At 45.4% G+C, this 142,270-nt stretch overlaps 4 protein-coding genes across 6 annotated transcripts; 3 read left to right on the top strand and 1 right to left on the bottom strand.

Moving 5' to 3' along the window:
- Window positions 1-16,261: 16,261 nt before the first annotated feature.
- TBL2 (transducin beta like 2) lies at window positions 16,262-22,338 on the top strand. Of its 2 annotated transcripts, none has more exons than XM_036768558.1 (7): window positions 16,262-16,501; window positions 18,627-18,751; window positions 19,074-19,258; window positions 19,651-19,802; window positions 20,461-20,587; window positions 20,679-20,831; window positions 21,021-22,338. In XM_036768558.1, the coding sequence occupies exons 1-7, from the start codon at window positions 16,381-16,383 to the stop codon at window positions 21,481-21,483; spliced, it is 1,326 nt and encodes a 441-aa protein (XP_036624453.1). In that variant the 5' UTR covers window positions 16,262-16,380; the 3' UTR covers window positions 21,484-22,338. The 2 variants fall into 2 exon arrangements, with proteins under 2 accessions (XP_036624453.1, XP_036624454.1); XM_036768559.1 differs by having other exon boundaries at window positions 16,276-16,501; window positions 19,074-19,235.
- A 27,640-nt stretch (window positions 22,339-49,978) lies between these two features.
- BCL7B (BAF chromatin remodeling complex subunit BCL7B) lies at window positions 49,979-59,170 on the top strand. Its single transcript, XM_036765975.1, has 6 exons — window positions 49,979-50,195; window positions 54,057-54,132; window positions 54,960-55,056; window positions 56,652-56,822; window positions 57,613-57,692; window positions 57,970-59,170. Exons 1-6 carry the CDS (start codon window positions 50,104-50,106, stop codon window positions 58,060-58,062), a joined length of 609 nt encoding a protein of 202 aa, XP_036621870.1. The 5' UTR covers window positions 49,979-50,103; the 3' UTR covers window positions 58,063-59,170.
- An 11,260-nt stretch (window positions 59,171-70,430) lies between these two features.
- BAZ1B (bromodomain adjacent to zinc finger domain 1B) lies at window positions 70,431-127,716 on the top strand. Of its 2 annotated transcripts, none has more exons than XM_036766883.1 (19): window positions 70,431-71,049; window positions 77,819-77,935; window positions 82,490-82,634; window positions 82,930-83,131; window positions 85,310-85,431; window positions 90,599-90,796; window positions 105,986-107,690; window positions 109,319-109,457; window positions 109,888-110,021; window positions 111,710-111,815; window positions 112,216-112,314; window positions 113,157-113,334; window positions 114,542-114,724; window positions 119,452-119,599; window positions 120,824-120,971; window positions 121,642-121,757; window positions 123,882-124,027; window positions 125,217-125,320; window positions 125,583-127,716. In XM_036766883.1, exons 1-19 carry the CDS (start codon window positions 70,943-70,945, stop codon window positions 125,941-125,943), a joined length of 4,458 nt encoding a protein of 1,485 aa, XP_036622778.1. In that variant the 5' UTR covers window positions 70,431-70,942; the 3' UTR covers window positions 125,944-127,716. The 2 variants fall into 2 exon arrangements, with proteins under 2 accessions (XP_036622778.1, XP_036622779.1); XM_036766884.1 differs by having other exon boundaries at window positions 70,809-71,049; window positions 82,930-83,113.
- Window positions 127,717-131,522: 3,806 nt separating this feature from the next.
- On the bottom strand, window positions 131,523-133,725 carry FZD9 (frizzled class receptor 9). Its single transcript, XM_036767997.1, has one exon. The coding sequence runs from the start codon at window positions 133,723-133,725 to the stop codon at window positions 131,914-131,916; it is 1,812 nt and encodes a 603-aa protein (XP_036623892.1). The 3' UTR covers window positions 131,523-131,913.
- Window positions 133,726-142,270: the final 8,545 nt, after the last annotated feature.

The following is a 142,270-nucleotide window of genomic DNA, read 5'->3' as shown; positions in this document are numbered from 1 at the left end:
GATTCCCCACCCCACCCCCCAGCATCAGATCGGCACATTTTGTCTTCTGCAAATTTGATAACCCTATCATTTACACCTGCATCCAAGCTGTCAGTAAAAATGTTTAACAGAACAGGACCATGGTCAGGTCTCCTTAGTTTGCTAGGGATCCATTAGTTACTACTCTGGGTCGGTAACTTTCAATCTCTTGTCCGCATGAATTTCTTGGAAATTGCCAAATGCCTTACTGAAATTGAGTACATGGTCTCTATGACATTCCCCCTCTCTATTTGGGTGGTCATCCCGTCCAGCAAAAAGCAGAGGAAGTTTTATTGATGTTATTTGTTCTTAACAAACAAGCTGACTTGCCATAATCACCTTTTTCTTCCTATGTGCTCACCGACTCTCTCTTTACTAAAGTTCTAGAATTTTACCAGGGAACAAAGTCAACCTTACAGGCCCGGAGTCTGAAGAATCCACCTTCTCCTTTTTAAAAATCTAGACAACATTCAACCCTCTCCAGTTCTGTAGCACCTCTCCTGTTTCCCACAATTTTTCATAGATCATAATAACTGATGTGTACGTAGGGCGTCTGGGTGGCACAGTGGATAGAGCACCAGGCCTGGAGTGAGGAAAACATGTTAGTGGTTCAAATCTGGCCTCAGACACCTACTAGCTGTATGACCCTGGGCAAGTCACTCCACCCTGTTGGCCTCAGTTCCTCATTTATAAATGAGCTGGAGAAGGAAATGGCAAGCTAATTCAGCATCTTTGCCAAGAAAACCCCAAATGGGGTCATAAAGAGGTGGACACAACTGAACAAAAACAAAATGTAGGTTTTAAAGTTTGAGATGCCCTCTCATCAATATCTCATTGATATTCAAAACACCCCTGCAGGTAAATGTGGGTATTTTCCCCATTTTATAGGTAAGAAAACTGAGGCTGAGAGGCTATGACTTTCTCAGAGACTAGTAAGTGATTAGGGTGGGACTCCAGCCTTTCTGATTCCAAATCCAGTTCCCCATCCACTGTGCCACAATGTCCAATGATCAGACATCGGTTCAGCAGTTACATATTCAAGGGTTTTGGTGCACCCTGAAATATTGTTCTGGGTCAGGTTATTTGAATTTACTGGGTTCCTTTTTTATCCTCTCCCTTAACTTGGCTTTCAGTTACCTTTTCAACATCCCATCAGACATTGTTCTGTCCTGAAAATGTCTTTTTGGGGGTGCCCTCATTTCCATTGCCAGCAGCTCGGTATAGACTCCTATCACATCACAAGTGGGCCACTGCCACAGCTTCCTAAGCAACCTTCCCATCTTCAGTCCCTCCCTTCCCATTCCACCTGTGCACCCCTGCCAGAATCATTTTGGTGAAGCATTGATTTTATAATCACTGCTCCTCTGCCAAAAACCAATCAATGACTGTCTGCTGTCCCAGTCAAGTTGCCTGTGGGTGAGGGAAATGCCAGCTTCCCTAGAAGGGCAGAGAAGAAGGAAGTGAAAGTTGCCCTGCTTGCTTTCAGGGTTCCTCCCTCAGAACTTGCTGTCTGTCTGTCCTTGGAGGGAGCCCTTCCAAAGGAAAGGGGTGGCTCCGATTGGTAAAGTCTGAGAGTTCAGGAGGAAGAAGATGGGAGTGGATGTGATTCTATCTGGGAAGCCTGGCCCTATTCTCAGTGCCTGGTCTGCTAAGTGCTAACCTCGAAAGTTCCCAGTTCAGCTTCTGCCCCCACATCTCTACCAGAGGAGATGTAGGATCAATGCTGCCTCTGGGAAGGGACTGGTAACAGAGTATGAAAGTCTTTGTAACTAGGATAGCCAAAGGGTCTGAGGTGATCTTCTTCCTCCTGGCCAAGCCTGCCACCTACCAATAAACCTACTGAGAGCCCACATTTCCACAGTCTTTTAAGGCTGACATGACACTAGCCATTATTATTCCCATTACCTCTATCAGCCAGTCAACCAACAAGAGCACATTCATGAAGTTCCTACTGTGCGCCCCACGGATACACAGAATAAAACAATCCCAACGCTCAAAGATCTTACATCCTAAGAGTGGGACTTTTTTCAACCTACAAATACTGAGTACTGGAAAAAGAAAAGGACAGATCATACTAAGCAGTGCAGGACAATAGGATGGGGGCTGGACTTGATACCAAAGGACCTAGGTTCAAATCCCAGCTCTGTCACTTGATACCAGCATGACCTTGGGCAACTCTTCTAACCTCTCTGGGCCTCAACTTTCTCATTTGTAAAATGAGGAGATGGCACAAGGCAGAACCAGGGAAACACCACACACAATAACTACAGCACTGTAAAGTAAAATAACAGAATCATCAAAACTGAAACTATAATAGCCAAGCTTGGCCCCAAGATAAAGCAAGAGAATTCACCTCTGCCCTTCTTTGGAGAGGTGGGAGGAAGGGGAGAAGGGAGAGGAAGGGGAGAGAGGGAAAGGGGCAAGAAGGGAATAAGTATTCATATAGTGCCAGGCACCATGCTAAGTGTTTTGTTTTGTTTTACAAATATTATCTCATTTGCAGCAGGGCACAATGACTGTAGAACACTGCATAAAATGACAGACTTGGATGTCTGTCCCTGGGAGTGGACATCCCAGCCTAAGGGAAGACAGGAGCCAGGACAGTGGTGAAACATCCTGGAAAAGCACAGCCTGTCCTCGTCCACATGGTCATAGAAAATGTTCCTGAACCCCAGACTCCTGAGTATACTTTAAATTTCCTAGGCAGCAAGATCCTAGAATCTAGCCTTCTGGCAGAGGTTTTCTTTAGCAGTACCAGCCTTGGGGTTGCCTTGGAAGTTGCTGGAAGTTCAAGAGTTCAGAAAACCAGTCATCAAGGGAAAGTGTAAAGAGTTTCTCGACAAATACTCCTCTTAGAGAAAATCAGCCATGTTGCCCCAAAGGTGGGGGAGCAGTAAGGGACTTAAAGCCACTACATGGACGATCGGAAGACCTTTACTTTCTTTCCCACTGTAACCATGCATGATTTGGGCAATGCAGGTTTAATAGTTCCTGTCCAGCAGCTTCAAAGTATATTTACCTTTCAAGAGGGAGTCCAAACCACAGGGGAGCATTCTAAGAAATCTGATAGGGAGTATACAGGTTATAGTGAAAAAGCATTGTATTAGAATATCAGGTTACTGTCCCGTTGGTAGCCCCAAATTCAGTTCTCCTCCAAGAAGAGCTACTAGGAGAGCTTTATGTATCTTCTGTATTTGTCTGTGCACTCCCGTGAGTCCTTTGAACTGTCTGAATTTCCTATGGGGTAAATAAAAGGTGCCCTCTATCACATATGCATTTCTTACCTTGAATGCTTGTATAGGCAGTGGGATCCCTGATACCCACATTTGTGGAAACCTAGACATAAGCTATACAATGAGAAGACTTCCCAGAGAAAACTCTGTAAGGAAATAAGAAGTCAAACCAAAGATGCTGACTTCTAGGGAGAGACCTCTGACATCAGACATCGATATCATCATCATCATCATCATGGCTAGCATTTACATAGCACACACTATATGCCAGGCACTCTGCTAAATGAGTTACAAATATTATCTCATTTGATCCTTACAACAACCCTGGAAGGTAAATGCTAATATCATCTCTTTTACAGTTGAGAAAACTAAGACAAAGTTTAAGTGACTTTCCCAAGGTCAAAAAGCTAGTTTCTGAGCGTGGATTTGAACTCAAGTCTTCTTGACTCTAGGAACAACACTCTATCAACTACCACTCAGACACCTTGATCCTGGTAAACTCAGAATCTGAGGCATCCAGGTCCACAGGCTACACAAAGAAAAAAGGTTTTAAATTTTTTTTAATTGAAAAAGTAAAAGATAAAAGGTCTTTCACACAAGAAGCAACATTTCTAAAATAAAAGATTTAAGAAGAAATTCTTGCGTTATGTGCGTCAGTTAAAGATCTGACATTCAGAACCTATAAGGAAGTGATGCCTATCTAGAATGAGTATAATACACATTCCTAAATGGAGCAAAGGGCAAAGGACATGAATAGATGATTTATGAAAGAGTAAATGCCAAGTGGGAGCAACCACATGAAACAATTGAAAATCCTTAATAATTACATAAATGCAAATCCAGATAAGCTTAAAAGATCCCATTTAACACCCACTAATATGGAAAAAATAACAAAATTCAATCCTAGTACTGAAACTGAATCCAGAGGTGGCAGAATTCGGACAGACCTATAAGCAGATACAGAACAAAAGCATTTTTTAAATGTTTATTACTTTGAGGAGTTCTATCTCATTAAATATAGGATGCTATTCTTTGTATTCATAGAATTGGAGCTCCAGGGTTGGAAGAAACCTTAGATGCTATCTGGTCCAAGTCCTCACTCTACGGATGAGGAAACCCAGGTAAGAAAAGTTGTGACTTGTCCAAGTATACACAGGAAGTTGATGTTAAAAGGTAGGATCTGATCCCATGTCCTCCAGTTCCAGAGCCAATACTCCCCAATGTACCACACTGCCTGTATATTTGTTTTTACTGACAGTTAAATTCTTAATGAGAGACAGCAGACAGAGACACACACACACTGACACATACTGTCAGTGCCCTGACAATCCTTATCTGTGTGACCTCTTTGGAGCATGGGTTCCTCCTTTTTCCTCAGCTGCATGCCCCTGGGCAAGTCATTTAAGCCCTATTTGCCTCAATTCCTCATCTGTAAAATGGGCACACACTGGAGAAGGAAATGGCCAAGTGCCTTTGCCAAGACCATGGACAAAGTCAAACACGACTGACCAACGACTTTATATTTTATATACTTTCCTTTACCTGCCCTCTCATAATGGATTTCACGGAGCTGTTATGAGGAAAGCATCTTACAAAACTTAAAATGCTCTGGCCACGGACTCACTCGATCCTCAGCCCTTTGCAGCCTGGCTTCCAGTCCCATCACTCATCGGAAAGAGCTCTCCCCAAAGTCACCAATAATCTCAGATCTGAAGGTCTTTTCCCATCCTTCTGGATCTCTTGAGCAGTATTTTACATTGCTGCTGACCTTTTCCTCCCAAACGCTATTCTCTATATTTTTGTAATGCCATTGTTCTTAACTATCTGACCACTCCTCAGGCTCATTTGTTGGGTTATCATCCATATCCTATGAACAAAAATCCCGGTCCCTTTTCTCTTCTCTCTCTTGGCCACGTTGCCGGCTCCCATAGGTCTAATCTCTGCATCTGGGCAGCTGACTCCTAGGTCTATATCCCACCTAATCTCTTACCTGAGCTCCAGTTACATAGCACTAGCTGTCTATTAGACATTTTGAACAAGATGTCCCCTGAACCTCCAGTGAGTTTTTTTACACTTTTTTTCCAATTACATGTAAAAAAATTTAATGTTCACTTTTTAAAATGTTGAGTTCCAAATTCCCTCCTTCCCTTCCTCACTCATTGAGAAGGCAAGCATTTTGATATAGGTTATACATGTTCAATCATACAAAACATATTTCCATATAAGTCATGTTGTGAAAGAAAACATAGACAAAAAAAGAAAGTAAAAAATAGTATGCTTTGATCTGCATTCAGACTCCATCAGTTCTTTCTCTGGGAATGGAGAGCATTTTTCATCAGGAGTCTTTCAGAAATGTCTTGGATCACTGTATTGCTGACAACAACTAAGTCATTCACAGCTGATCATCATACAACGTTGCTGTTACTATATACAATGTTCTAGTTCTGTTCACTTCACTTTGTATCAGTTCATATAAATCTTTCCAGGTTTTTCTGAAAATATCTTTCCCATCATTCCTTATAACAATAGTATTTCATTACAATCATATACCACAACTTATTCAACCATTCCCCAGTTGATAGGCATCCCTTAATTTCCAATTCTTTGCCACCACAAAAAGAACTGCAATAAATATTTTTGTGCATGTAAATCCTTTTTCCTTTTTTTTGAATCCTCAAAGAGTCCTCAAGAGTTTGCTTTCCTTTGCCTTTTGTCTTTTAATATAAATGTGGTCAACCATGTTATTGCGGATTGTTGTGTTTCACTACCAAAATGCAACAGAGAAAAACAATGGGGAAAATGCCTGGGAGAAAGAGAAAGAGAAATAAATTTTATAATTGCAATATATAGTTACCATGGCAGTTTTCCTGGCTAGGGGCTCAGAGCTTTAGAAGAGAATTGTTGATTCTATTTTACAACTTTCCAGAGTGAAAAAGAAACCCACACAACAATCTCTCTGGGCAAATGAGTCACCAGCACTGGCGAGGAGGAGGTGGCGATGAACTGGGACTGGTATGAGGACAGGCTTTGGCCATTCTTTCTTCTCACTGTCTTCCCACAACTGGTGTTAAAGGCAAACAAATCCCCTGGAGGAGTGGGCGGAAGAACAAGGCCTGACCCATGTAAGGAAGCAAGGAACTGTGAGGAAGTAACCAGCCCCTTACCAGTCCAGTACAGCACCACACTCACAGCACTGCCTGCTAGAATTATTCGTATACAGGTTGTTTCTGCCCCTAGAGTGTAAACTCCCTGAGGTCAGGGACTGTTTCATTCTTTGTACACTCAGCTCCCTCGCACAGCACTAGGCATATAGTAGATATTTAATAAATGTTTGTTGATTTCACTTCTAGTTATAGCCACAGAGAAGTCCAGTGTTCCCACATAAACTCTAGAAAATATATGAAAAGGACCCCAGAAAGATTCATAATAAAGAAATGGTTTTTAAAAAGCAGAAGTGAGCTCCTGCATCCAATCTGTAACAGCACAAAAGGACAGTCAGAAGCTGGCAGAGACAGGTACAAAAGTCTCACCAGAGCAGCCAGGATGAGCACAGGTAATCACAGCAGCAAAGGAAGAGAAAGGGGTCACTCTGGGCAGAGCAGAATGAACCCCCTTCACCAGGCCAGAAGCTAGCAGAGGCACTGGGAGGAGGAGCCCCACCAGGAAGCCAGCAAAGTACTAACATATGCACCAGAAGCTAGCAGGGCCAGCTCCAATCATCAGGTGCTTGAAGCCAGGTCCCTGCCTTGGCCTATCAGAGTAGAACAGGCGCTAGAACCAGGCTTAACATGTCACTACACAAAAAGACAGTAGCTAGCTGCACACTCTTTGGAGGCCTGGGAGCCACAGAAGAAGACAGCGTCCACAGGAAGCCTGGGTAAGTTCTGGGAGGTCTGTGCAGGAGGCCCAAGACCAGTCTGTTGTCCAACATCTCAGCACAGACTCCCATTTAAAGGTCATACACAGTAAAAGAGAAGATCAGTAAAGACCAGAACCCACAAGAGATCAGACCACTGGAAGACTGAAAAGGAAGGCAGGAATGGAGACAGAGACCAAGGTCTAAGCCATTTCTCACCCCACATAAATAGTCAGAGGCAGTAGCACCCAGACAAACTCCCTGATCTAACAGAGGAAGATGATGGAATGGACCAGAAAGAAACGCAGTGACAGAGTTAAAATGAAGGGCTAGAGCAGATTCTATTCCGTTTCAGGAACACTCAAAAAAGCAGAGGTGGGAATTTTGATCTCAGACAAAGCAACAGTAAAAAATAAATATGCTTAAAAGAGATAAAAGCAAGGATATCACATTATGTTCATTGTCATTAGATAATGAAATATCAATACATAATCTGTATGTACCAAATGGCATAGCATCTAAGTATGTGAGGCAGCTGGGGGCGCCACAGTGCATAGAGCACTGGGCCTGGAGTCAGGAAGGCTAAAGTTCAAATCCGGCCCAAGACACTAGCTGTGTGGCGCAGGAAAAGTCATTTAACCCCTGTCTGCCTCAGTTTCCTCATCTGTAAAATGGAAATAATTACAGCAGCTACTTCCCAGGTGGTTTACAAGGATCAAAGGCACAGGGCTGTCCAAAATGCAGCTGGCCTGCACATGCAGCCCACCTACAAAGCACAGAAATGTACATAAATGCTTTAGTAAACAAAGCCCAGTTACCGCGGAGCTCTCACCACAGTGGCGAATCAAGATATACTGTTTCTTGTTTCAATAAAAATCCAAGGTTGGACAGCCTTGGCTCGGCACAAAGTAAGTACTATGTAAGTGTTAGCTATTATTGTTGTTATTACTGAAGAAAAAGTTAATAGAATTACAAGGACAAAGACAGCAACATTAAAGCTCTTGCTGTTTAGTCCTGTCCAACTCTCCATGACCCCAATTTGGGTTTTCTTGGCAGAGATGCTGGGGCGGTTTGCCATTCCTTCTCCAGCTCATTTTACAGATGAGGAATCTGAGGCAAACAGGGTGAAGTGACTTGCCCAGGGTCACACAGCTAGTAAGTGTCTGAGGCCAGATTTGAACTGAAGAAGATGAGTCTATCCACTATAATCCAGTCTATCTGGCCCTCTATCCACTAAGCCACTTAGTTACCCTATTATAAAAGTTAGGGACCTCAATATACTCCTTTTGGATCTAGACAAATTTAACAAAAAGACAAATAATAAATTAAGGGCCTATAAGCATTATAGAAGTTGGATTTGATAAACTTCTAGTAATTAGTAAAGAGGAATAGAATAGATGTGTGAGTATAGGTATATACACATATATGTACCAGCTTTACAAAAACAAACAAACCTGACCATTTGTTAGGCATATAACAAATGCCAAAAGCAATAATATTAAATCCATCCTTTACTGACCTCAATCAAATACAAATTATCATCTATAAAAGGCCTCAAAAGAAAGTATCAAAATTTAAGTAGAGATTAAATAATTTAATCCTAAGAAATTGATGAATCAAAGAAAAAAAATCATAGAAACAATACATAATTTCATAAAATGATAACAAAGAAACTTCATACCAAAAGTTATGGGATACAGCCAAAGCAGTACTCAGGAAAAATTTTCTCTTTCTACACACTTTCAATAATGAAAGAAAGAACAGATCAATGAATTGGCAATTGGGTACGCAAATAAAAGACTAGAAAAGTAACAAATCAAAAAACCTATCTAAACATGAAAAAAATTCTGAAAATCAAAAAAGAAATAAAATAGTACAACAAAAGCTACTAATTTGATTTTCAAAAAGTAGAAAACCAAATTGCCAATATGAAAAATGAAAGAAAAAGAAAGTTATTAGAATTGTTTTTCCAATTATATGCCAACAAAAATAAGTGAAATGTTTGAATATCTACAAAAAATACATAGATTAGCAGAACAGAGAATTTAAATAATACAGTCTTAGAAAAAGAAATTGAACTCTCATAAATGAATTCTCAAAGGAGATAAAAAAGACAAGATTGACTTATGAGTGAATGCTATCCTTGAAAGAATAACTTTTTCAATATTACATAAATTGTTTGCAAAAATAGGCAAATATGGAATCTTACTAAATTCGTTCTTTGAGATAAATGTGGTACCGATACCTAAACCAGGAAGAAATAAGTCAGGGAAAGAAAACAATAGATCAACATCTCTAATGAATATCAATGCAAAAATATTGAATAAAATTTTAGCAAAGAGGTTACAATAACATATTAAAAAGGTTACACTGTGACCAGACTGGGTTTATGCTAGAAGTGCAGAGTTGCTTCAATGTTAGGAAAACCATAACCATAATAGATCACATAAAAAATTTTTAATTTTTTAAAATATTTGATTTTAATCATTAATTACATCAATGGTGCAGAAAAAGATTTTGAGAAAATATTTTCCTCTTTTATGTAACCAACCCTAAAAAGCATAGCAATAACTTGACCTTTTCTTAATATGGTGAATAAGAAGATCTAGGTAAAGTAAGCCTGTACGTTGTCACATTATTATTCTATATAGGTTTCTAGAAGCTATAACAATAAGACAAGGAAAAAGAAATTAAGGAGGAAAGCGTAGGCAAAAAAATAAAATTATAGCTTTTGCAAAGGATATAATGATTTTCTTAGAAAACTAATGATTCAACTTTTAGAAAATAGAAACATTTGACAACTTCAGTAAAGTAGCAGGGTGTTTCAACTATCCGGCTAGCAGCTGTTATGGGGGTGTAAGACCAACACAACCCCAACAACAAGCACACCGCAAAAGCACAGGTTCTTTTGATCTGCTTAACTAAGGAAAGCTACGTGAAGGGGTTGACAAGCTTACTTTAATTCAGCATACAAATATCATTCAATTAGTTCAGGGGAAAAAGGCAGCACACTGAACTTCAGAGCAAACTACAAACATCAACAGACAGACCAAATACAGATTCATAGTTACCAACATCTAGGTTCAGCCTGGGAGCTCAGGACAACGGCTGGCCCAGAGTCACGCATGCCACCACTGCTGTGGGTAAGAGCTCCAAAGAAGAGAAAGCCAACCCCTGGTTTCATATCTTTTTCAGCGTGACCTAAAATCGTCACAAAGAGGCGACTTAAACCCATGTGGTCTGAGAGCCTCTGATGTCCCAAACCTATCACTCAAACTCATGTGTAAAACTAGCCCCTCCCCTGAGTTAGCCCCACCTTGGGCCCCACCTTAGTTACCGATCCACACCCACATAGGTTTTACACCTAATAGGGGTTTGGGCCTGGGGCTTAGCACCTAGTAAGGCTCAATGAAATACACTGAATTACTCAAAGGGAACAAAAGCCAAACTCTTCTAGGGCACTTGTTGAACTAAGTACTAAGGAGCCCATTTTGCTTACCAACACACAGGGTATAAAAATAAACTCACAAAAAGTCATTAGCCTTTCTGTACACTACCAAGAAACCCAGCAGAAAAAAACAGAACCTAAAGATGTGCCCATCAACTGGTAATGGCTGGACAAATTGTGGTATGTGAATGTGATAGAATGCTAATATATTTTAAGAAATGACAAAAGGGACAGTTTCAGAGAAACCTGGGAAGACTTCCATGAAGTGATGCAGAGTTAAGAGGGAGAACAATTTACACAGTTTTTTAGAGGCAGTGCAGTGATACAGTAGATAGAGGGCTGGACTTGAAATCAGAAAGACAAATCTTGCCTTAGAACCTACTAGCTGTGTGGCCTTGAGCAAGTCATAACCTCCGAGCCCCAATTTCCTCATCTGTAAAATAGAGATAACGGGAGTTATCTTTATGGGGTTGTTCTGATTAAATTAAATAATATTTACAAAGTGCTTTGTAAACCTTAAAGCACTATACAAATGCTAGCTACTACTAGCAACAATATTGTAAAGGCACTTTTGAAAGACTTGAGAATTCTGATCCATGGAATAACCAAGCGTGATTCCTGAGGACCCATGATAAACTCTGTTTACTATGCATATCTGTCACTTTTCAAAGCAGGTAGTAGGAAGAAAAAATGTATGTTAATTGAAGAATTAAATTTAAATTTTTTTAAATAGCAGAAAGAAACAAGAATTATAGGATTAAAAAAAACACTGCAGAAATAAAGGAAAACTTAAATAATTGGAGAATTAATTGCTCATGGTTGAGCCATGCTAATATAATTAAAATGACAATACTACTCAAAATTAATTTATAGATTCATTGCTATACAAAATTACAAAAGGGTTCCTTTAAAGAACTAGATGAAACTATAACAAAATTCGTTTGGAGAAACAAAAGGTAAAGAATTTCAAAGGAAATGATGAAAAAGGTGGGAAGGAAGGGGGCATAGCAGAACAAAATCTCAAAGTACACTACAAAATATCAAATGATCAAAATAGTTCTGGTTAAAATTAGAAAAGTTGGTCAGTGGAACAGAACAAATTAGGTACACAAGATCCAGAAGTAATTGAATACAGTAGCATAGTGTTCAATAAACCCAAGGATACAAACTACTAGGCTGAGGGCTATTTGACAAAAGCTGCTGGGAAAATTGGAAAGCACTCTGGGAGAAATTATAGATTTAGATCAACATCTCACACCATATACTAAAAACTTAATACAGATGGCAATTTCAGGAAAGTAGCAAGGTATAAAATAAACCCACAGGAATCATCAGCCTTACTCCCTTTTCTTTCTCAAGACTGATGATGTAGCATGCTTCCCACAATGAAGCATGCATTTTCAAACACAACCATTACGACACAAATCTGTTTTGCTTGACTATGCTCCTGCTACAATGGAGGACTTTTGAGGGGGAGTGGAGGGAGGCAGGGGACAGTTAAGGTGAAAATGGCAGGGGTAGTAATAGTGACGCAAAAAAAAAAAAGAATGAACAATTTAAAAATACACAGAAGGAAGTTCAGAAAGAGACACAGACAAGCAGGGGAATGTCGGCGCTACCATGTTAAAGTGAACACAATGAGGAAGTAGATAAAGAGGGCCCATCCTTGTGAGCATGTGTAGGTGACTCATGTCAGTATTTGATGAGCCTGCTTCTGAAAGGTCATATCTTGAAACAGATAGGCTTCACTCTTAATTTCAGTGTTTCCACATCACTTACCACGTGGCAAATAAAAGTCCTTTGGATTGGTTTCTGAGCCAGAAATGAGAGTATAATAGCCCTTAATGAAGAAACTCACCATTTTTGTTCCCTCCAAGCCATGAGGTTTAAGTAGAGTTCTTGGAGCTTCAGAGTATCAGTGAAGAGTGTGAAACTGCCCTTCTTCCCCTGGATCAGCCAATGAAAGAATGGCCTTCCAAAGACTATACCATTGATAGGTTTCTTATGGAGGAGACACATCACATTCAGTCCAAGGTGGAGCTTAAAAGAAATTGGCAACTCAGATTGGACCTCACTAACAGACTTGGGTCCCCTCAAATCCATTTCTCCATTCTGAAGCTTCAGGAACCCAGTTTCGCCAGTTTTAGGGGAATAAGCAGGAAATGATCAATTCTCTCATGCTAATTATACCCATAAGAGAATAATGAAGCAGAGAGCCATTTATAATGGGAGAAATGTCAGATAGGGTATTGGGATCATAGATCCAGAGCTGGAATGACCGACCATCAATCCTTTTATATGCATATAGAATCACTCATCCAGTGCTGGGAGAGAGACCTCAGAGGCCATCTAATCCAACCTTATTTTACAGAAAGGGAAACAGAGGCCCAGGAAGATGGTGATTTGTCCAAGGTCGAAGTCATCGACAGAAGCAGGATTTGAATCTGGGTCCTCTCACTTCCCCAATTAATGGCTCTGCCACTTACTACATAATCTTGGCCAAGGTTGGGCTTTTCTTTAGCTATAAAATGAAGAGACTGGATTGCACAGCCTCTAAATGCCCTTCCAACTTTAAATCCTGTGGCTTTAGTGAGTGGGTCTCTGAGTACATCAGTACAACTTTTATGACAATGTGCAAGCCGCATATACTCTCCAAGTCTCAGCTTATTTCTAAAATGTGGGCAATACATTATCTACTTCGTAGGTCATACTTTGTAAACCTCAACGTCCCATACACATGAAGTATAATGATCGTTTTTGGTATTATTACACACCCCCAAGATTTCTTTGCAAACACAGAAAGGCTAACATCGATATAGAATTTGAAAGGTGTGTTTTTAACAAGCTTTACATGTTATCTTACTGTCCTAGCACAATCATGAGATAATTTGTTCAATTGTATCCAACTCTTCATGTCCCCTTTTAGGGTTTTCTTAGCAGAGATACTAGAGTGCTTTGTCATTTCCTTCTCCAGCTCATTTTACAGCTGAGGAAGCTGAAGCAAACAGGGTTAAATGATTTGCCCAAGGTCACACAGTTAGTGTCTGAGGCCACATTTGAACTCAGGTCCTCCTGACTCTGGGCCTGGTGCTCTATCTACTGCACTATCTAACTGCATAGGGGGTTGATTACTGCAGACATAATTTCTCCATGTTACAAATGAGGAAACTGAAGCTCAGGAGGTAAAATGTATAGTCAATAATGTTACAAGCAAAAGTTTAATAAGTAAGACTTGAACCCAGGTCTTCCTGACCCCAAGCCCAAAGCTGTTTCCACATTACAATTTAAGAGAATTGTATGGGGCAACTAGCTGGCACAGTGGATAGAGAACAGGGCGTGGAGTCAGGAAGACCTGAGAGTTCAAATATAACCTTAGATACTTACTAGGGTGTGACCCTGAGCAAGTCACTTAACCCTGTTTGGCTCAGTTTCCTCATCGGTAAAAGAACAAAATAGCAAACTAATCCAGTATCTCTCCCAAGAAAATCTCAAATGGGGTCAGTCAGACGCAACTGAAATGACTAAACAACCATCTGTTCTTAAAAGGTATTTCCTTGTGGACTAGAGTGTCCTAGTCAATCACCATCCTCCACTTAGGAGGAGAAATGTCATTGTTCACTAGAATCAGAGCCCCCTCTCCCCTGGGCAGTGTTAAGACAAAAAATGGCAGTCTTCCTCTAGACTCGATGCAGTCTCCAGTGTTTTCTTAATTTATCATTCCTGGGATGAACGTTTCCCAGCATCATTCCTCCCTTTGGATCCACAGCACCCGCTCCAATAGGTCTTTGACAGCTTCCACCTGGGTATTCCTTGCAACAATGCAGATCTGAAGCCTTCCATGGCCCTGGCCCAAGGATGCTTTCCCAGGTATGCCACACCCAACTTGCCAAGATGCCAGTGGAGCACACTGTCTTGCCACACAACCACTGCATCTGTCTTGATCAGACATTTATTGGATGATATCCTTTACACCATTTCTCCCACGTAATTGCAATATGTTGCAGCCTACTCATGCCCACTCCACTGTCCTTTGATTCCCAACTTCAGTACTTTAGCAACTGTCTGGTTCCATGATCAGCAACCATACGTCACCAGAACATTTGTTTGGAAAGATAGGCCTTGTAGATGAAAGAATGGCTAAACAAATTGTGATGCACAAAGGTAATATAGTGTTATTAGAAAAAATAAGAATTCCGAGAAGCCTGGGAAAACATCTATGAACTGAGCGATATAAGTATAAGAAGGAAAACAATATAGACAATCATACAGCAATGAAAACTGAAAAACTCTCCCTCCCCCTGCGGAAGAATGAAACGGAACACTTCCTAACTGTAATCATCAAACTTAGCCTAGAAGAGTTAAGAAAATAAACTACCTTCCCCTCTCTGGAGAGGTGGGAGCCGAAGGATGCGGAGTATTTACTGGGAGGTTCCATTAATCATTAGCTGTTTTGGCTGCTTTGTTTTCCTCTTTCGTTTATTCATCTTAGGCACAAAATGCAGTTTGAAAGATGGGGGGGATATATCTAAAATGAAGGCCACGTGAAGACAAGAATGTCCAGAAGATTTTAAAAATACAAATAATAAAACAAAAAGAGTTCTTTCTTACAGGCAGAAACGTGTAATTTAAAAAAAAAAAAAACAACTTGTCAGTTTCCCAGAGACCAGCTGGCCATTCGGAGGCTCCAGATCACTGACAGCCAGTAATTAGTAGTTACCGCCTCACCTCGACTTGCACCCTATTGGGTACGGGTAAGCCCAGTCCCTAAGCCCATTGGACAGGACTGCCTCCTCATTGGTGGAGAAGCCTGTGTAAGGGGCGGGACGTTGTCTTCCACCAATGAGGAGGGCTGGAGCTGCACGGGCTCTAGGTCCCACTCAGTCTGAACAAGCAAGTCTTAATCACTACTTTTTTCCTGATAGGGTTGGACTGGGGCAGCTAAGGGGCGCCAGAGTACGCAGAGCGGGGGGCCTGGAGGCAGGAACTCTTCCTCGATTCAAATCCAGCCTCAGACTCTTCCTAGCTGCGTTACCCTGTGCAGATCACTTCGCCCTGTTTGCCTCAGTTTCTTCATCTGTAAAATAAGCTGGAGAAGGAAATGGCAAACCACTCCAGTGTCTCTGCCAGGAAAACCCCACGTGGGGTCACGAAGAGTGGGACCCAGTCACCCAGGAAACACTAAGCCCCTACCACGTGCAGCTCCCCATTCATGACCCGAGACTCGACTGAATTAACGAAGTCGGGGGGGAAGAGGGGAAAGCGATTGATTTTCCAGGGCTAAGGCTGGGAGGGGCCTGGGGGGGGGGGGCCCTAGTCCAACTGCCTCGCTTGAGAATAGGGTCTCATTCAAGGTCACAGGGTCACGAGGAGGTTTTCAGCCCTGGCCACACCAGCATGGGTGGCGGGGAGGCCGGGATGTCTTTTGGCCTTCTTTTGTGTCCCCAGCGCACTGCATGGTGCCTGGCACGCAACAGGAATTGTGTAATGCCGGACCGAAAGTGAGGCAACCACTGCCCCAAAGTCACACAACCCGTAAAGAGCGAAGGCCATGCAGACTTGGAGGATTTGGGTTGGGATCGCGATCGGAGCAGCTTCCAGGCTTCACTTTCCCTCCTTCACAAGAGCGCACATGGCGCCCCTCCCCCCGCAAGCTGACGTCCAGCTCGCTCAGCCCCCGACGCGAACCCGCACCCACGCCTGCGCGCTGCTGCAGCCGACGAGCGCGGCCCCGCGGCGGGCGTGCTCGTGCTCGTGCCCGAGCCCGGCCCCGCCGCCGAGACTCTCCCCCTCCCCGCCCCCATTGAGGTGGCATCAACAACGTAAAGATGGAGGTAACGGAGCTGCTGCTGGTGTCGCTGCTGCTGGCTTTGTTAGCGCTGCTGATAGTGGCGGTCGCAGTGCAGGGCCGGAAACGCTGGAACAAGAAGTCCGGCAAACAACGGGACGGTAAGCGCCAGAACTCCGAGGCGGTTTAACCGACGGTGCGGCCTAGATGTTGCTGTCGAGGATCTCACGAGCAGTGCGCAGAGGCTACGGGTGCCGGGAGGGGCAGAGGGGGCGGTGGCCGGGCGAAGCTACGGGTGCCGGGAAGGGGGAGAAGGCGGAGACCGGAAGAAGCTACAGGTGCCGGGAGGAGCGGGGAGGGGTGACAACCAGGAGAAAGTACGGGTGCCGGGAGGCGAAAGAAGCTGAGGAAGACTTGCGGGCTACGGGCGCCGGGAGGGGAGAGTAATTCTCTGTGCGGGCGGGGCGATGCCAGTTTCTGCCAAGTTGGGAAGGATCTTGGAAAGACACGTGGCACCGGGTGCAGGCTGAGCGCCATGCTGGGGGCGGAGCCGACTGCTCTTTCCCCTCCCCCTCGAGGAAGCTTCATTCCTGGAACCCGTTCCCTTGGTAATCCAACTCTGCCACCAACATCCCGGGCTTCAGTTTCCTTACCTGTAAGTTAAAGTTAACGTCCGTCCAGCCCCTCCACGGAGGGGCTGTGGACAAGGTCAACCAACCAAGCCACGGAAAAGCCCTTTGCTGCGCTCTGGGGCCAAAACTGCCCCTGCCCTCAGGGACCTTACGTTCTCCTGTGCTTCTGAACTTGAAGGTCTGGTAGATTAGGGCTAAGCCTGCCGCAGCAGGGGGCCCTTGGGAGAAAATAGAGATTCTAAGAGGCCAAGGAAGAGACCATGTGGGAAGTGGCCCTGATGGCTGGACCCTACCCCGCCAGACGGGACCACGTTTTGTTTTGTTTTAAAAGAAGATTTTGTTCTGTTTTTAAATCACATAAATTTCCCGCTGTGATCCTCCCCACACATTCACCACATCCCAAAAAGACATCTTTTAAGAAGGAATTTTTAAAGAGGAAGGAAAAAAAAGATCCACAAATTTATCAAACCGACCAGAAGAGGCTGAGCTTGTGTGAGATCCCACATCCGCTGCCCCTGCCTCCAAGAAGCAGGGAAGGTTTCTCATGCCTGTTCTTAGTTCGTGTAATTTTACAGCATTTAATTTCAACTGCTTCTGTTTTTTTCCATTGTCATAGTCACTGTGTATATTGTTTTCCTGTTTCCGCTTACTTCACATTGCATCAGTTGATGTAAGTCTTTTCCTATTCCTCTCAATTGAGCACAAGGGAATTGGGGCAGGGAGGAAGGCTGGGGCAATCTAGGGAAAAAAGCGTGCTGCTGAAGGGGCTGCTCGGGTGTGATTTTGAAAGCCATTAGGGATTCTGAGAGGTAGAGGAAGGGTATTCCAGGCACTGGGAGACCACTAGTGAAAAAAGCAGGGAGGCAGGAGATAAGAGTGTGGTGCATGGGGAACTGAGCCCTGTTTTTTGTTTAGTGGTTTTTCAGTTGTGTTCAACCCTTAGTGACCCCATTTGGGTTTTGTTTTGTTTTTTTTTTTGGCAAAGATGCTGGAGTGGTTTGCCATTTCTTTTTCTAGCTCACTTTACAGATAAGGAAACTGAGGCAAACTGGGTAAAGTGACTTGCCCAGGGTCATCCAGCTAGTAGGTGTCCGAGGCTGGATTTGAATTCAAGTCTTCTTGACTCCAAGCCCAGTGCACTAGCCACTGCACCACCTAACAGTCCTAAGTCCTGTTTAGCTATACCATAAGGTCCCAGAAGGACTTTGTAATAAGGCTGAAAACATAAGTTGGGGCCAGGTTGCAAAAGGCTCCAAATGCCCCAAAGACAATTTTATGTTTGATCATAGAGGTAACGTGAAGCCACCGAGTTTAGTGTGGGGAGTGGGGGCAACATAGCTCTGCCCGGCTGCTTGCGCTTTAAGAAAGTCACTTTGCCGACTTTGCTCAAGATAGACTGCAGAGAAAGAAGCCTATGCAGTAGCCCCATAATTAGTCATGAATAGTGTCAACTCTTTGAACAGAGAGAAGGGGATGGATGTGAAAGATGTGGAGAAAGGAATGGCCACGCGTTGTGGGCTGAGAATGACACTAAGGTTGGAACCTGGGTCTTTGATTTGACCAGCCAGAGCACCCTGTGTCTTGGAAAACTACCATGAGCTCTCAATGTGTGCCCAGCTCTGTGTTAGGGGCCTGAGAGACTTCTCTCTTACAGATAAGAAAAACAATGGAGTTTTCTTCCCTAAATACCACGTGCACAGGAAACAAAAGCAGCGATACCATAAGGAAAAGCCTCATCAACACATTTTTGTTCATGCTCTCCTGGCCGCCACGTTGAAGGTAATCAAGGTTCTTCTTTTCTGGGCAGGAGTGTGTACATACAGACATCTCTGCACCCCAGGACTTAGCATCTCACAGGTGTCACAAGTAAACTTCCCTCCTCCTCCTTTCTCAGTCCAAGCTTTTCTGGCCTGGGTCAGTAAAAAAAACCATATCTCATTCCAATCTCAATGCCAGTAATTGGTGCTGTTGCACTCCTGGGTCTCAGGGGGCACAGGCCAGGCCATCAGATCCTGCGGGAATGGGTGGTAGCAGGCTTCCCAGAACTGCCTCGGGAATCTCCTGGCCAACCCATGGTAAAAATACCTTTCTTTTTCCCCAGAGCCATGGCGGGAACATCACTAGCATGGACTTCAGCAACAACGGTAAATATCTGGCAACCTGTGCCGAGGACCGCACCATCCACGTCTGGAGCACCAAGGATTTCTTGCAGCGTGAACATCGAAGTCTTCGAGTTAACGTGAAATTGGACCATGCCACCTTGGTGCGCTTCAGCCCTGACTGCAGGTGGGATGGGGTGGGGCCTCAAGCCTATACCAGCACAGCTCTTGGGGCCACATCCTTCTAGGGTTTGCTCAGAGAGTGACCCTCGCTGTCCTTTGGTGCTCGGCAGAGAGGACCAGGCAGCTAGCAGGGTGTCCTGAACTTTGTATGTCTCTGGAAGGAGGGTTGTATAGCAGTGCCCCTGTGCATAGGGCCTCCTTTGGGCTTTCGGGGTCATCCTGAGGGTCTCCCTTTGAGAACAATAAACCTTTCTGATTCTGGAGACTGACTAGGGTGTGGTCCAGGGGTGTGGGAGAACCCAAGCCCATACCAGCCTCTGAGAAGGACCCGATGGGCAAAGCCTTCAGGCAGAGATTGAGGGAAGTCTTTGTAACCTGTTATTCACCTGTCCCCAGAGCCTTGATCACCTGGCTGGCTAATGGAGACACCATCCGTGTTTTCAAGATGAAAAAGAAAGAAGATGGTAACAGTACTTTCCAGCCTATGGCAGAGGACTTTCCTAAGAGGCACAAGGCACCGGTTATCAACATTGGCATTGCTGAGACAGGTGAGAGGTTGCCAGGACAGAGTTTCTATAAGGAGCCCACTCTGAGAGCTAGAGCTGGAAGGGACCTCAGGCTACCTAGTGCACACCTCTCCTTTTACAGATGAAGAAACTGAGGCCCTGAGAAGTTAGGTGACTTCCCCAAGATCACACAGGTCATTGTTGTCAGAGGCAAGATGGCAATCCATTCCCTCAACTCCAGGATCTGTTCTCTTTCACTGTGTTAGGTGGCCCCCTTTTCACACACACACACACACACACACACACACACACACACACATGCAAACAGTAAACTTATGTCGTAATTTCACAGAGACATTACTGTGGGGTTTTGTTTTAAGGTCATTGCAAAATTAAGGTAGTTGTATAATCCCATGCTTAAGAAAAAATATTGAAGGCTTCTAGGTCTATTGGGACTTATAGAGAGAAAGGGACCTCTTTGTTCACCACGGTGTCTAGGTCCCACTTTCCAAGATTCCCTTGAACAAGGCATTGAGACCTCCCCAGTCACGGTCACAGTGGTAGAAAGGAGAGAACACTGAGATGTAATCAGCCCCTTTTATGGAAGGGAGGAGAGCGAGTGAGACAGCACCCAGCATTAGGGAGACAATGAGGAACCCCCCTGCCTCCTGTCACCAGCATCTACCTGCCTGTCTCTCAGGAAAGTTCATCATGTCTGTCTCCAGTGACACTACAATCATCATCTGGACCCTAAAGGGGGAAGTGCTGTCCATCATCAACACAAACCAGATGAACAACACTTACGCAGTCATCTCCCCTTGTAGCAGGTGAGGGGGAGCTGGAGAACCTTTGGATGGTGGAGCCAGAGCCCCAGATCCAGAATAGAGTCTTAAACCAACCCTTGCTTCTCTCTGGCAGATTTGTGGGCTCGTGTGGCTTCACTCCAGATGCTAAAGTTTGGGAAGTTTGCTTTAGCAAAAGTGGGCAGTTCCGAGAGGTGACACGGGCATTTGAACTGAAGGGCCATACCGCGGGTATCCACTTCTTGGCTTTCTCCAATGACTCCTGCCGGTAAGTAGGCTCCTTCGTGGTCCCTTGGCAGTGACTTCCTGCTGTCCCTCCCCTGACAGCTGCCAGCCAGTCTGGATGCCCTGGACCTGGAATCCAGTAGGCTTTGCCATGTTTGAACCCATCTGTACCCATCACCTCCTTAGCAGTGTGGTCAGGGCCAGAGTTGGGACCTCTTTTTCTGTTCTTCAGGATGGCGACCGTCTCCAAGGATGGGACATGGAAGTTGTGGGCCACAGACGTAGAGTACAAGCAGCAACAAGACCCTTACCTCCTGCTGACAGGGACCTACGATGAGGCAGTCTCCGAGCCTTGCATCCTGGCACTCTCTCCAGATGCCCAGGTCTTGGCTCTGGCCAGCAGCAACAACATACGTCTCTATAACACAAAGCACGGTGAGGAAGAAGAGAACTTTAACAAGGTCCATGAGGATCGTGTGGCTGAAGTGACCTTTGACACCACAGGTCGGTTCCTGGCTTCCTGTGGAGACAGGGTAGTGAGGGTCTTCCATAACGCCACTGGCCAGAAGGCCATAGTGGAGGAGATTCGGGGGCTCCTCAAACGGGCACCCACTGAAACCACCCGACAGAGGCTAAATCAGCAACTGGTCCAAGCCCAGGCTACTCTCAAAAGGCTGGGGGCCGTGAAGGTCTGAGGAAGAAAAAGTTGAACTTAGAAGGGAATAATGAGAGAAGAGGGATCCCTGCTGCATTTGCTCCTGCTCCCCCTTCCCTTGGCCCAAGATGGCCTTGAAACAGGGGCACATCATAATAAGATCTCTCTCTCTTTTTACCCCTTTCCTTGCCCCCCACCCCCTTCTGTCTCAATAGACATTTTGGGGTCTGCAGACTAAAACTAGCTGCTCTTCCACCAGCTCAGGCCTTGTCCCTGGGTCTCTAGAAACATTCCATGTTGGTATTCTGATACATGGAAAAGAGAAACTCTAAGTCCCCTGATTTTGTGACTCCAGGCCCTACTTTTTCTCCAAGGGAAGACCTCAGTCCCGTAAAGCCATTGTCTTGGCAGCTGCCTTTGGGTGTAGGTAGTAATTAATTGTGGTGCTTGTCCTTGCTGTGGGTCCAAGGGACAGATTTCAGCCAGACCTGGACAGTATTATAGGAGGAAAAGAGAAATGAATGGACCTGGTAGAGGGTGGAGTCAGAATAATCTTTTATCTTGTGGCAGCCCATTTATAAGCATGATTAGAGGTAGGCCAAAGCTGGTTTTAGATAAGGACCAACATTCATTGGAACAGAATGGGCAGGTGTTTTATTTCCAAATAATGGAGCTAGGGCCAAGAGATGCAAAAATTGGGTCATTATTAACCCATGATTCTTGACTCAGGGGTGACCCGGGCAGGCCACTAAATCTTCTGTTTTCCTCCATGTCATAGTTTGTAAAAGGAGAGGAATGATACCCACCTGTTAACCTACCTCACAGGGGTGTTGTGAGGGCAGATGAGAGTGTGTCATTTTCTTCCATTTTGGACAAAAGATGCTAAAGCTTTGAATACGCTGTGTGTTGTCCTGTTTTCGCTGTGACCTGGTGGAAGCCAGTGTTCAGATGTGCTGGTGAAATTAAATTAGGAACAATTGATTCAGTGTGACGTTGGAGCAAGGGAAGGGTAAGCACAGCCCCTGCTCTCAGGGAGCTCCTGTTGGGTTCAGAGAGGCTGAGGCTGGGGAGGTCAGAGAAATGCAGGAGGAAAGTAGAGGAAGCACTGTTTACCTACCTCAGAATTGTCACATACTGGAATTACGTTGTATATATTTCCCTGTTTTATACCTTGCTTGATAACAAGATGACAACCTGTTATCTCTGCTCCCACCTGTCATGGAATCTTTGTGATTTTACATATGCATGGGAAACACAATTGGAGGACAGACAGCCAGAAGCATTTTGTTCTACCTGGTCAGAAGGTTTTTTGTAATCCAAGGCCAAGAGGATCATCTCTTCTCTACACCTCTCCCTGTTACACTTGTAAACATGTGGCTTGATATGGAAATTTGACTGACTGCTTCTCTATTCCCTGCTCATATTTTCATCAAGGCTGCCCTTGGTCTGTACATAGACCATTCAAGGTTTATTAAACTGCTGCTATGTAGAATGTGTGGTGCTAGTGCTAGAGATACAAAGACCCATGAACTAATGCCTGCTGTCAAGGGACTTACATCTTTCTAGGGATATAGAAGATCAGAAGCAGAGTACAAGGAAAATGGAGGTAGCAGAGAATGCTACCTGGAAGATTAGAAAAGGTTTCAAAGTAGGAGGTGGTCTGAGTTAAGCCTCAAAGTAATAAAGTTTGAGCAGCAGAGATGAAAAAGGAACATGTTTAGGAACAGTTTGTGTGAATGCAGTCAGGAAATGACATTTGAAATTCTGAGAATGGCTGGTGGTCCAATTTTGCTTAAGTCCTAGTACAACAGAGGATGTCCATGCAGAATATAAATGTGAGAGGGATTCCTGATAAATGGGCAGGTTTGCCCGATACTCCTTTTTGTAACCACAGATGGATGAGGATGGAGACTGAGGACTGAACAGGAAGAAAGCAGACTAGATTCCATCTAGAAAACCAAAGCGGACTTCAGTGGTCAAAAGACATCCACTGACACAAAAAGTCCATAGAGGGGAGGGTGTGGCATTTTAAAAGTTGGAGAGATGTAATTTCTGGATGATTTAATCATTTTATTAATAATGCCAGCATTTTTAATAAAAGGCCAGTGGCACTCTCAAATGCCAAAGGTCCTTATGGCAGGGAAATCATGGTTTATATGGCCTTGGAAGAGGAGTGTTCCCAAGGCTGGCAATCAACTCTGGTTAACAATTAATGAGAGAACTGGGGCTGAACCTGTTCTAATGAACTTTGATGATGTCACTTATTTCTAAGTTTCCCCCCCAGCCTTGAGCAATCTGTTCAAAGAATTTATCCCCCATCCAAGCCTGAGTAGAAAGGAGTTTCACCTTAGATTAGAAGTCTGACCTAGTTGGGTGGAATAGTAACACCCAGAAAGAGGAGAATGTTAATCCTATCTTTCATCAGCCTGGTCCTTGAGAGATTGGACCAGGAAATAGGACATAGAAAAAAAGTTGGGTCTCCCCAGTTTTAATAACTGGGTATTAATATGAGAGAGAAATAATCATCTCTCTCAAGAGAGGAGAGAAAAACGATCACTCAATATGGAAAAGCTACTGAAACAACCAAGATGAGCTTCATTTACAGGAAAATAACAAAGCTGCAGTCCCTGAAACCCTGGAAGAATCCCACCCATGTAGAGTTGTGAGGTGGGTTCTCTTGTCTGGGCCTGTGCCCTTTCTCCTGGATGGACCTGAGCTGAAAATCCATGTAAATCTGCCCTTGACCTCCATCTTCATACCCCTAGAAACACAAGCAGCTTTGGATTGGCTTAATTGTGAAGCCCAGAACCCCCCGGGCTAGGACTGGAGGCAGAATGGTCTCACCAGGCTTCTGGATGCCACAGCAATCCCAGCTGGGCCTTTCAAACACTGTGTATTACTAGTTTGTTGACAGTTCGTTTCATGCTAAAGAATATCCTTATTAGGGAAATATCCAGTCAACTGACTAAACTTTTGATGATTGGTCCCAAGCTCATCCTAAGGAAGGCAGTCAGGGAATCTCTGAGGAGGATTCCCCCATTGACCAAATGGACCAGGTGAGTTTTAAGAGCACAGCAAAAGTAGAATGTAGATGGTAATCATTGATACCACAAGTGTAGTCTGACCTGCCAGTAACAATCCTAGCTAACAGATATAAAGGCCTTGAGGTTTGCAAAGTACTTTACAATCAGAACTTTACAAATTTTACAAACCAAACTTTGGGACTGGTTAAGAAGTGAAAAGTAGATCAATGGAACAGGCTAAACAAGGGGAACCAGGAAAAATGGAACTCAATAAACCCAGTGTTCAATAAATATGAAATCATAAATTACTTATGATAAGATACTGGCTGTAAGATACTGAAAATAAGATTATTGGTAACTGCTGGGAAAATCAGAAAGCAGTCTGTCGTAAAGTAGGCTGAGACCAACATCTTACACTGCATTCCATGATAAATTCAAAGTGAATGTGAGGCGTGAATATTAAACATTAAGCAACTAGAAGAGAAACTCCTAATAGTAACAGCTAACATTTATGGGCAGCTAGGTGGCACAGTAGAAAGAGCACCTGATTTAGGATCGGGAAGATTCATGTTTCTGAGTTTAAAAATGGCTTCAGAACCTCACTGTGTGACCCTGGGCAAGTCATTTAACCCTGTTTGCCTCAGTTTCCTCATCTGTAAAATGAGCTGGAGAAGGAAATGGGAAACCCCTCCAGTATCTCTGCCAAGAAAACCTCAAATGGGGTCACGAAGAGTCAGACGTGACTGAAACAACAACAACAAAATAGTATGTGCCAGACTCCGTGCTAAGCTTTTATTATTACACAACTGTTGTCTGATCCTTACAACAATCCTATGAGGCAGGAGGCTAAGGGCCACACAGCTAGTGTCTGATGTTGGGATTTAAACTCCGGTCTTCCTGACTCCAGGCCCAGCTCTCTGTCCATTGTGCTGTGTAACTGCCCTTTAAACACCCACGTCTCCAAGTTCGTTAGCCTCCTCAATTACCATGACTTCCTACATCAGACACCCAGAGGGACATTCATAACTTTACCCATAACAGTTAAACTGTGGAGGTCCTGAGCTCTTAAACTCCCCTTCTCTGATCACAATGTGTCCTTCCATCTATCCCACCATCTTACTGTTCCTAAACCTATTCATTGTCACCTGGACCTCTGCCCTTTTTTGTCCCAATGTTACCCTGTTTTGGCCTCACTTTCTAACTTTTCTGTCTACACCTTTTAGTTAATCAGTTTAACAAGACACTTTTCCCCCATGCTGGAATCCTTTGCCTCTTTGTTCATGTTTCTATTATTCTCCAGATACTCCTTTTTGTAGATGACATTATACTGACTGCACCAAGCCTCCTTGATAATACCATTTGAGGGCCCCATAGGTTACCCTCACCACCCCCTTTCTCCCTTCTGTGTAGATGAATATAGCCAGAAATAGACAAACTGGGTCTGCCATGACATCATGTTATATCTCACTGGTGAACAGCGATCCTTTTATTCTTCCTCAACTGATACTCAACCAGACTCTTCCCCCTTGAGTCAAACCTTTCAGAACACCAACTCTAGGTTGTTCCCCAACTCACACTTGCACCAACAGGTTGGGTCCTTCAAACAGTGGCTGCTACCTTATATTCTAGGGGTAACCTTGTGGGTCTACACTTCTAAAAGTGTTATTTCATGAGCCCCCACCAGTGTACTTTCCCTTAACAATCATCAACTCTTAGCAAAAGCATTTACTCAGATGGTGTTTTTAAGAACAGTATCTACAAAGTATTTCTTCCCCATAAACCTGAGTGCTCTTTCATGTAAATATACCTATTATCTGTGCAATGTGAGGGAGGTAGACACTTGGGGGACAATGTTAGTGAGGCACAGACAGAGAGAACATATGGCCAAGGCTACTCACTCCTCTGGGCCTGTTGGGTCTCAAAATCCTCTCCAGTGGAATAGTCATGTTCTACCCATCCCCAAATCCTTGAAGCTGCTTCTACCCTCAAGTGACTTTCCATATCCAGCTCTATCCAGACAGTATATCTCAGCTTCCTCAAATGAGCCTTCAACATTTGCAAACTGAGTTTCTAACTGATGGATAGGATGTCTCCTCACGGGCAATTACTTCTTCTGTTGAATGTTATGGACAATGGAGGGGGTGGGGTGGGGGAAGGAGGGGAGAGGATAGGAGAGAGAGAAAATCCTTTTCCTCTTCTCCAGGCAAAGAGCTGGGCTCTTCCCCAACTAATGGCTCTATTTTGGGTTAACTCAAATTGACAGCACTGTGTCTTTGGCCCTCATTGGTCAATACCCCATGATATTAAGAATTATTAACTCCATTTTACAGATGAGGAAACCAATGGCCTAACTCTGTGCCTAGGATGCTTATCTCTCTCCTAAGTTCTAGTTCACCCATCACCTTTTGGATATCTCAAATTAATATCCCATAGGCATCTCAAATGCAGCATATCTTTTATCTTCTTTTTTTTTTACATTTTACATTTTTAACTATGTCCCTTCCTCCTTCCCCACCCTCCACTAGAGAAAGCCACCATGTGACACAGATTTACAAATTTACGCGAAAGCATGCCATACTTCCGTTTATCAGTTCTTTTTCTAGAGGTAGATAGCATCTTCCTCCATAGATCCTTCATAGTTGATTTCAACATTTATAATACTCAGAATAACTTGGTTATTCACAATTGTTATTCCAGAAATATTGCTGTTACTTATATCCAATGTTCTCTAGGTTCTGCTCACTTCACTTTTCATTATTTCATGCAAGTCTTTCCATGTTATACTAAAATCAGCTCATTTCTTATAACACAATAGTATTCCATCACAATCACATACCGAAGTTGTTTTGCCATTCCCCAATTGATGGACATCCCCTCAATTTCCAGTTCTTTGCCACCACAAAGGGAGATGCTATAAATATTTTAGAACATATAGGTTCTTTTCCTTTTTCCTCAATCAGCTTGGGAAACAGACCTAATGGTGGAATTGCTGGGTCTCTTTGGGCATAATTCCAGCTTGTTCTCCAAAATGGTTGAATCAGTTCACAGTTCTACCAACAATGTGTCAGTATCCCAATTTTTCCAGATCCCCTCCAACATTTGTTATTTTCCCCTTCTATCATTTTAGCCAATCTGATAGGTGTGAGATGATACCTCAAAGTTGTTTTAATTTGCAATTCTCTAATCAATAATGACTTAGAGCATTTTATATGGCTGTAACAGTAAGGCAATAAACACAACATCAACAGTAATTGTGAATATGCCTTTGTAGCTCTGTATCGCAAGGTATAAGAGACTCTCCATAAAGAAGGTAAAGGAAGTATAACATTTATTCAGACATCAGAGAACCAGCTCCCACAAGCCATTTATCCAGTCTATCACAGCAGTAAAACATTCCACACACAATATTACATCCTGGGGCCTCGCCATCCCAAAACCTCTGCTGGGGTCTACCCAAAACAAACTCTCAATACAGCTAAGTCAGCCTGTTAAATTCTAACAATCACAAGGGCAGCCATAACTGCTCTCTCTGCATTTCCTGTGACATAACTTCCTTTTCCTGTCAGGAAGCTCCTACCACATGCAACTTAGGCTTCCTATGATGAAAGCAGGTCACATGGCCTATTAATGGGTGGGAAAGATCTTCAAATCTAAATTGCTACTACATTGGCTATATATATAGTTTTGATTTTTTCATCAAAAAACTGCCTTTTCATATCGTTTGACCATTTATCAATTGGGGAATTACTCATATTCTTGTAAATCTGATAAACTTCTCTCTATGGTTGAGATGTGAGACCTTTATTTGAAAAACTGTCTATAAAATTTTTTCCCCGATTTTCTGCTTTCCTTCCGATCTTGGCTACATTGGTTTTATTTGTACAAAACCTTTTTAATTTAATGTAATCAAAATTATTCATTTTTTACGTCTCACAATGTTCTCTGTCTCTTTTTTATTCATAAATTCTTCTCTTATCCATAAGTCTGGTAGGGTAATGTGTTCAATGTTCTTCTAGTTTTCTTATATCTCCCTTTACATCTAAGCTATGCATTCATTTTGACCATATTTTGGTAAATGATGTAAGATATTGGTCTATACCCAATTTCTGCCAGACTGTTTTCCAGTTTTCTCAATAATTTTTACCATCTTATCCCAAAAGTTTAAATATTTTTTATTAGATTTTTTATTTTTATTTTACAACACTCAGTTCCACAAGTTTTTGAGTTCCAAATTTTCTTCCCCTCCCCCGCCCCCCGCCAAGACTATATGTGAACCTGATGTGTGTTCTACATATACTATCACATTAAACTTATTTACATAATAATCAAGAATGGAATGAGAAAGAAGAAACAAAACCAAAAAAGAAAAGTAAAAAAAAGAGCAAATAGTTTGCCTCAATCTGCATTCAGACTCCACAGTTCTTTCTCTGGATGTAGCTAGCTCTTTCCATTGTGAGTCCTTTGGACCTGTCTTTGAACCTTGTATTGCTGAGAAGAGCCAAGTCTATCAAAGTTAGTCATCATAGAAGCAATATGACTGTGGTTGTGTATGATGTTCTCCTGGTTCTGCTCCCCTCACTCAGCATTAGATCATGTAGGTCTTTCCAGGTTATTATGAAGTCTGTATCTTCCCCATTTCTTATAGCATAGTAGTATTCCATTACATTCATATACCACAACTTGTTTAGCCATTGCCCGATTGATGGGCATCCCCTTGATTTCTAATTCTTTGCTACCACAAAAAGAGCTACTATAAATATTTTTGTACATACAGGTCCCTTTCCCACTTGTGTGATCTCTTTGGGATATAGCCCTAGAAGTGGTATTGCTGGTATTTATAGCCCTTTGGGCATAGTTCCAAATTGCTCTCCAGAATGGTTGGATCCATTCACACTCCACCAACAATGTGACAGCGTTCCAATTTTTCCACATCCTTTCCTGCATTTTTCATTTTCCTGTTCAAAAATTTAAATCTTTACTTATATGCAGCATGTCTAAAACAGAACTCTGTCTTTCACCCAAAATCCTCTTCTCAATGTGCCTGTGACAGTGGAGGGCATCATCATGCTCACAGTCACCCCCAATGCCTTACAATCTCAGTATCATCCACCACTCTTCAAATGTGCTCACGTAAGAGCTGGTTTTTACCTTTCTCTATAACCACACAGTTAACACAGCATCTGGCACATGGTAAACTCTTAAGAGACATTTGTTAATGTGACCTCACATAATCCAAACTGCTGTTAGATCTCATCTCTTTACCCTCACAGCATCTTCTTTCCACTTACATCCCCACCACCCTATTCCAGCTTGGAATATTAGGGCAGTTTTCTAAGTGGTCTCTGTACCTCAAGTCTCTCCCTACTCCAATCCATCTTCCAGAGAGCTGCAGAATTGATTTTCCTGAAGTTCAGGTGTGACCATGAAATCCCCCTGTTCAGCAAACTCAAACAGCCCTCTTATTACCAGGATCGATACTCAATCCTCTGCTTGGCATTTAAAGTGTTTCACAACTTGTCCCCTTCATGCTTTTCCAGTCTTCCTCCCTTCCTCAAACTCTTTGATCTAATGACACTGGCCTTCTTGCTTTGCTATTCCTTGCACATAACTCTTCATCTCTAGACTCTAGATCTTTTCACTGGCTGTCCCCCATGCCTAGATGCTCTCTCCTCACCTCTGACTCCTAGTTTCCCTGGCTTCTTTTAAGACCCAGCTCTAATCTCCACCTTCCTCAGGAGACCTTTCCCAGCCCTTTCCCCCCACCAAAAATTTGGTGTTCTCTTCTGGGATTTTGCCTTCCATTTATACTTATGGTGCCTATAAGCTGTTAGGATTCTTACCCAATTCCCAGTCTCGCAGACAAATCTCAGGTTGCAGAGAAAAGCTACATTCTGCCACCACCCCTTTCAAATTTCAAGAGGAATTGCTAGGAGTTCTGGGGGTAACTCTGTAACACTATTGTCTTGAACTCCACCAGTCTGCTTCCAGCCCTCTCAAGATTATCATTTGAGAATTGTGTTTAGTCAGCCCATCTGAAGCTGCTTTTTAAAGGGGTATTCACCAAGGTGATACAATGAGAAGAATGAATAGTGGTATAAAAAATCCCCACGAAGTCCATGACACACCCTCCCATGAGCACATACAAAGTCCTAGGCAAAGTGGGTTCAAGCTTAGGGAGCACATGAACCATTCCTTGGCTGCTGAAAGTTCTTTTCTCCCTTTCACAGGGAGCTCAGTCCCCTTTAAGCATGACATGGCTTCTTTGCTGGACTCCTCAAGGACCCATGCATCCATATTCAGTCTGTCCTTAGCTCCCAACACAGACACTATTATAACTGACTGGAAAGAAGGGAGGACCAAAATCCTCCCTTGAAGGGCACCAAGTCCTAATTTGGCCAAAGGATGCAGAGGAAGGAGAAGGAAAGCCAAGCCAAGCCAAGCCAGTGGCTAAGTTTTCTCTTTCCTTCCTCAGGTGGTTTCTCCTCAGGAATTTGTTGGAGACTTCTCTCTCCTGGATCAGCACCTAATGGAACTTCCTGTTTCCTGGCTAACTCTGTGCTTTTATACAGGATCCAGAGACTGTGATGAAATCCCTGAGCTGATTGGAATAGACTTCATGTCTAGAGTCATTTTACTTCTTCAGTGGCTTTCCACAGTTTTTTATTTAGGTCTCTCCACCTATGGTCTGGGGACCTTTGGGAGTTCTCAGACCCTTTCAGAGGGTCAGGAGGTCAAAACTATTTTCATAATAATACTAAAACATTTACATCTTGAATACAGTAGTTATTGCTAGATATAAGTAATTTATATTTAAACAGAAATTCTTGGGGGCGGGGGTCCGCTATCATTTTTAAGCATGTAAGGGGATCCTGAGACCAAAAGTTTAAGAAAAGCTGGTTTAAAGCCTATAATTGAGGACCTTATCACTTTAAGTGGGAAGGAATTATTTGAGTAAATAAACCAATCAACTCCATCCTTAAATACTGGCTTTTGGGGTTTTTTTTAAACCTTGTATGTACCCAGTTATTTGCATGTGTTCCCCTCTATTAGAACATAAACTCCTAGAAAGCAGACTGTGTTTTTGCCTTTCTTTGTATCCCCAGGGCTTAGCACAGTGCCTGGCACATAGGAGGTACCTGATAAATGCTAGTTGACTATACTTTTCAAAAGTCAGCTAGGTGGTAAAGTGGATAGAGCTCCAGGCCTGGAGTCAAGAGGACTCATCTTCCTGAATTCAAATCCAGCCTTAGACACTTTACTAGCTGTGTGACCCTGAGCAAGTCACTTAACCCTGTTTGTCTCAGTTTCCTCATCTGTAAAATGAGCTGGAGAAGGAAATGATAAATTACTCCAATATCTTTGCCAAAGAAGGGTCACAAAGAATCTGAAATGACTGGATATAGTTTTTTCAAATTTCAATGCTATTATTATTTTTAAACCAAATCTGTGATTATATTGGTACAAAGAACTCCCAGAGAGGACAATCCTTCTGCTAATGCAAATTAGTATCTATTCTGTAGTTTATAACTTTGGAAAACTGAAATTTTCTCACCCAGGAAATCATGGCTCATCTCTGATGCATGCTAACTGTGTAACCCTGAGTGAGTCATTTAACCTCAAACCTTCCTGACCTTGAGGCCGTTCTAAGTCTTCTCATTATTGGTATTTACATGTTTAAAAACATGGGAAAAAATAATGGAAACTATGTCACAAGCAGAGAACTGAATGGCTTAAGGATTTATGAAGCACTGTGTCTGAGGACACAAACGAGGCAAAAAACCAGTCCCTGCCCCCAAGTGGGGTGGGGGAGGTACCCTTCACCCCGGGGGCTCCCTCTCTGATGGATGGCTCCTCCCAGAACCTCCTTCAAGAAGGGTGCCCAGGTCAGCGGCTCTCCTTGGGGCTTCTCCATCCCATAAAATGGTGCCTACTGAAGTCAGCAGAACCAGGTGAAACAATATAGACCACACCAACAATCGGAATGGAAAGAGATTACAACTCTGAACACTGTGTAATTAGAATGGCCAAGCTTGTCCCAGAAAAAGAGATAGGAGAACACGCCTCCCTCCCTCTCTTGTAGAGGTGTCTAGGGACAAACTGTCAGGCTCAACTGACCAGCTTCTGCTTGGATTCATAGGGTCACGGACATAGACCTAGAATAGCCCTCAAAGGCCTATTAGTCCATTTTGCAGATCAAAAACACGAGGCAGGTGAAGTGACTTGTCCAAAGTTACTCAGGTAAGAAACCATGGAAGTGGTATTCGAACCCACGTGCTCTGTCTCCACATCCAGCTGATGTATCAGTTAATTTTGCCAAATTGTTTGTTCCCTGGCCTTTAAAAAAACAATCCTTGTTATAAGGCCCAGTTCCCCAGGAGGAGGAGGCAGAAGGAGTGATAAACCAGACAATGAAAGTTATGCAGAAACAAAAGATAATTTGTCTTTGTCTCCCTGGCACTGAGCACAGTGCCTTGTACATGCTAGACACTTAATATATGTTTGTGGATTGATGGGTATCACTTTTTACAATTTAGATGTATGCTGGGTATAAAGAGGCTGTAGTATCTTACCCAAAATGACTTATATGAGTAAAGTGGCACAAAATACCAGCTGTCCCCAAATTCTTACTAGTGTGATTGTAAATTATTAAAGCCTAATAGTTTTGGGACAGCCAGTATTTCATCCACTGACAGGAAGGGGCCCAGTGATGCAGCCAGGGACAGGCTAATTGGCTCACCAATAACCAGACATGTTAAAAGACCCTGGGGATTCCTCCCTCTAGAGCCTCAGGGGAATTCTCTGCAGAGGGTTTATGGGAGTCTAGAGATCATCATCCCAAGGGGCCAGAAGGCACAGTCACCCTGAGATCTGCCCGACTGGAGGGAGCGCCTCCATCACTGAGATCAGGGACCTGTGGAAGTATAGAAAACTCGAAGAATGACAATTTTTGACCCCAAGTGGCACCAAGCTGGAAACCAAAACAGTATCTAGAGGTTCCCACACAAGCATCGGCCCAACATCCTCCACTCCCAGCATTCAGTGGAACTCACAGCTGGAGGGAGGGAGGAGAAAGGCACGGAAACAAGGTCGAGGGAAGAAGAATGCCTGGCTGCCTGGACTTGCGGATGCATCAATTCCTCCTCTGTTTTAGCCTCAAGGTCAAAATACTTCCTATATCTGAAGATACTGTTCATAAGTTTGCCCCTAAAGATCAATCACACGTCTTTGTAAGAAATGGGAGGAGGAGTTTTGTTTCCACAGAACTAAAGGCGTGCTCCCCCGCCCTCCCCCACCCCAGCTTTAGCAGAGACCAGGCCTCGAGGTCGGTCAGGTGAGAGGTCAGAGGCTTGTACGCATGTGCATACTCTTTGAGAAGACAGTCTGGGGAATTAGAGAGGCCAAACCCACTTGAACCTGTTCAAGCTTATCTAGGGTCTGGTCTTGGTCAAGAATCCAGGCCTACTGATTTGCATCATTTGCATATGTTAAAGAGGGAAAGTAGGGGAAGTAAAAGAATATAGTTTAATCCTAAACTAGGACAAGGAAAATCTAGTTAACTTCACTTTTGCTTCTGTATCCTTATTACCCTATTTATATAAACTGTATAACCTAGGAAAACTATGTAAAAAATAAAGATTGTAAACTAACCATGACTCTAGCAGGAGTGGAGGGAATGGTTACCCCTGCTCCTGCAGCTGTATCAGTGTGAGTGTTCCAGTGAGGCCTGTACCCGCTCTCCCGGGGAGCGTAAAAAAATGCCTTCCTCTGCCCACTCTGGTCCTGAGTTCTTTGGGTGTGAATGGGCAAATCACGTGGGCTTTCCTAAGGTCAAGTGAAGGGAAGCAACAGGCAGCGAAAGCTTGCCCAGCTTATTCCTGGATCTTGTCTTGGGGTGTCCTGTGATCCCCACTGCGGTGTTAAGAGGGCTACCACTCTGGATTCCCTTGGGGAACCCTGTGGTCCGCACGGCCTTCTTAAGGGGACATCACATGGGACTTCTGGCCCTGTCTCGGGAGCCTTGTGATCTTACTGCCAAACGAAGGGGCCATCACTTGGGTCTTCCTTGGGGTCTGACCCCTAGGAGGCCCTGTGATCCCCACAGATTAAGGGATGGCTACCACTTGGTCTTCCTCTGGGAGTCCTGTGGTCTGTACAGCCTTCCCTAGGGATTATCACAGGGTTCTTCTTCAGGACTTTGGCCCTGCCTAGGAAGTCCAGTGATCCCCAAAACCACGTTTCTCACATCTTCATGCAGAATCCACTGACCAAAGACCCCCACAAAAAGTTGTTTTTTTTATAATTAGAAATGTTTTGTTATTTATTTTTATTTTATTCTATCTTGTTTTGTTTGCAATAATTATTTGGTTTTTTATTTATTTTTATATAATTTTCTGGTTTTTTCATCAGAAAATTTTCTTCTTGACCTTCTTTGCAGAGGTAAAGGGATGATGGGTATGGAATACTGTGAATACATCGACCATCAGACTTAGTCACTAGGTTGGTTCTGCTTAACTGCTTTCTATCTGGGTCATTGTTTGTCTGGCATCAGGAAGGTGACCTGATACCTTGCAAGTGAATTGGATTTAAGTGAGGGAGAGCTGTGCAGTCACCAGCCTCACTTTCTCCTCTGGAGCCATGTGGGTCCATTAGGACGACTGGAGATGGCCCTGATAAAGGTACAGTCTCTGGGAACCCTCTTGAACTCTCCTTGAATCTTCCCACTACATCTGGCCTTTGCCTAAGGCCATAAGCCTTTCAGTATCTAGGCCTAAATGTCTACCTAGCCTGGCCCTTTATTGTCCAGCTGCTTCCTACCCTTAATCCTATCAAAATCCCATTCTCTTGTTTCCTGGAGTCTTGACCTCTAGTCAACCCAGTCCCATCAAGATCCTCCTTAGACTCCTCCCCAAGACCCTCCCTAAACCCCTCCTCTAGTCACCCCAGACTACTTGGACCACCCCTCAATCCCTCCCACAATCTTTCTGTATATAAGCTCCATCTTGCCTCCATGAGGGTGCTCAGATTCAATCTAGCTCAGTATATTAAATCTGGCTGGCTTATGAAAACAAGCATCACAAAGGGTGAGATTCCTTAAGACAACCTAGCATGGCGAATCTTTAATAAACTTTGTCTTTTTCCTTGGCTGAGAAGGCTCGAGTCAAATTCATTCGGCAGGACCCGAAGTCTCGGTGTTTTGGGGTCTTGAGCATCCCTCAACGCTAAACCTCATCTACCCCAGATGCAGTGGGAGGCCTGGGCTAAGGTCTTTCCTGGGTCTCGGTTTCACTGGGGCAATGCCCATTCAGTTATTAAGAAGACTAGGTAAAAAGAGGCGAAGAATGGCCTCTTTTACCTAACAAAAAAGCCCAAAAAACCAAATGGGAGAGGAAGACACCTTCCCCCTGCCCCCCCCCCCCAGGGTTTCTGGCCAAAACAGAAATACAATTGCTATTTTCACTCACTGTGAGCCACCGTAGCCCAAAGACCAAGTGAGGCTTGGGCTGGAACCCCGAGATATCTCTTGATCTATATAGTAGGAGATGGAGAAGGGATAATATTTGGAAATTAAAATGATATAAAGACAAAAAGATATAAATTGTAAAGAAAATTCTCTGCCTTCTTGTGTGTGATTATATTATATCCTAGGGCCAAAGTGACTTTCCAAAGGAACACATTCCCATTCTCCAATGGAAGTCAATGGTAAAATGTCTTATTGTGCCCAAATCTACTTCACAAGTTTTTTTTTTAAGAAACAAATCTATTCCACAAATTTAGATAAACCTTCCATTTGTTACCTTCACACTTCCCCAAAGGAATGCTCTAAGAAGCAGCTGGATCAGGCCCTATGCAGCCTCCCCTCACTCAGTGCCCCCACACAGAAAGAGGCACAGCTCAGCTACTGGAAGGGGAACTCCCTGAAAGTTATTAATACCTGGGGAAAACAGAGCCAGCCTGACCTGAAAGAGAAAGAGCTTTGAATAGCCTCAAGGCTGTCCCTGAACCCTCAGCTAGGGTGTCCTGCACACATTGTATCTCTTTTGCAAATACTTAAATTTCCCCCCAAAAGCAGATAAGCCTCCAGGGCACAGGCATTGTCTCACTTTTGTCTTTGTATACTCAGTGCCCAGCACTGGGCCTGGAACAGAGTTGGCACTTGTATTATTTATTTTATTTATTTTTTGTTTGGTTGGTTGGGGTTTTTTTTGTTTGTTTTTTGAGGGAGGAAGGCAAGGCAATTGGGGTTAAGTGACTTGCCCAAGGTCACACAGCTAGTAAGTATGTCAAGTGTCTGAGGTCACATTTGAACTCAGGTCCTCCTGACTCTACGGCTCCGAGGTTGAAACGGGTGGAGCAGATAGACCCCAAAGGAGAAGAGTGGTTTGCCATTTCCTTCTTCAGCTCATTTTACAGATGAGAAACTGAGGTAAATAGGGTAAAGTGACTTGCCCAGGGTCATGCAGCTATTAAGTGTCTGAGGCCAGATTTGAACGCAGGAACAGGAGTCTTCCAAACCCAGTGCTCTATCCACTGTGCAACCTAGCTGCCTGCGCATGCATATACATGATGTATAACCAAGGCTTGGCCTCCAGGCCCTAGGTCGCCACACGTGACTACCTATTTTCCCAGTACCACATAGTATGGAAAGCTCCCCCTTTCTCTTAGCAGTCCACATTCCATCTGTCTTTCATGAATTTATCTAAAGGCGCCTTGAACCAATGGATGTCTCCAGCCCACACAGCCTCTGTGGGAGTCAGCCGAGCTCCAGGGGTTTAGTCACCATGGAAAGCAGGCACATAGAGTTCTAGCACATTTTTTCAGAGGATGTTTTTCTCCACTCCCCAGCACTTAGAGAATTGTTTTTGCCTCCACAGGGGAAGAGGAGGCTACTTTATTTCTCCCAGAAAGAGGAGAAACCCCTCCAGATCAGGCAGCAAGAGCACATGGAGGGAGATGAGGGTAGAGGCCAAACCTGTTCCTTGAGATCCTGTAGCTCATCAGTGCCTGCGATCAAAAAATTGGGCTCAAAGGGTTCGAGCCAGAGGTCATCTGGTGCACAGTGCATGCCCCTTGTTTTATAGAAGAGCCCCAGGCTAGCTGCTCAAGGTCAACCAGGTTTCCTCTCTTTTGACATTTCAAAGGGCTGGGGAAGCTCATGCTAGTAACATTTCAGCTATTGGCCAGACAGTGTAATGGGAAATTGTGGGAGTTCTTTTAGTGACAAAACCCACAGATCTAGAGCTGGAGGGGAGCTCAGAGGCCATCTCCTCCAAGCCCCTTGTTTTGCAGTTAAGGCACAAAGAGGTTAAATGACTCTCTGAAAGCCACATAGATACTAAGTGCCAGGCGTGGAATTCAAACTCCCATTTTTTCTGAATCCAGAACCAACTCAGTGTCCACTAGCACTGCCTCACAATCTAGTAGGGTAGAAGAGTAGACAGAATGTTATTCATGTGTTTCCACCTCATTTGATGTCTTTCTCAGGATATAAATTCAGAAAATCTGAATATGACAGAATGCTTTGTAAGATCTTTGAAAGTGTCAGCTGAGACTAGTATGATGATATCTTGGCTTTAAAAATGCAAGAGGGTTAGGACACCTTCTAGTGGAATATATTTAAGTGAAGGTCAGAGACAGAGTTCAGGCAGTCTATTCCCAGGGTATGGGGAAGCTTACAAGGCTTCAGATAGTTAAAAAAAAAAAAGAGATAGGTATTTACCAGACTTCTGAATTAATCTCTACCCCATTCCCCCAGGGAATTCCAAGACTTTCCAACCTGTGACCCTCAAACACCTGGATGGTTCCATGAAAGCTTGGGTTCTCTGTCCTCAGGATCTAACTGAGGGATACTAAAAGATGAGTGTTCCCAAAGATGAATGCACAGGAGTCTATTCTCATGTCTGGTAGTATTCATCAAAGGCACATGAAAGCAGCTGGCCATCTAATATCAGGGGAGAAACTGGGTTCAGGGACCTGATGCCTTGAGACTCCCTGCTGCTCCTGCATCCTCATGCCTACCTATGCCCCAGCTTTCCCATGGAAAAGCTGTTTTGTGTTCTCCCAACTGTTCCCTTTCATAGGCTCATAGGATTAAGCCCCTCCTCCCTTATCTAAACTCCTATCTGTCGCTGTACTAAAGGACATCAAAAAACACATTGGTATTTCCTCAAATAGAGTTGAATCAGGGAGCCTCTTCTCTAAAGAGCAGAGAGGAGAAGGGAGTGAGCCATGATGGTGGGAAGTTTCAAAGAAGAGAGTTCAAGTTGGATGACCTCAATCTTGTTTGTGAAACATGATGCTAGGTTTCTCTAAGTGTGGGTGGTGGTGGTATTGCAGTTGGAGACAGGAAAAAAGAGACTGGAACCATAACTGTGTTGATGATAATAGAGTGGGAGGATGTCTAAGCTGTGGCAAAAACCCAGCTGATGATACCCACCATAAATTTGTAATGGGTAAAATCCATTTCATTTTTGTCATTCAGTTCACTCATTCAATGAGCATTTATTAAGTGCCTACTGCCTCCCAGGCACTGTATATACTAGGTACTAGGGATATCGAGAAAAAAAATGAAACATTTTTACATTTTAATGGGGGAAGGTGAAACAGTACACAAGAAATATAAAATATTTACAATATCATTTCCAAGAGAGAAAGCACTAAGAACTTGGGGAATGAGGCTAGTCCTCCTGTAAGAGGTGGGGCCTGACGTGAGCCTTGAAAGAAGTTTGAGGAATTCTAAGAGGAAAACATGAGGAGGGAATGTAGTTCAGACATGGGGAACCACAAAGACAGAAGATGGAATATCATGTACAGCCCTGTTTGCCAGAACACATAGTCCATGGACAATAGTAGCATACAATACATCTGAAAAGACAGGCTGGAGCCAAATTGCAAAGGACTTTCCAAGTCTATATTTTGTCCTAGAGACAAGGGGCCACCAGACCTTTGTGAGAAGGGCAGTGACAGGGTCAGATCTGAGCTTCAGGAAGCTCAACTTGACATCTGAGCAGAGCCAGAGGACTTTGTAATAGGTGGTGAGGTCCTGTCAACTGGGGTGGTGAGTGTGAATAAAGAGAAAGGAACTTATCCTAGAGATACTCTGTGGGGGGGGGGGGGCGGTGAATGAGAGTGTGGAGACATTGCCTATAATGAGACTGGACCCATAATCAGACCCCACCCTGCTGGAGTAGCCTTTATGTTCTGCTCGGGTTTAAGTGGGGATTAATTCTTTGAAAAGATTGCCCAAAGCTGGGGGTTGTCTGGATATAGAGATGTTTCGGTAAACTGTGAGCCCACCACCATGTCACCAAAGTGAGCCCACTTTGGTCTTAGAGAATTGGTGACATGACCATTCTTTTATTAATAATGTGTTGGTCTTATTAATGAAATGATGAAATTACCCAGAAATTGTCTCTCAAACCTTTTGAATGGTCACACAGGACCATCAATGAGGATCCAGCAAAGATGACCAAGAGGGAGAGGCCCAGCACCAGGAGAGAGCAGCAGTCTGAAAATCCAGGAGAAAGGGATCTTCAAAAGCTGCAAAGAGATCAAGAAGGATGAGGATTTAGAAAAGGCCATTAGATTTGGCCATTAAGAGATCATTGGTAACCTTAGAGAGAACCATTTGACATTTAGCAGTCCTGGAACAAGATTAAAGAAATGAGAAAATGGGAGTTACCAGGGATGTTTTACAAGTTTAACAAGGTTATCAGATTATATCTTACTCCACCTGGTACTTGACTCATCTCCATATTTAATGTTATCACTTTGAGCTCTAGGGTAATCCAGGGACACATTTGCATAGTTCTCCATTAATTAATAAAATTTCAACATATCTCTCAATCAACTAAGCTCATAGCTCCCACCCTAGTTAATTAATTAGAATTTATTTAATAAAACTGAGAAACCTCCTTTCCCCCAATAGTGGTTCCTCATCTCTCTCTCTCTCTCTCTCTCTCTCTCTCTCTCTCTCTCTCTCTCTCTCCACATATTTATATATGTGCATATATGTAGATTAACTTAATACCGAATTTACTGGCTACACAATTTATTGTAATAATTGTATAATTGATATTATAACACAACTTGAGAATAACTACTTATGACATTTTAGCTCTGAGAGTAATCACATCCAATGTTACTTTTAACCACCACTGTAATTGCAGATGATTTCTTACTTCTAGAAACACAGTTCTACCATTCAGTTCACTCAGAAATATGAAATAGTCTCTTCTTGAGAATTTTTTCATCTTCTTTGCAAGATAAAACTTTAAAAAGTTCAGTCATTAAAAAAAAAAAGCCTGCTTCATTTTCTTCAGCTTCTCTCCCACTGTGACAGGAAAACAGCCTCTTGAATTCCCTCAATTTCAGAGGTCTCTTCCAACTAAAGAGAACTAAAACTGCCATTTCCTCAGTATTCCATTTGGCTCTTAAAGAAATAGTAACAGTATCTTAGTGTCTGTGACACTACAGTGAAACAGATGGTACACACACACAGAGTGGCAGACAGGAATGGCCCTTAGATTGTAGGGTAGTAGCTAGTGAGATATTAAAGTGGCAGACAGTAGAGACAAGGTAGGCAAGTGAAGAGAAAGTAAGGAAGATGGATTGAGAGAATAAGGATAGGACAAATGACCAAAAGGGCTGCTAGGTGGCGCCATAGTGCATAGAGCACTGGGCTTGGAATCATGAAGACTCACCTTCATGAGTTCAAATGTGACCTCAGACACTAGCTGTGTGACTCTGGGCAAGTCACTTAACCGTGTTTGCCTCAGTTTTCTCATCTGTCAAATGAGCCGGAGAAGGAAAAGGCAAAGCACTTCAATATCTTTGCCAAGAAAACCCCGAATAGAGTTTTGAAGATTTGGACGCAACTAAAACAAAAAAAACCAAATGAACAGCGATAAAAAGTGACCAAAGGTCACAAGGATCAAAAGTAGATTCAGTATGGAGTGAGAGAATGGGAGAGAGAGAAGGTTGGTAAATGGATTTGTTCAGGATTTTGGAAGTTTTAGAGAGTACAGGTAGGAGTTTCCTTACAAAGGAACTCCGTGAACTGATGAAATCACAGGCACAGTAAAAAAACAACAAACAAGAAACTCTAAAGAAACAAAACCAGCTTAAACACACACACACACACACACACACACACACACACACACACACCCCATAACAATTGTCAAAACAAAAGTCAAGAAGAGTGCCAAAAAAGGAGGAAGCTACTAAAACAATGTATCAGAAGCCACGCCAAAGGACAAAGAAGCAACATAGGAGAGAACATCCTGAGAAATATCCTCAGGTGGATCAAAGGAGGCAAGAATTGGGAAGTACCATGGCAGAGGGGGTGGCTAGAGGCCTGACCTTGAAGTCAGTATGACCTGGATTTAAATCTTCTCTCTGACATGAACTAGTCTTGTGACCTTAGGTGAGCCCCTTAACTTCGGAGTGTCCCTGGGCAATTCTGTAAGACTGTGAGCTGCCCAGAGGCAGCTAGCTGGCTGAAGCAGCTGGGTATTGCAGTGGATTGGGTGCTGGTCGCGAAGTCTTCAGACTTTTACTAGCTGGGTAACCCTGGGCAAGTCACTTCACCCTGTTTGCCTCAGTTTCCTCATCTGTAAAATGAGCTGGAGAAGGAAATGGCCAACCACTACAGTATGTTTGCCAAGAAGACTCCAAATGGGCTTATGGAGACTCAGACACGACTGAAAACAACTGAACAACAATGAAAGTGAACTGCTGATATGTATATTAGCTGGGACCTGATGAAATCATCCATCAGATTAAGTACTGAAAGAGACAGAGAGTTGAGGCAGAGACATAGAGAGACACTGAGACAGAAAGACAGAGATGTAGAAAGATAGAGGCAATAATTATCACCAGTTTAAAAAATCACAAGAACACATAAAAGAGCTCGTAGAATTTTTTTTAATTTTAGGGAAAATCAATACTAAAATATAGGAAATGTTTGTTAAAATGATGAATATGAAGAATATAATTAGAAAATTTGCTAAGATTAAGAGAAGCCACTAACCACAGACATATATAGTGGGAAACAAAATAGAAATCAGAGTAAACCAGGGCAGGAAAAGCAAACTTAGAAAAATAACAGCCCTTGAGGATTGGATACAGTGTTGATACAAATGATAAAGCTAGACTTGGGTCCAAATAGTCCAATCTCAAGCTTACCGACATACTGGAAAATCTAGAAAAAGAGAATGGCTCATTTATTTTCTGATAATTAGCAGGTGTGGACACAGAAAGGTCAAAAGGTTAAGACATTCCAGCCTAGAAGATTTCTACTGTGTAGGTATAACTATGGTGTCAAGATTTTGAAAGGGGGATGGTGAGTCCAGAATAGACCAACAGACTAGGAGAATTGGAATGGAGGGGTCTGTGTTAGCATGAAAGACAGGTTTAAGGGGAGTGAGACAGAAAGAAAGATGAAAGGATAGGAGACTATGATTGGGGAGAGAGTTTCAAAGCTTAGGTTCAAGGAGGCAGAACCTCTTTGGGTGATGGTGAGGTTTGTGAGTGGCAGAAGTAGGCAGGAGATTCTGGTCATGGATGATCAGTGAAGTGGTTGGCCAGAATGTTCCTAGAGTCGGCAGAATGAATAATGAAGTCCTTGTATAGGAGGGCAGAGAGTGGTGTGAAGAAAAAGATGCTGAGTCTGATAGTAAATTCCTTAAGGAAGGAGGCAAAATCCCAGAGTTTAATAGCTGACTCCACCAAGGATTTGGGTTGAAGCGGGTGGAGTAGACCCCAAAGGAGATGAGGTGGCAGAATCATGGCAGTAGAGGAAAGATGGGGGAGTTTGGTGGTGAGTAATACTCCCTCCTCTTCCTTGTTCAGACTGGCAAAGGAGATGGTAGGAGAGGAGCTCCTAGTCTGGAGACTGGCAACAGATGGCAAATGTGCTGGAGAAAGCTGGGTTTCTAAGAATGCCTCATAGACTTGCTGCTGAAAGGAGTCTCTGAGATCATCTAGTCCAACTCTTTCATTTTACGGGGGAGAAAACTGAGGCCCAGAAAATTGGAGTGATTTCCCCAAGGTCAGATAGATAGTATTTAGCATAGCCAAGATTTGAACCCAGGCCTTCTGCCTCCAAATCCAGCACTCTTTCCACTATACTGTCCCTAGCCAGTGACCATCACCAATGACCTCCTAATCATCAAATCTAATATTTGTTCTGTCATACTCCTTGATCAGTTCTTCCAAAGGAGGGCAGTCCATCAACCCTTCACATCGGGCTGACACTTCTCTGCTAGTGCAGCTCATCCAAGGCTCACAACGGGACTGAGACTAATACCTCTAAGTGAGACTGGGCAGTGTTACAAGCAGGGTTTAACAGGGGAGCCCAGGCACGGTAGTCTTCAGGTCATGGAAGGTCTAATAGAAATGATGGCAATGATGGTAGCTGGTGCATATGTGGTGAGGGAGGGCTGCCCCCGACATGTAGCATGTGAATGTCATTGCGTGGCTCAAAGGAAGGTAGAGTAGACATCGCTAGCCTCTTTTCTTTCTGCCCTTCTTTAAAGGAAACTTTAATTCCTTCTAGGAAGGGAAGCAAGAGACCAGGACCATAAAATTGGTCACTCATTGCTCTCTCAGAGAGAGGAGGTACCAGACTAGAATAATATCTATCTGCTCCCTTAAAATATAAATGTAGAGGATGTGGTCTTCAGGCTAACATCTGATCATTATTTCACTCATGAGAGAAATAGGAGGACCTCAAGCTTACCCTTTCCCACCAAATACCAGTTCCACATTGAACAGACATAGCAGTTCTCAAGGAAACCCATTAGCCAAGGTGAATAGCAAAACAAACCAAAAAGCAATCAGAAACAAGAGGAAGCAATCATGGGAGAATATGTACCAGACAATACAGATTGAAGGAGCTCTCCCATTGGGAGTAAAATGACTCAACCAAGTTCAACCAAGAGAGTCCTAGAGCTCACCCAAAGGGGAATTCCCCAAAGTCTCTAGCATAGTAAGCTGGGGATGGGGATGGGGACATGATGGACATTGCCAGCTCCTCTCATATCTACTTCTTTCCAGAGTCTTGTCCTTCAGCAACCTGAAGTGAGGTTGGCATCATCCATCTTCTCCCTGGAACTGGAAGCCAGAAGCACCCAAAGCCTGAGTAGTCTCAAGTGACTCCCAGAGCCAACAGTCCTGAAGAAATTTGAAGAGCCACTTGAATATGAAGAGGAGCAAACCTTTCTCCCTCACTCAGTAACCCAACTCTCACATAGATGCAAGGGATTCATCTCTACCAATGAGGAAAGAGTCCCGTTCCAATGGGCCTTGGGCCTTAGATTACATTCATTAAGACCTTTTAGATTGACAAAGTGCTTTACAAATATTATCCATTTAATCCTTACAACTCTGGGAGGTAGGTCTATTATTATTTCCACTTTACAGAAGATGAAACTGAGGCTGAAGGAGGTTACTCAGGGTCACATGGCTAGAAAGAGTCTGAGGCCACATTTGAACTCAGGTCTTTCTCCCTCCAAAGTGAGACAGTTCGTGCATCAATCCTTCATGGCAGCTGATTCAACTCTAAGAAGTTGGTATGTTTTGGAGAGAGGAGAGGGGTCTTTTCCATGTGGTTCTGACTCTTTTCCCACTCCCGATGTCATTGGCAGAGAGACATCAGTCAGTCTCTCTGTGCTATAAGGCCCCGAATATGGAAGGTTTCAGGGAATAGGCAAGGCAGAGAGGAGGACCAGGACCAAAAATATCCCAGAGATTTTTCCAGACTACCACACCTCCTAACAGATTTCCTCACTTCCCTGCTCTAATCCAACCTTTGTACCAATCTTAGAGAATCTTTTTTACTTGTAGATCTGGTCAAGTCATCACTCTACCCAAACAGCATTCCCAAACAGGAATGCTTTTGTGCCCACTAAGATACCCAAGGCCTTTCACAGGGTGGCCACATGACCTTTCTTGCTTCCTCTTATTCCCTTCTATGTCTCCTGATCAGTTGCCCTGGTCTATTCTTTGCTCCCCAAACACACCCTGAACTCTCCTGCCTCCATGCATTTGATCAAGCTATTTTCCTCCGCCTAGAACACCTTTCCTTTCCCTTTGCCTATTGCTACCCAATCTATTGTGCTGGCTTTTGAAACCTCAAGGCTTCCACAGAAGAAGAAAACCACCCAGTAAGGCTAAAGGAATAGGACTATATACATTTAATTTATATGTATAAAATATATACCTACACATACATTCACACACACACACACACACACACACAGAGGGAGGAGGAAAGGATTTCCAAGATGGTCCTGTGAAGAGGTTCCATTCTGGCCTTTGCTTACATAGCCACAACTCTCTCCTCACTATTCCCAATCAGTGTGAGATCAGAGAGCATCATGGGGTGAGAGCTGGAAAGGATCCTCAATGCCGGTGAGTCTAATTCCCTTATTTTACAAAAACATAAACTGAGTTAAAGAGACAGGAAGTGACAAGAGATTATAGCTCTGAAGCTGGAAGGGACCTTAGAGGCCATCAACTCAATACCCTCATCTTACAAATAAGGGACTGGAAAACCAGGCAGAGTTGTGATGTGAATATAAGCTTCTAAATCTGGAACCCTATAGTCCTTGAGAACTGGAACTCTTCTATTCAGTCAGCTGTGGATAGAGTGCCACCATTCCTGGACCCAGGAAGACCTGAGCTCAAATTTGACTTCAGACACTCACTAATTGTATGGCCCTGGGTAAGCCACTTGACTTCATTTGCCTTGGTTTCCTCATCTATAAAAATTTTGCATCTGGATCATAATGGCACCTACCTCCCAAGGCTGTTGTGAGGATCAAACGATATGATTGTACTTAGCACAGTTCCTGGCACATAGTAGGCTCTATATAAATGTTAGTCATTACTATTTTATTGTTTTTGTATTCCTAGCACCGTGAGGCCTTAATCAGTGCTTGTTGATTGATTGACCAAGGCGATAAAAGTCCTGACTGAATCCCACCCATACTTATTCCATTGTACCGCAGAGACAGCTGGAATTTATCTCTTCCATCTAGGCAGCTGGAAGACCTCCCTTCCTCCTAGGCCCAACCAGGCCCCAAGGGTAGGGAGCAGACATTTCCCAAACTGAGGCTGTGGGCCTATATCACACCTATACTAGGACAGCCTCCACACTTGGGCAACCTAGGGTACATTTACCCTAGCAGCAATGAAAGTGAAATAGGTCCATGGATTATATAGGGTTTCATTCAAAGATTGGATTTATTTCCTGCCTCTGATGTCTCAGCCAGGGAGGGGCAGGGTAATGGCCAAGGGATGACTCCTGAGCCTACAGCAGGGGGCTGGGAGCTTAAGCGCAGATTCAATTCCAGATATGGAGTGTTCTGGAAACAGGGCAGGCCAGAGGAGCCAGCCAGCAGGAGGGATATGTGTTTAGAGCAGATAGCCTTTTTCAAGCAAGACTAGACCTTGGTTTGGACTGCTGCACTACTTATTCCTTATGTCCTAATTCAAATGCCCCCTCCTATAAAAAGCCCTCCCCTGATTCTCCCTTCTAACCCTGCCACCCCCACCCCCAAGCTTTCTCCTTGGACTTTACATTGCACTTTATTTTGAACTGTATTATACACTTTACATATACAGACACCTGTGCTGGTATCTTAATCAATCAAAACCAAATTTATTAAGCACTACTATGTGCCAAGAACTAGAAATACTAAAATAAATGTGAAGAGCCCTTTTCTCAAGGACCTTAACATGCTATGGGAAAAATACATCTTATCCACCATTAGACTGTACAGTGGGGACATCGCTAGGCATTGGCAATCATTTGGACATGGGTGTTAGAGATGTTGAGGGATCCAGGACTCCTAGGTTCTGGGAGGAGAGCAATGCTCTTGAATAGGGAAGGTCGGGGGAAGGACACAGAGTTTGGGGGAAAGTTTTAGACACGTTGAGTTTGCTTGAGATATCTGAAAAGCAGATGGAGATTCAAGACTGGAGGTCAGTAGAGAGATTGGGGCAGGAGAGGTAGATTTGAGAATCATTAGCATGGAGATAGATGATAAACTTCAGCAGACTGGCTGAACTGGGTAAAGGGGAGCGGACAAGTCCCAAACCTTGGACTGGGTCATGTCTTAGGTGAGTTGGGGGGTGGGGAGGGGCCCTATCATAAGCATGAGAAGACTTCCCAGCAGAACACTTGGATGGGAACAATGTGTTCTAACATCCAAGATGCCCTGCTCATCCACTGCCTCCTGGGCCATCTCCAGTCACCTTTGCTTGGGTCTTGTCACTAAAGTTCCATGAGGAGAGAATGAGGCTGGTGACTTTGTGCAGCTCCGCTTCCCTTAAGTCCAGTTCATGTAAGAGTCAATATATCACTCCATGACAGGAAAACGAAAGACCAACAACAGGAAGCTTCAGGAGGGCAGGGATGTCTTAGGTAAATTTCCTCAGCCCCTAGCACACCAAGTGCTTCAAAATGCTGGTTGAATGAGTGAAAGACTGCTGTTGAATGGGAAATGTCAGTCAACTAGCATTTATTAAGCACAGACTATGTACCAGACGCTGTGTTAAACAGTGGAGATACAAATAGACATAAAAGACAGGGGCAGCTAGGTGGTATGATGGATAGAGCACTGGCCCTGTGTGACCCTGGACAAGTCACTTCACCCTATTTCTCTCAGTTTCCTCATCTGGAAAAGGAAATAGCAAACCATGCTAGTTCTCTGCCAAGAAAATCCCAAATTGGGGTCACAGATTCGGACATGACTGAAAAAACAACTGAATCACAAAAGGTTTGTCCCCTTGCAAGAAGCCTTTCCTGGCTCTCCTTAATCTCAGTCCTTTCCCTCTGAAACTATGCCCAATTTATCCTATATCTATCTTATTCATACAGTTTTGTTTTTTTTTCTGTGTTCTCCTCCATTAGACTGGGAGATCCTTGAGGGATGGGACTGGCTTGGATTCTTGTTTTTCCCTTTCTTTGTCTCCCCACCAGTGTCTGACACACCGAAGGTGCTAATACATGCTGGTTTTCTGACTGACTGGTACAGGAGAAAGAATTGGCTGGAATCTCAGTTCTGTTATTTGTTAGTTATCTGACCTTGGGTAAATTACAACTTTCTAGTTTAGTTTGGTCATCTGTAAAAAGAGGTTAATACTTGCAAATGACAATTGTTAGGAATGTATTTTTTTGGTAGCCTTATCTTGGAGCCTACATTAATATCTTGTAATATCTTCTTTAGGCAGGGTACTCCCAGTATCCAAGCACTTCTATCAAAGCAATTTGTCAACCCATCTGTAATTTAGTCTTAAAAGCACTCCAGGTGTGGAAACTTCCTACCAATGCAGATGGGTAATGTCTTTATAATTCAGAGTATGGGGAATTGCTGGGGGGCACAGAGAGACTGAACGCTTGGCCTGGGTCATACAGCTAGTCTGTGTTAGAGGCAGAAGAGCTCCCTACCCCCTGCTGCTTGGCTACATTATGACAATATACTGTATACAATATGCTATACACGTTATTCTGTAGACTATGAGTTTGTAGTTTCTTGAACTGAATACCAATTTGCATGTTATGCAAAATGGTTGGAAGCAGGCAAATCAGGAGGCCATTAAACAAACGCATAAATGAACATATAATCTTTAAAATATATACATTTTACTATGTAATTAAACATACTTTATATGTTCATAAATCTAAAAATACATATCTGAGCATATTCTTCCACTACTCTAATGCCGGGCTGCAGCAGAACTTGAGCTTCAGCAGGCATGCCCCAAGTGAAAACGGGACCCCGTTTAGCGTTGTAGGTAGGATTTCTTCAGAGGAAGAACCTAGCCGAGTCTGGAGAAGAGCATCAGGGGGACAGGCCTCTGGAGGTTGGGCTTCTTAACCTGGGGCCCATGGGCACCCAGGGCTCTGTACACAGATTTGGGGAGAGGTGCCTGGGAACGTCTACAAACTATTTTGGTAATGATTTTGATAACCTCACTTAAATATAAGACGTTTCCTTTGCAATCGTAGGTAGTCGATGAATTTTTTACAAAACCATGATTCTGGGGAAGGGTCCAAGGATTAAAGAAGATGGAGGACCCTTGGGTTCCAGCAGCCGGGGAGGTTTTTAGGCGTGGCTGCTCCCAGGTGACAAGTGCTCCTTCAAGGCCCGCGGGGCCGGGTCAGGACCTCCCCCCACCTCGGGGGTCCAAACCAGGGGAGGGGAGGAGAGCAGCCGAAGCTCCACGGTCAGCCACAAGCAGCCTCCCAGCAGGTGCGTCCTCGTGCTTCTTTCCCCGCCCCCCTCAGAGGCACGTGCCAGCCATCCGGCACGTGCACATGTCCCTTCCCCTCCCCTCTTCTCCCTACGGGGCTCCGGGCTCAGCACAGGGGATGGGGAAGAGCAGGTGGGGGGCGGGGTTTCCCGGGAGGGCCGCGCAGGCGCGCAGGGCCGGGTGCGAGCCCCGCGGGGCGCGCACAGGAGGAGGGCGCGGAGGCGGAGGCAAAGGGGGGGCGGGGAGGGCGGGGGCGGTGCCGGTGACGCGACTGAGGCGGCGGCAGCGGCGGGCGGGCGGTGGCGGCGTGTGCGGCGCGCGCTTCTCCGTGTCCTGGGAGCAGAGCCCCGGCCCCCGCCGCTCCCGCCGCCGCCATGTCGGGCCGGTCCGTCCGGGCCGAGACCCGCAGCCGGGCCAAAGACGACATCAAAAAGGTGATGGCCGCTATCGAGAAAGTACGGAAATGGTGAGGAGCTGTCGGGGGAAGGGGGGGGGGTGATGTGTGTCGGGTGAGGGGGCAGGGCACGGGGCCACGGCCGAGCCGGAGCGGGGCGGGCTGAGGGGTGGGAGCCGGCCGGCCGGCGCCGGGGGCGGGGGGCGGGGGAAAGAGGAGAAAGGCGGAGCCATCTGGTGCTGCGCCTGCGCCGAGGAAAAGGACGCGCCGGCCTCAGCCAATCAGCGTGCTGCCGGCGTCCGGAGCCGCCCTCCCGGAGCCGGTGATCATTCTGACTGGGGCTGCCTGGGAAGCAGGTGCATGCTGCCGAGCTTCCGGCCCTGTCCACTCCCCGGGGCCGCGAGCCTCCGAGGGGGCCACGTTCGAAACATCCCGGCAGCCTTGTGTTTTCAAGGGTTCTGCCTGGCCCGCTCTGGCCCCCCGGGATGCCGTGGTCTGGGGGTGACTTTTCTTAACTCCGCTTATCAAAGGCTTTCAGGCCATGTGAGGTTAGATTACCTTAGTGTTCCCTTGGGTCTTTATCCCATCTCCACAGGATGTCCTCCATAACTAGAATGAATCCTTCAAGACTCAATCACGAGTCCTTTCTCTATGGCCTTCCCTGATCCCCTCCCTTCTACCCAGCAACCACTGTCTCCCTCCTGTTACTTTGTATCAGGTTCATGCATATGTTTCCCATTAGACTGTAACTTCCTCGAGAGCAGGAGTTTCATAAGACTTTTGTATCCCTAGGGCTCAGTATTGCCCGGCTTAATTTTTGTTTCTAGCAAGGCTTCAAATGCCTATAGCCTGCTAGATACTGTGTTAAACAATGAAAAAACCAAAAAGAGGAAAAAAGTCCCTGCCTTCAAGTTTATATTCTTTTGGAGGGAACTTCTAAGTACAAAATTAAATACAAAATATCTACAAAGTGACTTTGCCACGGAGTGTATTAGCAACTGTTATAAACAATATACAAAGGAACTTTTCTCTTGGCACGACCAGCTGAAGAAGTTGTACTGTATGGCCTCTGAGGTACCTTTCTGCTTTAGTTCTAGGATCCTTAGAAAAGTTTTCTGTAGGTGTCACTTGAGTAGATACTGGAAGTCTTTTCATTTTAAAACTGTGGAAGCTGAGACTCGGGAAACCATATGGAACAGTGGAAAGAGGAATCAGGACTCTGGTTCAAGTTCTGGCATTACCACTGTCTAGCTGTGTGATTTTGGGCAAATGGAGGAAATGTCTGAGCTTCAGCTTCCTTATCAGTAAACCAAGGGGATTGGATTTACCGACTTGGAAAGTCCTTTCCAGCTCTAGATTTGTGAGGAAGCAGCGCATGTTAGCTCCTTGAAGCAGGGTCCTGTCTAAGCTCCAAACCTATTGTCCTATGATTCTAAGCCATGTGCACATTCTACTGTGCCATGTTGCTTCTTGTTACTTGTCATGTATCTCCTTCCCAGACTCCTCTTTGCACCCATTTATCCTATGAAGTCAACATCTGTTGAACCCAGTTCTTTGTGTATATTTTGACTGGGGAAATTTCTGAGAATAATCAGTCTATCTCCTTTTATTTCTTGTTCCTGCTGAGAGATCTTGGACAGAAACTTAAATAATCTCATTACTGCTTAGAATCAATAAGATTTTATTTTTTTCTATTCGTTTCTGAAGTATCTCGTGGTGAAATTGAGGGAAGTAACAGGTCAGCAAAAGGACTCTGTTACCCTCGTGCCATCATCTCCTAGCTTGTATACTAAAAAATATGTGAAAGGTGCTGGTGTGTGGAGCTCCAAGAGAGTCTCCTTTTGGCTTATCTTGAACCTGGAGTTCTGAGACTCGATTATCTTCCTGACCCTACTGAAGACTAATGAGTGACCATGGACAGGGTATTTGATCTCATTGCTTCCCTGTTTTCTGATTGTAGATTCCCTTCTCTACCAACCTTTCCCCTTTTAATAATGAGTTAACTGAGGTGTTTGTGAATCTTTGAACTCTTTGAGGTCAAGAAGTTATAAAATCAAAATTTTCAAATTAACTTCATTCTAAAAAGGTCATAACACACTCCATTCAGCTAGTGGAGCCATGGTTTTCCTTTCCCCCCTCTTTTTGAACCATGTAGACATTTCTCCCACACATGAGACGTATAAATAAAATGTTGGCATTTTGTTTCTTCTGTCCTGGGCAGTGAGTTTTCCTCTGTTTCTGGTTATGTAATTGGACAATAAAAGGGAAGAACTATACAGATCTTAGCTTCTAGAACAGGAATTCTCCAGCTAACTGAAAAACTCTTTCAAAATTTGAAATGAACTTAGGGGATCATAGCTCCAGAGTTGAAAGGGACCTAAGAGGTCATGATGGAACTGGGGCCCAGGGACTTGGCCAAGGCCAAGGTAATAAGTATTAAAGGCAAGATTTGCACCCAAGTCCTGCTGACTCCAAGGCAGCAGTTGTCTATAGAATTGCATTTAGTCCAACCTGTTCTTGAGAAGACTCTCCCCCGTAACTTAACCAAGAAGTGATCGTCCAGCCTCTGCTTGAATACTTCTAAGAGAAGGGAACATGCATTTCCATAGTGCTTACTGTGTGCCAGGTGCTGTGCCAAGCGCTTTGTAAGGATTATTTCATCTTATTTTATCCTGAAAGCTGCCCTGGAAGGTAGGTGCTGTTCTTATTCCGATTTTACCGCTAAGAAAACTGAGGCACACGGAGGTTAAATGGAAGTAAGTACCTGAGGCCAGATTAGAGTTCAGGTCTCCCAGACTTCCCTGTGCATTGTAGCGCCCCCTGGCTTCCACCTTAGGCACCATGGCCCATCTCAATTGTTAGGTTTCCCTGACATCAAGCTTAAATTTGCAAGTTGCCCCCTTTTTTCTGAGTCCTCCTCAGGACAGTCCTTCAGAAACTTAGAGACAGATGCCATTTCCTTGAAGTCTTTCCTATGCTCAGCATCTCCTGCTCCTCTGACCTAGGGTCTTTCTGGTCCAGATATTCTCCAGGTGACCAGTGTCCTTAGCCTGTGGCTCTAGGTGAAGTCTGGGAAGGGCAGAGGGTGGTGGGGCCTCCCCGTTCCTGGAAGCTGTCTCTCAGTGCCCCTTCCACACCCCCAGATCCCTTTCAGAATGGCTGCCTGTCTCAACCCCTAGTGAATAATTTCCCATCGTTTAAATTAGTCATCATCCTAACTGGTGCACTTTATGGTTTACAAAATACTTTTCTCACAACAACCCTCCAGGGAGGTGAAAAACATCTCTGTTACTCACGTACAGAGGTATTTCATAAACACTTTGGGAGCAGGAAAGGCTGGGGAAGGTTTGGGAATCACCAGCCCCTCCTGCCCTTCTCACTGGTTGGAGGCCAGAAGAGTTTTCTCTCAGGAAAGCTGGTCAGTCGCTTATCTCCAAGGATTGAGCGCCCCTTCTGCCCAGAGACTTTGCTGGTGCCCCCTCCAGGATGTGTGGGAAAAAAAAAAGTGGAGGCAAGGGTCCTGGTTGTTGGAGTCATCTACAAATGTATACCTGTGGAAAAGAAGGGACTGTTGGGGAGAAGTTTGTTTTGTTCTTTCCCAGCAACTGCATAAAAAAATGAAAATTAGTATCTTGGCTTTTTGGGGGGGAGGGGGGAGATGTGTCCCAATACTCTTTGAGTCTGGAAAGGTTTCTTTTTGCTGCATTCTGGGAGAAAAAAAGACTCTGTACAAGTTGTATGTCAGTAGAAAGAGCCTAATGTTGGGAATGTGGCCAGATGTAGTTAGACATAAAAACTCTTCCAAGCAGAGGTGACTTGAGCAATATTTGTTTAGAGGAATAGCATTCCCAGCAGAAGGAGCTGTCTGGTAAGAAGCTCTGGGGAAAGAAAGAGGGCCTCCTTGCTCAACTCTAACCAATGCCTTCTTTTTAGGGAGAAGAAGTGGGTAACTGTGGGGGACACGTCCCTTAGGATATTTAAATGGGTGCCAGTAGCTGACAGCAAAGAGGTGAGTAAGTGGGAAAGTTACAACCACAGTTCAGTTGTCCTGCCTTCTAGTTTTTGTGTTGAGATTGCTCCTTACTCTAACCAGTTACATGGAACGGGTTGGGGTAGGCTAATGTTTTAGTCAATGAAGATGTTTCTCCCCATTGGTCTCCCACACAAGTAGCCTCTATCCAGCTCAGAGAGGGGATGGGCAGGGAGAGGAACCTGGGGAATGAACTTTCTAGAGGTGGGGCAGAAAGAGAGAAGAATGGGACTCCTGGGGCCTGGTCCCCCTGCTTGGCCCCTTGCAAGGCCTTCCTGCCCTTGTCCCTAGGGGAAGGTCACTTCCTTTTTTCCTGAAGCTGGGGGCACCCAGTCTTCTTTGTTTCTTGCTTACCTATACCTCTCCACCTGGGCCAGGTAGAAGAACTTGTTGATTATCTCTAATTTCTCTTTTCTCTATCTGGTTTGTACACAGTTGTTTGCATCTCCTCTCTCCCAATCATTAGATTGTGAGCTCCTGGAGAGCAGACACTATGTTTTGTCTTTCCTTGTATCCCTGGTACTTAATATATAGTTCCTGGTACATAGTAGGTGCTTAATAAGTGCTTATTGACTGACTGATTTTTGATTGAGGAGACAACTCAGAGGCAGAATTGGAAAGTGAGAGTTGACCTACATGAACATTCTATTCTGCTGTTGCCAATCTTCACTCAGGCTCTCGGCCCCTCCCCCAAAGGGCTCATGCCCCTTTGTCTGTACCCCAAGCATTCTTCCAGATGACAGCAACACTTTGGGAACCTCCCAATAACATTTCCTCCTGCCCAACTCTGGTGTTTCTTTTTCCAGAAGGAGAAATCAAAATCGAATAATTCAGCAGCCCGAGAACCCAATGGTTTTCCCTCTGATGCCTCTGCCAACTCTTCTCTCCTTCTCGAATTCCAAGGTAAGTTCTGGTTGCCTTTCGCGAAGGACCCATGTTCTGCTCTTGGCCTTTTAGTATAGAGTGGCCAAAGCCAGGACCTCTTCATGATCTTCGTGCCCTTGTGCCCAGGTCCCGACCGTATAGGAAATGTTTAGTGGGGAAAACAGGAGAAAGACAAGAAAAGCTCCTGCAGGTCTCTTTGGTGATGGACTTTGTACACTCAAGGCCATCCTTTGGTCTCCCCCACAAACTGAATGCTAGAAGGATGAGCAGCTGCTGGTCCTGGTCACTGTTCCTTGGTCAGTGTGATTTCAGCAACAGCTGAAGGACGTGTTTGACCTGGAGGGGGAGGGGCGGTAAGAGTCACAAAGAGCAGAAATGGATAGATTTTAGCTCCATGTGAATGAGGAATCTTCTCTATTCTTTTACAAAATGGCTCAAATCCTGTCTTTGGCTGAAGACCCTTCCCTCTTCAGATTAACTTCAGTCTGCTCTGTTAGTGTCTACATGACCTAGTTCCTTTCTTTGTATGCCAGCCCTTATCACAATGCCCACCTACGGTGAGTCCTCCTGAATGGTTATTGACTGATTGACCATTGGAAGCCTACCACACCAAGGCTTCTCCTAGGTAATCAAAGTTCTGAATTGATGACCCAATCTTACTCTCCCTGGAATTGAGGACCTAATCAAGTTAGAGGGTGTGCCTGATTTCCCAAAATAGGCAGAATCTGGTAATTAGATCAGAGGTCTCTGTTTACCACACTCCAGGGGAGGTGTCCCTTTTATTGTAGGGGAAGCTTCCTTAGTTTTGGGGTGACTGTCCTTTTCCTAGGGTGTGTGCCAGACTGGAGCTTCAATCTTTCTTTCTTTGATAATTGCACAACCTTTTGTTCTTTGGGGCTTGGGAAAGTTCATTTTTTGTTTTGTGATTACCATAAAATTTAAGTTGAAAATTGCTTGAGAATGAGCACTTTTTCATTTGACTGGAGAAGATCTTTTAGTCACAAACCTTTCTCCAATCCAGTGGTTGTACATATTCACCAGAGTGCCGAGTGAAGATTGTTCTAAACCCCAAGGAAGAACTTTCTAAAAACCGGGCCCTTCAGTAGTGGAACAGGCTGCTTTATGAGACACTGGAAGGATTTGGGCGAGATGAAGAACCACCCAAATGTCTTATACCTTAGAGGTTATTCCTGCCTGAGGTGGGAGATTGGATTCTCTTGTCTGTGAAATCCTTTAAGAGTCTGTGCTGGGGTGACATTTTATAAAAATAGCAGGTCCACAGCCAGGAGGGAGGCTGAGATGGACATTGTCATTCTGACAGTGACCTTCCTCCTAAAGCATAAATAGCTCACAGATGTAAAGATTACAAATTCATTTAGTGTCTGCACTGGCACCAAAATAAGCTGTATTTGCGTTAGTAAAACAACAAACCTGATCACACCCTGCAGGGCTTCGAGGTGCCATAGTACCCAGGAAAGGCCAGGTCCCTGTGGCCCCCTCCAGTGTCCAGAGTGAAGCTGAGCCCTTGGGCCTGACTCGGAGCTGCTCCCACATGCCTGGCTTCCTCCCCACTCGCCCCTTAAGGTCCTTCCTTGATTGAACTTGGCTTTCAGATGAGAACAGCAACCAGAGCTCCATGTCTGATGTCTATCAGCTCAAGGTGGACAGTAGCACCAACTCAAGCCCTAGCCCCCAGCAGAGTGAGTCACTGAGCCCAGCGCACACCTCAGATTTTCGAACAGATGATTCCCAGCCACCCACGTTAGGCCAGGAGATCCTGGAGGGTAAGTGCTGGGACCTCACTGTGCTGCTGCTCTACTCAGTCCACAACAAAGTCCAAAGTGCAGAGGCTTGGATCACCCAGCATGCATTGGGTGAGGAGGCTTGGGGGTGGGGAGTGGGAGGGCCACAGTATTAAAGACTCTATGGATGGGCTGCCTGGCTAGCAGTTTGACTCAACAGGCGGTGGTCCAGCTGATGGACAAAGGAGAGAGGGAACATGGGGGGTCATTGATTTCCAGCATATAGTGGATTTGCAGTCATGTCACCATTAACAATGACACATTTAAATATGAATATAAATATGGACATGAAATAGGAAGTAGAAAGTGCTATGTTTGGGGGACAAAGGCAGCCCTTTGGGTGAGGAGAGGGGATTAGGGAATATTTTGGGGAGGAGATGGCATTGAAGGATTGGAAGGGTTTGGAGCAGGCTGAGCCTGGAAGGGACCATAGAGTTAGAGCACTGAGGCCCAGCCAAGTTATATGACTTGGCCAGGGTCACACAGGTAGTGTCTAAAACCAGATTTCAAGCACTTTTCCTGACTCCAAGCCTGATGGCCTCTCCACTGCCCCATGCTGTCTGAAGGGTAGGGTATGCCAGGCAGAGAAGGGCCTGGGGGTCTTGGTTTGGAAGTCAGAAACAACCAGATGTATTTGAAAACAGCGAGTAAGGGACAGCTAGGTGGCACAGTGAGTAGAGCACTGGGAGGTGAGATTGGAAAGGCCATGATTTGGAGAGGTCAGCTTCCTCAACAAGGTCCTGGGGTTAGGATCACCTTGTTCCCTTTTCAGAACCATCCCTGCCTGCTTCTGAAGTGGCTGATGAACCTCCCACCCTCACCAAGGAAGAACCAGTCCCACTAGAGACACAGGTAAGGAAAGTCATGGGATTTTTTAGTGCCCAAGAAACCCTCTAAAAGACAGTTGCTTTTTGGTGTGGGGAATGGCCATGCTGAAGGTGGGGTGAAGAAAGCTTGTGGAGGCCAGGAAAGACTGGCAACTGGGCTGTGTGCTAGAAGGGAAGGGTGAGACCTCCATGAAGAGTGAGCCCAGCTGAGGTGGCAGGAGCCCTAGGCTGACATTCCAGTAAGTCTCCTCTAACTGACCACTCTGACTTCTCCCTAACTGACCACTCTGACTTCTCCCTAGGCTGCAGAGGATGAGGAGGACTCAGGTGCCCCACCACTAAAGCGTTTCTGTGTGGAGCAGTCTGCTGTGCTGCAGACGGCGTCAGAAAGCTAGCGACACCTGGTGTCCCTGTCCACTTGGCCCCTAGCCTCTATTTATTGAATTCTGGTCCTGGCTGTGCTGTGTTGCTGGGGTGAAGGCAAGCATTGGGGTAAAGAGACTGCAGGTCTCGGCCCCCTGGGCTGAAAGGCTGCAGTGGGGAAGGTGGCCAGAGGACTTGGGGTCATGATGCCATCTTTCCGTCCCTGGTACCTGTTTGCTTACTCCTAGGAAGAGGGTTGCTTCTCCCCTTATGCTTTCCTTAGGGGACTCAAGCTGCAAGTGGGTGGCCCCAGGGTTCCCCAAGCTCATCCTCCAGGGCACGCTTCCAGGTGGAGCTCACACCCTCAGGCCCTAGCCCTGCTTTTTGGGGAGCCAAGCCTGGAGCATCAGCCATCATCTCTAGTTGTGTGGCCTCTGCTCCCTGGGCTGAGCTGCTCCTAGGCCAGTGAATGTAGTGCAGAGACGAATAAGTGCCCTGTAGAGAGAAAGCACTGAGGGATCTTGGTGACCCTTGTTGGAAGCCGTGGACAAAGCCCATAGGCTCTCGGGCGCTCCCTGCAAGGGCCAGAGTGAGCCCTTCAGCCTGAGGCAGGAGTGTGTCTGGCGCTGGCACTGGAGAGGAAGGGGCAGGATTGGGTGCCATGGCCTAATCTAGGCTTCTGGGGAAAGGAGGGGCTTCTTCACCACCTGACTGAGCTTGGAGGCTGATCACATGGATTTCCATTTGCCTGGGCCCTGGCCTCTTCCTCAATTCTCTGTCTCCCATTAGGCTCTCTCCAGCTGCTACTCTTCTTCTGCCTCCCCTTCCCTCACATGCCCCTTTTCTCTGTCCCCCTCCCTTCTAGTATGGCCCCTGTCCCCAGTCCTGGGTCAGCACTGCTGCTACAGCTTATGTCCCAGCAAGAGTGTGTGTGAGGTTCTGGGAACACCAAGCCTAGTTCTTCAGCTCAGACTTTCTGGAAAGTTTCTTTTTCTTTGAAATCTGCATGTTGAATCCAACTTTGTGATATTCTTTTTTGTTTCAAAAAAAAGTTTCAGAAAATTAAAATGGGCGACTATGAGTGAAGACATATTTTAGCACCTAATAGAATATTTTTAAAATTAAACTATTTGAAATATACTTTGTTGTTGTGTGAGTACTTTGCTTCTCTGGTGAAGGGCTAAGCTCCAAGGCCCAGCACCCTGGTACTCCTGGAAAAAGTGGCTGGAAGGGGCAGCTGGGTGGTGCAGTGAGTAGAGCATGGGCCCTGGAGTCAGGAGGACCTGAGTTCAAATCCGGCTTCAGACACTTGACACACATACTAGTTGTGTGACCTTGGGCAAGTCACTTAACCACAATTGCCCTGCCAAAAAAAAAAAACCCAAAAAAAGAAAGTATCTCAAAGAGTCTTCACAATATCATTGATTTGAATGGAAGAGACCTCAGAAGCCACCTAGTGGCTTCCCCCTTGGTAAATGAGGGAACTGAACCTCCAGAGGTTGTGACTTGAACCTAGGCCCTTTTATCTACACCCTGACCAGAGAGAGATAAGGTACTTGTTAAGTGGAGGGATTCCGATAGTGAGGGACTAAGCAGCGAGAGGCTTCTTGGTCTGCCTCCACTGAACTCTAGCTTTCCAGTCTCCAAAGCCATGGGATTGAAAGCTGCTGTAGCTGGTCCATGCATCTTAATCCTTTTTGTCAGACCTTTAGTGTTTCCCACATGGGGACAAGGAGGATAGTTTAGCGTATCTGGGACTAAGTAAAATAACAGAATTTAGAGCTGCCAGGGGCCTTGAAGGTAGCTTGGTTCAGCCCCCATTATTCTGTAGATGAAGAAGCTGCTTCTGAGGGGAGGCTAAGGGATTTATCCAAGGTCATTTGAGTGTGTCCTTGACAGAACTTGGAACCTGGGTCTTTTGACTCTAAATCCCAACATTTTTCTACTTTGTGCTACATGAATCCTTCCTCACCCACTGCCCAACTTGCTTCTCACTAGTCCAGCCACTTCTTTATAGATGTGTGTCATTTTAAAACTAAAATTACTTCCCATATACATTTTCCTATTTCCCATCTTTTTTGGGAAGAGAATAAGAATTTCTGCTTTAGAAGAGGCAGCTGGCCTCTTGGGTGCCACATTTCTCCACTTGGATGACAGTATAGAAAGTGGAGCTTGGACCACTCCTCAGACCACCAAAAAAAGGCCACAGCAGTATTGGAGAATGACAAAGCATTATTAAGTGCTGACTGTGTGCACATCATTGTGCTGGGGAAGAGGAGGCTGGCCTAGCACTCTGGGAGCCACATTCTAGGGGAGGAGACTATTTCAGTTGCAAGTCAGATAGAGAAGTCCCATGGTCCTTAGGGTGCACCTTTAACGTTCTGGTAAAATATTTGTTTCTCCTACGGAACTATTTGACAGTGGCAAGTACTTTGGTGGTAGGAAACTTGTATCCTGCATCTTCAGGAGCTGAGGCTCAATGCTTGCTAGAATCTTTGCCAGATGACATCTGGGTAGAAGGAAGTTGTTTACCCAGACATGGCCCTGGGGGGTTGGGCAGGAAGGAGGATTTGTACTCTTGGGGAGGTGCTGCCCCTGCCAAGGCCTCTTTGGCTGACCTGCCTGTTCGTGGCAGTTGGTGAGTACAGAAGAGGGCCCCTTCTGTAGTGGTTCCTCCCCTGCAAAATGGCTGTGGGGACCAGGTAAGAAGCAGGCCAGTGTTTCTGGCAGCCACTGCTATTGCCAGGGCTCTTGGGTTCAGGACTCTAGGCTCTCTCCCTTGGGATCTGAGAGGAAGTGATGGTGGTGGTGGTTGAACTTGTCTGGCACAAGTTGTCTCCAAGGCATCTTTCAGATTCTAAGAGGCTGGCTTGTCTGACCCCAGAGTGGAGTAGAAAATGTTGAGGCCTCAGTGCGATGTAGGTGAGGGACTAACCTCCAAGAAGTCCCTGGACTAATCCTTGCCATCGGGCATCCCAAGAAGTTGTGCAAATGTCAAAGGATGGAAAAAGCAGTTTTGGTGGGAGCTGGATCAGTAGGGAGCTATGAGCTAGCAAATGAAGTACTTGAATACTCTGGGTAGCTGAGATGACCTCCTTGTGTTTTTCAGTCAAGTCCGACTCCCCATGACCCCATTTGAGGCTTTCTTGGCAAAGATCCTGGAGTAGTTTGCCATTTCCTTCTCCAGCTCATTTGACAGATGCAGAACTGAGGCAAACAGGGTCAAGTGACTTGCCCAGGGTCACATAGCTAGCATCTGAAGTTGGATTGAACTCATGAAGAGGAGTCTTCCCTACTCCAGGCCCAGTGCTCTTATCTACTGCAGCACCACTTAGAGTTGTAAAGGGTCTTAAGGAAACTAATCCACCTACCATAATTGACACATGAGGAAATTGAGGTCCAGAGGGATCCTGTGATTTGCCCAAGGTCCCATAGGCCGTATCAACGGCAAAACCAGGATTCCCAAGTCATCCTTTCACCCCAATCCCAACCCTCTTTCCACTGTATATCAGAAGTTATCTTGGCTTTCACCATCTTTTCCTTGGGCAAAGTGAAGGAACAGATCTGGGGAGATAAGAAAGAAGGAACCACCTGCACAAGTTAGGAGAGGAATATCTTTGAAGTCTTACTCTTTGTAGGCTGCTATCTGTGCATATCTGAATCCCTGGGCCAACAGACGCAAGATATGCCCCCCAGGGAAAGTGCTAGGGAGGAAGGACTGAAGAACAGACCTGGGGCTCCAAGGTACAAGAAAGTAAAGTTGAATTATATACAGCCAGTAAATAACTAATAATAATACAATGACAGTTTCTCTGGCCAGATTCCTACTTTGGAAAGTGAGACTTATTCATCAGATACTTACATGTGCAAGACACTTTTGGGCAACAAGCTGTACTAGTTGGATTCATTCAAAGAGCAAGTTCAAAATCAGCCTCAGACACTAGCTGTGTGACCCTTGGGCAAATCACTTCACCTGTTTGCCTCAGTTTCTTCATCTGTTAAATGGAGGAAATTACAGCATTTACCTCCCAGGGTTATTGTGAGGATCAAAAAAAGCTGTTAGCACAGTGCTTGGCACATGGTAAGCACTATATAAATGTTAGCTATTACTAATTAGGTGTCTGCACTGTAGTCTAATAGGTATGATCAGGGAACACAATCTTCACATGTTGTTTTTGTTCATTTGTGTCCAACTCTTTGTGACCCCAGTTGGGGTGACACTGAGGCAGACAGGCTTAAGTGACTTGCCCAGGGTCACACAGCTAGTAAGTGTCTTAAGGCAGGATTTAAACTCAAGTCTTCCTGACTCCTGGCCTAGTGCTATATCCACTGTACCAGCTAGCTGCCATTATAATGTGTGGTAGAATAGAAATACTGTTTGAATAGTGAAATGTGCACTGGAGAGAGGGCAAAGGAAAGAGACTCCTGGAACCAATGAAAAGGAGGAAGCAGCATCAGTAGCAACTTGGCAAAGGCAACCCAAGTCTGGGCCTTGGAGAACTGACGATGGAAGAGGGGATTTCAAGTGAAGGAAGGAGCATCCGCAAATGTTAAAACATATTTAGTAAAACATGTAAATACATATTTTGTTGTTCAGTCTTTTCAGTTGTGTCTGACTTGGTGACCTCATTTGGGGTTTTCTTGGCAAAGATACTGGTGTGGTCTGCCATTTCCTTCTCCAGGTCATTTGACAGATGAGTAAAGTGAGGCAAAGAGGGTGAAGAGACTTGCCCAGGGTCACACAGCTAGCAAGCATCTGAGACCGGATTTGAGTCTTCCTGACTTCAGACCCAGTACTCTATCCACTGTACCGCCTAACTATCCACCAAAAAAATTTTTATATAAACACACACACAATTATACACACATATATTACACACATTGCATATAATTTTAATACACACATATATTACATACATCACATATAATTTTAATCCTACCTTTCATACGTCACGTATAATTTTAATCCTGTTTTTCCATTTTTACCTTATAGAATATAGGCTCTCTTTGAGGGACAAAAACTTTTCTTCTTTTGTGTCCCTGGCACTTAGCATAGTGCCTTTCACACAGCAGGCTTTTAATAAATATTTATGCAATTACATTGCATTGATATCACTCTGTGTAGCCTGTGCTTATTGTCCGATTTCTGGACACCTTGTTTGCTTTCTCAGATGAGAGTTTTTGTTCACACTCTTCCCAATGTCTGGAATGCCTTCCTTCTAACCCCTGAATTCCCTCCATTCTTTAAAGCTGAATTCAGAGGACTTCCTAGGTACCTGTAGGCATTCATGACTTCCTGCTTTGGACCTGGGTGCCACTATATTATAGACTTACATATTGTGGGAAATGATGGGAGGAGTTTTGTTTCCAGAGTTGAAAGTATCTCCCCCCCACCCCGCCCAGCTTTAGCAGAATGTAAGCCAGGTGACTGGTTCTAATCAGAGCTGTGACCTAGGGGGCTTCTGATCAGGTAAAAGGTTAGAGGCTTGTAGGCATGCTTAAAGAGCTGTTTGAGGGAGGCATGATGTGGGCAATTCAGGGGGTCATGTCTGGGCAATGTAGGGCCAGGAGGGAGATTCGAATAGGGAGTCAATAAAAGGACTGGCATTTGTACTCTGTTCAGGGAATGAACCCATTTATTCAGAAGGAATAAATACAAGATACAATTAAAACCTTCCTGGCCTTCCAATGTGTATTGTTTATTCCTAGACTAAGCATGTTTCTAACATATATACATATATAATATTGCATGATAAGATTCTAATGGTAGCAGTTGACACACCTATAGGATACAACTTGAGGTACTAATCTCATTTTACAAATAAGGAAATCGAGGCTTGGAGTGGTTGATGGACTTGGCAAAGGCAGGATCTAAACTCAGTTCTTTTCTGCTTTCATGTTCAGGGCTCCTTCCTCTATGCTACACTACTATATTACCCTACTAAAATGTAAATAATATTCCAGAGTTGGGACATATTTTCCCCATTTAAACTGTGTATCTCTCCTGTCCTCTGCACAAAGTAAAGGCAAACACCTGCAGAATAGACCATCCACTAGTAAGCATGCTTATGACCATGGCATGCTGGTGACTGTGCGGTCTTGAATGTTCTGCCCGTGGAGCTCAGGTGCCAACAGCTCTTACTCATCTGGAATAGCTTCAAGATTGACCCACTGATAACTGAATGTCTGCTGGGAGAGGGCCAGCTTCCCTGAGTTCAGAGCATTGTAGAGGCCAGCTGAAGACAAGTCACTGAGGGGCTGAACCTGCTCACCTCCAAAATTGTGCATTTTTGACATTCTCAGCAAGGCAGTGACATGGCTTTAGGGCCATCTACAAGCCTCTTTCCCACCTGGATGCACTCCTTTTGGACCCTTGTCTTTCAAGCAGCCTTCGGTTCTTATGTCTCATTGGAATCCTCAGGCCCTGTGATTGGAGGACCACAAACACTTCAACTTCCATTTAAAGAGGGGGACACAGGAGACAGTTCATTTCCAACCTGAGCTACATTTATTTTGTACCTCTCCATGTCCCTCCCTTTCCCCTTCTCCTTTTTTATCTTTGGGGTTTTGTCTTTCTCCATTAAAGTGTTAGCTCCTTGAAGGCAGGGACTTTGTGTGTGTTTTGCCTCTAGTGGTTAGCACAGTGCCTGCTATATAGTAGACATTCAGTTCAGTTATTAAAGGGTCTGTCTGTTCCCAGTCTCATCCTATACTCTTCCATCCTGTGCCTCTGTCCTTCATGCTTTTCCACCCCGCCTAGAATGCCCTTCTACCTCCTCTTTGCTGAAATCAGAATGGTTAAAAGACTGGCATGCCCATAGTTCAAGGCAGGATTTAAACTCAGATCTGTCTAACTGCAAACCCAGCAATCCAGACCATGACAGATTGCCTCTCAAAGCACTATGCACCAGAGGCAAAAAATGCCCACTCTCTCTTCCCCAGTTCTTACCAAAAGTGCCACATGGGATCCAACACAATCAAGGGTCTGCTTATTCCAGCAGATAAGCTGGCACCATGTAACTTGGCCAAATAGCCCTCTGCCTCAGCCCAATTAAGTGCCAGGAATAACTTGGTCACTCTTCATCCCTGTTCCGTAGGATGATTCATTCACTCTTGCATTAGTCAGCATTTATTAGGGGTCCATGCTGTTCAACCCTAGGCTAGGTCATATCCCTGATGCAAAGAAGCCAGAGACATAGTCCCTGCCCTTTAGTAACTTCACACTCCGAGAAGATGCAACTAGTAACCGGGAAACTATGGAGTAACTGGAGAAGGCCGAAGAATGGCAGGGGTCGTGTGCACGAGTAAGGGTTCGGCTACACTGGCCTATACGGACTTGGCTGTGCTTCACAAAAGACAGTAGAGCTCCCTAGTCTGTGCATTTGGACTGGCTTTCCGACCCCCGCCCCAGCAAGCGTCACAGACTATCACCTCCAAAGGGGTGGGCAGAAGGGGGCTGGTCATAAAAGACTAGAATGGAAAAGGAGAGGGAAGGGCCTGCTCAGTCTTTCCTGACTCCTCTTTAAATGCTGGTGTCTTCCCTCTCTAGATTATCTCCCCTGTATGCCATATGTATCTTGTTTGGGTCTAGTTGTTTTCATGTTGTCATTGCCTGGCACTACTTGAAAGGCACAGAACGGTGCCGGCCCCATTACATGCTTACAGATTGATTGTTAGGGGGTGGGCATAATTAACTCAAGTTCTCCAGACTGGAAGGAGCCTGGTGTCTGGCTACTTCTCCTAACTTAAAAGTGATCCAGTAAGTAAAACTGGTAAGTAGGGTCAGATTAAGGAAAGCTCTTAAGGCGAAATCATCATCCCCTAAGGCCACCCCTCTAGGCTAAGGTGAGCCAATAGGAAGTTTCAGAGTAGCCTAGGGACAGGATACTACTTCCATTTAACAGGCCAATCCAACACCCCTTGATTTGAAACTCCTACGGCATACCAAGAAAAGTACTAGCTGCAGGGAATACAATGGCAGAGACCAGATAAAAAAATTCTGTCCCCAGTTGCTGGAATTGTAAGGGAAGATCAATGCAGGAAGTCACTCCTCATCTGTTCCCTAGGCCCTTCCCTTGGCCAGAGAGGGGAAAGCTGGAGAACTCCTTCCAGAACATCCATTTGTGCAGGACACTTGGGCCAGCTATCTCTTCTTTTCCCACCGAACTGCACCCCTCTGGATTTAACCACCTTGTCCTCAACCCCACTCCCTTTTCAGCTTCCTTTTGTGTGATGTCTTTCCCTGTTAGACCGTAAGCTCCTTGAGGGCTGGGACGGTCTTTTTCCTTTTTGTATTCCCAGAGTTTGGCACAGAGCTGGGGAGAATGGAATAAGAATTTATGTAGCAATTATCCTCACCACGAATTGGAGAGGTATTATCTCCCTTTTAGAAATGGGAAAATGGATGTAAACAGGTTAAGTGCCTTGCCCTGGGTCACAAGGCTAGGGTGTGTGAGGTCAAATTTGAACTCAGGTCTTCCAAGCCACCTAGCTGCCTCCTAAGCTTAATAAATGACTGACTGGTTATGTTAATCAGCTTTGTTATCCAGGAGAGGACCCAGAGAAAGGAAAGGAGCACCCATCAAATTAAGGACAAAAGTATTTTTTGTAAAGTCAAGAAACTTTGAGTCTCAAGAACAGAATAATATGACAGCCTCCAAAATGGGGCCCTGCCCTGTCATTAACACCCTCACGAACTCTTAGAAGTCAACCAATCGGGGCAGCTAGGTGGCACAGTGAGTACAGCATCAGCCCTGGAGTCAGGAGGACCTGAGTTCAAATGTGACCTTGACACACTAGCCGAGTGACCTTAGGCAACTCACTTAACCCCAATTGCCCTGCCTTCCCCCCTCCAAAAAAAAAAAGCCAACCAATTACGGAGATGAAATAAAGTTGTTTGACTTCAATGCCAGAGAACAGGAAAGCTTTGCTCCCCCAAAAGTACAGCCTGGAAATTGGCCTTAAAGCAGTCAGCTGCCTACTCTGAAGAAAACAAAAACCAGAAAAGGCAAAGGCAATGGGGCTACAGACCAGGAGAGCTGAGCCTTTAGCTCTTGCTGCCATCTCTGTGGGCATGCAGCCCCAAACTGACAGTGCTGTCACGTCATGACCTAGGACAAGGCTTCTGGATTAAAAACAAGGATATCGGATTAGGGATTTCAGGTCCCTTTGGACACTGAATCCATGACCAAGTCCACTAATGATCAGCAAAGTTCACTCACTGGGAAGAACTTGATCTTTTTCTCATAAACAAAACATACAAAAGCAACTTTGAAAACCCCAAAATGCTTCCTTTCCTCAAGTCTCTTCCCACTTCAGTTCATCCTTCAGTCCGGTGATTTGCCTAAACTCAGGTCTGATACCAGAGTTACCGTCCTTCTGGCTCAATCTTCAATGGCTCTCCCCATTACCACCAGGGTCAAATATACAATGTTGGGCTTTTCCAGCCTGCCAGCATGAGGGCTCTTTCCGGTATGGTTACACTCAACTCCTCTCCACACAATGCACCATCCAGCCACTTGGGCCCACTGGCTGTTCCTTCATGTAACAACTCTGCTTCCAGGCTTTGTCTTGCTTTTTCCCTCTTGGCCTCTGCCTCCTGGCTTTCTTTGAGACTCACCTCAACTCCTGCCTTCTTTGGGTAGCTTTTACTGGTACCTTCCATTTATCCATATGTCTAGGAGGTACAAAGTTATTTCCTGGTCTTCCCCCCTCCACCCCCCATTATAGAATGTCTGCTCCTTGGGGGCAGGAATCACAGTTTTGGCCTTTCTTTGATATCCTCAGTTTAGATCGGTGCCAGATACAGAGTAAACTTTTAAGAAATGACAGATGACTGACAGGGGGACCTTTAAAACCTGTATAAATGTCAGCTATTGTTTGGAGTATTTAGTATTATAAAGCTCTTTTAAAAAGCTAAAATAAATAATCAATCATGCTTTTTCTCTTTTCTTTTGGCCCTTGGGCTAATAGTTGGGGTTTTGTTGTGCTTTTGAGGTGCCTCAAATGAGGACGGCAAAAGATTTGCCAACAGTCGGAAGGCCCCAGGAAGTTTAGTCTGGAGAAAAGAAGACTTAGAATTCACACTCTCTGGGTCCTTAAGGAGATTATATTCTAGAGACCTTAGAATTTAAAAGGCTGTTCTAGGGAAGGGAACTGGGTTTCTTAAGCTCGGCTCTAAAATGCAGTATGGGGAGCAGCCTAGTCAGAGACAGATTTAGATTTGGAATAAGGAAAATGTGACCTGAACTAAGAGTCCAGCTCCCAGGTGGGATGGGTTGCCTAGGGAGGACCTTAGTTAGCAGGGGTCCGGGGTCCATCGGTTGGGGGTGTGGAGGAGGAGCAGATTCTGGCTCAGCTATGTGGTAGTCTCTGAGGGCTCCCTTACTTTTAGGGCCGAGGCAGTTGTTTGGATATAGTCCCCCTGCAGATTCCAACTGCTGGTGGTTCTGGCTGCCTACAAACATTAGGTCCTCTTTAGCTGGTTCCTCATCTAGAAAAGAGCACTTATTAAGAATCTACTCCATACCAGACACTGCTATGCTTTGGAGACACAGGCAAAACCAAAATGGCCCTGCCCCCCACCCTAACACATTTATTTCAAGGTCTATACAAGCCTCATGTTGTCAAGAGGAGCCAGGAAGGAATGGTCTGCCTCAATGCTGGGAGTTTGCACAAAGCAAAAGGGTTAGGTATGGTAATGGACAGGCTGTTCTAGAAGTCTTGAGTTTTCTGTGAAGTTGGTCCACCTTTGATTACTTCTTCTTCCTTACCATTTTTTCCCTCCCTCAAGTTTAGTGTACTTAAACCTTGCAGATAGGCTAGTGGGCGACCTTAAAATACAACCGACAAACTTTTTATTTAGTGCAGCCGGTAGTAGCGCAGGGGATAGAGCGCTGGGCCTGGAGTGCAGAAGACTCAAGTTCAAATGTGCCTCAAGACATTTACTGAGATGTGTGACTACAGGCAAGTTCCTTCACTTTGCCTCAGTTTCCTCATCTGTAAAATGGGCAGAATAAATAGCACCTAGGTCACAGTGTTGTGAGAATCAAATACTGCTCTTAAAGCACTCAGGGCAGTGCTGAGCACATGGTAGGTCCGGGCAGTCATTCCATTCCCTTCCCTTCCCGGACTTCGGCACGGAAGTTGCGAAGCCTTTATAGATATTGGGGGGAGGAGGAATACCAAGTTTCCACAAGACTGGAGCCCTGCTTCCCTCGTTTACACATCTTGAACTCAGAGCTGAAAGTTGAGAAGAGCCGGAGCTGTCCGGGGCCTGGGCTCAGATTGTGGACTTGAACCCAAGTCCTCGGAGACATTACAGTAACAGAACAAAACATGACTCGGTTAACCGCGAGTTACAAAACAGACTTTGTGAGGTCGAGGGGAAAAGTTGTTACCAGCAGTTACTGGGCCCGGGAGTCTAGACGGGAGTGGGGGGCTGACACTGTCCATCCCCCAACACTCAAGAGCCTGCTTCGGGTCCTGAGATGCTCGAGGTCCAAGCCGGACCCCAGACTTCAGGGAGGCGGGGTCGTGGGCAGGATGCGAGCCCTGGGATACCCCCACCCGCCCGGGGCCACCGTCTCCTTTTTGGGATGCCTCCTCCGGTCCCCCACAGCGCTGTCCCGCCTTTCTCTGATGCAGTGACCCTTCTATGGGAACACTGGCCTCGGGGCTGTGTCCTCAGGGCGTTTTGGGGGGCCCGGGGCCTAGCACCCCAGAGTGCGGCCAAGGGGGTGCCTTGAGGGGTCTCCTGTAAGAAAGGGGGGCTCCCCTGGCTCGGAGGATGAGGAGAACCGGCTTTGTTCCCTTTAACGCCTGTCCTCCTAAGTGCCCCCCAGTGGAGGCCCTTCGAGTCCCAGGGTGCTGGGGCCCTCCCAGGTCTTAGCCCACCCTCCCGGGGTGTGGCCCCTCGACTCTCGCCGCCCGCGGCCCCTTTAAGACGGGGGCGGGGCCCAGGAGGAAAGACAAAGCCCCTGGACGCGCGCGCCCCGCCCCCCTCCCCTCCGGCGCACGGACCGCGGTGCCCGGATGTCGGTGTCGCCGTCGGTGACAGATGGCGCAGTGTCCGTAAGGAGGGGATTCTCCGGAATGACCCCTCCGCTGCCCCTTTCCCCCTCACTTAGCCCCCGACCCCGCTGGTCTCCCACTACCTCCCACCCAAACTGGTCCCCTCCGTGCCCCCAGAAAACGGAGAGCTGGCGGCCGGCGCTTACATAACTTGACCTTTCACCTCTTCACACTGCCCTCTATTGCGCCGCAGCCCAACTACCCGGCAGGAGCCGAGGAGAGGCGGAGCCATCGGGGGCTGAGCGACGGGCGGCGGGAGCCAATCAGGCGCGAGCACCGGCTGGCTCTCCGCCTATTGCGGCCGCCGCCAGAGGCGCCACGGGGGAGCAAGTTAGTGTGAGCGCCGGACGGGCGGGGGGAGGAGGGCAATCTCCCGCCATTTTTCAATAATTTCCTCCGGGGCTGCCGAGGAGTCGCTGCGAACGCTGGATTCCGGGGCTTTGGGCCGTGCTCCGTGGGAGGCCTGCAGACTCAAGGAAAGCGCGGCGGCGGCGGCGGCGGCGGCGGTGGTGGTGTGGGGGAGGGCTCCTCGTCCCCCTCCCGAGGGTTCTTCTCGTCGCGGCCTCCGCGCCGGCGGGGCTAGAGCGAGGAGAGTCGGGGCTCACGCCTCCCCCCGCCCGGGAGGGAGGGAGGGAGAGCGAGCGAGCGCGCGCAGCAGAGCGCGCGAGAGCAGCCTGCGCCGGGCCCAGAGCTAGGCCTAGCGTCGCGCGCCGGCCGGGGCCCGCGGAGCAGCCGCCCCCTCCCGCGCCCTGCGCGCCTCGCTACCCCCGTTGCCCCTCCGGGCCGGCCTCGGTCCCGCTTCTGCTCGGGCTCGGGCCGGGCCCGGCTCCCGCCGCCGCGATGGCGCCGCTGCTGGGCCGCAAGCCGTTCCCACTGGTGAAGCCGCTGCCCGGAGAGGAGCCGCTCTTCGTCATCCCGCACACGCAGGAGGCCTTCCGGACCCGGGAGTATCCTTTGGGGCCGGGCCCGAGGGTGGCTGTCAGTGGGGACGGGGGGCGGGCGAGCGGGCGCTCCGGGCAGGTCCGGTGGGGGCGCGGCCTCGCGGGGCCGCCAGAGCCTGGGGCCCGGCTCGTCGAGTCCGCCGGCAGCAGTGCGTGCGCACGGCGCCGGGAGCCGAGGGCCCGGGAGGGGGCGGGCGGACCACGCGGCGGCCTCGCAGCCGCTTCCCCGTCTTCGTCCCGGCCGCCTCTGGCTATTGTTGTCCGAGCCCTCGGCCCCAAGTTGCAAAGTGACGGCGGCCCCTTCTGCCCACTTTGGAGGCCTCCGGCTCCGCTCCAAGTTCGCCTTCCCCGCCGGACTGGGCGCCGTGGGCTGCTGACACTGGTGCCTCGGCGGCCCCCCAACAAAAGGCGGGGGTCTTGGCGCCCGGCACGAAGCGCTCCCCGGGCTCCGTGGGCATGAGCGCCCCTTGTTCGCTCCGAGCCCTTCTCCCGGGGGTCTCTCCCGGCGAGGGCGCCCTCCAAACAAAGGGGAAGCTAGCGGATGCCGAAGTGATGGGGGAGAGCCGTCGGGGAGGGAGCCCCCGACATCGTGGACCGAGAGTCGGGGGCTGCGCAGGACGAGGGTCGTCCGGTGCTTGTCGCGGGTGTTCTCGACGCTGCCCAACTTTGTTGGCCCCGGGCTGTCATTCCAAGTGCGCACCTTGGGTCGCTTTCCCTCTGTTCCGGTGTCTGTGCGCTAATCTCTCTAAATGCCCTTGGCCCACTGAGGGGTGTGTGAAGTGGGCAGGAGTGTCAGGAGGTTCACAGTGTTGCTTTTCTCCAGGGACCCAGAGCCCTGCACCCCATCCAGCAAGCGGGCTTCAGATGCGGCGGAGGTGGGGGGAGGAGGGCCTGTGGAGCTGAAGAGAACCTGGTTCTTTTGTGCTTTGGGCACCGGGCCACGTCAACTATGGCCATCCTCACCTACCTCAGCCAGGACCCTTAACATTCGTGACTCAGTGAAATGGTTGTTAAGCGCTTCAAATCTTAGCTGCCTGCTGTGTTCAAGGGGGATACAGACAGATGAAACGGCCTTTGCCGTAAGGACTTTTCCTATTTTGATGTTGATGATGAAACAGTTAAAAAAAAAACCGAGCTGTGGTCTTCAAAAGAAAGTATTTAATAGAAAATGAGCTGGAGGTTAAATTATCTTCTTGCTTAACATTGTTTCTCGTACTGTTATTTTTAAGAAACCTTTTGACGTGAGGGCTTTAATTGGCTTTCATTTTATAGATGAGAAATTGCTCTCTTGTGAATTGCTGCAAATGGAAGCCCTTTAAGGGTTTTTAAACAGTTGTACAGTATGAATGTGGTTGGCATAGCTGTATCTCTAAGGTCCTTAGTTGTGTCCCGGAAGTGAATAAGTCCCTTGGTTGGCTAACAGTTATTGCACATCTATTTCCAGTTCCACATTCACTTTAATATTTGAAATTCTGATTTTGATATGATTTGCTACTTCAGTTACTCTTTTTTAGTTTCTTTGCCTTTTGATATATACCGCATAGGAAATGTTCCAAAATATTTTATTTAAAGCTGTTGGTGGTATGTTTTGAAATATAAAGATGTAGAGCTTTCATCTTCATTAAAACTCAAAAGATAGTTGTGAATAACGCTCTTTTGTTATATAACTGACTTGATGTGTCAGTAATGGTGATGTGTATGATATCTAACTTAAATTAGTTGCCTAGATTTGGGATTGGGAAGTGTTAAAAACCCTGTCAGAATCAGTCCTGAAGATTATGATGGATTGGGACTTGATGGTACATTGAGCCTTGTCTCTTAGTTTTTCAGGAAGGGCTGTAGTTAAAATGAGCCTGTCAGATTAATTTTCTGGGTTTTTTTTTTATTTTTGCATAGTTTCAGCTGTTGTTTTTTTTTTCTATGCTAAGTAAGCGCTTTGCAAACCATGGACTTTCTAACTGGGTATGGGAGCTGAGTATAGGAAACACAGGGAGCAAGGACGGTTTGAGTGTTAATATGTAGTTGTACTGGGCAAGAATGTGACCCAGGGTTTGTCTTGATGAAAGCTGGGCAGCTGTACATGGAGTTAAGTTGCAGTTACGAGAGAGAATTGCATTGGACAGATGGAATGCTGAGCTGTTATGCCTCCTGACTTTAATATTTTAATTTAAGTATGATTATGTGAGAGCAGAGTTAGTTTTTATATGCTTTAGTGGTTAACTGGTTTAGTGAGAACACAGAAGAATAAAAAACCAAATTGGAAATTATTTTACTCTTCTCACCGTTGATAATGTAGCACTATTTGTTTTTTCTGTCTTTTTTGGTGCTGAAGGAAATGTCAGGTTCAGCTTTTCTGACTGAGAATAAGGGGCTCTACTTGCCTCTTTTCCTTCACACACACTCCCACTCTCCTTCCCTCTCCTTCCCATCAACGGTTCTTCTGAAAAAAGCCCAGAGTCACATTACAAGGGCTAAGGGGAACAAAGGCCCCAAAGGCTGGGTGGCAGGAAGGCCAGTCTTGCCCTTTCTCAGCTTAGATGCACTTAAAAATCTTCCTATATTTAAATGTGTTTCTCATTTGTAGTTATCAAAGGCCTGAGGTATTGCTGTGAGACTTTGTCTGTTACTACCAGTGGAGGAATCGCTGAAACATGGGAACTTCCAATTGTAGTTGCTGTGAGTGGTTAGGTACGTTTATTTTGGAAAACCTGAAATCTGAAATAGGTTTTGGAAATAGCTACTTCATTTTTCCCCCAAATGGACATTTTTTCTTTCATTTTCATTTTCCTTCCAATTTCCATAACATTGTTGAAAGTGATAACCTAAAGTCCAAAGTTGGAAGTAACCTCTCAGTGTTGAGACAGACTATATAGCTGAGGTCCTTTGCCCCTGTTCCAAACTTTTAGAATAATGATAATTTTTTTTTTAATATAACAAGAGACCAAGATAGTGCTTGGACCAGTTACCCTAGCCATCCTGGCCTCCCTTTCCAGGTTTGTTTTGCTACTTGCCCTTGTGCTCAATTCCATCTTCATTCTTTAGGTTTTTGCTCCGGCTGCTCCCCATTCATGTCATTCTAGAATCCCCGGCTTTCTTCTAGACTCAGGAGCACCACTTTCAACAGAAAGAGTGCAGTCTCCCCAAGAGCAGCAATTGTTTTTCTTTTTCTCTTTTTCCACATTATTTTGTTGTTCGTGTCTGTGTCTGACTCTCGGTGACCCCGGGTCACTCTATCTGTGCAGTTCTGTATAGCAGTTATTAGACTTACATTAGTTCCATTCTGGTTATTTAGAGGTGTTTCAGGGGAAGACGTCATTGTTTTCTGACAACCTTCAAAAGATCTAAAGATCTTTTTTTAAACCAAAAAATCCATTACCAAGGTAGTTGTCACCTGTGAATATATACATTTTTAAAATTGGTTGCATTTTTAGCTTTTGTCTTGTGTGAAGAGGAAAATTTTGACAAAATATACTTCAAGAAGTACCTCCTCATTCTGTCATTCTGTATCCAGTCAGCCCATAATAGTCCTTGTGATTTTCAGATTTCAGTCCCCTTCCCTCAGAGGCTTTTAATCTTTCTGGACTTGAAAAAGCTTTTTTTTTTTTTTTTTAACCCATCCCTCCCGCCCCCTCCAGTTTTGTTTTCTATGCTGAGTTATAATTAGAATTGCCCCTCTTCTGCTTATCCTGTTTCTAATGTTTATCATTCTCCCCTCCCCAACCTTTTCTAGAGAATGTATTACAAGGATTTTTAGATTCCTTTAATATTCCTAAAAAAAGAAAAGTCTGATTTTAAAATTTCGGTTCTGACCTGTAATTTCATTGGTGAAAGGAATTCCCAGTGAAGAAACTTCTACCAGCAGGGATCATTAACTGTTTCCTGAGTTATGGCCCCTATAGCTTTTGGAGTGCTTGGGGCACTGAGGTATTAGGTCACTTAATAGAAGACCTTAGGAGTCAGAGATAGAACTAGAACCCAGCTCTTTCTTACTCTGAGAACTTCCCTTTAGACATACATCATGCCATGCTATTTCTCATAGAAGGGATTATTATTTGCTAAATGGATTACCATATACCTGCCCAAATAAAACTTAGCACTGTTCTGCCAGAAGGCATGATCTTCCCTACCTGGAGAAACTTGATGTCATTTGGAGATTTCACTGTATGTAGTATTTGTTAAAGATGTTTTCTTGTTCCTTTCTTTATGACTGCCGCTTCTCAATCTGGCCCTTCACCGTACAACTTCTTCTAGCTCCTTTAAGTGATAAAGATGGTTGGTCCCCTGCTAGGGGATGCTGTTATGGTTTTGATTTGTTATTTTGATAACCCTTTATTTCCTATCAGTGAGGTAGTATTTCCTTTGATAACTTAGGGCAATTCAGTGGCTTTTTTTTAATAGCAGTAGATGGTAAGCTCTACACAGGCTTTTTTTTCTTCTAAAGTCTTATTTTGATGCCTTTTTGTTTTCATGTGGGTTATTTCTAGAAATGCTTTTCTACACAAGGAAGGCTTCATTTTAACCAAGAAAAATAATTTAAAAAACAACATGTGATATAATAGTGTCCGACAGGTAAACACAGCCCTCTTCCCTGCAATTCCCCTGTGACAGTTTTAAAAATTCTTTCCAGAACTCCATACATATATTCTTCCCTGTCTCCCTACACCTTGGATAGCTGTTTATTGAGTTATAATAGCATTACATTTGCACAGCACTTTGAGGCTTTTCTCCCTATAACCCCAAGTAGTAGGTAGTATGAGCATTATTATTCTGAAGAGGCTGAGGGTGGGAGTTAAGTGACTTGTCCATGATCACATAGCTAAGTAGTTGTTGGAGCCTAGATCCAGCCTAGGTCTCCTGACTCCAGGTCGCTTGGCTCTCTTACCCAGCATGGAAGGGAGACCTGTGGCTCATAGTGCTTCTGGCCCTGTTTCTGTTCTTTTTTTCTAACTATCTTTTAGATGGTTTATTATTTTTCTGTGCCAACATTACAGGTGGTAGGAAAATAAAAATGTTACTAATTACTCAGAAAGATCAGGAAATAAGTAGAAACTCTTCAGTCATCATAGTTTTGGATTCTGTTGGTAGATTTGTTTTGTCCATGTTGTTCCCCAGTTCTCCTGATTATAACTGGATAGACAAGGGAGCTGATGACTGGAAGAGAATATTTATGTTCCGATAGTAGCACAGAGAGGTTTTCAGAGTTTTTTATTCTGCGATTATTAGAGCAGCCACTCGGAAGACACTGAGGTTGGCAGAGGACTAAAGCTGTAATGTCACTTTATGTTGCTGTAAGATATAAGTATATTAGTTAATGGCCATGGACAATTTGTGATTTGTACCTGCCTGATGACAATGAATTGCCATTGGGGTAGCATAGAAAGAGTTTAAAAAGGTGGTGTGGAACCGTGGATCTGATCTGTTTTTTCTCTTGGAGCTTCTAAATACCGGCTCCTAAAGTGGTCTTGTGAATGTTATTTCATAGAAGACAACACAAAGGATGAGGAGCGGGCATTATTCTGAATTGGCTTTCTGAAGATTATTTTAACTGCTCTCGGAAAAGAGCAACTCACTTTTAAAACTTAGTTTCAAGAAAGATTCTATGGATCCTTCCCCAGGCAGAAGGCTGCCAGTGAAGTCATTGAATCACATTACCCTTCATGCTGCAAGTTTCCTATTTAAATTTATCTCACATTTCCACACAATTCCTTTTTCCTGTTTTAGTCAGTTCAGAGTAGAGATGAGACAGCAGAGAGGTCCGAACTCTCTCAGTTTACTGTTGAGAAATTGAGGCCCTAGGAGATGAAATGATTTCCCCAAAGTCAACTGAGTTAGGATTGATTACTGATACAGAACAGGAGGCTTTTCGTCTCAGAAAGAAGCAAACTGAGGCACCCGAGGACACAAGGTAATAAAGGGCACCAGGATTCAAACTCTTTCTTCTTCCCCCTCCCCTTTCAGATCCAGCCTCCTCTCTGCTGTACTGTTCCCTGACATAAGGACTGGAACCTAATTAGTCTCTTAGCATTAGAACCACAGCCTGATTTCTCTTAGACCCTTCTGCTCACCTCCTAGCTGGCTTCTCTCCTTAACATAAAGCTGTTTAGGCTATCCTCTTGTCCCGGTGGGGTTCCTTCCCCCTCCCCTTTTCTCTGAGGCTCCACTTTGGCCTGCAGCTAGAGTCACTGGCCAGGCTGGCAAGCATCCTCCACATGCTACTGGCCTTAGAGCTCTAAAGGGTGGCTCCAGATCTGCTCCCCTAAGGGCATCTTGGGGTGGGGTGTGGAGACAGCTTGTATCTTTCGTTTGGTGTTTTGAGTGACTTCCACCTTGCATTAGGTAGATAGATTTTTCTAGACTAGAACTCTCTGCATGAGATAGACATTTGCTCTGCAACTTGAAGCTGCTTAGGACATTAAAATGAAGTTCTTTGCCTGGAGCACACAGTAAATATGTGCCAAGGTTAGGATTTGAACCGGGGTCTTTCTGAGATACTCTAGCTGGATTCTATCTTCTCTCCCATGATTGGTTTAGTAAGGTTAAAAAAAGTGCCCACACTCTGAAGTTAATACTTTGCTTATGGATTAAGGCCTGTGTCATTTAATAGGGACTTTGTGCCTTTACTCATTCAAGGCCCTGGTGCCCCTTTAGTTCGATGTGTTTGAATCTGGATACTCCAGACTCTATGAATCTTGTAATTATGGCAGGTGTCATTGGGTTGGGGTATTTTTCCCCTCCATTATTTGAATGTCATTTTCCTGAACCCCGGCCACCACAGAGAGTACGAGGCCCGCCTGGAACGATACAGTGAACGGATCTGGACATGTAAGAGCACCGGGAGCAGTCAGCTGACACACAAGGAGGCCTGGGAGGAAGAGCAGGAAGTGGCTGAGCTGTAAGTAGCACTGGTGGGGAGGGGTTCAGCACTAATCTCACAAATACTTTTTGACATTTGAAAGTTGGGGTGATTGTGGACCCTTGTGAGGCTTGGGCTGCTACCTGCCCAGTCTTCCAGGTGTGAGATGAACCAGCCCTGCTGCTGCTGGCTAAACCTTGTTGTCTATATTTACGATGGTAAGGACCACCCTGGCAAATACGGCCCTGCTTGGGGGGAGGGAGGGTACTTAAATGTGCCTGAGTATATTAGAGAGCATGGCTTCTTTGAGTCCTTAGCTGTCTGGTGAAGCCTATGGACTTCTTAGAATAAGTCTGTTGTCTACCTTCATAATCAAAGGAAATGCATGCCATATACTTTCAGAAAATAGTGAAAACAAAAGATAGCCGATTTTTTTCCTATGTAAGTTCACAGATTTCCCTGCAGTCAATCAGTGGGGGTGGGGGGTGCAATCCACCCCAGGTTAAGAACTCTTGGTTGAGAGTTAAGTTAGTCATGCTGTAAGTCTTGGTGTTGAAGGAAGACTAAGGATTGACCAGAGACCTGAATTTGAGCTGTGTGCATAACCCTGGGCAGGTTGACTGTATCGGTCTGCATATAGGCCATGCCTTTTCTCCAAACTTGGCTGGTATTAAAACATTGGGGCCTCCTTAGTGTTGTTTTTTTTAGCATATAAGAGAAATATGGCACTTCAAATGGGTCCTTAGGACAGTGCCACTGTAAGTCAGCTTGTTTGGTTCTTCAGAACGTTGGATCATGGAAACAGTGTTACAGATGACTACAGTTTAGCTGTATTGTGTGTTAACAGTATTTTAGGGCTTAGCCTAGGAACTTGGTCATCACTTGTAACATTTGTTTCTATAGGAAATACATGGCAAAATGGGAAAGTAGGAATATTCACTCCTTGCTTTTCAGGCTCTGTGTGTGGGTAGCCCTGTTCTGACTTGATACAACACAGGTCAGTCATTTATCAGTGCAGGGTTGTTCATAAATCAGGAATTCACAACTTGGCAGAGTGTCTGAATTTAATTTTCTTTAAAAATTTCATTTTTTGGCATGTAAGCTGCATGGAAGGCAGCGTAGTCTTACTTCTCTGGCCTTCTGCTTCCTTGTTTGTGAGGTAGGGGTGGTAATTTGGCATTGTATAGGACTTCATGGTTTACAGACTACTTACCTCCAGACCCTTTTGTGAGGTGTAGTTAGTATAAGGAATATCCCACAGGTGAGCAAAGGACTTAGAGAGGCCAGCTTGACACATCTAGTTAGGAAGCAGCCAAGGTTTGAACCAGGGGCCCTGGACAGAGAGTTGGTGTTTGTTCTGTGGTCCAGGAACCTCCTTCAGTGCAAAACAAATGCAGAGAGGTCATGGTTGATATTCATCATAAAGTAAAGTGAAATGGAACATAGTCATCAGAACACAAACTGAAGCATTACTACAATAATCATTTAGCTATTCCTGTCCTTTCTCATCTGTTACTCTTATATCACCTACATTTCCTGACATTCATTCTCACTGTCATCTCAGAGCCATCCCTTATAACAGAGTAAGAGAGGGAGAAAGTTCAATAGAACTGATCAACAAATTAATAGTGTCCCACTGTGGCATCCTGGCTGGCAGTGTTTCCACATCCATATTTCTCCCAACTCTAATAAGGGAGGGATCAGGGTGTTCTTCAGCAGTCTTTGGGACACAGCTTGGTCATTACACTTGAACAATACCAGTTTTGGTTACTGTGGGGTTGTGTCTGTTTCTCTTATAGACATTGCTTACCCTGTTTTTTGGTTCTGCTTACTTCACTTTATACTAGATCGTGTAAGTTTCCCTGTGCTTCTTAGCATTTCTCGTATAAAATAGCGTGCAATATTGTCCTTTGTCTTGGAGGACAGTCTTGCAGTTTCATCTTAGCTGCCTGCGGTCGATACTGAGGGCTGCTGTGTTTTGCCTATGGCCACATAGCCCAGGTATATCCCAGGCTTGAACCTCAGACTAGTTGACTACTTATTGTACCACACTGCCTGCAAGAAAATCGCAAGCAGAGTGTCAAGAGAAGAACGTGTAGATTACGTGTAGATTTTTGGTTTTCCTTTTAAAGTGAGTTAGGTGAAATAGCCCCTCAGGTCCTTTCCAACTCGAACATTCTATGATTGCCTTTTCAAAGAAGATACTTGGAACTTGAAGGTAGAAGCAGAAGGAAGATAATTAAAGGAAAATTACCTCCTCAGAGTGACAGAATCTCAAACAGCACCGGGGGGGGGGGGGGGGGGGGGGGTGGTGGCGGCGCACGCTCGAGTGCGGTTTGGAAGGGAAATTGTTCCACCTGTGGTCTTCTACTTACTCCTCTTTTTTGATCAGTGCATAGATAGTCTGCAAGCTAAAATGGAGTCCCCTTTTCCTGGCTTAGATCAGTGGGCTAGGGTTTCTAGAATGTCTCCTGATGATAGGAGTCAGGTGTAACTGGGTTCTAGACTTGTCTTCATTGCTGCCAGTTAGTCCCTGATCTGAGCAAAGTCTCTTCATCTTTGAAGTGGGAGATAAAAGAGATTGTTGGGTCAAATAAAATAATAGCTCTGGTTATATTATATTTGTATATGGTGGTACTCTCCCTGAGAAAATATTTCTCTCAATCTTTTGACTTAGTTTTGATGGTCTTTCCTGAACAAAACTTTTTTTTGAGGGGTGGAAGTAGGAGCATCTAATATGGGAATTGGTTTTTCCCATGTTCAAATGCTACAGTAAACTATTGAGTTAGGGCAGTAAGGTGTGATTTTTTTTTTTCTTTGCAGAAATTACATTACTTTCCCCAAAATATATGCCTCTACTTAGTGACCATATTCTTGTCCAATGTGGAAGTAAAGAGCACCATTTGTTTTCAAGCTTTCCTTGGACCTTAGGGGAATTGCATTGACCTACCACACAATTGAGTGACATTTGTAATGAATGACAAGGTTGTACATTTTGGTCAGTAGTGCCAGCTTTACCATGAGGTGGTTGTTTTTCTTTTTTTAACTATTTGACGTATGGTATTTGGTTTTTATATTTAGTTGGGTTCAAACTATCATTTGAACAACAAATGACAGTGAATATTCTTAGTTTTTTATGACAGAAGTGTACTCTCAAAATGTCTTACTAAAACTTTAAAATATGCCCTAATATTAGTGTGGGCTAGAAGGGGACCTTTCAGCAACTAAATCTTTCTTTTCAGAGGATTATAGATGATCAGAGTAAGGAGTTGGAAAGAACTTTATAGATTACTTATTTTACTTAATTTCGTCAGATGAGCAAATGACTTGGTTAAGGTTCTGTAGGTCAGTGGTACTAAGTGGTAGATAGAGGATTCAGAGCCAGTGCTTCTGCCTCCAGATGTGGTCATCTTCCTCCTTTGTCACCTGGAGAGGCAGAGCCCCCAGCAGAGCCAGATTCTTCAGGTTTACTCTGGTTTCTGTGCCAAAACACAGCTATTGATAGTTTCCAAATTATTGGGCCGCCTTATTGACTGTTGGTAAGAGGTATTGACAGTTTTCTTATTTGTGATTATTATTATCTGAATGGCTGGAATGAGACTGGTTAATGTTGTAAATATACTCAAGTCCTTTTCTTGGTCTTCCTGTAGAACCTTCTCCCATACAAGCCAGGAGAGCTTGAATCACATCTGGTAAAACTATAAGGTATCAGAATCCCTTAAATTGTTCTGGATAGCTTGGGTATATCCCTTTAAATGCCAGAACTTCTAAATTTTAGCCACTAATTCATTTCTTGTCATAGGAAGATTTCTATTTTTCTATGTAGTATGTATCTTGTTCTTTTCCCCTTTGTAGTTTTTATTGCATATGAAGTGTTCCATAAACTAATCATGAATTAGTTATTTATTTTTACTCTATTGAACATAATTTTTACCTTTTTTGATGGCTCAAGTTTGGCCTGAGCTTGTAGGCTTAGATGGGGATTAGGCTGTTCAGCATTAGACCTCTCTCCTCATTCTAGGCTGAAAATTAACTTCTATAGACTCTAGGGAAGAAGGCAGCCCATTTACTGGGTAGGGATGGGGGGCATGGATCTTAGGTTTCCCCAGACCCAGAGAGGTAATAAAACTTGAATGCTGTAGGATTTGACGTCCCAAAAAAGGACCTTTTTGTCTTCGCCTATTGTTGTTAGACCATCCACTCAGTGTCTTCAGATTGTTGTGCTTTTGGAGCAGTTGTATCTTTATGTAATTTTTGTGTCTCTTTCCTCACTGTCATTTTCTGTTGCTGTGATGTTTCTTCTTCCAACTTAGCCTTCTTAATAATTTTGCACAATTGCTTGCTAAGAATTTCATGGCTAATGAGTGTTGGAGGTAAGATTCCTTTCACATGTCTGTGTAGAATAATGTGTGTCCTTTCATGTGGCTCTGTAGAATAATGACTTTGGATGGTTAACTTCTGGCTGGGGTCTAGTTTTAGACCATAGGGCTCACTTGTTGAGTGCTAGCCAGTAATAGCATTACCTTGACCAAATGGCTGAACTTGCCATTGTTTTGAATTTTCCTTCTTACTAATTATTACATCTGTGCTTAGCTTGAAGGAGGAGTTCCCTGCCTGGTATGAGAAGCTTGTGCTGGAGATGGTCCACCACAACACAATCTCCTTAGAGAAGTTGGTTGATACTGCATGGCTTGAGATCATGACCAAGTATGCTGTAGGGGAGGAATGTGACTTTGAGGTGAGTGCCTACTTGGGTCTGGAGCTGCTTAATTTACCTTTTCTACTATTCATGTAGGGAGGTATCTGGAAATGGGTCCAGAGTGCATCTGTGTGAGAAAAAGCTGCCAAGGGTTTAAACAAAAGGTACTGTCCCCTAGGAGAATAGAAGAGATGCAATTTTAACCTTGTTTCTATTATTAAAATCTAAGCTACCACCTAGCTTCAGATAGTATGACTTAATGAAGTAATAAGCTGTGTCTGTCTTATGTACTAAACCCATCTTGGTTTCTTGTTTTGTTTTTTTCTTTTCATAGGTTGGGAAGGAAAAAATGTTGAAGGTAAAGATTGTGAAAATTCATCCTTTGGAGAAGGTGGATGAGGAGAGCTCCGAGAAGAAATCTGATGGTGCCTGTGACTCTCCATCAAGTGATAAGGAGAACTCTAGTCAGGTGGCCCAGGATCATCAGAAGAAGGATCCAGTCATAAAAGAGGATGAAGGCAGGAGAGATAGTATTAGTATGTATAGTGTTAGTTTAATCAAGGGTTTGTAATCAAAGTTCATTTGTAGTTCATTTTGTGCTACTCAGAAATTTTGTTTGTACAACTCAGATACTAATCTCACGGTTCTGTCGTTTAACCTCTGTTAATCTCTGTGATGGTTTTATAAAACAATGAGAAACAAACATTAAACCTTCTTTAGTCAGTTAGACAAGGAGGCAACCCTGAATTAGATGCAGCCATTTTAGGTGGTCATTTCTCCTGGTTCTTAGGATGGCTATGGGAAGACTCTCAATTGCTAAGGGGCTCTAGAGAAAAAAATGAGACTGTCACTAGAGGATAATGTGACTCAATGGCAAGGTTTTTTTTTTAAATTTAGTTAAATATTTTCAGTTATATGTAAAAAAAATTTTTAATGTTCATTGAAAAAAATTTTGAGTATCACATTCTCTTCCTCCTGCCCTTTCCCTCATCCTTGAGAAGGCAAGGCAAGCAATATAATATTGACTACACATGTGAAGTCATGCAAAATTTCCGTATTAGCCATGTTGCAAAAACAACCGCATAAAAACAAAAATAAAAAAGTTTTTAAAACTATGCTTCAATCTAACCTTAGAATTCATCATTTCTCTCTCTCTGGAGGTAGATGTATTAATCGTCAGAGTGGCCAAGTCATTCACAATTGATCATAGTACAGTATCGCCATTTACTGTGTACAATGATCTCCTGGTTCTGCTCACTTCACTTTGCATCAGTTCATATACGTCTTCCCAGGTTTTTCTGAGAGCATCTTGCTCATCATTTCACAAATAGTATTCCATCACAACCATATACTACAACTTGTTCAGTTATTCCCCAGTTGATGGACATCCCCTCAATTTCCAGTTCTTTGCCACTATAAAAAGAATTGCTATAAATATTTTTTGTGCAAATAGATCCTTATCACTTTTCTTTGATCTTTTTGGAATATAAACCTAGTAGTGGTATTTCAATGGCAGAAGTTTTGATGGTCTGGTGAAAACTTGGCCTGGTACATAGTTTAACAAAATCTGTCTTTGGTTTTGATCTGAAGCCTAGAAGACTTGCAGTTAGTGTTCCAAGATAAAGAGTCAGCAGGGACATTCTTTTGGTACTTTTAATTCAACTTTTCTTGTTTCTGAGTAGGGTACAAACAAAACTGGGTCTTTCTCCCACCACCATTTCCCATTTAGCTAAGTGGTTATCGTCATAATTAGAAGGGTCAAACCATTTTCCCCCCTCCCCTCATCCCACTATAAACAGTAATTTACCAATGGTATAAGAGTTTTTATTCAGGTACAATATTTAGCACTACTTTTAATTTTTCTACTTCTGGAAAAGTGTTTTTATTAAGTTTTGAAATTCTTTTCTTGAATAATACACACATCACGGCATAAACTTGAGTTGCTCTATTCCATGATCAACTCAAGATCTTTTTTTGTCACTTTTATTTTTATTTTCTTTTTAAAAATATTTCACTTAGGCTTTATTCTTTTTTTTAATTGACAGAGAAAATAAAAACAAAACACCACCAAGCTTAATAAGTAGAATGAGGTAAATGCAGCTTGAATAGTTATCAGTCATCACCAGCCGTTCTTTTTTGACCTGTTTGGTCCCTTTTCTGTGGGATCTTTCAGAATATTAAAAATGCTAATAATGTTGTCCTAAAGTTTAGGAAGTTAGGACTCATAGTTTGGGGAATTTTTTTTCCATGGTTCTTCCAGTATAGGCTTTACTTTAATTTCCTAATTAAATTTTTTTTTTTTGCCATTTTCATTTAAGCATTAACAACTATTAGTGAACCCTCAGATTCTAATATTTCTTATGAAATTAAGTAACTTAGTTTTGTCTTAAAATGGATGATTAGAACAATTATGTGACACTAACATGCTGTTTTACACATGAAGCATATTATAATAATGGTAATTATTATATGATGCAGGTTTCTGTAGCTTTGGTTCTCTCTAAGCCTTGGCAAATTAAAAGGTATTTTTTGCCTTAAATTTAAGAGCTCTTTAGAAGTATTTTTACCACGTGAATAGGAGTCAAGGAGTGGATACTTTAAAATCCTTTGAATTCTTTAGGGGGAAATAGTATCATAGACTAGTAGGCCAGGCTCAATAGGGCAGTGTGATCCTCAGAGCTGACATCTTCCTTAACTCATTTTTCTTTATCCAGGTGACAGGGCACGCAGGTCTCCCAGAAAGCTCCCTACCTCCCTAAAGAAAGGGGAAAAGAAATGGGCTCCTCCAAAATTTCTGCCTCACAAATATGATGTGAAACTGCAGAATGAAGAAAAGGTATGTTGGCACTTCATCTTCCTCCCCAGAAGTATCAGGGAAAATAAAGAGGTAAAGAAGTCCAATTATTTAGTGTATGAGTGGTTAATGCAGTCCTTTAATTTAACTCCATCATAGGTTGGAGAAAGGCTGAGGTGTCATATTAAACTTAGTTTTCAATAAATATAATTTCCAGCTGCAAAATCTAGAGACTCCCTATCCTTGCAGCTCCCCTAGACCTGTCAGAAAGGAAGATTCTCTAATTCCAAGACCCTAGTGGTGATGCTAAGGATGTTAGCAGCTGGATCTGGGGCTTTCTGGGGGCAAGTGAGGCGCTGTAGGGCTGTGTGGATGTATGTATAGGGGTTATCTCCAGCGTGTATAACCCTCTTATGGATACTAAATATGAGTTTCATTACCTTTTCTTCTAAGGGCCCCAGGAATTGTTCTGTTTGCTTCTTTTTCCATTGTTTTCCCCCTTACTTACATCAGGGTTTGTCTCCTTTCTTAGGGAGGGCATTGTGGAATGGAATTCACTTTTTCTTTTTTTTTCTTAACTGCCCCTGAAGCAATAAAACAACCTTTTCTGGATTTTAAAATGGTTTTTAATTAATAAATATCATACCCCAGTCTGCACAGAACATTGGGGATATGAAAATAAAGCAACCCTGCCTTCAAGAATCAGACCTGGTTTGGAATCCCAGCTTTGCCACTTAGTACCAGTTGACTTTGGGAAAACAAGTTTCCTCCTCTGAGCCTTAGCCTTCTGTAAAGTGAAGGGGGTGCTATTTGATAGCCAAAGCCCCTTCCAGCTCTACTAAATTAATTGAGTCTGTGATCCTGTAGTAAGGAAAGGACCTCGATGATCGTTGTGAGCCTTCGCCTAGACAGAATTGAAATAATCCAACACAATTTGTGGAGAACACGGTGGGTATGACCTCAGAGAGATAAATGAGTAAGACAGGGTCCCTACTGTCAAGAGGCCTTCTGTCTAATGGAGTAAATAAGATGTGGGCACAGATGATGAGAATGTGACAGATGCATAGCAGAGGATCTTTGCAGGCTAGAAAGGGAAGAGAAAGAATCACAACTTTATAGGACACAGCAGGGGATCCAGGAAGGCTTCCTGGGAGAAGTATCACATTTGAACTGAGAATACTGGTAGTGATGATAGCTAACACTTTATAATGCTATGTGCCAGGCACTGTGCTAAGGGCTTTACATACATTGTCTCATTTGATCTGCCTAACTACTCTGGGGAGTCAGATGCTATAAGCATCCTGATTTTTGCAGATGAGGAAACCGAAGAAAGCCGAGGTGAAGTGACTTGCCCAGAGTCACACAGCTAGTAAGTTTCAGAGGCTGGATTCGAACTTAGGTCCTTCTGACTCCAGTCCTAGACTTCAGAATGGGTAGAAGCCCAGTGAAGAGAAATAAAGGAAGGAGGCATATTCTAGGCACAGGGGTCATTGTGGGCAAATACAAGGAGGAGAAAAAGGCGGGGAGGGATTCAGGGGATTGTAGTTCACTTTGTAGGAGTGGGTAAGTGAGGAGAAACAGCAGGCTACAACTGCCTGGTTGTAAGAGTTTAAATTAGTCAGGTGCCTTTGGATATTTTAGCCAGGGAGGGATATAATGAGAGCCGTTTGTCGAGATGACTTCTTTTATCACTTGTGCCTTATGGTACATTGGAGGAGGGAAGAGAGACTGGAAGATGAGAGACTAATTACTAGAACTCTGCAGAATCAATCCAAGGTCTGCTACCTTTCAGAGGAAGTCTGAGACTTGGTGAGTCTCTTGGAGTTTTGTCATTGGAGCAGACAAGGCCTCAGTGGTAGAAAGAGCAGGGGAAGGCCAGGAGTGGTCTGGGTAAAGGACGTGGTTTGTTTTTTCCACCAAAATGAAAAATAGAAAGTTAAATTGGGTGTGGGAATGGATTCCACGTGGCAACAGCAGGTTTTATAGTAGTAGTAAGTGGGAGAGTAGTAAATGGTAAAGGTGCCCAACTGCAAGGTAGGGAGGCAGGTAGCTTGAGGAAATGTGTTTCTATTTCGTTTTATTTTTATTGTGTCAAGTGTCTGAGGCTGGATTTGAACTCAGGTCCTCCTGACTCCAGGGTCAGTGCTCTACTTGTTACGGTGCCTAGCTGCCTCTACACCTTTCTGTTTCATTCCAAGGCGGTATTATTTTGCAAAGGGATTGACTGTAAGGTGGAAATGAATAACATCCCTCTGTTTGTAACAAAATTATTCTAGTCAGCATTTACTTTAAAATATATTCTTATTGAATATCTTTTTAACCTCACCTAAATTTATCAATGTATTCTTTCTCCTTCCAGAGAGCCTTTCCTTATAATAAAGAACTTTTAAAAAGAGAAAAAAACAGTTCAGTAAAATTTAATCACATTGAAAGTTTCTTTCTCTGTACTTAGGAAATTAGCAAAAGAAAAAAAGCTAATTGAAACATTTAATAACTTCAGTAATGTAGCAGAGTACAAAATAAATCCACAAAAAACATAGGGCATGTTTGTATTGCAATACAAAGTCTAGGAAGGAATAAAAACAGAAATGTCCTATTTATGATAATAGTCAAGTGCCTACATCTACCAAAGATACTCAGTAGTTCTTGTAGTAACAAAATACTTCTTAAAGAAATAAACAAACTGAAATAACTGAATAATATTCAGTGCTCATGCCTGGGTCATGACAATACTGCCAAAATTAATATACAGATTTAATGCTGTATCAGCCAGACTACCAAGAAGGTGCTTAACAGAGCTAGAATGGAATAAAGCAAGTTTACTTAATTAAAGAAACCGCAAAAATCTAGAATATAAAGAAAAACAGTGCCCCAAATTTGGAATAAAAGGAAGATAAGAGTTCTCTGGAACATAAATTACTTTATAAAGCTGTCATCTAAACTATTTGGCAGTACTGGTTTAGAATATTAAAAAGTAGATCATTATAATAGATTAGAATAGAAAGAATCAGAATCACTTTACATAATGATCTAGGAAAGAATTCCACATTTGACAGAACTGTCCAGGAAAGCAGTCTGGCAGAAAATGAGGGCTAGATTAACAATCTCTACACCAATCAATACACTCAATGGACGTGCAACCAGGACACCAAAGGCTACACCGCTGAAAGAAGAGGAGAGAACCAAATTGCATAGCTGGTGAAATGAATTTGTAATGAAGGGGTAAAGATCATGAAAGATAAACTGGGCGATTTCAGTTGCAAGAAATTCTGAAACCTGCACAAACAAAAGTAGTGCAACTGGCATAAGAAGGGAATGGGTTAACTGTGGAAAGAAAGATATTTATATCTCTACATCTGAAGATATATTAGCTCAGAACAGATATATAAAAGTAAAAACCTCACTAAATGGTCAAAGGATATGAACAGTTCTCAAAAGGTTTCTTAACTACTAATAAGCTAAAAGAATGCACCTAAAATCCCTTGAGGAATAGGAAAAATACAAATCAAACCTATTGTGAGGTTTTACTTCGCACTCATCAAATTGGCAAAGATAACTAAAGATGGGACTAGTCAGTGCTATGAAAAGATTTAATGCAGAGTTGCTTGAGTTATGCACTGCTCAGAATAGTGTGGAAATATGCAGAGAAGGTAGCTAAAATGCCATTGTTAGGCACATACTTAAAAGGAGTGAATGCTAAGAGCCCTAGTGACTCTAAAGGGCCTACTGTGTTTCATATGGGAATAAAGAGCAAAACTCTACTTGATTAGAAGCTTTTTTAGTAGGATCAGTGCTAGAGAATGATATAAGCCCATCAGGTGGCGATGGAGTAACTGTTGTAAAGTAAGCAGATCGCAGAAAAAAATCCCGTGTGCACACACACACCCACACACCCTCCAAATTATTTTCGTATTAATAGGACAGATATTTTTCTTTTTCTTTTGGAGGGAGTCAGGGTTAAGTGAGGTGCCCAGGGTCACACAACTAGTAATTGTCTAAGGTCACATTTGAACTCATCTCCCAACTCTAGGGCCAGTGCTCTATCCACAGCACCACCTCACTGCCCTGGCAGATATTTTTCCATCATGGCTCTATCTATGGTGGAAAAGAAATTACTTCTTCACTTCAGCACTAAAGAGTTATTTGGCAATCCTGAAAAAATAATCCTTAATTAAAATGGGGCAAGTCAAAATAGAAGATAACATGTGCAGGGTCAAAAGATGAACTCCAACGTTGCCGAGGGATTTGTTGAACACTGTGAGCCTTCTGAAGGAGCCATTTCCTGGCTTGCTTAGCTAGGCCTAATAAAGGTTAGAGCTGAAAGGGACCTAACAAGTCATTTGGTCCAATCCTCCTTCGAGGGCGGTAAGATTTGTTTCTAGTCCCCTCAAAGCTTACCTTTGGGCCATTGCATCAGGGTAGCATTGTCCTCTAATACTAGAGAAGAGGAAGGAGGGTATACCTTAAGTAGCATATCCTTCATCAGATTACAGATTTCTAATGTTACAGATATTCTGTCACTCTACTTCAAATTTTACTTTCTCAGAACTGCAAAGAATAAAATGGGACTGATATTTGAGCTCTAAAAATCTTCTGCAGTTGTGAAGTCTACAGGCCTTACAGTAGAGAGGCTGTTTTCTGACTTGAAAGAATTCCTTCTAAGGTGACTTTTTAATCTTTAAACTTGATTTGTTCACATCAGTTGATAGCATTGTTCTGCAGACGGCTCTAGGGTGGATTTGGAAAATAAATTGTAGGAGTGATGGGGATATGGTTGCTGTTTTCACATAAGTGTAAGATTTTCATAGAAGGATCATTTATTTTTGCATAGTTCGAGAGAGTAGATAAAGTAGTATTATAGGTAAGAAGTTGTAGGGAAGTAGAGCTTGAACTCAGCATAAGGAAATATTTCCTAATGTTTTGAACTGCTTGAAACTGAAATAGACTTCCCCTTAGCTAGTAAGTTGTCTGTTCACACAGATGTTCGACAACCGCTTGTCAGTATTGTGGAAAGTTGTCCAGGTTTAGGGTAAAGGTGAGACTAGATTGTGTCTGAGACCCTTTCTGTGGTTAAGATCTTTTGAGAAGTACTTGAAAACAACCTGTATCTCAGAATCCTGAAGTATGAGTGCTTTTCTTTTTCTTAAAATGCCATGTTGCTCTTACTCTACGTTTGTGCCCCAATAACGAATTTTGCTTGACTTCTCAGATCATCAGTAATGTCCCCGCAGACAGCTTGATTCGCACCGAGCGGCCACCCAACAAAGAAATTCTGCGGTATTTTATCCGCCATAATGCTCTCCGTGCTGGCACGGGTGAAAATGCGCCTTGGGTGGTAGAGGATGAGCTGGTGAGGAAACATGCCCTGCCGAGCAAGTTCAATGACTTTTTACTTGATCCATACAAGGTAAGGACTCTTGATTGTGGAACATTAGGTCAAGTTCTGGGGGGGATAGAGGGGCCAACAGGAGCAGTCCGGCAGTAAGGGTGACATTCAGGCGGCGGAAAAGACATCTCCTTGAGAACTTGTATTTGGTATTGTAGGGCTAAGGGTAGAAGGTTGTTCGGTTCCCCCCCCTCCCCCGTCCCCCCCTGTCCCTGCCATGAAACATCGTTAATTAGGAAAAACACTTGTTCAATGTGATTTGTATTTTGTATATATAACAACATGTGAGGATATTTGCTGAAACAAAAGAATGTTTAAAGCATATATTGTATTTATATTGAGTTTGGCTCAATAACTATGCTTTAACATTTTTGTAATAAGTTGTTCAGTCTTTGGAGTCATCACTGGAGTTTTTTTTTAAAGCTTTCTTAGATATAGAAACTCAATTAGTATGTCGTAGTGACTTGTCAACGAGTGGGTAAAACATTCTTTCATCACCTTTAGCAAACATTTACCACATGGCTTCTGTCTTCAAGTTGTTGGGCTTTATGATTTTAAAATACTGATTCTGTGAATCAAAATTACTTATTGGCAATAAAAGAAGGGGTGGGTATTTATGGTAGACTAGTAGAAAATGCTAATGTTTTCTAGAATTTGAGGTTGTTTCGCAGGGCAGTTCATTTAATTCTTAACATTCTATAGAGTAAGTTGTCATGTGATAAGTGGGAAAACAGGTATGGAAAAGATATTAACAGCTTGTGGTCACAAAACAAATGAGTAGTGAATTTTCTGACTGCCAGTCCAGAGTCTTTCCACTGTATGGTGGTGATTTATCATTTGTGCCTCATAACTCTGTCAGATAAGCTTGACTTTAAAAAGCAAAAACCAAAACCTGGACTCTTCCTGTTTTCATAATAGCATTTTCCTTTAAAAAAAATTTCTTTTTTAACTAAATATCCACTTTATCTTTCCAGTTGAGAAAAAGAAACAAAACCCTTGGTATAAACATTTATAGTCAGAGAAAGCAAATTCCCACATTGGATGTGTCCAGAATAAATATGCCCACCCTAAGTCCGTTACTTGTTGGTCAGAAATCTAGTAGCATGGTTTTCATCCTGAGTCCTCTAGAAAGGATAGGGTGATCATCACTTTGATCAGTCTTTTGTCTTAATGTTGTTATTGTATAAATAACTCTCCTGGCTTCTTTTTACTTTACTTTGCCTCTCTGGAGCCATCTCCTTCGTATCACTTTGTTCAGCTATTCCCCAGCAGCCTCTCAGTTTCAAATTCTTTGCCACAGCACAAAGCTGCTACAAACATTTGTACACCCTTAGAACTGAATTCTACCTTACTCTCCCTTCCCTCTTATTCCTCCCTTGTCTTGTTCCTCTATTTCCCTGTTGAGTGAAATATATTCTTGTACGTGTGCTTGAGCAAGTGAGTGAGAATGGGTGTGCATGTGTGTATGGTCTTTACTCCTTTGACCAGGCAATTCAGATGACAGTGAGATTCAAGCTTCAGGCTCCTCCTCCTGCACATCCTGATCATGGGAGATACATTCCCCTAGTGGCTTATTCCTCTTGTTCTCCAACCCTTCCAAGGCATTTTAGACTGTCAAGACATAACTGAATCACTCCCAGGCCTTTGTCCGATACCTGATGAGGATGGGTTCAAAGGGCACACGTCATCTCCCCATGTTAGAATTGAAGCGGCTTATCATATATTTAAGTCTCTTATGATCACATTTACCTTTTTATGTTTCTCCTGATTCCTGTGTTTGCACTTCAGAATTTCTAAGTATCTGTGGTCTTTTATCGGGAATGCTTCGAAGTCCTCTGTATCATTATCAGTCCATTTTCAGGTTTTCTGGGTAATTTTTGCCTTCCGGAGTATTGAATTTTAAATTTTCTGCTACTTTATACTTGTTGCTGCTAAATCATGTGTGATCATCCTCACTGTGGCTCTTCGTTGTTTCTGTCTATCAACAGTACTTTTTCTTTAACCTGAAAGTTCTGGATTTTGGCTAGTGTTCTGAGAGTTTTCATTATCAGGTTTCTTTCAGAAAGTGACTGTTGACTTTGTTCTGTTTCTGCTTTGTGCTCTGGATTTAAGAGGTGTGGACAGCTTTTTAGATTGCTTGACTAGGTTCTCTTTTTAGGTATTCCAGCAATTTTTAATTTTTTTTTCCTTGATCTGTTTTTTAGGTCATTTGCTTTTGCTGTGACATACCTTACGTTTTCTTCTACTTTTTTCAGTCTTTTGACTTAGATTCTGTAAGGACCATTCTGATTTTCAGAGTTAGGTGTTTGGAGAGTATTTTGTACCTCATATACCTAGCTATTTCTCACTTCAGTTCTTTTTTTCATAGCTTTTGTTTCTTTGCCATTTTTTCCCCTCCAGCTCTCTCATTTCATCATAAATTTTTTTTTTTTAACTTCATCTCTTCTTGGAATTTTAGTTCAATGTGGGCCCAAGTTATGTTTTCCTTTGAAACTTTGCTTGTAGAGGGATTGAATTTCAAAGCCCAGAGCCACATGCTTCCCTCCCACTTTATAAATGCTAGATCCTTAAGGCCGAAGTCCACAGCTCTTCTTGAAACCCTGCACTGGTCTATACTTCCAGAAGACCCTTTGAGCTTTGCAGTCAGCATGGAAGTTCTGACTCTTTGTCTTTGACCCCAAGCCTCATTGATGAGGCCTTTAGAATCACATTCTCCACTGATGGCAGTGTTTTTTAAAAGCATTTTGAGGTGGCAGTTAGTGTAGGAGACAGTTTTTACTTTGACTAGCACAGGAAAGTAGCACTTCAAAGCTGAGTGATGTGTAATCTTTTCTCACTTGAATAGAGCTCAGTCACTAATGTTTCAGACCCTTATCGCTTCATCTGTCATCATCTCAAACACTATTTATTTATTTACCAAAATAATCTTCCTAATGTGTGCAGGGGAAAACCCATTACTCTCCTACCTGGGGGTCAGTGGGTCATTTGCCTTTAGGGTGAACCTTCTCTAGCTTGTCTCCCTCCCTGGCCTGTCTTGCATGGTGCTTCCTATGTACTCTGCTGTAGGTGGTTTCCTGTTCCATCCTGTTGCTCTCCTAAGCCCTCCTGTCCAGATTATATTCCTTCCTTATATCTCCCTTTGTACGTTCTTTTCTTTAGTACTTATCTCTGGGCTTGGCTATTCAGTGGTGCCTTCCTACATCATCCACCTCAGGGATCTTCACATTTCCTAGAGCCTAGAGGTTGGAACTCCCTTGGGCCCCATCACTTTTAACTTACACTGGGCAGCACTCCATTGCTTTCTCCCAGTTTTGGGGGGAATTGTGTGAGGGGATGTGAATCTCTTAAAAGTTAAAACTATCATGGTTCTCTTACTTGTGTGTGATTTCTTTATCATGACTTTTAGGAGATGCTGTCAAAGAGATGGTATTGGCAAGAAATGTAGCTACCAAAATGACCAGTGTAGTTTTGTCTTCTCTGATGTTTCGGCTGGTTAGCAAGATGACAGATCAATTAGTGACTGAATCTTCATGCCTAGATCATCAACTGCACTTGGCAGGAACCTTAATTTGATTAGTATCTTTCTTGCCATCATTTAGTGCTTCGTGGGCAGTGGGTATCCACTTAATTCAAATTGGAAGCATGTCCCCCTCTGGTTTGTTCCTTTGGATCAAGTGGTGGGGAAATGTGAAACCTGAGCATCTTGACCTTTACGGCACCATCCTGAGTCTATTCTAGCGGCTGTCCTTTCTTTAAAGATGTGTCTTTGGATGGTATAGTTGGTGGAGATATTTAGTTATTTAGTTGGGATTATTTAGTTATTTTACTTATTTAGATGTAAATTATTAACTCCTATTGCATGATTTATACTGGCTTAACATCATCATTTAACAGTAAATGATGTTTCTCATCTCTTCTGCAAATAACATTGCTAGATTAGGGAGACCTCGATACAAGAAAACAACAATATATACCTTGGCCTGACATTTTTCTTTTAGTAAAATATTTTGTCTCTTGAATTTTTGTGTTAGAGACCAGGGCAAGAGGCACTTGTTCAATTAATTATAATAATTTCAGTTTCCCCTCTAGTGAACTTATTTCTGATGCCCTTTTAATCTAAAACATTTTCTTTTCAATTCATTTTTGAAACATTCAATGAGGCAAATTAAGTATCATGTAACATGCCTGCCATAGGAGCAAGAGCATCACAAGGGGAGCTGAGAATTGTTAGCAGGATCTTTTGCCTTCACAGCAACGCTGTGAGGAAAAAGTATTACTGTGCCCATTTTACAGATTAGAAAAAGTGAGGCCTCAATGCTAATGGCTGAGGCAGGTTTGAGCCCAGAATGCTAAATGTGGCTAGCTCATGCTCTTGAGTTTAATTTGAGCATACTGTCACCAACCAATAAGTTAAATTTTATGTATGAACCCAGTACTAACAGAAGTTTTATTGATATAATTCATTTATTAATGACATATAAGTCTAAAGCAAATGGCAGTGATGGTGGCTGGTAGTTGTAATAGTTTATTCTTACTGTTAATGTTACTGTTACTAAAACATGTCATTAGACAACAACCTGTCAGGGAAGGCTTTTGTTTAAACGATGGCTATTATCAAACATCATGTGTTTATTATGGCTAAACATCAAGTGTTTATTAAATATCTGCTGGGTATCAGTTATGTGGGTGTATCAGTTGTATCAGGTGCTGAGGCTACAAGGAGAAAGAGCAAGGCAGCCCCTGTTCTCAGGAAGCTTTCCTTCCAGTGACATAAATACTTTGTAAATATCTGTGGAGAATAAAAATTTGGCTACGAGGTAGTTTATGAGGCTTCAGGAAAGAAGAGAGGGAGGGCATTCCACAGACTGGGGATAAGCCCAGCAAAGGCAGGGAGGAAGTGTTGTATGTGAGGAACAGAGAGAAGGCCAGGTCATCTGGGTGACTGCAGTGAGTTTTGGAAGATAATTGGGACAAGGTTGGGAAGGGTTTTGAAAGCTAAATAAATGTACTTGTGTTTGCCAGAAGCAGTAGAGAAGCCGTTAGACTTTCAACAGGGGAGTGATGTGGTCTCATCTCAGAAATTTGTGGCAGGGAGACCAGGTAGCGAATAGTTGAAGTAATCTGGGCAAGACATGATGAGGGGCTGAACTAAGACCGTGGGCCCCGTGAGTAGAGAAGTGTTGGACGTGAAAGGTTTTATGGGTATTACAAATGGCAACATTCAGTAACCAGTCATTTCCATGCCAGGAACGAGTGAGAAATCCTGCCAGAGTCCCAAACTTGGGAGACTGGAAAAATGGTGGCACCTTTGATAGATGGAGGAGTATAGAAGAAGGAAAGGTTTTGGGAGAAATAGTTTCAATATGTTTAGTCTGAAAATGGCCATCAGACAGTTGGTGATGTGAGTCTAAATGACTAATGGAGAGTGAGAATTAAATCCATGGGAACTGAAGGGAGAACCTACAGAGCCCAGAACAGAGACATGGCGAACAACACCAAGGCTCCTGAAATGATGAGCCACCAAAGAAGTCCAAGAAACGTGTCTGAAAGGCAAGAGGGATGTCATGTCAACCCAGAATGGAGAGAGGGTATCCAGGAGGAGAAGGGTGGTCAGGAAGGATACAGACTGAGAAAAGGCCAGCCAGCAGCCACTTAAGATTTAAGACAATGTTCATGCATTGAGTAAGCCCTGGGGACACAAAAGTAAGGACCCTTCCAAAAAACAAAAGTCTGCTCTAAGGGAACCTGCATTCTAATTGGGGTGGAGAATCTGTAAATAACTGATTTCATGTAAGACCTTGCTACAAACTAGATGGTAGGAGCACTGCTAGCTGGAGGCATCAGGAAAGGCCTCCTGCAGAAGGTAGGATTTGAGTTGAGTCTTGAAGGAAGACAGGGGAGAGATCATTCTGGGTATGGGGGACATTCAAAGGCCCAGAGTAGGAGATGAAACTGGTGTACAAGGAACTTCAAGTAAGCCATTATTGCTGGGTCATAGAGTTCAAGAAGCAATGGAAAGTGAAGGAGGCGCTAAGGTTGGAAATAGCTTTAAATGCCAGACAGAAGAGTTTATATTTCATCCTGGAGGTATTAGGGAGCAGTGGAAGTTAGAGTAGGGGGAGTGGCATGGTCATTCCTGTCGTTTGGGAAAATCACCTTAGCATCTGAGCAAAGGATGACTTGGGAGAGGGAAAAAGCTTGAGGCAAGGAGAGCATGAGAAGGCTATCTTAGCATTCCAGATGAGAGCTGACCAGGGCCTGACTGTGAGTGGGGAGAAGGGCCATTATGCAAGAGATACTGGCAATTAAGAGAGATTGGTTACTTTGGTTTTGGGGGGTGTTTTTGGAGGGGGGAAAGGCAGGGCAATTTAGGTTAAGTGACTGATTGGTTACTTTGGAGAACAATTTCAGTTGAGTGACGTTGGAATCTAGATTGCAGAGGGCTGAGGAGTGACAGAGGAAGAGGAGCTAGAGATTGGCAGAGAATGGAAAGATTTAGGATGATGACTCGAGGGGATGGTAGGATTTTATAAAGACAGGGTTTTGTTTATTACATTTTTATTTAAGTTTTGAGTTCCAAATTCTATCCTTCCCTTCTCCCTCCCCCCTCCACCCCCGTGAGATAGTAAGCAATCAGATGTAGGTTATACATGTGCAATTATGTATAACATTTCCGTATCAGTCATTTTGTACAAGACAACTTGAATAAAAAAAATTGAAAGTGTAAAATAGCATGCTGCAGTCTGTATTCAAACAGTATCAGTTCTTTCTCTGGAGGTGGGTCCTTATTAGTCCTTTGGGATGGCCTTGGATCATTGTAATGCTGGGAATAGCTAAGTCATTCACAGCTCTTCATCACACAGTATTGCTGTTACTGTGTACAACATTCTCCTGGTTCTGTTGACTTTACTGTGCATCAATTCATGTAAGTCTTTCCAGGCTTTTCTGAAATCATTTTGTTCATTTTTAAGAATGGCAGAGAATCAGGTGTTTGAAGGCAGTTGTAGTGAAGGGTCCATTAGAAAAGACTGAAGATTAGAGAGGATGGTTGAGGTTTAGTCTGCTAGTGAAGACTAGAGGGGTTAGGATCCAAGGGCACATGGACAAATGAAGGGCCTTCTTTTCAAGAGACAGTGTGAGGGAAAGGAGAGAGTGGGAGATACTTTCCATTTTTTTAAGGTGAAGACGTAAGGAAACAAGAGAGTTTAGTCAGTTGGCCTTGGTTTTCTTATTGAAGAAAAGTCCTTGGCCGAGAGAGGGTAGAGTGGTGGAGATGTAGGAGGCTTGAGGTTTGGTTTGGCTAGACTAGCTTCTAGGGAGTGAGATAGGCAGTCAATTAGAAATTCCCTTCCCCCACCTCTCCCATTGAGTTGATTATGCTAAGTGGGGGGTGGTTTTATACTTTTTCAGATACCCCTGAGTCCAGCCATGCCGGCTCCCACTCGGCTGTGACTGCCCAGCATGCCCTATGCTGAGATGATCCAGCTGCTGAAGGACTCTGCTCACCCAGGGAGCCGGCCATTTGGGAGGGGGTTGGGTGAGTCCATTTTTTTGCTTTTTAAAAATATATGGTGTGGCTTAAAAACATCACACCTTCTAAATCAAAGGGGTTACTGGACAATCTTGCTCACCCTCAAAGCCAACTGTTCCAGCGGCTCTCTAATATCCTTGAAGCAAACTGCAGCATTTTAGGCCTGGCTGGAATGGAAAGCAGGACTTAGGAGAACCTGATACCAACTTTGAGAAATTTATCAGCTACATTAATTTGTGGGGACAGAGTAGGCTTATTTTTTTCTTTATTGTTTATTTTTAACATTTAAAAAATTTTTGAGTTCCAGAGTCTCTCCCTTCCCTACCCGCTGAGAAGTCAAACTGTATATCAGTTATATATGTAAAATCGTGCAAGACATTTTCATGTTAGACGTATCAAGCAAATTATACTTGAATTTGTGTTTCGAGTTGATCGGTTCTCTCTGGAGGTAGATAGCATTTTGTCATCATGAGTCCTTTGGAATTGTTTGGGATCATTGTATTATTGATCAGAGTAACCGTCTTTAGCTGATCATCATCACAACATCACTATTACTGTGCACAGTGATTCCCCCTGCTTTTCTCACTTCACTTTGCATCATCAGTTCATGGAAGTCTTCCTAGGTTTTTCTGAAAGCATCCTGTTCCTCACTTATTAGAGCATAGTAGTACTCTATCACAACCATATATCATAACTCGTTCAGCTGCTGTCTGATTGATGTGCATCCAAGTTCTTTACCACCACACAAAGGGCTACTACAAATATTTTTGTTCATAGAGGTCCTCTTCCTTTTTCTTTGATCTCTTTGAGGTACAGACTTAGTGGTGGTGTTGCTGGGTCAGAAGGTATGCCTAATTTTATAGCCCTTTGGGTATAGTTCTAGATTGTTTTCCAGAGTGGTTGGACCCCTTCACTATTCCACCAACAGTTCGTTAGTTGTCCCTATTTTCCCTCATCCTCTCCAAGCATTTGTTATTTCTTATAGGTATAAAGTGGTATTTCAGAATTGTTTTAATTTCCCTTTCTCTAATCAGTGGTGATTTAGAGCATTTTTTCTCCACATGACTATAGATAGCTTTGATTTCTTCTGAAAACTTGCTGTTTCCATCCTTTTACCACTTATTATTGGGTACTGGCTCTTATTTTTATAAATTTAACTCGGTTCCGTGTGTATGGGATATGAGAAATGAAGCCTTCTTCAGAGAAACTTGCTGTAAAATTCTTCGATATTCTTTGTTTTTTATGGTCCCTTTTAGCAAAATGTACTTCCCCCAATTATCTCTTTTAATTAGGTCTATTTTTGCTTTTGTTTTCTTTGAAATCATGATTGCTTACTTCTGCTTTTTTTTATTTACTTCAGCTGAAGCATAGTAGATTCTGCTGCAGCTGTTTATTCTAACTCTGTGTGTGTCTTTCTGTTTGAAATGTCTCTTGAACACGCTTGTACACACTGTTGGATTCTGATTTCTAGTCCATTCTGCTATGTGCTTCCATTTTATGGGTTAGCTCAACCATATTCACATTCACAGGTATGATCATTAACTGCATTTCCCTCCATCCTGTTTTCATCTGTTTATCCTTCTCTATTTTTTTATCTTGTCCCTCCTCAAAAGTCTGTTTTGCTTCAGACCGCTGCCTGCCCACCCCTTTATTCTTATTCCCTTCCCCTCTCATTTTCCTATTGGGTAAGATAGGTTTTTTTTACCCAACTGAGTATGTGTGTATATATGTGTATGTGATATATAAAAATATTAGATTATAATATATAATGATTTATTATATTACATTCACACATTAGTTATATTATTGAAACATAACATATAATAAAATAATATATAATATATTCTTCTATCTTTGGACCAGTTCCAATGAGTAAGGTTTAAAAACGCATTGCCCACCCCTAACCTGACTTCTGTTTTCCTCTCCACTAGAAAAGTTTTTCCTTGTGCTCCCCTTTTATGTGAGAAAATTTTCCCCATTCTACTTCTTCCTTCCCCATTCTCTCAGTACATCCTTCTTCCTCACCGTTATATTCTTCTTCTTCTTTTTTTTTTTTTTTTGGAGATCTTCCAAACATAATTGACTCACATCCATCCCCTCTTGTCTGTGTCGACTCCTTTAAACTGCTCTAATAATGATAAAGTTCTTAGGAGTTACATGTATCATCCCATATAGAAATGTAAACCATTTAACTTTGAGTCCCTTATGATTATTCTTTCATGTTTACGTTTATGCTTCTCTTGAGTCTTCTGTTTGAATGTCAGCTTTTCTATTCAGCTATGGTCTTTTCATCAGGAATGCTTGGGAGTCCTCTATTTCATTAAATGTCCATTTTTCCCCCCTGAAAGATTATACTCAGTTTTCCTGGGTAGGTGACTCTTAGTTGTAATCCTAGCTCCTTTGCCATCCGGAATATTATATTCCAAGCCCTCTGATCCTTAAATTTTGTCATTGTTATTAAGTTGTTTCAGTTGTGTCTGACTCTTTGTGGCCCATTTGGGGTTTCCTTGGCAAAGATACTAGAGGAGTTTGCCATTTCCTTCTCTAGCTCATTTTACAGATGAGCAAACTGAGGCAAACAAGGTTAAATGACTTGCCCAGGGTCACACAACTGATAAGTGTCTGAGGCCAGATTTAAACTCAGGAAGATGAGTCTTCCTGACTCCAGGCCTGGTGCACTATCCATTGCGCCATGTAGCTGCCTTTTAGGATAAATTATTGTTAAAGATAGTGGTCCATTTTCCTAAAATTTTTACAGAGGAGAACAGAGCTCTTGTTTTTTCCTCAAGCTTCCCAGATGACTGTTGCCTCTACTGGATTATTCTTTGGTATAGTGCCATGAGAGGTGGCCTAGCCTAGTGGTTTGAGTGCCAGGGTTCTCACCAGAAGAGACAAGTTCAGGTCCTACCTCTGATTACTTTATTTCTGTAACCATAGGCATGCTCTTTCACAATTGGTAACAGTTTTTTCATTTCTAAAACAAAAACAATAATACTGACATTATTTCGTCCCAGTGGGCTTGTTGTGCAGCTCAGATGACATCTAGGTAAAGCATTTTTCATACTTATTTTTCCCTAAAATTTGTTTTGTTGTCTTTGTACTTTCTGAACCTATATTTTCCTTTTTATCCTTCTCTCAGCAAGCCACCCTCCTAACTTATAGGTTTTGGTTTTTAGTTTTCTTATTAGAGATCTGAAACATTCTTTCATGATTGTTAATAGTTTTGCAGTTCTTTAGAGGATGGTTCGTATTTTTTTGCCATTTATCTATTTGGAAATGGGTTTTGGTTGTATTTCTGTCTATACATCTTATATGCCAAAAACTTATCTGAGAAATTTGCTACAAGGAATTTTTTCCCTCCTGGCAAAACCCTCTTCCTTTTTTTCTTAGTTGTACTAATTTTGGTTGTGCAAAAACTTTTCAGTCTCCTGCAATCAAAATTAATTGTTTTGTCTTTTGTAATTTCCTCCATTCCTTGTTTGGTGAAGAATTCTGCCTATTGCTGTCACAGGTGTATAATCCGGTCCTTTTCTGTGTTTTTTTTTAATTGTATTATCTTTAATATTGAAGTCATATCCATTTTGAATTTCCATTTCCTGTTAACCATTTTGTTCTTTCCTAGCTAAAAGGTCAGTTTTCTTGGAGAAAATGAAAGCAGAGCTGGAGTTGTCATTGTGCCTTCTCCTCGTCTTCATTTGGCATCCTCATCCCATTCATATTTTCATGTTTCTAATTTGTCCCCTTCTGCCACTGCTGGAAAAACTGGAAGGCAAGCTGGCAGAAATTAAACTTAGAGAAGTATTTTATACCATATTCCACAATAAGTTCAAAATTATTACATGATTTGAATATCAAAGATAATACAATCTTTTGAAAATTAGAGAAGCTCTTTGCTAACTTTAAAGCCTCTATTAGTGCTGGATATTATAGTATGAACTGATCTGAGCCTCAAAGGAAAAAAATATTAAAAGAGTTATTCCAGGGAAGGGTGTGTTCACATGTAGGAAGGCATAGAGAGGGGAAGGAGTATGGTCCAGCACAGTGAAGTATTTGCCAGACTCCAGTAGACTCATTATTTTGGCACATGATTGTGGCTGAAGTTTCTTGGGGTAAGTATTTGCGGGGGAAGGAGAGGGAGTCAGTGCCAGGATTAGTTGTTTTTTTTTTATCCAGTGGGCCATTTGAGCCCAATGAAGGTTCTTAAAGGAGTACTGCTCTAAGATTGATGTTTGGCAATAGTTTTACAGGATGGATTAGAAGGGAGATGAAGAGACTTAGAGGCAGGAGACCTCTGGGGAACTGGTTGCATGATCATTCAGGCTTGAATTGGTGAATGTTTAGACTGTTGCTGAGAATGGAAAGGAGAGGCACTGATCTAGGACATTTGTTGAATCTATAGAACTTAGATTAGTTAGTGACAGTGGGAAGAAAAAGAAGGAACTGGGTTTTGAATTTGGATAACTTGGAATCCTGGTGCCATTAGTAGCAGAGAATTTTGGAGACAGGGAAGTGGATAATATGCCTTAAATGCTATGTCCCTGTAGGTTCACGTTCTAGGCCTTCCTGAGGATTCCCCCATTTTCCAGGTTGCTTCCTAATAGGTGATGAGCTGTGTTTCACCCACTAATTCTGTACTTCACTGTGATTTTTAAAAATTCCTTTAGTGCTCACACCTATTGATTTAGATTTTAGTTCTTATTAAGCATTAGTCTCTCCAGTTCCTTGGCTTTTTGTTTGATTGTTGCTTTTCTCTTAATATTAGTGATTCAGAACATTTTTCTCGTATTGTTTGTCAGTAGCTTGCTTTGCTTCTCTTGAACTACTTGTTCGTATCCTTTGTTTTAGTGACAAGACCTCCTCCCCAGCCCCTCAGCAAGCATTGTAAAGCAAATAGCCAGTCACTTTGTCTAGATTTTACTCTGGTGGTTTGTTGATCCAATCTTCATAGCTATTGGATTTGAAATGTATTAGTCCAGGCAGATATTTCTCAGCTACATTTCTTCTTCTTCTTCTTCTTTTTTTTGGGGGGGGGGCAGGGCATTTGGGGGTAAGTGACTTGCCCAAGGTCACACGGCTAGTACATGTGTCAAGTGTCTGAGGCTGGATTTGAACTCAGGTCCTCCTGACTCCTGGGCCAGTGTTCTACTCACTGTGCCGCCTAGTTGCCCCATCAGCTACATTTCTGAGATTTTCTTTTTTTTATTAAGGATTTCTTGGTTTGTGCAACAGTGTCTTTTTCAACTGTCTAGTTTGGAGTATTTTTTTTTTCTTCAGAATGGAGTACCCTTGAAAACCTTGACCACAAATATTTACTGGCAGATTATATTTTTAATTGTAATTGTAAATGTATGGGAACTTTATTTGTAAACAGTGGAAAACTGCTATGCTGTACCTAGCAGTCATGCTTTTTGACTAATGATCCTACCTTTAAAGCATTTTTAATGATTTCTCCAAATATGTGACAGGTAGAGATTATTGAATATTTTCTGTATATTTAGTGTATTCATGGAATCTTAACACTAGAAGAAACATAAAATCATCTAGCTAGGGGTGGGGAACCTGCAGCCTCAAGGCCACATGTGGGCCTGTAGGTCCTCAAGTGCGGCCTTTTGACTGAATCCAAACTTCACGGAGCAAAGGTTCCCCACCCCTGATTCTAGTCTCACATAGTTCAGAAATCCCCCAGTATCCTTGGCAAATGATTATTCCATCTAGTTTGAACCTCCTCACAGGACATCGAGTTTCTTCCTTGTTTGATTGCTCAGTGTTAGAAATGTACTCTGCCCTAAAAATGGAAGGGATATAGATCAATCTAAGTTAAAGCTAAATTTTACACTTAGCTTTCTAATTAAAAAAAAGGGCTACAAGAAGCCACTTCTGTCCACTCCCGTGCAGGGGTGAGATATCCACAGGTAGAGAACATTATGTTTTCACTTTTTTGTTGTGTTCATTGGGGTTTTGCTTGTTTTTTCCTTTTTCAAAAATATTCTAAAGCTTCCAGGGAAGAGAGGGGGCTTCAGGGAGAAATTTGGATGATATAAAACCAAAGATTTCAATAGCATTAAAAAAAAATTCAAGAGGATTCCTTTTTTTGTGAAACAAAGCCCATAATAAAGATCTTTTTCTAGTGGAGTTTCAGTATATTTGGAGATGTAATTCACAATTTGAGGCTACACTTCAAGGTTTTCCACTAATCTGCCCTCCCTTTGATTCTTGATGTGACAGAAAGTCAGTGCACATGGGCCGAGTCATCAAGGGTGCTCCCTATACAACAATCCCTGGTAGTTAAAATCAACTTGATAAATTCATGATGGCAGAGAACAGGAGTTTCAGTAGTTAGGAACAAGTAAGCCAAATAACACTGGTCTTCTGATGGGTGGTTTTACTTGTACTTAATGAAGGATGGGCCTGACCCTGCAGAAATTCATTGTACTTCACATAAGATAGTGAAATCTCACTCTCAGTCCTTCGGTAGGGCAGTAAGGGAGAAAGCTGGGAAGCATCGTTTTCTTCATTCTGCTCACTGTGTAACTCGTCCATGTGCTGGCCTGTAGGCCATGCTGCTGCCCTTCACAAAAGGTTTTTCTATGTTTTTTCTTTAAAAGGGGAGTTATAAAATATGAAGTGGCTAATTGTAATTGTGAAATGCAAAAAAAATTAGTATATCTAGGAGAAGAAAAGAAATGGCAGCTAGAGAAAAACATAGTAGACACAATGCTGAGAGCTAAGGCAAATTAGAAAATTAATTTCAGGGAAGAATTTAGAATATCCATGGAAATAATGAAAAAGCACAGAATAAAGATGAAATAGTGCTACCAGGCCTCAAACTATGCTATATTATAAAGTAGGAATCATCAAAACCATTTGGTACCAGGTTAAAAAATCAAAAATAGATCAATGGACCAGAATAGACAAGGGAGAATCAGCAATTATGTAATTCAGTAACTTGGTGTTAAATCCAAAGACAGATTACTTAGGAAGGAACTCTCTACTTGCTAAGAACTGCTAAAAAACTCAGAGACTGGCAGAAATCAGGCTCAGACCAATTCCTCACACCAGGGATTCTTTACCTTTCTTGTGTCTCAGAATGTTTTCAAATGTATAAAATCAAATACATAGAATTACCCTCCCCCCCACCAAAAAAATAAGGATAGGGATGTAATTTTTTTTTCCTATGCAGGTCATCAGACCCCTCCAATCTATCCATGGACCCCAGGTTAAGAACGCTGTCTTATGCCATGTTCTATAATAAATGCAAAATGAATATGTGGTGTTATTATTAAAGATCATGAGTGTGAACTGTACAGGTCTTGAGCAGTAAGGATGGACCTTCTTGCTTTTATCAGTGCCAGGCAATGTTCCTACATGTTTGTAGACAGTTTTCTTGCACTGAAAGCTTGGTAACCATGAGAGTAGTCTCTCTTGCTTGCCTACAGCATAAGGTATGGAAAGTCCATGCAAAGGATCTGACTGTTACTCCTGTTCTGACTGAACGTGGTGAAAACCATCACTGGCAGAAACTGTTGGAACATTGGCGTTTGTACTTTTACTTTATGAGGGGTTTGCTGTCTCTGAAGTGAAATAATTTGACCATACCTGTATAGTTAATGAAAAGAACACATTAGATAGTCATCATTGCTTTTCTTTGAATTAATTTCATTTCTCTTCTTTAATTCTAGTACATGACTCTCAATCCTTCTACAAAGAGGAAAAATATTACATCTCCTGATCGGAAGCCCTCTAAGAAGCTGAAGACTGAGAGCTCTTCAGTGAACCAGGTGCTGAACCCCACATTATGGTGCCATGTTCACCTAAAGAAGTCCTTGAATGGCTCTCCCCTAAAAGTAAAGAACTCAAAGAATTCCAAGTCTCCTGAGGAACAGCTGGAGGAGATGATGAAGATGATGTCTCCTGGGAAATTAAATACCACGTTTCACATTCCCAAAAAGGGCCCCATCTCCAAAAAGTTAGGGAAGAACGGGGACAAACCCTTGAAAACAAAGGGTAGGAGCAAAGGCATTTTAAATGGACAGAAATCTCCCGGAAAATCTAAATCCCCCAAAAAGGGCTTGAAGACACCCAAAACCAAAATGAAGCAGATGACCCTACTAGACATGGCCAAGGGTACCCAGAAAATGACTCGAACTCCTCGGAGCTCTGGGGGCACGCCCAGGTCTTCCAACAAGCCCCATAAGCACCTCCCTCCTGCTGCCCTCCACCTCATTGCCTACTACAAGGAGAACAAAGACCGGGAGGACAAGAAGAGCGCCCTGTCATGCGTTATCTCCAAAACAGCCCGGCTGCTTTCCAACGAAGATCGCGCCCGCCTTCCTGAAGAGCTCCGTGTCTTAGTTCAAAAGCGCTATGAGCTTCTGGAGCATAAGAAGAAGTGGGCTTCGATGTCTGAAGAACAGCGCAAGGAGTATTTGAAAAAGAAACGGGAGGAGTTGAAGGAGAAGCTGAAAGAGAAAGCCAAGGAACGGAAAGAGAAAGAAATGTTGGAGAGACTGGAGAAGCAGAGGCGTTATGAGGACCAAGAGCTGACAGGCAAGAGCCTGCCCTCTTTCCGGCTGGTGGATACCCCCGAAGGACTTCCCAACACCCTCTTTGGGGACGTTGCTATGGTGGTCGAATTCTTGAGCTGTTACTCTGGGCTGCTCCTGCCTGATGCCCAGTACCCCATCACTGCAGTGTCTCTCATGGAGGCCTTGAGTGCTGACAAGGGAGGCTTCTTATACCTGAACAGAGTGCTGGTCATTCTCCTACAAACCCTGCTTCAAGACGAAATTGCTGAGGACTATGGGGAGCTGGGGATGAAGCTCTCTGAGATCCCTCTGACGCTGCACTCTGTATCTGAGCTTGTTCGTCTCTGTTTGCGTAGAACGGATGTGCCTGAGGAGAGTGAGGGCTCGGACACAGTTGATGAAAACAAAGAGACAGCCCCCTTTGAGGACAATGAGGTCCAAGATGAGTTTCTGGAGAAGCTTGAGACTTCTGAGTTTTTTGAGCTGACATCAGAAGAAAAGCTGCAGATCCTAGCTGCCCTCTGCCACCGAATCCTGATGACCTACTCTGTGCAGGACCACATGGAGGCCAAGCAGCAGATGTCAGCAGAGTTGTGGAAGGAGCGACTTGCTGTTCTGAAGGAGGAGAATGACAGGAGACGGGCTGAGAAACAGAAGCGGAAAGAGATGGAAGCCAAAAACAAAGAGAACGGGAAGGAAGAGAATGGGTTGGCCAAATCGGACAAAAAAAAAGAGGTGGCCAAGATCGAGCCGCCGGTAGAAGTGGAGGCAGAGGACATGATCAGTGCCGTGAAGAGCAGGCGTCTGCTGGCCATGCAGGCCAAGAAGGAGCGCGAGATCCAGGAGCGCCAGCTGAGAGGTAACTTTGGAACCTTTGGTCTGTGGCTGCACCCTTGGCCTCCTTTTCTCACTTATTAAAATGTGGAATCAGCTTCCTATCACTACTCGAGGTCTTGAATAGTATTAGATAAGTAATGGCTTCAAAACAACTAGGTCCTCTTATAATGAAAAGAAATATTTTGCATATTGCAGATATTTTCCAGGCCCTGGGTCAGAGAAGGATAGGCAGCTTCTCCCATGTTGTATAGGTACAGTAAGTCACAAACATTACTAATTCACTAGGCTGTCATTTGAGTACTGTGTCTTTGAAATTAAATAATAGCTTCCATTTATTGTTCTAAGGAGTTGAGGGCAGCTGATGTGTAATTCCTAGAATGATGCACCCGGGGGGAAAAAAACAGTTGTTACTGAAAATACTTATTTTCTTTGAAAAATTAATGGCCCTGTTGCAACAGATATTGAGAAACACATGCCAGCAAGGATGTGGTTCAGTAGCTTTATGTATTTCATTTTCTACTTAAACTATTGAAGAAGTTTTGCCCTCTAACTTTTCCTTTCTGTTCCTGCTGTGAAGTCAGAATTCTCTGCTTTGAGAAGTCTTGGTGTGAAAAGAATAGAGGATCACTAATTTAGCATCCTAATTTCCCTGTAGAGGCAGGGAGGAAATGAACTGTGAGCATTTTTCCTAAATACTAATCCGAGATTTTGCAAATAAAGAAATTGGCAAAATCTAAGACACAGAACTGATACGGAACTTGGTGCACATGAAAGTTAATTCAAAACCAGAATTAGAATCCAAGGCGTCTAGTGCAAAAGAAGATGCTGTATCTAGTCCTTTTTTCCTTACCCATTGGTGAGGTCAGCTCTAAGATGCTGGTGCCACCTACCTCCCCTTCTTTTGAGTCATTTTTTAGCTTCCCACCCATCTTGGCTTTACTCAGATGATTCCAAATGTATATTTTGGTTCAGTCAAGAATCCATGCTTCAGGACACTCAACCACGTTGGTCTTGGTGGGGTTTGTTTTGTTTTCTTTTTTAACAGAAGATGAGATTTGTCTTCAGTTATTTTCAAGCCATACTTTGGAGTCCATTCAGTTTTTCCAATCTTTACTATGTTCTTTTACTAGTAACATGTGGTTTGGAACCAGGGTTAAATGTATTGCCATTACCTATATACTGCATTTCCGTATTTCTAAAGTTAAAGTTTATAGATTACAGAAAAGATTTAAAATGAATAGGTGATTGTTTTCTTTTATGGAAATGAGTAGCTCTGGTCCTTAATTTACATATTAATAGATATTTCTTCATATTTCTCCTCAGGCAAAACAAACTGGATAAACTAATACAATGACAGTTTTAATGTTCAGTTTTCACACTATTGAGAGACTGTTTAATTTGACATGGTGGCTTCTTCAGTCTGATCTTTGGGAGATTCCTGCTGCCCCCACAGACAGAAGAGCTTCAGTTTTCATGTATTTGGGATGTTCTTTTATCAATAGCCCTCACTCTGGTTAAATTTTTGGAGGGAATTCAGCATCGATTTGGTTCTGAAAGTGTTATAAAATTATTTTCACTACATGCTAGGATTAATTTCCAAACAAAATATATCTGAAGAAAGCTAGATAATCCCTTTTTATGTCTTAATAGTAAAATTGGAGCGAGAAGCTGAGGAGGAGAGAATCCGGAAGCACAAAGCGGCTGCTGAGAAGACTTTCCAGGAGGGAATCGCCAAGGCCAAGCTGGTCATGCGCAGGACTCCCATTGGCACAGACCGGAACCACAACAGGTGGGCTGGTATGGTGGCCTTCATGGTAGCTAGGAGTGCTGAAATGGATTTTGTTTCTTTTTTGAGATAAGCCTGCTTGTTTAAGAGAGGTTGAGTGGAAGTTTGGGGCCTTGACTCTCCTACTTTGATTAGAAATGAGAGTCTTTTTAAGAAATTCTGATACCCACAATGTATTTTCAGTAATCTTGAAAGTAGCCCAATCCTAGGGTCTGTGGTGGGGAATGGATAGGATGAAATCAAGTGGTAGGAGCTCCTGGGTGGTCTCCTTTGTCGCCCTCTTGAGGAGTATTTCTCCGGAGCTACGAGTAAGGAGCAAGTGCTTTACCAGTGTGGAGGGGATGAATGTCTCGTTGGTGATTTGTCAAGGCTTTTCACGCCATCTATAAATATTCCCTCTGTTTTTTACCTTGTCTATATGCTTGATTTTCAGGTACTGGCTATTTTCAGATGAAGTTCCTGGATTATTCATTGAGAAGGGCTGGGTGCATGATAGCATAGACTACCGATTCACTCCACCTCGAAAAGACAGGACAGACTGTTCTGAGGAGGATTGCAATTCCCGAGGTAAGTGTGGACCTCAGATTCTTTGCTTTACTTCTGGGTTAGGGTAAGTACTGACAAGGGCCCCTCCTAATATAACTGATACATTCTTAGAATTTCCCTCTTTCCCTCCTTTGTTTAAATCTATCTGGTGAGTGTTCTCTAATCTATTGGAAGGCTTTTGAAAGCTGATCCATTTGTTAGGCTGTTTATGTAAATGACAGATGGTTCTCCAACACACCTTGTCTTCTGATTCTCCTGACAGTTCGGTGGGCTGGGTGGGGCAGAAGTGTATTGTCTTCGTGTATGATCAGAGATTCAGGGTTGATGTGGTCTCTATTTCTGTCTCCCTTTTCCTTCTCTCCCTTCAGATGATGTAACTAAACCAGAATTAGGAGGTGATTTGCCCAGGGTCATACAATTTTGTCACCAGAACTAGGCCTTGAACCCAGCACTTTTGACTCCTAGTGCAATGTTCTTTTCATTCTATCTTTTAGCCTTCTGTTATCTGTGTGACAGTGGGCAAATCATGTAACCTCTTGGGGCCTGTTATTGCCTTTTGTCTCTCAAATAAGGGAATTTGGATTAGGGAGCCTCAAAGGCCTCTTCCATCCTTTTAGGAATAATAGGATTTTCATCATGTTATGGGAAAAGCAAACAGATTTTGTTCTAGCTGTGCATGATTGACCACTAGAACAATCCAGTGTACAAAATACTGAGTCATCAAGGTGTTTCCAAGTTGAAATAAGTTAAAGTGCTTTGGGGGCAATTTCTTTTTAAGTATTTTGAAAATTCCTGAGGAGATAAGTCTCATTTTCTGAGGAGAAAATGTTGAGGCAGAATCATGAAGGTTAGGGACTTTTGTGGCCCAGGATGAGATGTTTGACAGTGAGAGTGATGCCAAATTGTTCAAGCATCAGAAAGGAAAAGTGAGCCGCTTTGGGACCAGACTTCTCCAAAGATTTAACCCTGGCTCTGGGGAGTGTTTAAAACGTTCTTCACTGGAAATGTTCCGCTTGGCTGAGTGAGAAGTTTTTCTTTCTTGGTGATCTGAATGTTATAACAGTGAGAAAGTAGAAGTTTGGTGTACTGTAGTGCAACTGAAATTGGATCCTGCCCTCTCTCACCTGAACCCCCGAATAAGAAGTTGAGATGTTCTCGTTCTCAGAGTTCTGAATTAGCTGGACAGTTTCTTTACTTTTCTTTTCTTTCTTTTCAAACTTCAGCATGGAGTGATCAGCTCCTCTCTTTCAGGGATACTTACCTACAGACATCCCCATTCCAACCCCCCATCCCCTTCTTGTCCTTGGCCACATGAGCAAAAGCCAACTCCAGTTCCACACTGGTCCAAATACCAGTGTTCCGTAGTCTGTCCTGATTCAGGGCAACTCTGGTATCTGGCTATCAGAAACCACTCACTCACATTGAGGGCTTCCCTGTGGGCAAAGCACTTTCCATGATAGGCAGACAGTACACAGATTATGGTCCCACTGGTACAGATGAGGAAAAACTAGGACGGGGCTGAGTTGGGTCCTGACCATCTACGGGTTTCCTTTCTTAAAAATCCCATGTTCTTTCCAGCTTGTCCAGTATTAGAGCATGTTTCTGGTCAGGGAAGAAGTCATGGCTTGGCTTGGTACTCTGCATTATAGAAAAGAGCGGCCTGAGGACAGTTGACGTCATTTGATTGAACATGTATACATTTTTCTTAGGTAAAAAAACCAGCCTAGGGAAGAATGCAGGTGTGACCACCCACTCTGGCTCTGCAGCAGAAGGCTCTGTCGAAAGCACTGTGCCCAAGCAAGGACAGAACTTGTGGTAATGTGAAGGCCCATGGCGGGCGCTGCTCCTTTCCTTGGTTCCTTTCTTAATGAAAAATGAAGGAATTTATGGCGGTGTCATCTGAGCCATTCTGGGAACTGTACGTTTCTGGATAGCGTAAGGAGGCAGCATGCTCTGGGGATAAAGGAATGCTTATCCGGTCTTGAGGGTTAGCTGGGTCATCACAGCCAAAGTAACAGTGACTTTGCTTAAAAAAACCCGGGAGTAAGGAATGTGCTGTTGTCCCTAGAGAGTCCATAAGACCGGGATGGAATCAGCCATAACCTTCGACTTGGACTTGGTGGACAGTAGCTCAGTGGCTGGTCCTGGGTTTGTGCTTCTTGTACCTCTCTGGTACCTCTTCTTTTCCAGGACTCAGGTCTTTTCTGTCCTGCAGGTTTTTATGTGATAGCCAAAAGGAACTGGATGAATTGCTGAACTGCCTTCACCCTCAGGGAATAAGGGAAAGCCAGCTGAAGGAGAGACTGCAGAAGAGGTAAAGACAAGCGGCTCCTCTGCCAGGAAATCTTTGCAGCATTTAATATAGCTCCTTACATAGGTTCATCTTACATAGCTGTTCTTAGCATGTCTTGGATTTGTATAAATGTGTGTTAAACCGTATGTTCAGAACCACTCATTTGACATTGAATGCCGGACTCTTAGCACCATCATACGTATCAGGGTGGCCTGATAGAGCATTCATTCAGAAATTGCTCTTGCTGTAGGAAATTTTGGTCTGCTAACAAAATGAGTATTGATACCCCTCATTTTTTGTTAGGTCCACTCTCACCTAACCATGGGGACTTTTTTCTGTAGAGCATAGGCATCTTCTTGGGATATAGAAACGTAAGACTTCTTCGTTAATGAAGGCTTCTATCCATATCCATATATGTATGTATATGTGTGTACATGTGTATTATAGCCTGTGGTGGGCCCTCCCCCCAAGTTTCTGGATGCATGTTTATTTTCATGACTAAACTTAAGTTTGGATCCAAGGTACCACAGAGCCGCTGTTCCATCCCTTACCTCAGGCCCACATTTCAAGGCCTTCAATAGGACTAATCTGCACTGCCACCCTGCCCTAGCAGCCAGCTGATTAAATACATCCCTTTGCTGACTGGAGATTATATTACAGCTGGATACATAGTAGAGATTTTCTCCTTCTCTAATACAGATATATCTAGGCATGGCAAGAATGGGGGGAATAGCCAGTACATGGCATTATCAGAAAGGGTTAATTGAAAGGTTATATTTTTTACCTGAATCCTAGCATAGGTTTGTGGCAGGCGACACTTGCTGTTCTAATCCTCTCGGGTTTTGCCATGGTTTTTTTCCCAGATACCAGGACATCACCCATTCTATCCATCTGGCTCGGAAACAGAACTTGGGCCTGAAATCCTGTGATGGCAATCAGGAGCTCCTCAACTTCCTCCGCAGTGACCTCATTGAGGTGGCGACTCGATTGCAAAAGGGGGGCCTCGGCTATGTTGAGGAGACATCAGAATTTGAAGCCAGGGTGAGAGCATGCAGGAAATTATTCCCCCATGGAAGGCAGCCACTGCTTTGAAAAATTTGGCTTGGAATTTTTTCTTTCTTTTTTTTTTTTTTCACCTTTTTCAAAGGTGACAGTGAGAGTCCTTATGATCCATGTGTGTAGATGAGCAAGAAAAGACCAATGTGGGACCAGCCTTTTGTTACGAATGTCCCTGAATGTGTTCATGGATCCCCCTCTCCTAGCTGGTGTCTGAAAGGCATGGCCTTTGTGAGTGTCTGTTCATCAAGCTTCCTTTCTCAGTAATTTCTTTGTGGCTTCAAGTTTTCTGTTTAGATGTCCCTTTCTGCCTGCTGTCACCACACTTTGAACTTCCCTTTTAATAGTTGCATCGGGTATCCTGCATTTGTCTGCTCTTTTCCTATAGCCAGCCATCAGGAAAGTTGTGTTAGAATGAACATTATTTTCATACATAAACTGTTGGTGAACTATTACTTTGATTGGATTCTGAGTGAAATTGAAGGAGTGCCCTAGGGGCCACAAGTGACAGATGTGGTTGGTCTGGGGTTCAAAGCACAGTGGAATCCTAGAGACTCATTACTTGTAAACTTGAGTTTGTGAACTGTTGGCTTTGTATTCCCAAACTTGCCAAGATACAGCTTCACTGAGCTGTCCTCAGAGAGGACTCCTTGGGAGTTGCCAAATGGAGAAGGAAGAAATAGGGATGGCTGTGTGTATCTGGAGCTGGCTGTACCCGGTCTGCATGAGGAAACCTTGGGTCGTTTGTCCACCTACAAATAAGATTTCAGGAGGTGGACTAGAATAAACCAGTTAATGTTTTGGGCACTTGTAGTCTTTCCCTTCCGGCAAAAACTAAGTTGTTACAAGTGGGAGTTGTCCGTTCCTCTTGGGGCACTGCCAGTAGCTTTACTGAGATTCCTGTTTGTCGGAAACTCCTCTTTTAGAAGAAGTATTGCACCATTAGCAAGATGGGCTTAAGAATGTGCTTTATCTAGATTCCTGTGGATTTCATATGAGTGGGGTGATTTCTATTTTGTGAATAAATTGTGGGTAAATTGAACACTTTCCATTGTGGAGGCACAGCCTTCCTGGGAAACTGACCTTCCATGGGAGCATATAGAACATTATGTTTGCCTTAAATTGAACTTGCCTTAGTCGAGAATGATGTGCATTCTCTCTCTTATTCATCTTGGCTTCCTGTGGTTTACAGGTTTTCTCGCTGGAGAGTCTAAAGGATTTTGGGGAGTGTGTGATTTCCCTTCAGGCCAGTGTCATCAAGAAATTTCTTCAAGGTTTCATGGCTCCGAAACAAAAGAGAAGGAAACACCAAGAAGATTCAGTAACAAAGAATGAAGAAGTAGATGAAGAGAAGAAGATGGCCGAAGAAGCGAAGGTATCAGGCCTTGGGGGACAGGAGTGGTTGGTGTTTGGTTTTTACAGTCAAGGTTTTAAGTCCTTCACATTTGCCATCATGCTCTGACCCGGGGCTGTTCCCTGGGCCCTCCTTTGTGGTTGCCCTCATCTTGTTTCTTCTTGTCCTTTGCCTTGGCTTGGCTGTCCTGCCATCATTCCACCTCAATGTTCTTCCCTCCTACTTCTCCCCTGCTCCTCCCCCTTCTAGCACCAGCTGCCCAAATGGGGCAGGGCAGGGGGGTGGGGCAGGGTATTACATGAAAGATGTCCAGGTGGGACCAAGCACACCTGCCTTCACACCATTTGAAAACTTCATTGCTGTATTTTGTTATCAAGTTTATTTAAAATGCCATTTATGTCAGAGGAGGCACAGTTAATGCAGTATCAAATGGCATGTGGAATAGAAAACTGGCTTGTCTCTCCACCCTGAATCATTTCCATTCCCACTTTATGTCACTAGGAGGCGCAGGAGGGCTGTGAAGCCCTTGATTTTGCAGATGCAAAGCCCATCACTCTCCCCCTGGCCTTTTGGCCCTTTGAGATCCTCTTTCAGGAGGCTTCAGAGGGCAGCCCTGCTGGCAGCAGAGAAGGCCTAGATCAGAGACATTTTCAAGATGGAAGCAGGGCGTGTCAGCTCAGTGATAGCAAGGGAGCGGGGTGGAGAAGGTCCCACAGCTGAGAGGGAGCTAACTGCTTGGTGTGAAGAGGAAGGGTCCAGTTTTAGAGAACTGTGGGAAATCCAAGTAAAAACTCCCCAGCAGGCAGGCTGAAATACAGAGCAACAGCTTAGAGATTTGGGCCAGACATGTAGATAGAGTGATTGACTCCATAGCAGTAGGTGAGGTCAGAGTACTAATAATCCACCAAGTTGTCTATATCCTGTATCTCTTGACAAAAATGTGCAATGGCCCTTGAAAAAGGCAGAGGAAGAAATGGGCAGAACCAAGTTACATTTAGTAGTTTATGATGTTCTCATAGGAGAAAAGTCTGGAGTCGTATGGTTATATGTGGGCGGGGTGTGAATGAGAGACTGGATTGGTGGCTCCTGCTCTACACAGATGGGCTCAGACTACAAAGTAGACTTTGACCTCCTTTGCATTTTTCATAATTGGCTTTTTTAAAATGCCCAGCCCCTAACCCCTTCTCCTTTTGAGAAGCAGCAAAGGATTGTGGAAAGCACTGGCCTTTAAAGACTAGGGTATTTATCTCCCTTGAATTGTTTGGGCCTCAGTTTTCTGGGCTGTATGATGAAAATAACAGAATACCACCCAGTTCAATTGTGAGGCTGTTCCTAAACGTGTTTGTGTTAATAACAGTCTCTGCATCTGATGATTTTACCCTCATCTAGTGAGAGCTTTTTCTCCCAGCCCGGGGTCTATGTATTGGATCCTTTTTTAGGAGAACCTCAGAAACTGTCAGGGCTTTCAGAGGGGCTTTCTGCTAATGCTGAGCTCCTAGAATTTTTTTCTCAATTCAATTTCATACAGAAGAAACTCAGCCAAACTCCCGTCTGGCCAGTGTGAAAGCCCCAAGTCCTTGTGAGCACTCTCCTGGATGTGATGGCAGAGGAATCACTGGAGAATTCTTATAGGACTCGGTGCCTGCGTTTGGTCACTGGAGAAGATGAGGGGTTTTTTTCCTCTCAGGCTTAGCCATCAGGGCCAAGAAACATAGCACATTAACAAGACTAGTGGGACAGAGAAGTGTTGTCACCAAGTGCCTCCAGTAGTGTTCTGCATTGAAATCCCTGCTCTTCCCTACAGCTCCCCACCAGAAATAACTTGGACACCTCCTTTTTTCCTCCCTGTTGGCTCCTGCTTGTTGACTGTTTGCAAGAACCATGCTTTCTAAACACTGGGCAGCAGCCAGAGCCTGTGGGCTCAGGGGCACTCGCCGGGGCAGTCCAGCCCAATCTCCCTCTCTGCTCCTGGGTCTGGTGGCTTACCTCTTCCCATTCTCCACATTCTCTTGGGGGGAGGAACGCAGCATTAACCTGTACTTTGTTCTGGGCTTGCCAGAGCACTGGAAAGTTGTCAAGGAAGAAGGGGCTGAACTGTACTTGTGATTCTATGTGCTGTCTTCCTCTCCTTTCTCTGTATGTGTCTCTTGTTTCATCTATTTTTGAGAGAGACTCATTTGGTTTCAAACCTGCAATAACTTGAACTTTACATGAATTTATTGTATGGAGATGTCCAGTAGTGGTGGGCCAGATTCACAGACCCAGCCGATTTCAAATGCCAAAGTCTTCCCTCGTGGCTGTCTTTCTGATTTTATACATGTTGACATGAGTGTGTTTTTGGTGAAAATTCTCTTCCTGTTGAAAGGTAGGAATAGCTGGTACATTGTACCCGAAGAGGGGAGGGATGCCAAGGCTTTTGATTTGAAGTGTGGTCATTTCCCTTGCTGACAATAGATCAAAGAGGAGGGCCACAAGTTTTATCTGGTTCACATAGATAATTTAAGACAGTGGTGTCAAACCTTCCATATTGGCTCAGAAAACCCCTAACATCATCGCATTTTTATTTTGTTAAACACTTCCCAGTTGCATTTTAATCTGGTTCAGGCCAATGTGCAAGTTGATCAAACCTGAGTTAGGACAGTGAGGACCGTGGGAAGAGTCCAGACCCTGCTGAACTCCGGCACTGGCTCCCTCATTTGGTATGATCTTGAGCAGATAATTCATCTCCCCCCAGGTGCCCCTAAAGCAAAAGAAAGGGGCCTTCTCATCTTCCCACCCAGCTAGAGCGTTCTGCAGATTGTAAGTGAGGCCAAGGTCCTGGCCTCATCCTGCAGCATCACAGATCAGAGGATACAACTCTGAGTTGCTGCTTTGCCTCAGCTCACGTAGAAGTGTCACCGAGCTCTTCCTGATTTAGGTCTAGTGCCCTCTCTGCCATACTGCACTGCCTCGATGAGTCTAGGCACAAACGTGGGAAAAATTCAAAGCTGCCCATTAAGACGGATAAATAGAAGACCTTGCGTGCAGTACCTGCCTGTATCCGCTGGAGGGCACTGCTGGCCATCTGTAGTCACCCCCTGTCCTGAGTCTCAGGGAAATAGACTCACATTTTTGGGTTTGCCCTATGGGGAGCAGCCCTGCAGGAGTGGCACCCAGTCCCTCTCTCCTGAGTTCTGTGTGGTGGGAACATAGAGGTTTTCACAGAGAGGGTACATGTGTGATGTTATCCTGCGCTTCACGGGGCTCCTGGCTATCGATCCTATGTCTGTAATACAGGTGCGGTGGCCATTTCAGAGCCAGTCCCACAAAAAGGGTGGGGTTGTAGCATGGCCAGTTTGTATCTGCCTTTTTGCAGGTACAGCTCGGTCTCTCCTCCAGTGGGTATATTTGTGTTGGCCCCCATGCATTCACATGTGTCCTCACACACACACCCATGGCTCTTGGCATCCAGGGCTAGAGCTCACTGACCAACCCCAGCCACTGACAGCTCTATTTTAAGGTCTGCAGCCCAGCAGGATAATTGACTTTCTAGTGTGTCTTCCATGAGGGGGAGGACAGGACCACTTAAAATAGACCTGTCTTTGCTCAGGGTCGGTCAGTGACGTCCAGTTTGAGTGCCAGGGATCTGTCTTCTGCTTTTCCATGTGTCTCTGTATTCTCCAAGTTCTGCTTGCTTTGCTCGGAACTAATTCACGCAGTTCTTCCCTCGTGCTGAGGGCCTCCACTCACTTGCCCTTTCTCCCCTTACACTGTGTGTAGATCTTTTTTTTTCTGCTGCAAAGAGTTCTACTAGAAGTATTTTAGCATCTAAGGAACTGTTTCCCTTTACAAGAAGCATTTATATAAGGGTACGTGGTATGTTTTTTCAAAGTGCTTACAATGTGCTGTGCATTGTGCTGAGTTAGCTCTGGGTGTGCAAAAGTGAAGCATCCCTCCCCACAAGGAACTTATGCACGAGGTCTACATGTGGTAATTAACGCAGTGTGCTGTGGGCCGTGGAGAGCTAGCAGAGGTTATTGCCTTCAGCCTTAAAATGGGGGGGTGGGGGGGAAAGGGGCAGAAGGTTTTAACTCTACAAGAATAATCCTTCAGATTTTGGAGAGGAAAGCATTAATGCTGACAGTGGAGCAGAGAGGCAGAAAGACCAGGAGCCCTCATCTTGTTGGTACTTTGAAGACAGACAGGACATACTCCTTCCCTTGGATCTTAAAGGCAGCTGGAGAGGAGGAGGCTCTCCATTTCAACCATCATTTGCAAAGATCCAGATGGGAGGTGGACCACAGCACTGATAAGAAGGCTTCTGTCTCTTTGCCTCTATCTTAAATCAGTATACATGAAGATATCGAGGCAAAAATTTTACATGGCGCTCTAGCTAGGACTGAGCTAGTGGGGAAAAGAAAAGTGGATGCTCTCTGTATGGAATAGCCCTGGCCTCTTTATGCTCCCTTAGAAGTTTGCTCCTTACCCTGCAAATGGAGGCAGCCACACAGTACCGGCAGGCTGAGCTTGCTCTTAGACGGCAGCTTCTGGCGCTCTGCTAAAGCTGCTGCCTTTCTTCTAGGCCTGGGGTTTTGTTGTTGTTTGTTCAAAGCATACTGGGAAAGGTGAACGGCCTTCAAGATTTCCGTGTTTCCCCTCCTGCTTTTCTACTTCTTCTCTGCAGAGATTTGTCACTGATTACACTACAGCAAGGTTTCCCAATAAGGCTCCCTTTTTCTAGTCCTCAGGCCACTTTGTTTTCTCTGTAGGTTGCTTCAGCCTTGGAGAAATGGAAAATAGCAATCCGAGAGGCCCAGACCTTCTCTCGAATGCACGTGCTTCTTGGAATGCTTGATGCCTGCATCAAATGGGACATGTCTGCAGAGAATGCCAGGTGCAAAGTGTGTCGGAAGAAAGGTATGATAGCACGCCACAGTGAGGCTAGTGGTACTATACACAGAGAGCATAGAGATCAGGCCGTTTGTCATTGCTCAGCCTTTCTGTGTCATCCCAGGATTTCTGTACTCACCCTAAGTCTCTACCAAATTTAGCAACCAGTAGTAGTAGTAGGAGGAGGAGTATTCAGGTTCTTTTCTTGAGATAGACATTCTTGCTCTCTCTCTCTCTCTCTCTGTCTCTCCTCTGCCCCGCCACCCGGCCCCCGTCCTGTGGGTTGAAATCCTCATTCCACTTAAAATGACAGGCCTATGTGTAGTTTAATGCCGGCATTGTTTTTTACTTAGTTGAGAACCTGTTTGTATTTGGAAGAGAAAAAACCAAAATATTTAGTCACACAAATTACTGAATTCCTACAGGGGTGTCTTTGTAATTCTTTGTCTGATTTAGCCATTCCTGCCAGAGCCCTCCCACCCCCACCCCTGGAAGTATTTAGAAAGACACTTTGGGAGATGCCCCCCCAGAGGCGTGGGATCAGTGATCCTGGGAACCGCACAGTACATGAGGGTCATGCAGACAGGCGGGTAGTAGCGTCTAGTAGAGGGACAGAGCTTACAGAATTTGGAGAGAGAAGCCCAGGTTGCTTTGGGCAGCCCTTTTCTGAGTCGCTGGTCATCCCTGCTTGACTGGATCCAGTGCCACCTTCCTAAGGGTGGGACCGACTATCTGTCACCCAGTCCCTGAGTGGCTCCTGAGGTTAGTTTAGGGCCACTTCAGGCCAGTTTATTGTCTGTGTTTGGGGCCCATCTCTTTTCATTGTCCCATTTAAAAAATGGGAAGATTAGTACCTGGCTCTTTCATTTTTCTCTCTTACAAGTTCTGTTCTATGGCAGGGCTTTGTATATGGGTGAAAAAATTACCAAGGACTTGAGCTGAAACCAGTTAATAAATTGACTTAAAATGAGTTTTGCTCGAGTCCTTCAGTGTGCTGGGGGATTTAAGGTTATTTTGGCTTTAAGTCCATGGCTTTGTGGGTTACAAAAGGAGGAGGAATTTGCCATATCATAAAGTTAGCTGAGTTACAGGGCACCTGCCTGGACCAGCCCTGCCCTGCCTGCTCAAGCAGTAGAATGTTCTGGCCTCAGTGAGTCTCCCCCTCCTGGAAACTGACTGTACGTTGCTGTGCTACCAGACCACATGACTCTGGTGGGGCTTGTTTTTTGTTTTGGGGTCGGGGTTTTACAGGTGAAGATGACAAGTTGATCCTATGTGATGAGTGCAATAAAGCCTTCCACCTGTTTTGCCTGAGGCCGGCACTGTATGAGATTCCAGAGGGAGAGTGGCAATGCCCAGCCTGCCAGCCTGCTACTTCCCGACGAAGCTGTAGGGGCAGGTGAGTGAGCTCAAGTTCAGTGCCCAGTGTGAACTTGGAGAGTCTAATTTTACTTAATGGCCCTTGCACCAGCAACTTTCCATTTTGGCACTTCTCACTCAGCTCAGATCTGATGCCTTTGTTACCCTGAGTGTGGGCCTTATTGAGGGTGAGAGGATCTTTGTTTTGTGGAGGAGGTCGAGGGTAGAGCTGTGTGATCCTTGTCCTGCCTGTCCTTATAAAGTTATAGCCTGCTCCATCTCAGTTACAGTTGGAGAACAAAAGGAAAGAGCCGTCCTGTTCCCAAAAGGTTAGACCTTTAGCCAGCTGGTGTAGGTGGAATTGTACTTGCTTTGATGTCTTGGTCACCTGCAAGCTGTCTTACCTCCTGGAATGGAGCCATCAGCTGAACTGACACCTGCCGGCTTGCTGTTGTCCTCCCAGCATTCACCCTTAAAATGCTGAGCTGGCCAAGGGTAGGGGATGTGTCGCCATTTTGTTTCTCAAGGGAGAGCATTCTTGGCTTTAGTTTGAGTCATGCCTGGCCTTCCTGGGTCAAATTCAATTCTCGCCCGTGAATGTTTGGACAAATATGTATAGTATGTGGGCAGATGCTGCCATGGCCTGTGTCCTACTTTGGGGCTCCTAGGATCCCAGTCAGTCTCCCTATATCCCCTTGTCCCCCAAATAGGAATTACACTGAAGATTCAGATGATGAGGACGATGGAGAAGAGGGGGATTCAGAGGACGAAGAAGAGGAGGAGGAGGAAGAAGAGGAGGAAGATTATGAAGTGGCTGGAGTTCGATGTGAGTTTTTGAGTGCATGACTGAACCTGGACTTGATTTGTCTAATGTAAACTTCTAATTCCCTGCAGCCAAAGACCACCATGAATCTTCTCCAAAGAGCCAGGGAGTTCATTCTGATTAGACTTGTGCTCTCTTGCTTCCTGCTTCCCTGTGTCACCTACAGGTGACATCCTTCCCAGCTCCCTTAGGCATCATGTCATGTAGCCAGAGATGGGCTATCAGATTTGGGGGGCGGGGCCTGGCCAGAGCCTCTAAACAAGAGCATGAAGGTTCTCTGCTTTGTGGTGGTGTGAAGGAATGTTTCACTGTAGCCCCTCAGAGAGTTGTTGCTTTGGCCTCTTTTGGACAAGTGGTGCTGATTGTGCATTTACTGCATCTGGGTGCAGTGAGCAAGCCTTCCCTCTGTGGTACAGGGAAGGCAGTTTGGCCAGTTTATCATGGCCTTATTTCTTTATGGACAAGAATAGGACCGCTTGAGGTCAAATCCTTTTGCTCTAGACAGTTTGAAAAAAAAAATTGCCCCCATATTGGTTTGTCCAGATGATTTTAACTCCCCATGCTCCCCCTAGCTTGTCTAGTCTTCCTTTCCCACCAGGTTCAGAGGCAGCCTTCTTGGTGGAGGGTGGACAGTGGGAGCTTAACCTCAGAACTGTAATTAAAAAGGCTAATGCTTCTTGCCTCATCTCTGTAACAGAATCACTAGCCCCAGAAATGTTTTCCCTTTACCAAGGGAATGAAAAATCCTCATAGCTCTTGGTGTGGGGAGTGCATTCCGAAGGTTCTCACTCACATTTCAGAGCAGTACTCTGTTTGCTTTGGCCATTGGTGTCAAAGTTCTACAGGATTGTTCTCATCTTTGTCCCCACAACGACCCTCCACTCCAAAGTCAGTTGAACACTGTGCCAGGGTTCGCCGTCAAGAAGTGCTTCTGCTATTGAAACTGGGACCAGTTCCTAGCTCTTCAGAACCCATACCCCACCATGGCCTTTGAGAGCCCCAGTGTCTGGGAACAGTCAGTTAATGAAGCTAACTCACATGATCCCCACGCCAGCTTGGTGTCCTCCTTTGGGCTTTGAATTCACAAAGAAGCTGGCACAGTTTTGGATGGATCCCTAAGGCCCTGGTGCACTAGCTGATGGCATCCTGAAGGGTACTTGCCTCATTTGGCTCTGCTTTGGGTGGGGATTCTTGACCTCTTGGAGTAGCCGGGCCCTAAGCCAAGTGCTCTGACAATAGTTAAAAAAAAAAAGGCTGCTCTGGTCTAAAAATACAGTATGAAATGTTGTCGGTCCAGTACTGGCCTCAGCTCCCCACCCCTGCCCAGAATTTCAGCTGCTGAGCATCCAGGATGAGAGCCTGGAAAAATCCTTGTGGCTAACCTTTGGTTTAATGGAGAAGGCCCGAGCTTAGATCTTAGTGGAGCATTTGTTTCTGAAGCCCTCCTAGACAGCGTGGCTCAGGGGGCATCATCAGACACGACACCAATAACAGTGGCCCTGATGTGGAACTGAGCAGATGACTTGGGGGCCAGGCCGGCCACTGTCCATGGGAGGTTTGTGCCCCATGCTTGTGACTTTGTTGTGTGGTATAGTCCAGCAGCCAAGACATAACCGCAGAGGTCAATACCTCCCCGCCTAGCCAAAGTGAGGGCAAAGATCAGGCCCTCTATGTTCTAGTCTCTCGGTAGAAGATACCTGCCTCGCCTCTAGGCACCTTGTTGGCCTGTGTTTCTTTGTGTTGAATTCTCCTGCCCAAGGGTCCTCAGAACAGCTCCTTGCTTTCCAAGGGGGTTGTGAGCAAATTAGATTTCCTGAAGTTTCCCACTGGCTGCTCAAACTGGTTAAGTAACTTGAGTTTGAGTGGGGGGGTGGGGAAGATGGGACGGGACAGTGGGAGTTTTTTGGCAGCTTCTGAAAGGCAGTATTCCTTTCTCCTCTGCTGGCTTGTTTTGTACGTGAAAATCTCCCTTCTAGAGAAAACGAAGCCTGAACATCCTATCTGGGAGATGGAGGGGTGGGCCTGAGGCTGGGAGTCTGTTGGGTCTCTGCCAGGACCAGGATTCTCAAGTTGTCCCTGTCACTGACTTCCTCTCTGGTGTAAAGCCACACTTTTTTTTTTTTTTAGTACGACCCCGAAAGCCAGCCCGGGGCAAGCATAGTGGCATCTCCTCCACTTCAAGGCCAGGCCGTCGTGCAGGCAAGAAGTTACATCCTTCCAGGAGAGCCCGGCAGAGGGCCCTGTCGGTAGATGAGGCCGAAGTTGATGAGCTGGTAAGCTTGAATTGCTTTCAGGCGACAGGTGGGGATGCCCCTCCCCTCCCTTCCCCCACCTCCACTTAATTGGGAGAGGTGGGGACTTTAGAGCAGGACCCAAGCCAGCTGGGACTTCAGGCCCTCCAAGGACCCAGCTATGCTCGGCATCCCTCTGCATTCGCCTTCACACTTTGTCTGCAGCTTGTTTTTAAATAGTATTCCTCTGTCTCCTGGGTTGGGGGGGTGGGGGTGGGGTCAGAGGGGCCAGGGCTCCTGGGTGTGAGAATGCCAGCAATGCCAGAAGCTTGCTTGCTGCGTTGGGTCCTTCTTCTGACAGTTGTCAGGGAAGACCCTCCTGGCCTTCAGACTGTCGGTGCTGTGCTGCCCAGTGGTTTGGGTGCGAGGAAGTACAAACACGGCCATCAGAGGGGGTGCAAGCCCCATCCTTGGTCAGAATGTCTAGTGGTTCTTGGGGTGTGGCAGAGCTTTGGCCCTGCTGTGGTCCCCAGCTGCCCAGAGGCTTTCTGTTGAATCTGGGTCACCTAGCACAGCCCCAAGGAGGCTTTGAGGGGCTGCTGGGCCTTGGTTAGCCCTTCCTTCTTACCTTCTCACCCTCCTCACCCCGAAATCTGGAGCTAGACAGCTCTGGTTTTCCCTGTATTTCTCTCCATGACAGCAAAGTCCCAGGGGCCATCAGCTGTTGCTGGTCATGGCTTTAAATGACATGTTGAGCCCTCCTAAAAGCTGGCTCTTACCCTGGCACAGCTACTTGGGGAAAGGCAAATGGGGCTGGAGCCAGGCAGGCCGATGCTTCTGGGCTGGGCACACTCTCCTTTGTCCATGCTGGAGCATTCTGCCCATAAACTTCCAGAAGAAAATGAGACTCTCTCTGCCCAGACTCCTAGCTTGAATTTATAAAGGGATTATCATCATCATTAATAATGATGGTGATGCCACAAAAGCTGTTGCTGGCCTTTGTTATTTTAAAGGGAAGAAGAAAATGTTCACACTATTTTTATCTAGGACACCTGTATGCTATCTTCCCTGCCACCTGCCCCATCCCCACCAGTGACAGCCTCGCACACGCACGCACACGCACGCGCCAGTGTGGCTCTGCCTCTTCCTCCCTCTCTGCCCAGCTCATTCCCTTCTGGTGGTGCTGGGGGTTCACTAACATCATTGCCTTCTCTCCTCTGCTTGGAAACAGGTGCTTCAGACCAAAAGAGGCTCTCGAAGGCAGACCTTGGAGTTACAGAAGTGTGAAGAGATCCTTACCAAGCTCATTAAGTTCCGATTCAGCTGGCCTTTCAGGTCAGCATCCCACCCTGCCCCAGCCCAGGCACCCTCAGCCAGCCATAGCTCCCCTGTTCCCAGACTGAGCAGGGTTCTCATGGAAGTGGTCCATGGGCCAAGCCCCCACATATCCTTCCTTGGACCAACCTTCCCCGGTCTTGGTGGTTGGGCTGACAGAAGGTCTAGGGGGCTAGGGGGTCTCTGTCCTTGTCAGCAGCGGGCTTGTCCCTGGGCATCTGTCGCTGACCTCTCCTCCCTTGGGCCTTCCTTTCCCCCCCAGGGAGCCTGTGACCACCGAGGAGGCAGAAGATTACTTTGAGGTCATCAGCCACCCCATGGACTTCCAGACAATGAAGAATAAATGCTCATGTGGCGCTTACCGGTCAGTGCAGGAATTCCTGTCTGACATGAAGCAGGTGTTTGCCAACGCGGAGCATTACAACTGCCACGGCAGCCACGTGCTGACCTGCCTGGCGAAGACGGAACAGTGCCTCGTGGCCTTGGTGCACAAGCACCTCCCAGGCCACCCATACGTCCGCAGGAAGCGCAAGAAGCTCCCGGACCAGCCCCTGGAGGGGGAAGTGGGGGACAGTGACCCAGAGCTGCCGGGACATTCCAGGGGTCGGAAGAGGAAGAAATAAAAGGAGGCCAGGGATGGTGTCCAGGGTGGTGGTGGCGGTGGGGGGAGAAGACTGATCAGGGCTCCCAGGGAATGGTTCAGAGGGAACAAGAGTGACCCTTCTCTGAGGCCTGACCTTGCCACTACTGCTGCTGCTGCCACCGCCGCTGCCACTACAGAGAGAACTGAGCACCTGCTTCCCATGTAATAAATGTTGTTAGGCAATGTTGGTACTAGGTTGGCTTCTGTGCCCAGGGTGATCTCAAGAGGGATGGGACAGGGACGGGGGTGGGCACTCCTGCCGCCATGTTGAAATTGTTAGGAAGTCAGTGAAATGCCATGGGGTTCCCTGCCCCCCCCCCCCCCATTCCCCCTTGCTGAGAGTTCTCTCCTTTCCAGCCCCTGGGGGGCTACCATAGAGGGCTCTGGTGCCTTCTGCGGCTGCCTGCAGAGCCAAGCCCTGGCTTTTAGCGCAGGGGAAGGATTGCTTTGCTACACAGGACCAAGAGTAACCAGGCCAATGGGCTATTGATTTTTAAAATATATATATATACACACACATACATACATATATATATATATTTATATATGGTCTTGATTTTTTGGAACCCCCCTCTCCCGGTTCTTTCTCCACCCCCCCCATTCAGAGGTCAGTTCATTTCTCACCAGCATCATGAGGCAGTTTGGCTTTGAGGTGGTCTTGGTGGGCCTGAGGGGGCGTTCCCTTCCTCCTTCCACCCCACCCCCACCCAGCTGAGGCACTTCACTATTTAAAAGACTGGAGGTTCCTGCTCCCTTAGTCGGCTTCTAATCATGCGGCCAAGTCCTTCTCTGGACGAGTCTGGCCCCCAGCCCGTCTCAGCCGGACCAGGTCTGGGGAGCAGAACAAAGCAGGAAGAATTTGAACGTGGAACTTTTTTTAAAAATTGATTTTTCTAGCTATTAAAAGTTGCTTGTTTCAGCAGTGATACTGTATAAAGAATACCTTGTAAAATAATTCTGTCGTCTTGCTTTGGCACATGTACAGGACAATTTATATGAAAGCTGTGTTTGCTTAATCCTTGTCTCCCCCTTCCCAGCTCGTTGAAAGCCAGAAGGGTTGGGGAGGGGGTCTCCAGTCTTGGCTTCCTGACAGCAATGCTGCTCCCCCCAGCTCCTTCCTCTTGCCAAGTGTGGAGGCCCCAGACTCCAGCTTGGAGAATCTGAGGATTTCAGTAGCCCCAGAAGGGGGGGGGGCAGATGGAGAGCCTCTTCCTTGGTCAGTCCTTAGCCCCTAGTTGTTGTATTTAGGCAAAACTTTGTAGTCCTGATTCCCTTTTATGGCCAACTTTGATAAAAAAAAATACAGAACAGGGTTAAATTTTTTCTATCAAGTTTGAATTTGGAAACTGTGAGCCAAACAGCTCTAATGTACCTATTTAAATAAACCCACGAAAGTGATGTAACTCCTAGGATTTGAGAATAAAATCTTTACTACTAAACTGCAAGGTGTGTGTCCCTATATATCTTATCTTGGTGGCAGAGAAAGATGTGGGAGGGACTTGCTCCCAGTGGCTGATGGGAATCGCTTGTTCCCAGCTTTCTCTTGTCTAAACCTGGAGCCAGTGACAACCTCCACAGCCCTGACCTCCACCCCGAAGGCCCAACTCTTCTTGTTAAATATTGAGCATCTGATGTTGCTTCAGTGACGTCTGAATTGTATGTTTCCTTTTTTTGTTTTTAAAAATTGTCATTCAGGAGGGAAAGGGCCTGCCAAAGACCAGGCTTGTAATAAATTGGAATTTCAAACAATAAACATTATGTACTTGTGTTTGTTTAAAAATTAATTCTGGAGCCTTGAGGGTCCTCACTGGTGGCTAGCCCTGGCTGTGTCCACCTTGGGTCTTTGTGTCACCTTGGCCTGGCCTGCTGTGAAGGTGGTGCAGGCCAACCATCAGTCCTCCACCATCACACTTGGCTTGCCCAGTGAGGTGAAGTCGGCTTCTATTTTAGCCACAGGTCAGGCTTGTGGGCTGCTCTCAATCTCCTTCCTTCCTGCGCGCGTCTCTCATGTCTTGCTTAGTTGGGGCAAGGATTTTAAGCCATTAAATTATGCTATTAACTGGAATGTCCTGAAGTTTTCATTTTTCTTTTTTAACAAAACACAAACTTCAGACGTTGTGATTACTAAAGTAAGAGTGGGAAGTAGGTGAACATAATGGATTTGGGGGTGTCCCTGGGGATGTTTTCTTTTGTCAGGAGACTTCCAAATAGAAGTACACGTTCCCTGGAACTGGACACTGACCACTTGGAGGTTGGGGAAGAAGGAAAGTGACCTTGGGAGGAGGAGCGATTTCCACAGAGATGGGGCGCACCCCTTACCTCCCTTTACCACTTGGGCAAAGTGTGGACCCTGTTCAAGGTACTCAATGAATTAGGCCTAGGAAGTTTACAAAGTGCCCTCTTCAGCTCTCCAAAGCATTGGCAATGAAGAGACTGAACCGATGCCAGGAGCAAATGACCATGTACAAGCTCTAGCCTAGGCCTTAGATGGTTGGGGACTGGGTCTGAGTAGGAGCCCTTGGGTCCTGGCATGTCACTTCTGCCTCAAGTCCACTAAGAATCCTTACACCTGCCTGCTTTAAGAATGTGGTCTTAAGAAAGGCCTGGTCCAGGCTCTGATAGTGAGGTTAGGGGATGTGATCCCACTCTGTTGGTTGACCTTTAGCAGCACCCACTTATGCTGGTTAGGGGGATCCCTCGAAGTATCCCCCAGGGGGCCAGGGCGTTCCTTGTGTGTCTCTAAGGAGTAAAGGAGAAGTAAGCATTATTCCTTTGGACTGAGGGAGATGTGCTCACATTGAGGGCTGGGGGATGGGGGATTGGAGAGGTCTCCAGGCTTAAGTCCCTCTAGCCCAATATAACCCCGAGGAGGCCATCTGGTGTAACCATTTGGTTCATTCATTTTATGTATGAGAAAAAAGGTCTAGTGACTTCAATTTGCCCCAGATCACACAGATTAACAGGTGGGATTTGAACCCTTGCGCTCTGACTCTAAAGCCAGTGGTCTTTCCTGCTTCTCAAAACAAGATTGGGGATTGGAAATTCTCCCCTGAGAGTAGTAAGTATGCTTGGGGAACCTGGAGATGGGAATCGCTCCCAAGAAGCCTCATGCTAGGAATGGGACAGCTATACAAGAATACCCCACCCTGTCCTAGAGGTTTGTTTGGACCTTCTACCAGCTCTTTTTGGCCCCTTGGCTCAGCAGGCACAAATCGAGCCACAAGAGACTGAAGGCTAGAGTCTTCCAACCCTCACACCCCATAGCTCAGGCAAGGGGTCTCATCCCTAGGTGTTAACACTCCACCACTTCCCAGTCTGCAGCAAAGACCCAGCACAGAGCTCTTGTTCCGGGATTGATCCCCATCATCTCAGACTCTAGAGGGTGAGGTTAGAGCCATCTTTGGGGTTCTGCACTGCTGACCTGAACCCATGACTGTCTGCCTGATGACAATCAGCAGCTGGATTCCAGGGGTTCCACTGACCATAACCACCAACATTGCCCCACCCCCCATCCTTATCAAAAAAGCCCCCTCTCCCCCAACCTATGAACTTTATGTTGTTTCCCTGGAACAAATATTGACAGTGGGGGTCAAGGTGGCAAAAAGCTGGGGGAGGAGTAGGGAGGGGAGACACCTCATCATATATAGAGGGAGGAGAGAGGGCAAGAGAAGGGGGAGGGGTGGTAGAGAGGAGGCCCTGCTCAGCCTAGGTTTTGAGGCAAGCCCCTTCCATGCACAAGCATGCTTGATGATCCACATCTGGACACACACATACAACTCCTGTATTCATATGAACTCTACAGGGAGGGACCCCCACGCCACCTGTGGGAAAGTCTTTCCCTACTAGCCTGGGCTCCCTAGGGGCCATCCTTACTCTCTCCCTCTCTTCCTGACCTTGGGATTCAGATGGAGACACATTTCCCTTCCCCTCCACCCCTAGCCAAGCCATTTCCAAACGGTGTCTATGAGTGTGTGTGTGTGTGGGGGGGGGGGCCCGGGAGGGGAGAGGAAGGCAGATAAAGCACTGCTAACCCATTCCATCTCCTTGAGAACTGAGGGCACTCTCAGTATCATCCAGCCTCCTTCCTGAATTGGGGTGATGGAAACCAGGAAATCCACCCATGGAGCAAGGTTGGGGGAAGAAAAAGCTGTCTGGAGCTTCTTCCCCATGAGGGGCAGGATCTGGGGATAATGACTCTGGCCACGGGGCCCCCCAGCCTGACCTCTGCCACTCAGGAAGGAGCCTAGTGTGAACGTCTTCTTTGCCTTATAGCCTTAAGGGAGGTGGCCTTGAGGGGCTAGGGTTGAGTGACCCAGAAAGTGGCCTTCTTTCTGCTTCTCATGGCATTCTCTAGGGTCAGGGTCTGCACAATCCTTGCTGGCTTCCAGGTCCCCAGGTTCCTCCTTTCCTTACTGTCTTTGTAGCACACACAGACACACAGACACAGACACAGACACAGACACACACAGACACACAGACACAGACACACACATACACACACACAGACACACACACCTGTCAATCTCCCCCACCCACTCCCTTCTCATGCCTTAGAGGCTCACAGAATATAGAATGTCCAAGGCGGGAAGGACATCAATCACCATCTTCATCTGTTTCCCTGGCAGAGGGGAGGTGACTTACCAAGACCATAGGGTTAGCACAGCAGAGTTCAGAGGCAAGGCCAGGTCTTCTGACTCCAAGACCAGACCCCTTTACACCCCAGATGGAGGTGGGAGCCAGCCACTTCTCCCTCCCTAGTGGCTGTTGCCCCATAACCCCAGGAAGGCAGCCTCTATCTAGCCCTGTTCCACCCCACGTAGGGGTATGTCCACAGCCGTTCCCACCTGTAGTAGGCATGGACGTGGGAGAAGACCGAGCCAAGGAGAACACCGTAGACATGCTGCTAGTTTACAGCATCATGGTCCGGAGAGGGGGTGCTTAAGAGGACACTGGTGTAACCCGACCAGGTCTCCCTTCCCTCTCTGTCCTGCCTTAGACATCTGGGAATCCTACGGCCTTGGGTGGGAGTCAGGGCCAGGCCAGTATTGCCTCTCTCCATTCCTAGACCTGAGAGGGAGGGAGGGAAAGGGCTCAGTTCTTTCTGGTGCCAATTCAAATGGTGACAGGGAGGGGAGCTGAGGAAGGGGGCTCTGGTACCAGTCACCCTGAGGCGTACTCCCTGACAGACCCCAGACTCCTTGGGACTCAGGGCCGGAAGCAGGACAATGTCATGGCCCAGTCTGTGGGACAGACGGGCACTGCCCTGTGATCAGGCACCTAGCTTTGCACAGTCCTGAGTGAAGAAAGGGGAAAAACCCAGCTCCCGTGGTCCATGAGAAACACAGCTGTCTCAGCAGAAATGCGGCATCCCCAGCCCCACCCCCAACGACACACGGACTGAAGCAAGGCCTCTAGCCCCTCCAGGATATCTTCTCCCCTCTCCAAACCACAGCCCCCCTACTTCACCTCCTTTCCCCATGGCAGACTCAGGCAGGCAAGTGGTGCCACACAGAGTGGGGGTGAGGGGGGTTTATTCCAGTCGATGCTTCCAAAGGAACTTCACAATAAATTACATCATTAAATAAACTTCTGCCTGGATCATGGCCTTCTGCCCTCCCCTCCCCTCTCCCCTCAATCCACACGCTCTTCTGGAGCCTCATGGGGGGGGCCCACATGCCAGTTCTCTCCCCTCTATATTGCTCCCGTGGGGTGCAGCAGAGCCCACTGGGGACTGGGAAGGGGGGAGTCTCCACGCCTTGCTCCTCGGCACCACCCCCCTCCTTCCAGGCCAGGGCTCTGCCGACCTTGACAGCTGGGTGGCTTCTTCAGCTGTCCCAGAAGGCAGGCGGTGTGTGCGCCTGTGTCTCTGCCGGAGGGGGTGGGGCCGGAGGAAGGCTTGAAAGGGTGTGTGTGTGGGGAGGGGAGACCTAAAGCCCCCTCTCCCCCGTCCCTAGAGGTGAGTGGGGTTCTCCAGATACGGGTCCGCCTTGGTCATGTGCAGGACCACGGCGGGGGCCTTGTAGTGACAGTGGGCCCCGCGGCCACAGCCCGCCGAACCCCCGCACCCCTTGCCTCTAGGCCTGCCTCCTGCCAGTTTCCGGTGGCACAGGCTCTGCCAAGTCTGGAAGGTCTTCGAACTCCAGACCCAGACGCCACTGGTGATGCCCACCACGAGAGACATGAAGATCTTCAGCATGAAGACGGCCACGGTGGGGACGGAGCCCCCGCGCAGGGAGCAGTCCCGCCGGCCCCCGGGGACGGCGGCGGCGGCGCAAGGCTGCTCCGCGGCCCGGAGGCGCCAGTAGCTCATGTTGAGTCTCTCGTACACGTAGCAGACGATGACACACGTGGCGGGCACCGTGTAGAGGATGGAGAAGACCCCGATCTTCACCATCAGCTTCTCCAGCTTCTCCGTGTTGGTGCCGCCCGTCTTCATGATCTTCCGGATGTGGAAGAGGGCCACGAAGCCCGTAAGCAGGAAGCTGGTCCCCAGCACCAGGTAGCAGGACAGGGGCACCAGCACGAAGCCCGTGAGCGCGCTGGCATCCGCGCTGCCAACGTAGCAGAGCCCTGTCAACTCGTCCCCGGCCACCTTGCGAAGGGTGAGGATGACGATGGTCTTGAGCGCCGGCAGGCCCCAGGCCGCCATGTGGAAGTAGCCTCCGTGGGCCTCGATGGCCTCGTGGCCCCACTTCTTCCCGGCGGCCAGGAACCAGGTGAGCGTGAGCACGACCCACCAGAGCGAGCTGGCCATGCCGAAGTAGTAGAGCAAGAGGAAGACGAGCGTGCAGCCCGTGTTTTCCAGGCCCTCCTGGATCACGTAGAGGGCCCCGGCCTCCTGGTCGCAGGCCACGCTCTGGGCCCCGGCCACGGCGCGGATCAGGAAGGCCAGGGAGTACACGTTGTAGCACATGGACAGGAAGATGATGGGCCGCTCGGGGTACTGGAAGCGGTGCGGGTCCAGCAGGAAGGTGAGCACGGTGAAGGCGGTGGAGAAGAAGCACAGCGCCGACCACACCGCCATCCACACGAGGGCGAAGTCCTTGTCGCGCCGGGACCAGAAGACCTCGACCCCGGGCGCGCAGCGGGGGGCGCACCCGCGGCTCTTCTCCACGTACTGGAATTTGTCCGGGTTCTCACAGGCCGGAGGGCCGGGGCCGGGGCCCGGCGCCGGGCGCGGGGGGCGCGGCGCCACGGGCAGCATGCCTAGGCCCTGGTGGCCCGCGTGGCCGCCCGTGGCCGCGCCCCCCGGGGCGGCGGGCGCGGGCCCCGCCGTGGCGTTCTCGGGGGCCTCCATGCAGAGCGCGTGGGGGTCGTTGGGCGTGGGCAGGCGCGCGCAGTCCAGGGCGTCGGGCCACGGGAAGCTGAACTGCTCCATGACGGGCGCGCAGCGGCGGCGGGCCTGCTCGCACATGGGCCGGCACGCGGGGATGGGCGCGGACACCTGGTCGGTGCACATGGGCGCGTAGAGCGAGCACAGGAAGAAGCGCAGGTGAGCGTGGCAGCCGTACTCCACGAGAGGCGCGAACTCGTGCAGCTTGGCCGCCGCCTCGGCCTGCGTCTCGTGGCCCAGCAGGTTGGGCATGCGGGTCAGGTTGTAGCCGATGCCGCGGCACATGGGGATGGCCACGGCCTGGCAGCGCGCCCAGCCCCGGCCCCGCTCGCGCTCCGCCTCGTCCGGCCCCAGCTCCAGCGCCGCCGCCGCCGCGCCGGCCACCAGCAGCGGCCACAGCAGCGCGGCCCGCGCCGGCCCGGGGGCCATGCCGGGGGAGGCGCCCCGGGCGCGGGGCGCGGCGGCGGGGGCGCGGGACGGGACGCGCGGCTCACTGCGCCCCCGGGGCGCCGTGCGCGGGGCCGTCCATGGCTCTGCTGCCGCCCGGATCGCCCCGGTCCGCTCCGGTCCGCTCCGGGTCCGCGTCTGGCCGCGGGTCGGCGTCTGGCTCCGGGGCCGGGTCTGGGTCCACGTCTGCCCGCGCCGGAGCCGCCGCGCCCGGAGCTGCCCGAACCTGGAGCCCGCAGCCGGAGCAGCCGCCACCACCGCCCGAGCCGGGGAGCCTGGAGCCGCCCGAGCCCCCTGCGGGCCGGCGCTACCACCTCGGGGGCGGGGCCCGGGGCTCGGGGGGCCGGTCCGGGGCGGGGCCTGGGCGCAGGACACGCCCCTGGCTGGGGGCTTAAAGGAGCCGCGCGCGTCCAGCACCGGCTCGGCTCGGGCACCGCCTGGTGGAGGACTGAGGCTCGCACCTGGAGCGGCCGGGGGAGGGGGCGGCTTGAGGGAGGAGGAGGAATAGGAGTGCCTGTCTCTGAGTGTGCCTGTCCATCTGTGTCTCTGTCTCTGTCTCACCGTCTCTGAGTATGCCTTTCCTTCTGTGTCTCTCTTTGTCTGTCTCACTGTCTCTGTGTCTCCCTCTGTCTCTGTCTCACTGTCTCTGTGTCTGCCTGTCCATCTGTGTCTCCCTCTGTCTCTGTCTCACTGTCTCCCGATGTCTCTGTGTCTGCCTGTCTGTCTGGATGTGTCTATGTTTCTTCTTTCCCCTGTTTCATCCAGTCATCGTTCTAGGCCTTCTCGTTTTACAGAGGAGGCCACTGGGACTGAGGGCTGTTAAGTGGGTAGCAGTGTTTCTTAGTGGAAGGAGAGCTGGACTGGGTGTCTGAAAGACCTGGCTTCAAACCCTGTTTCAGGCACTTGATAACCAGGTGATCCTGGGCAAGTCACTTAATTTCTTTACAACTCAGTTTCTTCATCTGCAGAATGTGTGGTGACGGCACCTTACCCCCCCGGATTGTTGTGGGGATCCAGAGAAGTCACATTTGCAAACCTTACAACCAGCGCTTGTTAAATGGTCACAAGAGAATCCTGTTGTAAGATTCTGGTTCTGGATCCTGGAGGGACGTCGGAGGTCCTTTAGTCTAACCCCTCATCTTATAGAACCATTTCTACTTAGACCCAGTGTCCACCATCCCATGGCATGGCAGATTCAGAGCTGGCCCCGACCTCAGGGGCCAGTTAGCCCACCAACACCTCTCATTTCAGAGGAGGAAGCTGAGATCAGAGGGGGCAGATATTGGTCACATGGGTCATAGGGTAAAGTGCTGTCCCTCTGCCCTCTCCAGGAGTGCCAGCCTTGCAGGAAGCAGGCAGGAGAAGGGAGGAGGCTGGAGGAGTCGAGGGGGGTGGGGTCTGCCAGAGTGGCAAAGGACAGCTCAGAATGACAAAGGCCAGCTCAGAATGACTGGCTCCATTTGACTTTGGGAGGACAGCCCCAGTCCTTGCTCCTTCCTCTCTCCTTCCATCCCCTCCCCTTTCCTCTTTCCTCTCCTCCCTCTCCCCGCCAGTCACTTAACCTCCATTCGCCTCAATCCACTGGAGAAGGAAATGGCAAACTACTCCAGTATCTTTGCCAAGAAAACCCCACGGACAGCACTGACTTGCAGGGGTCCACAGGGTCACAAAGAGTCGGACACGACTGGACAACAGCAAAGTTAATCTCTGTACATACCGTTATTTTGACTGCCCTTTTCCGTACACAACATGCCATATCCCACCTCCACACCTTTGCACAGGCTGGGCCCCATCCTTGGAATGATCTTTTTCCTCCCTTTTCTAGTTTCCTTCAAGACCCATAGAGTCTTCCGTGAGCCTTCTGGGTTGATAGCGTTCCCCTCTGCCTCAAGTGACTTCATATCTATTTTAAAATTAATTTCTCCACCTGCAAAAACTAGTGAGGGGAGCAGATGGCTCCTGACTAGCTTTAGAAAGCGAGCCTAGGATCATGTGATCTGTTACATGTTTGGTCTGGGATCTGGGTCCCCACCTCCCAGTATCTGCAGAGATGGCTGGTGGCGCAGGGGAGGGGGCGAGCCCTGCACCTGGAATCAGGAATCCACATCTGGCCTCAGACACTTACCAGCTGTGTGACCCTGGATGAGTCACTTAATCTCTTTTTGCCTCAGTTTCCTCCTCTGGAAAAGGGATAATAATAGCACCTACCTCCTAGGATTGTCTTGAGGATCAAATGAGAGAGTGTTTGTAAAAGAACTTTGGATGGGGCCTGGTATACAGTCGGTGCTATATAAATACTTATTCCCTTCTGCTTTCCTTTCCTCCATAGAATGTGACCTCCTGGAGGGCAGTTTGTATCCCCAGTGCCTGGCACACAGTAGGCAATTAATAAATGCTGGTTGACTGACTTGGCACATAGCAGGTGTTTAATAAATACTTAGTAGATTGAATTGGTCTTTCTTCACTCTCTTCAGCCATGTTTTAAAAGCCTCTGTCTCACTTCCCCCTGAGTTTGGCTAAGTCCCGGAGGTTCCTTCGTCTCCTTAAAGAACCATCAGGCATTGACCTTTTTGAGACATAGCTGTGTGACCCCAGCAAGAATGAAAGCATCTCATAAGGAGCAGAGGAGTTCGCCTCTGCCTCAGGAAGGAGGTGGGAAGGATACAAGCATTTATTAAGCCCTTGCTGTGTGCTGGGCACTTTACTGAGTGCCGGGGAAGGATGCTCGTTCATCCTTGGAGCACGGATGCCATAGAGCCAACATGTGCTCTACGTACCATGCGTCCACAGGCCGCTTCTCTGATGGGAGGATGATCAGAGGAAGAAGCATCAGCCACTTGGTAACGTGGGTGTTGCAAAAGGGGAAGGTGGGGATTTAGAAGAGTAACACGAAACAACAGAAAAAGGTCCCATTGGAAGCCAGAGGGTTTGGACTCAAATCATTCCTCTGTCATCACCTTTGCGATTTGGGGCAAATCTCTTTGGGTATGAGTTTCCTCATTTGTAAACTTAGGGGGTTGGATTTGAATCCTAGGGTCCATGAACTTCTTTTTAAAAAATATGGTGATAATTGCATTTGGATATGATTGTTTTCCTTTGTATCTTGTGAATTTAAAATTATTATTCTGAAAAAAATGATTTTTCAGAGATGGGGTCCCTAGGCTTCACCAGTGGGGTGGGGTCCATGACACAGAAAAGGTTGAAGACCTTGTGGCCAGATGGGGGGACTCTTAAGTCTTTTCCATCTGTAAAATCTCTGATTTTATCTTCATTTTGCAGGAGGGACCAATGAAGAATAGTCATGTGCCTGAAGTCCTAGTTTACCCCTCCTCTCCACTATTATTAGTGACCCCTGGGAATCTGGGCAATTCAGAATTTTATGCTCCATGAAAGCTTCAAGGAAGCGTCATCAGTTTCCCATCTCCACCATCCCCGTCCTTATTTTGTCTTATTTCATCACCATTTCCAGTTCCTACCACCCCCAGCCCCCGTCTTTAGCATTCACAACCCTAAGACTGCCATCCTGATTCACAGACAGCACTTGGTGCTGGGATCTCTTTGGAGGCCAAGGACTTGGATTCTCTGTGACTGTGAGCAAGTCAAGTCACCCCATTTTTCTACTCCTTACTTCCTGGAATTTTCTATCTCATCCCCAGCAGCCTTGCCCCTCCTCCCCACTTGTACCCCTCTTCCCCACCCCATCCCAACTCCCTTTTATATGTTGTCTCCTCCCATTAGACTGCAGTCTCCTTGAGGGTAAGGACAGTCTTTCTTGGTTATTTATGTAACCAGCACCCACTACTGTGTCTGGCACATAGTAATCATTTAATAAATGCCTTACCTGTTTTTATCTCTGGGCCTGTTTCCCCTTCTGAAAAATGAAGTCTAGGCTATTGAGTTCTAAGCACCTTCTGGGTCCTAAATCTATGATCCATGCATTCACCTGCTCCACCCCCATCATCTCCACCCTCTCCTTCTCTCTATTCCTATCCGTATGGCCCCCAGCCCCGTCCTTACCCTCATCACGATCTACCCTCGGATTTCCCTCCATCTTTTCCCATCTCCACCTCATCTTGATCCCTACCAATCCTTAACCTCACCTTACCCAGCCCCATGCCCTTGACCTCCATTCTATCTTTACCGTCCCCATCTTTGCCTTCCTAGATCTCTTATCCCCATCCCTAGCATTGCCATCCATGCCTTCCCCACCCCTTTCTCCCAGCCACATTTGCCATTTTCATCACCCTCCACCCCTCCTATCTCCATCCTTACCTTCCCCCGCCCCCAACATTCTCATCCCTCCCCACTCTCGGAGCAGCACCAAAGCCAGGATTCATCTGAGCCTTTAATGAAGCGCTCATCTGTGCCGACTGTTTTGCCAAGAGAGCGTCTGTAGGCAGTCAGCCAGCCTCTGACCCTGGGAGAGATGCATTGACTGACTGACGAATCAAAGGACACCCAGACACTGGGGGGTTGTTTTTAAAAGCAAGTTTGGTCGATGACTTTTGTATGGACCTTCTCGACCTCCTTACCCCCAGCACCCGTCCACCCCTGGCACCACACCTTTCCTTGGAACAAAAATGAATGGTTAAGCCCCTGGAGCTAGCCCCGGCCTCTGGGCCAGTGAACTGCTTTCTGTCTGGGTCCTTCTCTAGGTTTTCAATTACTCTGAGTCTGGCTTCCTGCTAGTAATCTTTTCACTATCATTGTGATAGGCGCCGACTCACTGCTGACTTTGATATAGACAGTCTCCCTCCCCCTCCACACACACGTACATATGAGAAGCCTCCAAATATATAGAGCAAGGGGACTTATTTGCTTTACAAAGGGATTTGTTGCTTTCTTAAAAGATTCACCTTAAATATTCTCCTGGTCCCGGTAAGATGTGATATGTGTTCCAGACATTGTCAATCTTCACACTCCTTTCAGAAGAAAAAACCAAAAACCTGCTTTTGGTTTCTGTATAGCTGAAAGAAACAAGTTCAGGAGAGAACTCTGTTTTTGTATTGTGCAAAGAAGAACGTCAGGAAACTTAGATTCCCACCTGACCTCACATGCTCTGTGACTCTGGACAAATATCCCCTCTCTGGGGCCTCAGGGTTCATCATCTGTGGACCGATTGGTTTCCATGGTCCCTTCTCCTCTTGACCCTCTATGGCAGGGTGTCTGGGTCTGTGACTGTGGTTTGGGTTTTTTTTTATTTTAATAACTTCTTTCAAGATTTCAATATGCTAAAACCAATACAGAAACCAAGAAATTGAAACCAATATAATTGGTTTCTTTTGCAAGCCTATATAGTTTATGCGTGAAGAGTATCATTCAGCCAGAGGGCTTCTAGTCTTCCCCAGAAAGGATCGAGAACCCCCTGCTCTATAATTCCGTGCTTGGCACCCAATAGGCATTTGTTGATGGATTGATCGAGCCCATGGGGTTTCCTGAACACAGAGTGGACGCTGAAGATGGACTCTAGTAGACCAGAACCAATTGTCCAAGGGCGCAGGACCAAGCCTCAACTCCAGGGGCTCTCCCTGGTCACAAACACCATCATCGCTGGGATTTGTGGAGGATGTGCTGGGTCCTTTATCCGTGGGGCTAGCGTAGAGCCAGCCTCCATCCCAGAGCCTGGGGCCTGTTACCATGGCACTGAGTCCACTCCCAGGAAAGACAAGAGGAGGGAAGGGATCTGGGGGGTAGGATGGCCCCTTACCCATGCAAATTCCAAGGCAGAGGAGAAAAGGAGCCTCTCTGAGCCACTCTCCCTCTCCCTCCTGGCTTTGTTCCTTGCTCCCTCCCTTCACAAAGGCAAAACAATGCCCGTGGCTCTCGCTGAAAGGGACACCATGGAGGGGGGCGGAGAGAGAGGAGACTGGAAAGCAAGATGGCCTCCCCCCACTCCCAGCTGAGGCTCCCGGCTCCCGCCCCACCAGCTCCACTTCCTAGGGGGGGCCGCCTTGCCATCCAGGCCCAGGTGGCACTGAGCCCAACAGTTAACTTAGCCCCAGGTGCCTGAGGAGGCATGGCCTAGGGTGCTCACACGCCCTCCTCCTCCTCCTCCCAGAAATGGCCATCCCTCCCACCTTGGAGCGGAATGCTTTGGAAGGCTTCTGGACAGGAGGCCAAGCCGCTGAGAGGTGTGACTCATAGCATCACAGATTGGGAGCTGGAAGAGACCTTGGGAGCGTCAGAGACACACTCTCCTCATGTATGATTTATAGAAAGGAAATCTTTTGTGGTTCAAACGCCTGGCTCAGCCAGGTCAGGCCAAGGGTTAACAGGTCTGCTACACTGTTACAGCCCAGATCTGGAGCAGATATAACACTGCTTGTCCTGTTTGGGGCTGTCTCCTAAGTCAGGGGTCTCAGGCCCTTGATTGTCCCACCTGCCGTGGAACCGGTACTGGTAAAGTGTTGGTGAATCTTCCAGCCCCCTGAGGCTCATCCCTCTGTATTTACCTGAGTTCATGTTAAACTTGCAAACCTGGAGAGAGACAGAGACAGAGAGACAGAGAGACACACACAGACAGAGAGAGAGACAGAGAGAGAGGATGGGGAGAGAAAGAGAGAGACAGAGAGAGACAGAGACAGAGACAGAGGAGGGAGAGAGACAGAGACAGAAAGAGAGACAGAGAGAGACAGAGAAAGAGATGGAAGATCTAAGATACCATCCAGTTCAGGAATTCTTCACTTGAGGTACATGGACCCTCCACAGAAGGGACCCACACTTAATTTCAGGGGGTCCATGAACTTATTTCTTTAATATTTTGGTCACTCCTTCAACACAAATTGCTTCTTTTGTTAACCTACGTATCTTATTTTATGCATTTAAAAACATGATTCTGAGAAGGCCTCTGTGGGCTTCCCCAACACAAACAAGGTTAAGAACTCCCAGTTTCTTCCCCAGCTCCATCGTTTTACAGATGAGAAACTGCCTGAGGCAGAATATGAACTCAGGTCCTTCTGACTCTCAGTGTGTTCTTCCACCTCTCCTCACACCCTACTCCATCGAGTTAGCCCTGGGTGTGTGGGTGTTAGAGAAGGGCTTTCTCTCCAAGGGCCAGCACTCTGAGGGTTTCACTGATGGGAGGGTACTGGCTTCAAGTTCCCCCCAAGACCCTCAGCCAGGATGCTCAGACTCCCCAGCTATGAATAGGGGGCCCTGTCCACATTAGGCATCAGCAAACATTTGTTGATGGATGATATTAATTTGTAGTGAGAGGCAGCATCAGGAAGACCTCTGACTTGCACTGGCTGGATGGCCGTGGGTGCTCCCAGGCAATCCCATCCCCGCCCCTACCCTTGGACAAATTGTACTCCATAACCTTGTAAGGAGTTTTCACAAGAAAAGTTACCTTCCATGATGAAATCTTCATCGGCTGCATCATAGGACCATAGGTACAGATTGCTGGGGGAGACTTTGGAGTCCGCTGTGTTCAGCCCCCTCATTTTACTGCAGAGCAGGGGCCAAAGGGGTCTACCTAAGGCAGGATTCGAACCCAAGTCCTCTGACTCCAAATTTTGGGCTCACACAGCCAACACTGGAGTCAGGACCCTGAAGAACCTCTGTTGTTATTTAGTACTGGAGTGCTTTGGCCATTTCCTTCTCCAGCTCATTTTACAGGTGAGAAAACTGAGACAAGTAGGGTGAAGTGACTTGCCCAGTGTCACACAGCTAGTAACTGGGGCAGAATTTGAACTCAAGAAGATGAGTCTTCTTGACTCCAGGCACTATGGCGCCCCCAGCTGCCCCCCTGGTCTCCTGACTCCAAGGCTAATGCTTTCTCTGGTATTCCGTGGCTCCCTTCTCAGTGTCCTCCCCTCCGTGGGGAAGCCCCAGTCTGTTGCCCTAAATGGCCAAGCCCACTGATGTCAGAGCACGTGTGTCTGCTCTGTCAGGCAAGAGCTGCCCCTTTATGAATAGTTGGTACTTCCTCTTTGGCCTCCCAGGGGCTGGGATGGGGCGTGGGGGACCAAGGATCAGCCGTGGTATGTGGGGAGGTGTGTGTGTCCCACCTGGGGGATGTGCTGGGGTGCATGGGAAAGAAATGGCTTGGGGTCAAATCCCACCCCTCCTACTGTCTCTGTGACCTTGTCCAGGGAATCCCTTCACCTCTGAGCCTGTCTCCTCCTCTGTGAAATGATGCAGTTGGGCCAGATGCATCTCAGGTCCCTTCCAGCCCGTTGGTGATCCTATGAACGTCTGAGTGGCTGGGGCTATTCTCATGGGGACAGGGTCGGTATCAAGATGGACGGGGGGGGGGGGATGATTGGATGGGTGAGGAGGGGAACCCTGATTGGATCAGCAGGACAAGTGGAGAGTGGAGGACCCTGTAGCCCGAGGGTCTAGGGTCCAGCCTGGACCCTACCCAGGGCTCAGCAGGAGGAGGGAGCCCTTGGTTGGGTGGGGGCCTGCTCCAAAGCCAGCCCCCCCCTCCCCAGCATTCACAGCCAAGGGCTGGGGGGCCGAGGCTCCTGCTCCTCCTGAAAGCGCCTTTGTGGATGCTGGGCCAGAAGCTCCCGTTTCGTTGACT

Source organism: Trichosurus vulpecula, chromosome 7 (assembly GCF_011100635.1).
Source record: "Trichosurus vulpecula isolate mTriVul1 chromosome 7, mTriVul1.pri, whole genome shotgun sequence".
NCBI classification, from domain to species: Eukaryota; Metazoa; Chordata; class Mammalia; order Diprotodontia; family Phalangeridae; genus Trichosurus; species Trichosurus vulpecula.
This window is presented reverse-complemented; position numbering and strand designations above follow the sequence as displayed.

Coding starts and splice junctions, on each gene's coding strand:
- TBL2 (XM_036768558.1), top strand. CDS start 16,381: ATGGAGGTAACGGAGCTGCTGCTGGTGTCGCTGCTGCTGGCTTTGTTA. Junction 18,752..19,073: donor TCCTGGCCGCCACGTTGAAG/GTAATCAAGGTT, acceptor CTTTTTCCCCAG/AGCCATGGCGGGAACATCAC. Junction 19,259..19,650: donor CGCTTCAGCCCTGACTGCAG/GTGGGATGGGGT, acceptor ACCTGTCCCCAG/AGCCTTGATCACCTGGCTGG.
- BCL7B (XM_036765975.1), top strand. CDS start 50,104: ATGTCGGGCCGGTCCGTCCGGGCCGAGACCCGCAGCCGGGCCAAAGAC. Junction 55,057..56,651: donor TCTCCTTCTCGAATTCCAAG/GTAAGTTCTGGT, acceptor CTTGGCTTTCAG/ATGAGAACAGCAACCAGAGC. Junction 57,693..57,969: donor CAGTCCCACTAGAGACACAG/GTAAGGAAAGTC, acceptor ACTTCTCCCTAG/GCTGCAGAGGATGAGGAGGA.
- FZD9 (XM_036767997.1), bottom strand. CDS start 133,725: ATGGCCCCCGGGCCGGCGCGGGCCGCGCTGCTGTGGCCGCTGCTGGTG.
- BAZ1B (XM_036766883.1), top strand. CDS start 70,943: ATGGCGCCGCTGCTGGGCCGCAAGCCGTTCCCACTGGTGAAGCCGCTG. Junction 114,725..119,451: donor AGATGGCCGAAGAAGCGAAG/GTATCAGGCCTT, acceptor TTTTCTCTGTAG/GTTGCTTCAGCCTTGGAGAA. Junction 124,028..125,216: donor AGGCCGAAGTTGATGAGCTG/GTAAGCTTGAAT, acceptor GCTTGGAAACAG/GTGCTTCAGACCAAAAGAGG.